Source organism: Muntiacus reevesi, chromosome 15 (genome assembly GCF_963930625.1).
Source record: "Muntiacus reevesi chromosome 15, mMunRee1.1, whole genome shotgun sequence".
NCBI classification, from domain to species: Eukaryota; Metazoa; Chordata; class Mammalia; order Artiodactyla; family Cervidae; genus Muntiacus; species Muntiacus reevesi.
The window spans coordinates 26,680,357-26,824,535 of NC_089263.1; the positions used below are offsets into that span (position 1 = coordinate 26,680,357).

A 144,179-nucleotide genomic window follows, 5' to 3' on the forward strand; every position below is an offset into this window, starting at 1 on the left:
ACTTCCTACATTTATTATTTGATTGCATTTATCAGTGAGCTTTCCCATTTGTAATTTTCTAGTTTATAGTTACGGGTTTTCTTTTCCACCTCGACAAGTTCTGATAGCATTTGTTATAAAGCTGATTTGATGCTGCTGAATTCTCTTAGCTTTTGCTTGTCCATAAAGCTTTTCATTTGAGTGCCTTGCTGGGTATTCTTGGTTGTAAGTTTTTTCATGACTTTAAATATAATGTGCCACATACTCCTGGTCTGCAATTGCCGCTGAAAAATCAGCTGACAACCTTATAGGGATTCTTTATGTATTTGTCTTTCTTTTCTTGCTTTTAATGCTTTGTTTTTCTGTCAGTTTGATTAATATGTGTCATGGCATGTTCCTCCTTGGATTCATTCAGTATGGGACTCTGCACTACCTGGACTTGAGTATTTCTTTTTCCATGTTAGGGAAGTTTTCAGTTAGCATCTCTTCATGTATTTTCTCCAGCTCTTTTTCTTTCTTCTTTCTGAACCCCTGTAGTATGAATGTTGCTTTGCTTAATGTTGTCCCAGAGGTCTTTTATCCTGTCCTCATTTCTTCATTCTTTTTTTTTTGTGTGTGGTGCTCTTTTGTGTTGGAATATAATTGCTTTATTTTGCTAGTTTCTGCTGTACAATGAAGTGGATTAGCTCTATATATACATACATCCCCTTCCTCTTGGACCTCCCTCCCACCCACCCCCTCTAGGTCATCACAGAGCACCAAGCTGAGCTCCCTGTGCTATCCAGCATTCTCACTAGCTAGCTCTTTTACACACAGTAGTGTATATGTGTCAATACTAATCTCCCAACTTGTCCCACCCTCTCCTTCCACCATGTCCATATGTCCATTCTTTTCTTTCAAATAGGTTCATTGGAACCAATTTTTTAAAATTGCACATATAAACGTTAATATATTTTCCTCTTACTTCACTCTGTATGACAGACTCTAGGTCCATCCACATCTCTACAAATAACCCAACTTGATTCTTTTTTAGAATATTCCATAATATGTATATGTACCGCAATCTCTTTATGCATTCATTTGTTGATGGACATCCAGGTTGCTTCCCTGTCCTGGCTATTGAAAATAGTGCTGCAGTGAACCTTGGGGTACATACAGCTTTTTCAGTTACGGTTTTCCTCAGGGGTAAGTGCCCAGTTGTGGGATTGTGCTGTCCATATGGTAGTTTTATCCCTAGTTTTTTTTAAGGAATCTCCACAGTGGCTGTTATCAGTTTGCATTCCCCTGAAGGTTGCAAGAGGGCTCTCTTTTCTCCATTCTCTCCAGCATTTGTAGATTTTTTGATGATGGCTGTTCTGACTGGTGTGAGCTGATATACTTCACTACAGTTTTGATGTGCATCTAATACATGAGAAGATGCTCAATATTGCTCATTGTTTATTAGCCATCTGTATGTCTTCTTTGTTTAGGTCTTTTGCCCACTTCTTGACTGGGTTATTTTTCTGATACTGAGTTGCATAAGCTGCTTTGTATATTTTAGAGATTAGTCCTTTGTCAGTTATTTGATTTGCTATTTTCTCCCATTCTGAGGGTTGTCTTTTCACCTTGTTTATAGTTTCCTTTGGCTGTGCAAAAGCTGTGTTTAATTAGGTCCCACTTGTTTATTTTTATTTTCATTACTATAGGAGGTATCATACATAGATGACCATAGGTGCATGGGTTTATCTCTGGGCTTTCTGCACTGTTCAGTCTGTCTGTATTTGCTTTTGTATCAGTACCATTCCTATATACAAACAACAAAAGAAAAGGAAGAGAAATAAGGAAAGCATCTCATTTACCACTGCAACAAAAAGAACATAATACCCAGGAATAAATCTACATGGGGTCACAAAGAGTCGGATACCACTGAGCAACTGAAAAAACAAAAGGAGGCCAAAGACCTGTATGCAGAAAACTTTTAAAAGACACTGATGAAAGAAGTTAAAGACAAATGTGTATACCACCCAAAGCAATCTACAGATTCAATGCTATTCCTATCAAATTACCAATGGCATTTTTCACAGAACTAGAACAGAAAATTTTACAATTTGTATGGAAACACAGAAGACCCCAAATAGCCAAAGCAATCTTGAGAAGGAAAATGAGAGCTGAAGGAAATCGGGCTCCTGACTTGATACTGTACTACAAAGCTATAGTAATCAAGACAGTATGGTACTGGCACAAAAGTAATTACAGATGCAAACTATACCTTAATTTACTTTATCTCCCCCAAAATATAGCATCATCAGAAAATGTCCATGTTATGTTTTTGGGAAACTGTAAGGAAGGAGACAAATTACATACCAGTTGGCCCTCAGGAATATGAATAAACACCCATGTAGACTTGTCCTCTGCCAGGCTGCAGGGAATTCCCTCCACCCACCCCCACCCCCACCCAAACAAGGCCCAACACGGCAGCAGGTGATGACGGTCAGTCTACAGGATTTTACACTAGGTTGTGAAGTTGCAGGACACTAGAAACAGTGGGCAAACAGACCAAACAAGTACCTTATTTTAAAAAGTTTTATTCTGCAGATTTAGAAATTTGAGAGTTTTTAATAACTGTAAAAGAAATCCAGTCACACCTAATGATTAACAGAATGTAGTGGTGTATTATCTAAACAGAAATCGTGCTGATGTGCCATAATAAATTGTCTATTAGTAAAAAAATACACTTTAGGGCACAGCATCGTATCACAAATTACAGTAGGGATACTTTGCAAGAATTTATTCAAACTAGAGAATTCTGAATAACTGTGTCTTCTGAATGCAGCACTTAAAAATGTAACAACTCTGTGCATTCTTTTTTCTTAAAAAATGACCTTGTGTGTGTCATAGAAATGCTGCTTTATTGCTGCAGAAGTCAAAGTTCAAGGCTCAAGAGGTACAGGAGAGAATACAAAGGTAGCCTTAAGAAACTTGGTTTTGTTTATGTATAAAAAAGGTAAAGTTTATAAAAGTTAATTTACAAACCAAGAACAAAAGTGGTATGCACGCATTATGTACAAGCATCCTTAAAACGTCAAAATTTATCAAATGCATTGCCAAGAGAAAAACAACCACTGCCTCTTGCCAAAAATAAAAAAATCACCCAAAATCACACCATTATTTTCTTCTGGGTGACCACACATTTCTGAAACCACCAAATCCACAATTTACTCCATCTTTTTCATGATACAGTATCTAGATGCGCACAAAGCCATAAAACTTAGTGATACACAGACAGAATGAGCTAACAATTAAAAACATGAGGGTAAGGCATTCCTGCTGGTCAGTATGTCTGTGGTGATATGGTTAATTTATGGATCCAGAAGAGGCCACGGAACCAGTCTCATGCTTTGGTGTCCTTCCCTAAGAAAAGTGAGTTTTCGTATACAGTAAGTCATTGTCTTCACTTGACCCGCACCCCGCCCCCCCCCCCCACCAACACACCACAAATTCCCCTTGCTGTACATTTCTGTTAAATCCACTACACTGGTTATATATTCGAGGTGCATTTTTAAAATGTGTGCATATTACTTCATGCATAATAAAATAAATGTGTGTGCAGGCCAGGGCCATAGTAAAGTCTGAAACAGTGTACTTTGGAAAGACTAGAACTCAAATGCACCCCGTTTACTGGCTGGTATTTTAACGGAAATCAATGTTAAGTTAAGCAGTGACCATATAAAAGTACAAAAGTCATTACAAAGCATCGCATCTCTAAGCCTCCAGCCCACACCAGCCCCAAATGGGCAGTGGGCAGCATGTTTGCAGGCACGCACACTCAGCCTCCCCCATCCAAACACAGCGCGTAAGACTAACACACTGCAGGATCAACTCCAGGAAAAGGTACTACTTGATAGAGTGGTTCCATTTAGATTTAGTAAGTTTAACCCAGTTTCACATTATTTAATCAAGTTCGTGTATTTTAAGGATTAAAAGTGGTCAATAAGGACAGAAACACAGTTTGCTCCAACAAGATAATTTGGATCTCCAGGAAGACACTTGTTTTGCCAGGTTTTAGGATCACCTACAAGAGAAAAAAAAAGTCCACGTCATTTCTGGTTCTTAAATTACTTGCAATCATGGGGCAAATAAAACATTTAGACACAATTTCCCTCTATTCTTTTAGCATACCACACTTGCACCAAAGCTCTTAGTGCTTTTTATTTCATTGCAGACCCAGTGGAACTGAATGACCCAAAAGCTGTTGCAGATTTCTGTTCGTTAAGTTCATGCCTTTTAAAAAATAAATACAAGTCAGGGTGATTATATGCCTGGGACAATTCCAGTTTGTCCAAGTCCAAACACTCATTAAAAGTACTCTTCTTTCACTTTCAAAAGTCTGGACTAATTGTATGATCACTCCATTTGAGCTGAGTATAAGAACACATTTCTCACACTTGACACACCAAATGAAATCCTCAATTTGGTTCTTAAAGACTCTCTGGGAATTCTGGGGTGGTCCAAGTGGTTGAGACTCTGCTCTTACTGCAAGAAGTATGGATTCCATCCCTGGTCAGAGAACTAGATCCCACAGGGAACACCCCCACCCCCCTCCACACACCCCACCAAAAGACCCTCTCTTTCCCTCTACCCAAAATAAAAAAAGTGAGATTGGGCCAGAGATTCTCAGCCCGCTCTGGCTGTACAGAAAAATCATCATGAAGCTTCCAAGTCAGTGAGCTGTGTGAGACTGAAGCCAGGCCTGGGCCCTTAATCAGGTGACTTGACACTCACAGTTGCAGCTAAGCAGCCCTGGCAGTGGACTCAGCATGAAGGCTTGGGATAGCCTGTTGTCTCCTGTGTCCATGGTAGTGTTGGTGTTAATCAAGTTGTGTCCAACACAACTTGTGACCCCATGAACTGTACCCCACTGTCTATGGGATTCTCTAGGCAAAAATACTGGAGTGGGTTGCCATTCCCTTCTCCAGGGGATCTTCCTGATGCAGGGATCGAACTTGTGTCTCTTACATTGCAGGCAGATTCTTTAGTCTAAACCACCAGGGAAGCCTACAGTAAGTCACTGTCAAAGTTGCTGCCTGCATAGCAACAGTTATTCACCAAGGGCAGTTGTACACCCAGGGGATGGTGTCCAGAGGCAATTTTGAGGTCCCAGCTGGCATCTAGAAGACAGGGAGACTCTCAAACACCCCAAAGAACCTTCAGACAGTAGGCTGTCCATTACCTCAGCAATGTCATGAATCACATGAGTTCAGAGGAGTTCAATTCAAAGATACATGTAGGTTTTATGTAATACTGCAGACAACAAATTGTTCAGGCACTGAGATAAGGTTTTCCTCAGAGTTGTTGTAATTATCTTTAGGTTGAAAATTCTTTTCAGTATGCTCGTTTTTCTTGGATTAAGTCAGTAGCTATCAAAATCTACCCTTAACTTTTTAAAAAAGAAATTTATAGCAGAAAAGCATTCCAAAGTCACACACAATTACACGGAAGCACATTTCTCTTCCAGGTGTAAGTATTCAAATTTAACACAGGAAAAAGTTGTTTCAATCTAAAAAAAATAACGTGTTTTATGGCACAAGGAGAACTATTTGAAGCATACTGATTTTCACTTACAGTTAGGCCTCTCAACGTTTTTTGGATTCAAGGACAGTCACAGCCCATACTGAGACCTGACTTGCAGGATATACAATTTAAGTGTAAGTTTATTATTAATGTCAATTCACTATCTCAAACTAGGCTAATACAGTGTTCTCGGTGGAGGCCCTGAAGAAACAGCTTTAATATTTACTATGTAAAAATTAACTTTTCCCAGAAAATGGGAAACTTGTGAATATATATAGTATTTTATGTTAGAGAGTATTAAAATATGCTCTTTACACCATAAAACTTTTACTCATACTGTACCAAATTAAAAGTGCATAATGGATCATCTGATTTATCTAAATTCAGAAGGACTTTTAAATTGTAAAATGATCTATACCAAAACTATAGAAAGTTCTAACTGACTTAGTCACCCAAGGAAGTGAGAAATGTGAAAATGCAATGGAAGCCTTGAAATTCATGATCTTGACAGCAAAAAGCCATTTTAAGATAGCGTATTACAGAAGTATTTAGGGTTTTACATGGAAAAACCATGGCCAAGTATGATCACAGTGGAAGGTCTTTTATCTTTCAAGTTTCTCTAGTGTATGTGTATACAAACACACACTCTACAAAGTAATATATATACACTTTGTACATTGAGAAATTAAAGAATAGTAACCAAAAACAATAGTAACCAAAAACAAGTTATTACATAAATTATGTCCTTTTTATAAGAAGGTGAAAATCCCTATGTATGCAGGACAGTATCAATTCTCCCACCACATCTTAGAAATTTTGACAGATAATTTTGTTGACCATCATGAAACTGTCCACTTTTGGCCAAACCATCCATGTTAAGAGGCAGAGGCTTCCCCACCTTGCCCTTCTCATTTATGACAGATGCAGCACAAGGAAACTCCACAACAAAACACTGGTGATGCCTACAAGGCCAGAGGAATGGAGGGCGATTGGCTCATGATCAGTGTGGGTAGCGCCATCAGCCCAGGCTCAATCAACGACAGCACCCAAAGCCCCAAAGGACAGAGAGAAGACAGCGTACCCGACGAGGAGTCGGATGATTTTAGAGCAAAAGACCAACCGTCAGGAGTCATGGACGCACAGTGTGGTAGGCGCAGCTCCACGGGCTTCAGGAACTTGAGGCCATGGGGCCCACACATCACTAGGGGGCTCAGCAGGGTCTCACCTGGGGGAGGGGAGAGCAGGGAGAAGAGGTTAGACAGCCACCTCCTTCTGGACACAGTCTTCTCACCCTTCTCCTAACCACAGGCCTTAAAGCCAAAAGGGGGTTAGTTCTCTGAGTGGCACTGACCAAGAGAAATGTAACAGACTCCAGATGTAATTTAACATTTCCCCGTAGCCACGTTACAAAGTAAAAAGAAACAGGTGATGTCAATTTTAGTATTTTATATAACCTAATATATCCAAAACATTATTTCAAAAAGTGAGCAATTTACTACATCTCTGGAACATCTAGCCCATCTCAGTTAAAGCAGCCAGGTCAGGTGCTGAAGAGCAGCACGCTGCTGGTTGCCGCAGGGTCCTGATGGTATGAGAGACACGTAAATGTTTTACGGAGGTCACTTGTACCTTATGTTTTTAATGTTGTATTTGCTACAGAGTTAAGTGAGTGAAAATGATCTATTTAAGGAAACAAGCAAACAATGCTAAAATACTAGAGTTGTAACACGGTTCATTCTTGTGTCATCCTGACTGACCCAGGAAGACTGTGAAAAAATTAAGGCAGAAGCTGCGGCAGCCACTGGGGATGCAGCCTCCCTGTGTGGGGTCTGGGGGTGACGAGGGCTGAACCAACAGCTTTACCTGCACCAGCAGGCAGGTGCTCTGAGCGAGGCCTCTGGAGTGGGTGTTACCTGTTACCTAATCCATCTCTAGAGCTGCCAAGGGTAAGGGACTCACAGATGAATCTGGGGAAGGGCAGCCAGGACTGGCTGGCAGGCCCCTCCCCAGCAGAAGGAACCTGACGGCAGTCAGATATGCCTGCAAGAGCATGCAGGCTGCTTGAGGTGCGCACCCACCCTTCTCTTTGTCCAAAGGCGGCAGGATGCTGTTGTCGCGGCAGACCTTGAAGTAGATCTCCTGTTCCACCCCCTCGGGAATGGCTCCCTGGGGGATGATGATGCTGACACCAGTCTCAATGGAGCTCAGCACCCCACCATTGCTGTTGAACACGCCACGGGCAGTAGCCACCACTGTATGACCGTCTTCATCTTCATCCTCCTCCACGGCTGAGGGACTGAGTTCAGAAACAACCAATGAAGTACATTGCTAGTGACACAGAGAAGCTCCCATGGCTGTGCTAATCGAGCATATTTCTCCACATCATCAAGTTACTTTAGTAAGTGAAGTTTCAGTGACAGATCCTACTCACTGGGGTAACTAAGCATACACCTCCCAGACAAATTTTGCAACCAGAACACACACAGCCTGATACACTGCTCACCCAACATCTTACGTCCATGAAGCTGGTGTTTAAAACTGATGGCACATCATGCTTTGATAGCTTGTTTTTTCCTTCTTAGTGATATGTATGGCAACAGTGGCATCTTAGACATGACAGAATATATACTCACTGGCCCTCCTCTCTCTCCACTGCGGACTTCTGGTGTGCACACATTTCCCTTCCCACCCAGAGCACAGACATCCAGCTCCATGAAGTCATGAGGACCCTGGTGCAGGAAGACACTTGGAGAGGGGCCAGCCCGTTTGCGTGGTCACACAAGGCAGAGAGGATGTGGTACCAATTCTCCTTCAAAAGTGGGGACTTTGGGAATCTCCCAGAGTTAGGTTCTGAGCCAGGACTAAAGGTGAGCAGTAAGATAGGTGGATAAAATGAAGCTAAGTGTGAGGGCCTGCAGCCTCACTCCTACGCGGCCAGAGGCAGGGGTGGGCCTGCTCCCTCAGGACCCTGACTGTCCCTCTGCTCCAGGGGCAGCCTGCAGGCAGCCCTGACTGTCCCTCTGTATCAGCAGCTGAGGGAGGTTGTCACAGTGCAGACAAGGGAGGGGTTCAGGGAGCCGGCCCCAGGCAGGCAGGCTTCTTCTCATCTGCTCACAATCTGACCACAACTGTTAACAAAGCGTCTTTTTACCATTGCTGCAAATGAACAGTGGGTAAGGAAACAAACTCTTTCTGAGACACACTCCAAATGTGCCTCCCCAGCTGGAGGTCAGAGGTCAGACAGGGGCCATGTCATGCTGAATGAGCTGCAGTGTCCCTCAACCTGGTTTTTTACACAGCAGGGACAGTGAGTGAGGATGGCTGAACCACATGAGCAGCGGCTTCCGGACAGCACTAACATCATCTCTGCAGAATCCCTGCTATGGCAGTGGTTCCAGCATTTGGCATGGCGACACTCACCATCAAGTCTGAGCTGAGATCATCAGGCAAGTACCCCAACTACACCTGACTCACATGAGGCCGATCACCAGGCCGGGCAAAGACAAGACTCTTACCTCACGGGCACTGCTCTCGGCCCTGTGCTAATACTGTTTACTTGGTATTTCAGCTTGTTGTCTGTGTGGACAGAGAAGGTCTCCACACCACTGTCAAACTCAGGAGGCTGTGCAGACTTCAGGAGGGTTTTTGGAGAAGCAGGAGCTTTGGAGGACAGGTCAGGTTTGTGTGTGGTTTCATTTGGCAGGAGATTGTGGTTGAATTTAGGACTTTCAAACTTGCGTTCGAATGGCCGTGCAGAGCTTGTGTATGGTTTTGGTGTGAATCGATTGTATGCTGGCGTGACCGTTTTCTGTATCTGTTCGACCCCATTAGCTGGAGCTTTCTCTGGGAAACTCTTTTGGGGGTAGAAGGCAGACTGGACGGCATCCTCTCGGGGGGCTGGTCTGTAAGCTGCTGGCTTATTCTGAGATGGAGGTGGATCCGGTTTGGACACTAATGAGTTCTGAAAATCCAACGACATAGCATTACCTAAAAAAACATGCAGAGAAGTATTTCAAAAACTTCTGAAAAAAATTTAATCTGTAAAAATACTGACTATATAAAGTCAACTATACTTCAATAAGAAAAAGTAAAAAGTATATTCAATGGCGTGAATAAAAACAGAATTAGAAATCCATCTCTCACTGACTATAATGGTTGGCGAGATGGAAAAGATGTTACAACAGGCCAAGCATAAATCCACCTGAATGAACGATTTGCTCATCAAAGTATCAACAAGTAATGTTCTGTGGAGACTATGGTATCTGTGATTCTAAACTTGGTCTCTAGGAATAAATCTTGAAACATTTTTCATCCAACAGAAAATAGAAACCAAAATGCCTTTCCTTCCTGAAACAAGCTTCAACACCACGACCTGGTTGTCTCTCCCACTGTAACTGGTCCTGGCGTCGAGTCAGTGCCTGGGGCTGCTTGCCAGTCTGAGGACCACATGACCCTGGTGGCCGTGTGTGATCCTGAGGGAGCAGGAGAAAGCATGGTGTGATAGCTGGGACAGCGCTGGTGTACCTGGAGCTGGGGCTGTGCCTCCGGAGACTGGCGTCGGAGGAACCCCGCTCCAGTGTCCATAACAAATCAGAAGCAGAATGACAAATGTGTCTAGGTTAAATCAGCACTACAAAACTCACCATAATTAAAGTCAAAAAAGAAAAGTCAGATTGGGAGAGGCTACTTATAACATGCATAATTGATAAAAATTAGGAGAAAAAACCCTGTGTGTTCATAAGCAGGAATCAACCAATAGGAAAACAGGCAAAAAACTGAACAGGCAAAAATACAAATGAAAACCAGACTAAACCAGTAATCATAGCAACATCACTATTAATTAGGAAAATTAAAAACCAAAACAATACGATTACACATCCTCTGAATTTGTGAAATATTGACAGTGTGGTGGTACCAAGTCCCAGAGCAAAGATGTGCACTAACAAGAGTTTCCATGTACAGATCTTCTTCAAATCCTCTCGGAGTGTCACAGCAACATGGTGAGTATCTCATGTGATTTACTGAATAATGTCCTGAGAGTAAAAAACAAACTGGCTGTCTGGGTGCAGGACAGCTGTAAGGGTGTCAGTTGTTCACCCCTGTGATGGGGCGTCTGACTGGGGCTCTGCTCACTGCCGTTGCTCAGCATCACAAGGGATTGTACTACTCACTAACCTGGGAAAAGACTGAAATTTAAAGTAGTTTCTACTGCGTGTGTTTTGCTTTTGCACTGCAGTAAAGTGAAAGCGTCGTTAAGTCAGGAACCTTCTGTACAGCTGGTGGCAGTGTAAAATAACACCAACTGCATTCTATGAAATAATTAATATCAGTGTTGTGACACACTTTTCCAAGAATGAGAGTAAGAGGAAACCTCTCCCAGCTCTCAAGAGACCAGCACAACTTTGATACCAAAACCAGACAAGGACAAGAAAATTATAAACCCCAATTTCTTGTGAGCATAGTAATATAACTTATCACAGAACAGAATAAAGGAAATAAATCATAGGATCCTCTACAGGAGGATCCTGCATTTGGCCTTCTGTAGCCTCGGATGTGCAGCCCAAGCGGGGGTGGGCGCTGTATTGCACCAGTCCCACACCAAGGGACTTGTGCATCCATGGATTTCATTCAGTGTGCACGCAAAGTGGGGGTGTCCTGCGGATACCAAGGACAACTGCACATAAAGTCAGTTGATAGAATGTTACCAGCAAACTAGAAGGGACATTCTAAACGTAATGAAGGGCACCCAGACAAGTCACACACTGCCCATCTGCTCTCCCAAAGTGGGAGCTGAAGGAAAAGAGATATGCTACTATCACTTCTATTCACACTGCACTGCACGTCCTAGACATTGCAGAGAGGCAAAAAAAAAAAAAAAAAAAAAACCCAGCAAAAAAACAAAACAAAAAGGCATAAGATTTGGAGAGTAAAAAGTTAAACTTTGTCTGTAGACATGACAGTGTGTAAAGAAAATCCTAGCATACGGTAACATCAAATCACAGCCCTGGGAGTGGACTCCTCTGACTACAGAGCAGCACCATCTGCAGCAGTGGGATGTGAGCAGGAGATGCGAGCTGTGTGTGTCCTGTGAAGGCACCAGAAGGGGTGGGGGTGGGGCTACAGGCCCTCCCAGGGTGTCTGGGCTATGGGCTGGAAAGATGACGGCATGATGGCTCAGAAGAAGTGCACTTGCTGAGACGCAGGAGAAAGCTGAAGGAAGCAGGAAGGGGGGGGGGGGGGGAGGTGCCTTGGGCGAGGGTCAGCATGGGTGAGGGAGACAGTTTACTGATCGCAGGTGTGGAGGACAAGACACAGGCAGACACGCAGGGACATCCCCAAGATGGCCCTGCTAAGACACCTTGTGTGAGGAGGGATGTCACCATGATTTTTATAAACCACCCTTCATTTAGTTTTGGACATACTGGTAAAGTTCCACGGACAGAAATTGAGCTGTGTTAGGCAGAATAAAATCTATCTGGCTAAAAGGCAACAGTCATGAAAAAGATGTACTTTTAACAAAATCCTTATTTTTCACTGTCCTAAGCCCATAGGTTTCAAGTATGTCTGTCTTACATGTACCCACTTTTACTTAGAAAGTATGAGGCTAACTGTAGCCTTGTAAGTCTGACTGTAACCGCCGTCTGCCCACTCCTGAGCCATCTACCTTCACCGTGCGGCCCCTTGGTGTGTGCCTGGAGGCCGAGAGCTGTGTTGGGGCTGGGGTGAGCACCCTGGCTGTATTGAGTGGGCAGCGGCGGAGCAGGGGGCGTCGCCTGCAGCGGGTCATAGCGCTTCTCCCCGAACGACCTCTCCACAGCTTCAGCCTCAGCAGCCTTCCCCCTGTGAAAAAGTGAGGACACATCAACACCTTGAAGATGGATGCACATTACCAAAGAACTTCCCATTCTTCTAGGCATCCCTAAGTTGTTTGCTTTCAATTGAGAATTTCATAATTTATCCCCCACGAGTATGGGTACTCAACCAAAATACACAAACTAAGTTAAGCCGTCATCAGCACCAGAGATGTGAAGACACTACAGATACAATAAGAATATTAGTAAGACATCCAGAAGATGGCGCCAAAAGGCAGATGAAATTTCGGGTACACTCATAATATTGAAGATGGTTGTTCACAAAAAATTTTAATGGTTGGTAAGTTGAACAAAGTCTTGGCAGTATTTTGAAGAAACATTTATTGGCTTAAATCCTCCTTAGACTCCCATCTGCTTTTGCGTCTAAAGCACTAGCTGGGCACCAGAGGATGAGGCAGGAGTTAGCAGGCGTTTTTGCTAATGGCTGGGCAGGAAATGTTTCAGTTTCTTGGGCCACACAGTTTCTGTCACAGCTCTTCAAACTCTGCCCCAAAGCAGCCAAAACCAGCGTTTAAGGGACAGGACTCTGCTGTGTTCAGTAACACGGACACTGTGGACTTTAAATCTGCCCTTGATTTACCAGATCCATTCTCTGTTTAGCAATTCCTAGAGGAGCAAACATTGCTTGATTTTAAGACTCATTTAAACCAAACTGTGCTATGTATGCTGCTTTTTTTCCAGATTGCCAACTGTTCATATGGGAACACGTTAAATTCACAAAGAAGAATCTTTACAACAGGACCCAGAATTGCAGTGGGGCCATCTGAGCACTGCAGAGTCCCGCTGCACCTGCTTTACGCACACACACAGTAGCACAGAACTTGGAATGTTCACAGTTTCTGGTTGCAGTCCAGTCACATGGTCACCTCAAAAAACTACACCCTTAGGATGACGGGAAGTCTGCCACGTGTGCCCTGCAACGGGCCCGCGTGGCATAGCTCACACTAGTGTCTTACATGGATGCTCCTGGACCAGCAGTCAGAGCCAGTCTAAGAGCCAAGAAATTTAGGTGACAGCAAAGCCAGCACAAGAGCAAAGTCAAAGAAAACTGTCAATCTAAGTTTGCCACAAACAGAACTATTTTTCTGCCTCATGTTATGTTAATGTCTCAACTTGGCTACACTGAACCAGTCCTAGTAGTTAATAGTCCTAGTTACTGAACCGAACACCACTACTGCAGGTGTCCCAAAAGACTATCTAGATGGAAGCTTTTTAAAAGGACATTAACAACCTGAGCTCAGACATGGCTCCAAATTTCCCTTTCCTGCTGACTTAGGACTTGCTTACCACCACTGTGTAAACCACTTCCTTGTAACACATCCACGTCTGTCTTCATTATTGTGAGTCTGTTCTGCTCAGGTATGGGCCCACCTGTGCCTGCGTGGGATTACACTCCATTCTCAGAACCAAGTTTGCCACCAGTCAGGACTCAACCAGAGGCAGAACCAGACCACACACAACATAGGAACCCCACAGGGGCACAGGTGAGCTCGTAGTTTGTAACCCAGCAAAATCCACAAAAAAGAAAAGCAACTAGAGGCCCAGTAGACAAGCAAACAGAAGGGTGCAGCACGGAACAGGAAGATGATGGGCAGGACTTCGGAGCTCAGTCCCCATGCTGCTCCCTTCACAGCACCCCACGTTGACAACTGGACTAGAAGTCACTAAGTCCCCTCAAGCTGAAATAATGATAGAAGGCAAGTTTGTTCTTGCCTTGGGAAAAAACCAAACAACTCTTCAGTATCTTCTCTCAATGTCACTCCCTAGCATAGCCTGCTTTTATATTTTAAGAACAAAAACCAAGAAGAATGATGAGAAGCAGCACTGAGTGTGCCACATGGGAAGGAGGGACTTCAAGGTCAGTCTCTTAAATGCTCACCCTCTTACCTTTGTCAAAGCAGTTGGACTCTTAGAACTCATTTGACATTTAACATCTTTTCTAATATAAGAACCTCACACAGATGACGCCAGGGTCTAAGAACAAAGCTACATACCCCAGGCTGGATAGCATACATGCTGAACTGCTTAGCACCCACAGAAATCAAGTAAGTATGACACAGCTAACATTTCCCTTCAGAACACACTGAACTTTGTGTGACTGACTCCACTTGATGCAAGTGATCCTTTGTTTCATCTTAACTTTGAAAATTTAACGTCTGAAGTGAAGTGACTCACTTGGAAGAGTAACCAGCAAACTGTGACTGAGATTGGGGGTGAGCTGGCCTGGTGGGCTCGGAGAGGTGGCTAGCGGGGACATGGGCGGGAGGCTTGGCTTCAAAGCTTCTCCGATCGAAGTAGGAGAGCTGCTTCCGGTAGTACTCCTCATCCTCCTCAGGGTCATAGTGATTTGCCCGAACGATGTCTTCAGGTGGCTTCATGTGAGGCCTCTGTGGTTCGGGGATCCTGACAATGAATGATAAATGGAACAACTTTTGAGATGTTAACTTGACAAGGAGAACAGAATACGTACCTCTGACCTTCCATTGATACCCTGACTACTCATGACCTAGCTGAGCGGGGCAGCCATCAAGGTCGAAACTTGGGCCCCACATCCACACATGTCACACTATCACACACACACGTTAGGAGAAACACAACCTGTCTACTGAGCTTGACAACCACCTGGTTAGAAGCAGCTTATCAGAGAAAAGACAGAAGGGAAGGTAGACAGTGGGGAGCTCCAGCACGTGCACCATTGTCAGAACGACTGAGAATTTAAGACCTTGACGCCAGGATCAATAGACGATCCTCAGGTAAGGAAGGAACTAGACAATGATGAGGGAAGGACATGGCAAAGGAAGTCAACTATTAGCAAAGTGAGGTATTGTTACTTAGGCCCTGCTGAGTAATTCAGGAACTCAGCATCAAAAACAGATAAACAAGGTTTCACACCAAGAAGGAAGGCTAAGCTTTCAGTTATTACACATTTACTCCGTGTAGAAGAGCTTATCTGCTAATGATCCCAGCTAAAGGAGACACCATAGTAGTTTATATTTGCATGACTAGCACTAGGCATCAGGAAAACCAGAAGAAAATGTACAAATTAGACAGTAGTTCCCTCTTTATTACAAGCACAAAAGTGAATCAAACATTATGCCAGAGAGCTGTTGAAACGCAGCCCATCACTCAGCAACAGCAGGGGCAGCCACAGTGAGGAGCATGCACAGCAGGTCCCCCGAAGCCTCATTCCACCAGTCATCCTGGTGCTGACCGTGCTCCTGGCCAAGGCAGGCACGTGTCACAGGCTACATGCTCACTAACAGATTATGTTTGGGCTTCCCGGGGTGCAGTGGTTACGACTCAAAGAGTTCCACTGCAGCAGGCATGGACTCTGTCCCTCCTCAGGGAACTAAGATCCCACATGCCACACAGTACAGCCAAAAATTTAAAAAAAAAAAAAGAAAAAGATGAAATTTAGTTCACAGCTATCTGTTTTCTTGTCGCTAAAAACAGCCTGTGTGCCAACAGTACTGTTAAACTAAAAGCATCTTTCAGAAGTTAGGGGTCTAAAATTGTATATTAGCATATGTTAGAAATTTGCTAGAAAATTGTTTTCAGATTTGTTTATGGAAAGGATAACAAAGATGTACTGCAGAAGATAAAATGAAGTTATCTGTCTTTCTAGGACCACTGTTTTAGTGGGGACATGGCAGATTTTAAGTGAAGACCAGCAAACCCCCTACCTCCCCACCCCTCCCCAGCTGGGGCTTGTTCCCCATCCCTGAGGCTGCAGAGCACCCACCTATGTGCTGCTCTGTCGTGTTCACTGAGCTGACTCGGAGCAGGGGCTTTCGGACCTGGGACAGGAGCACCTGTCGGTTTCGACATGACTTCTGGAGGCTGCAGAGAAAGAAGACACACATCCTTAGGCAGAGATCGAGAGAAAACGGGTGTCACTTAGGCGTGTTGCACACTCATCACTGTGTTCTGCACACAAGGCAGGGAAACAGTGATCACATATTTACCTTGAAACTAGTGGAATGGCTCTCGTCCTTCCTGTTCTCCATGGAAGCAGACCTCTTGTTCTCAAACATCTTCACTCTGGTGAGCACGGATTGTGGCTTCATGGCTGGGTCTTCCTCCTCCTCGGCAGGAGCTGGGGGTGGAGGCAGGGGTTTGGTGCCTGTGGGCGGGAGTTCGGGCTTGTGCTGGGACGAGGGGCCAAGTGGCGGAGTGAGCACGGAGCTGTGAAGAGGCTCGTAGTGGCCCGGGCCTGCCCTGGAGGGGAAGCCCTGGGCAGGCACTGGCTCGTAACTCCGAGGGTACTGGTCCAAGTACGGCTTGGGCTCAGGGGGCGCCTTGGGGCCAGCGGTGGAGTAGGGCTGCGCGTCAGGCCGGTACCTTCCATGCACGTCGTACCCAGGGGCGGGGGCAGGCGGCTCTTCGTGCCGCAAGGTGGAGGTCCTGGGCAGTGGGTCGTAGTGCGCTCGGCCTTCATAGGACAGGGGCACTGGCTCCTCAAAACGCGGGAAATACCCTCGTTCTGTGGGCTCCGCGGGAGGCTGACCATCAAGAGGCCGGGGCTGGTAGGGCTGCTTGTCGTCGTAGTAGGGCCACTGATCCTCGTAGGCGAGGAGGCGGTCGTCATAGCGCAGACGGTGGTCATAGTTCCGAGCAAACTGCTCCGGGTAGCTAGAGGCATCATATCTGTATGCGGGCTGCTCCAACTCCCTGCCGGCCTGTCGCTCTGTGTACGCAGGCTGCGGCTCGTAGCTCAGGCCTTGCTCCTTGTCTGGCCTCTGCCCAGGGTGAGCCGCAGCCGGCTGCTTCAAGACATGGTTCTGTCTCATTGTCTCCTCGGGGTAAGGGTCCTTCCTATACACCTGTGTAAACAGCTACGCGTAAGGACACAGGCTGGCTTCAAATCCTAGTCTAGTAAGAGACAGAAACGACATGTTCTACCCTTTATTACCAGGACAGAAAGAGATTAGTGGAGAAAGCAAGTTTAAGTGAAAGCTCAAAATTTATAATGCAAGTAGGGGCTTTTATGTTTCAGCATGTATCGACACTAAATGAAGTTTAGTAGAAAATTAATGCATTCAGCTGTTGATTCCACTTGATTGGGACACTGAAAATAAATCATAAAGAAAATTTATGGACATAATAGTTTAGAAAACATAAAGTAGTTTACAATGGATCTGAAATGATATATTAAGAAATTTTGTAAGATTCTAAAAGCCAAACATTAAAAAAACCTATAAAAGTATTAGGTACCAATCCCAATTAAAAGGCCTATTTAAAGAATCAGGCACCACTGGAAGCCATGCAGACTGCAGAACCAGATGACTCATAGTGATTTGAGAACATGGTGTTGAGCCCACAGTAAAAGCAGAGGACACTCGAGGGAAAGCAGACGTGCTCATGTGGCAGGCTGACGGGGAGCAGCGGGTGAGGGCAGCCCCCGTGGCACAGGTACCTTTGCTGGGCCCACATGCGACGACAGGGACGGCTCTGGACCTCTGAGCTGCACGTGAGCGGCCTCAGTGCCTGAAGCTCGTAAAGAGTCGGCGTGTGGTGAGTCAGAGGAGGGGGGAGCTGGGCTCGGCTCCTCCAGTCTGACATTAGTTAAGTCTACGTGAGGATTAACAGCAGAGGCTGATGCTGCCGGGTTTGTTTCAGGCGAAAGGTAAGGGCCTGGAGATGAGGCTTCTGCTTTCTGTGAAGTGTTTAAAATATTTTAAATATAATGCTTCTGTTCACTGCTAACTCCCCACTTCCATTTATAGTGGTTGATAAACATACATTTTAAGTGTGCTGAGTAAAAAAACTGTGACCTCATGTCCTGAATTTTTAAATTTCAGTATACTGCTGTGTGAGATTCTAAACACACAAAGTTTAGAATTAAGTCCTTGGTATTCTCAAATTGAAATTAGAGATTAAATCTTAACCTGGAGAAAGGACACCACATTCTTTCAGTCAGTCACCACATCCTAGACTTTGATAAAGTACCTCCACCTGCAGAACATTGATGCTGCTGCTTACCTGTTGAGAGGCTGTTTTAAATCCAGGGGAGTCTATTCTATGGCCTGGCTGTGGCTGCGCTTGTGGTGAGTAGGGAGGATATGCCTGGTGGTCAGGATGCATTCCAGAGGAGTCCTCTCTGACAGGCTCAGAGGACCGGGTAATGGCAGACTCCGGGGGAGTCCCCACCTCATCATTTAGGGTCTCATCTAGTTCTTGATCAGTGTAGGCCCCGCCTTCTGTATCTGTGTCTTCATAGTCAGAAGTGTGTCTACTGTCCGTGCTATACATTGAATATTCACTACCTGGGGCTGACAGGTAGGACAGACGATCATCATGCAAATCAAGGTCATCACTTGTAGCACCATCCGCCTGGGTCAAATAAAAGTAAATTAAAAATTTTATTCAGTAGTTTTGTAAGAGATGGCCTTTATTTCACAAGGGGACTGAAAAGGATACTCGTCCTCGGAGAAATCACAGCTATGTCTAGAGGCTTCTGCTGAAAAGGTCAAGAAGACTTCACAAGCACACATTGCGGACACACAGAGCACCCTCGGATATCTGAAGGGCCTGGATGAGTGAGGTCGGCTGGCTGGCCGTGACAACACCGGACCCTGATGTCCAGCCCCAGAAGACAGCAGAGGAGCCCTGGCCTTCCTCTGGTTCGTGGAACCTAGTCACTTGCTAGCCTGTCAGCCCAGAGCAGGGTGAAGAGGGGGATGTGGCCAGGCCAAGCTCACAGAAACAAAGACACATCGACTAACAGAACATCGCGCATGAGACTAACTAGGAGATAAATGCCACAGTTCAAGACCTTATGTATATATGAAGAAACACTACTTTTTAAAAGTTGGTATTTGGCCCTAGAGCTTTTATAAAACACAATGGAAAAGCATCAGCTAAGTGCGGGCAGCCTCACTAGGAACTGCTGTTAAAACATAACTCTGCAAAGATGCAGTCAGTGTCTAGTGGGGGGGGGGGGGGGGGGCCGGCAGGCAGCGGGAGATGCAGGAACATCTCACAGGATTAAGAGCTGAGTCGGCTCCAGGCTCCACCGAGTGTCTCCTGAGCCAGTGAGAGAGAACACACAAGTCATCTGAGGGAACGGGAACAACAAGCTGTCAGCGCATACTGATGTGAAGCTACTGCCTGGACCACACACAACTGCCGCTCCCTGCCCTGGAAGACCCAGAGGTGGGGTATGGCTCGAGAGCTGGAAGATGTGGAACGCAGAATTCTACCAGCACGGACAGACAAGGCCTGAGCCGCCTGAATAGCACCGCCCCCAGTCTTGATCCTGGCTCTGCAGGAGCCTGATCCTGAATGCCTCTTCTAGGTGGGAAAAACTAGCTGTCCCTGACCAGCAGTTTGAAAGCCAGGGATGATGGACAGAGTCTCTCCCACTGCAAAACATGCCTGGTCTCTCCACTCTAATCTCCACTTGCAGAGCCTACAAGACCATAACCCAGGGGCCAGTCGGGGCAGTACTTACGGCCCTAGGGTTGAGCAACTCAGAACTCTCTGATCTGCTGCAGGGTATGAAATGCACAAGGAGCAAGAACCAAGCGCTTGGAGCCAGAGATGACATATGCCTCCTGTTAAGAAAGCCCCAGGATGACTTTTCTTGGTTCAGTAGGGAACAAACAAGACCATCAGAACTGCAGAGAGGAACTCTTCCTGGAAACCAGGTGGAAGTAATTAACTCAGAGGAGTTCAGGGTGGAAATGAAGAGAATCTGTTTAGTTTAAGAATCTCTTTAACTAAACAGAATCTCTTAGTTTAAGAATCTATTAATACTAGAGTGGCAGGGGGGGCATAAGTCAAACTTGATTTAAATTGTAAGACCTTTTCTGATTTACAAAATGCATTAACCTATTATTCTAATTGTAAATAACTTACGAGACCTATTAATATAGGTCATTTTAATTAATTTTTATTAATTTTCCTCACACACAAAAATAGTTGGGGAGTTAGACCTTCATTTTAAAATCCAAGGAAAGGAAGCACACAGTAATATCAGAGAACTCACAGAAAACTAAGATTTGTGGAATAAAAAACCTCTCAGATAGGTAGGCAAGTATATTTTGTGCATTTATAAAGTAATAGCTAGTGCTAACAGTCTAGCTGACAAAGGCTGCTAGCGAAATTGTGTTGTCCTGGATGGTTAGTATGGAGTGGAGGTGATCATACTCACCCAAGGCCACAGAGGAAATAAGTTAGTAAGTATGTCGTGGGAAGTGCTGCAGTGAGTTGTTCCACCTCTATCTGTCAAGTTCCCGGCTGACACGTCAGTGGTCGGGGGGGTCTCATGATCGCATGTGAGTGGTACTGACACGTAACTATGGGTGGGAGCAGCTAACAGCACCTCCAGATGTCAGCGTTAGGACATCTTTTCTCGCAGAGGTGGTGTCTTCCAGGTAGGAAGCAGGGGTCCTGAGCATGCAGCATGCACTGCACTGGCCTCAGGGGTCACAGCCAGGCAAGGGAAGGGGGAGCGTGCAGGGGAAAACACAGCAGAAACAAGCCGACGAGGAAATAGAGAAGCAAAATCGGAGAGACAGTCTCAACTTTCTCTAGCAGCAGAAACACACTAATAATGTATTCATCTGAAGGCAAAACACATTTATAACAACAAGTTCTTTAACTGTGTATTCTGAGAAAAGTATTAACTCCCAACAAAATCAACATCCTGTGCCATTAAGAACTGCTAGAAGCCCAGACAGGCCAACAGCAAAAGGTAGTGCATGCTACTGTACAGAACACCAGAATACAAAGCCAAAAGTCTGGGCTGCGTAACCTGACTTTTCCAGTGTGTCTCAGGGATGTTAGTTAACAGGTACTGATGAAGAAATCCCTCAGGGACGGACTCAGGGCCATGCTTGCAGCAAGCAGCAGAGCCAACTCCCTCAGTGCAGCCCCTTCAGCCCCCCTACCCACGCTGCTGTGTGTCCATGCTGCCCCAGGGCCGGGTCTGAGGACAGTGGGCCCTGCCCATTCTCTGCCTTTTCCTCCAGACAAGTCCTGGATCTCACATGCAGAGGACAGCACTTTGGGGACCCTCATCGAGCCCATTTCCAGAGGAGGAAGGAAGCCAGGTTCACACTCATTCTCGGTCAGGTGGGTGGAGTTGGGAGCTCAGCCCTGCTCTTCAACAACAAGAATTCTGAGACAGACAACACCGCCGGATGGTAGCTCAGTGGGGCAGGAAACTTCCAAATCCTTTACTACCAAAATGAATTCCATAACCCCACATGCTAATTATGAAGACCTAGACACTAAAGCCCCTGATTCCTCCAGTATGTTGATACAAGTAGAAAACGGTGTCTCAAAGGCTTCTTATATGAGTGATCAAATGGGTTAACAATAGGAAACTTCTTACCTTTCCCTCAGAAACCCATACCAACTGGTTCTGTTGTTGTTGAATTGCTTCTTTCAATGCACCATACCAGCCATCATTCATTGAATTTAAGTTAATTGTAGCTGAAAATAGACAACAGCATTGTTCTCTGGTTAGAAAACTGCCACCAAATAAGAATTCACTCAACACTGCTTAGAGTTCAGCCTCCACCACTGAGTTCTCTGACAGATGATAACTGAGGACACACCCCTGGAAATGTCTATTTTGGCATCAAACCATTTCTTTCCATCAACATCTGCCATTAACACAAGAGCAAGCATAACAGGCAAAGGTTATGTGAGTTTTAATATTTAAACAACACAACATTTTTGCCCACATATTACTGCACAGAAACTGTTAAGATGAAAGAAGGCCTTTAACGTACTTGTAAAAAGATGGTGATTATTTTTACGAAGTTTATGAGACCGCTCATATAACTTCCTGGCGCTTTTCCGAGATTCTGGACATAACCTCATCCGCATTGTTTTCACACCCTGCTTAGAGTCCGGGTTAAGGAATACCACGATTGGATACCACTGGGCATAGTTCAGACGGTCTACTGCATTGGGCGTTACATCCAGTAAGGCATGTTTGTCCTAAAGACAGAAGGAGAAAGCAGACACAGACACAGGTAATGACAGCCATCACCTTTAGAAGTCCTACCCAAGACTATGTTCCAACAGGAACAGATGTTTAACTCCAAACTGTCTCAGGAGCACGTCAGGAAAAGGTGTACTGTCAAGTTAATGCTATATACTTTCTAGCCCAAAAGTCTTAACGAGCTCACTTTTTTTTTTTTTTTGCTTACTCACAATGTTTAATTTATAAATTAGTTGCACAAAGATATTTAAAACCATATATAGCAGGCAATACATTAAATTTAGAAAGATTATTCTTTCCCATTTTTATATTTTACACCACCTTTCCTGGCAGCTCACTTTTAAGACAGCCCCAATACTTGCGAGCAGAGAGTTAAAATAAGTTTAACACACATTCCTATCATTTGAGAACCAAAGGGCAACCTGAACTGTCCTACTGTGACAGCTGCAGACTGCCCACGTGAGGACACTGGATCCCTTTCTGTGGTGGTAACAGCTCGTCTTCTGAGGCAAGTACTACTTACTGTCCCTGACACCAACTGTTACAATGTCTGACTTAATATTCTCATGGTATGCCAGTAACAAGTTGAGAAAAACCACCTCTTTCAATTTACCCAGACTTATCCCACAGCATAAAATAAACAGGTCAACTTTCAGGAACGTACCTGATCTATTATCTGCTTTATCGTGTGGAGGCGAATAATGCCGGAGCTGCGCTGGTCAGTTCCTGCATCCCGAGGTTCACTTTCTAGTCAGGAAGTCAGGAGAGAAACAAAACATCAGATTTCCACTGGTGAGACCAGGCCCTCTGCTTCTGGGCAGTAACGACAGCGTGGGCTCCACCTGCTGGTTGTCAGCAGCAGTCCCGTGTCCCCTCTGGCCCACGGTGACAGAACTGTGGCCACCTGTCCTCTCTAGGGCTGTCCCGGCTGAGAACACCTGGTGACACCAGAGCTTCACACCAGAAGGCAGGTGGGCGCTCACCCCAGGTGCACGATTCCAGGGGTGCCCCCACCCAGCAGTTGAGCAACACTGGATGCAGTGTGATTAGTTTTAAAAACTAATATTGATGAACTTGCTTCCATTAAAGTCAAGAAAGTTAAATTATAAATTATATGTTTGGTCCAAATATTTAAGTTTTAAGTGATGTGAGTTTTTAAAGATGCATGTTTTAAAAAATGTTCCAGCAATTCTGAGGCAGAGACGTCGAAGTGAGGAGGTCAGGCTGAGGGACAGGGGAACAGGCTCTCACAAGACAGACAGGGCTAGCTTCCAGTTCGCTGGACACAGGCAATGATGGGGAAACCACCTGGGAGCTCTGGCTGGAGAAAATGCTACCAGTTTCTAAATTCAAAGACTCTCATTCAATTCAAAGAGGGTATATAACTAAGCGATCTGAACCCCTTTTTGCTAAGACCCTGGTTGTACAATAAACCCAATTAAATCCATTAATCAGTCCTTAAGACAGAACTCTGTAGGTCTTCACACTTGTTCTTCCTAAATTTAAAAGACTTAAGCTTGGTGACGGGTGTTATCTATAACCACCAACTTCTTTAGGCAAAGTGCTATCTATAAGCACAACCAAAAAAGATCTCTTCTGAAAAGACTAACAAACTGAGTAGAGAATCAGAAGTGAACATTTTCTAAATTGCTCAAATTTTACTATCATTTGTCTGCATCTTCTGAGTTTCAGGACACACATGTCTTCATTCAGCTTCACCAGCAAGCAAATGAAAAGTAATGTATACAACACAAATACAAAGGCAACACCCTGCTCGTGTAAACCAGTCCCTGGAGCTCACGGCGCCACAGGGGCAGTCAGAGCGCTACAGCAGCAGCAGGGAGTACACCCGTCTCCAGGAATTCTAATGAACCCAGCACACATACACACACACGCACACACATATAACTATGTACTGCAGTGTTTACACCCAGCAAATTGCACAGATTTATGCATCCTCGTGTTAGTAAAATATTAATTTGAAACAAACTATAAAAACAAAGGCTAATCAAACCAGATTGATTATAGAATAGATAATAAAATGAAAAATGAGTTATCCACTAAGAAGGAAAATGGAGTATGTGCTTTTCTAAACAGTATAAAACCTCCTAAAAGTATGAAGGGTGGGGAGGGTAGAGGAAAATACAATAGGGTAAAGTTTAGGGTGATGATGAGATATGTCAAAACTAATTTTCTAATTTTTTCCAAATACAAAATGGTGTATTTCTAATTAGGAAAAATGTTTTTAAAGTTTTTACATATAAATTAAAGCAGTCCTAAGGGGTCGTAACTAAGTCTGTGGATTTAAACTACCATGGTAGTTAAAATAAGGAAACTGAAAGAATCTGCAAGCAAAACCTGTAAGGCATTTAGAGCACTACTTCCTCAGTATCTACACATAATATCTACACGTAACACCAAAGCACTATAAATTCTGCAGTGACCAACAGCATAACCATGCTTCTATTACCTTCTGACATTGGTATTTGAGTTCTCTATTTGCTTAATGACTAAAAAAGCTGGGCTGGAGCCAGAAAGAGCTGGGTTCAGAGCCGAGTGTGTGACTTAACTGGTAGTCCTCATGACACCCCAACTAGGGAGGTGGGCAGTGCACCCAGCTTGCCTAGCTCTGGGCGAACATTTGGACAGCTGCCCCGGGATATTGTCAGGATTAAACGTGACTGTGGGCTAAGGGAGAGGGACCTGGCAAAGTAAGGACACCATCACTCAGGTTTCCCTCCAATTAAACATGTGGGGTCAGCAGCAAATTTTCACTTACAAAAGTGTTACTTCTATCAGGTAAATGGGTCAGATCTACCTTTAGAGTAGTAACTAGTAAAGAAACACCCTCAACTCCACTGAAAGTGTGCATCGAGACCACTTACTTGCGATCTGGTAAATATCTGGCTCCTCTCTTGCCAGCTTCTCCCTGGCAACATCAGCTATTGGTCCAAAGATGGTTACGGGCCTCAGGAATCCAGCTGAGAAGATTCAGATGAAAGAAACACAGTTTATGCTTTTTCTGTCTTAGGCAAACCGACATTAAAAGATATTAGGCTGGTCGGCAGGAAACAGACTACCTTCTCGAAGAACCACCCTCTCATACGCCGGGAACTTGGTCTGGACTGGCTGGGCCGAGAGGTCTTCTCGGCTCTTGCGCAGGTTTCTCTTGGAGCTGCGCAGGCCGCGGAACCGCCAGAAGTCAGCGCGGTCTCCCCCTGCTGTCTTGGGAAGTGTGTACTGCACACTGGCTAACTGCTCAGCTCTACACAAGAGAACACAGAACAAAATGCACAGACTTGTGGTGGAACACAATGTCAAAACCCCGGACAGAACTTCACATGGAATGTAAACCTTAATGCTTAAATTAAAATAAAGGAGTTTATAAAACTAGGTGAGTCTTAGACATGGTGAGTACAGTGAAGACTCCCCGTGGGGCTGAAACCTTTTCCTCTTTCCTTTACAAGCTCTGCGAAACGCAGCGGAGCGCTCATACCTGTTCTTGTTGGGAATGATGCCACGTTCCACCTCCTTATGGTTTTTGCCAATCCGAATGGCAAGCCAGGAGCCCAGCTTCCCATTGTACAGCGTGTCCACAACACGGAACACCTCTCCTTTGTTAAAACTGAGTCCATAGGGAGATTCCTTCTCATATTCAAAGTGGGTTCTAATATAGAAAGAATCACCCACATCGGATTCTACGATGCGACGATAAACTAAACGGAAACAAAATGTAATCAATAATGAGTGGAAAAAGAATTTAATATGAATAGAATATATTAGGTGAAGACTCTATTGATAACGTTAGCAATGACAAAAACAACCATATCCAACTAACAGTAGCTCCTTCCTAAATATTGTCTCCTGGGCATTACTGTGAGCTCATGACATGGTGACTCTTGGCACTCCCCACTCCTGGATGAGGAAACTGCTGCAGACACCCATCAGGCAACTCGTCCAGAGCCACATGTGCTTCCTGCTTCGGTCACCTAACAGGCCCACCTCAGCCCTGCACAGACGCTCCTGCTCTCTAAACTGTGGCTCTCAAATGAGGGCAAGCCCGTACCCGTCGGGTGAGAGGGCTGGCATGCACTGAGACGTTTCTGATAGCAGCAACCACGTGCTGAAAGAAGGTGTGTGCACTACAGACACCTAGTGAGCAGAGGGAGGACATCTCAAACAGCTTGAAGAGTTAATATGGGACGGCTTTCACAACATTACTTGGTTCAAAACATCAACAGTACCAAGCTTGAGAGACATTGTCTGTTCTAAATGAAAAGTGCATCTTCTTAACCACAGAAAATTAGTCATTCTCCTGAAATTAATGCCAACAAACATCAGAGCATACTGCTTAGGAAACATCAATACAAAATTCAGAAGCTGCCCAAGTACAGTTCTGTGTGGAAAAGTATACAATTTTCCCATGGATGGCACCTTAAACAGAAGACCAGAGACTGTGGCTGGTCCCATTATTGTGCTGTGCTAACAAAGATAGTGTAAGATTGTTGTTTAGTCACTATATCGTGTCTGACTCTTTGTGACCGCATGGACTGTAGACCACCAAGGTTCCTCCGTCCATGAGATTCTCCAGGCAAGAATACTGGAGGGGGTTGCCATTTCCTCCTCCAGGTTATCTTCCCGACCCAGCGATCGAACCCGCATCTTTCGAATTGGCAGAATCCCCAGCGATCGAAGCTGCATCTCTCGAATTGGCAGAATCCTTTACTACTGACCCACCAGAGAAGCGCCACAGTGTGTAAAGGTTGTGTGCCCCTAAATGACAAAATCCGTGGGGTTAAAAACTTCGTTTATCACTTGCCTTTGAGTGATTTATTAGAAACACTAACATTAAAATTCCTTTTTAAGTAGTCCAGCATATCTCCAGGTTTATTTTCTCCATTTCCTGAAAGGAACTCACCGTCTTTCTTTTTCTGAGCCAATATGGTCACTTCTTCTCCTTTTGGGAGGTCAAGCAGGAAGAGGACAGCTTCTTCTCTTATGATATTTGTGAAGTCTACATTGTTTACCTGTTAAAATAATGTTTCACAAATTACTACTGGCCATATTTTAAGATAAAAAGCATTTAACTACACGGGAAACAAGTATTTCTAGAGTTTATCTACTCCAGAAATATCACGTCTCCACAAGTGAAAATATTTATTTTTGGAGAAAAGACCCTAGTTTCTAACAAGCAGAAACCAAGTATATAAAGTGAGTTAAAGTATAAATTCATTTAAACAGTGAGAGTGCCATGCAATATTAGAGATCATACACTGCAAATTCCAATCAGTTCAGACCAAGAAAGCCAACATCTAATTCCAATGACTTATTATTGTAAAATCTCTTGATTTAAACTTTGAAATTAAAGTCCTGACTGTACAACAGAGCCCTACTTCTTAGGACTCTCCGAGAAGTAATCAGAAGGAAACACCGTGTGCGCTGGGCCACCTCAGTAAGAGCATGTGTACAACACAGGTTCAGAGTATGCCAGGTCAGTGCTTACTCGTATCAGATACCCCTGAGGACCTAATGTAAATGTCATCAGTGACTGCATGCAGGGTAACAGGGAGATTTCCTTCTATTAATCTTCTGGAAATTTTCCACATTAAGAGAAAATGTTTTCAATATATACTATACTACCTTAATGATACAAAACAAAAATAAATTATGAGAAATATTTTTAAACGACATACGATTACTTCAAACAGCATATGGAGTGGGTAAGAGAATAGGTCTACTTAATTATCAACGTTGTATCTGAGAAAACACAAACATTGTAAATACAACATTAAGTGGAAATCAGCCACCCAGAGCCAGTGAATGCCCTGACCTTCTTCCATGCCAGTGTGAAGGGGAAGGGGGACAGAGCAGCCACAGGTGGCCACCACGGCCTGAGGGAGCTCACCCCATGCTCAGAGGGTGGTTTCTGACTGTGAGCTGCTGCCTCAAGTGACCAAACCCAACAAGAAGACAGGGAAGCAAGAAGAAACGGGGGGTTGCTGAACATGTGCCAGGTTTTAGGAAGAATGATTAAAGAAGGTAGTGGGCAAAGAAGTGAAACACTGATAACTAGGAGGGCCAGAATGACAGCGTTATAGAATCCAAAGAAGAAAGTAATTACTTAAGGTTAAAACACGAGTAAGAAATACAGAAAAACGAGGGCTGAAGATGCCATCAGGTTGGTGGTGCCTCACGGAAATCCACCCTGAGCCGTGGTGAAGGTGGAAGGCAGGCAGGCCACATGGCCTCATGACACAAGCTGGCAGAGAAGGGCGCCACCTTACCTGCAAGTTCAACAGCCAGAGGAGAAAGACAGACAACACAAGGCAGATGAGGAACCAAGGGGCAAGGAGAGAGGACTCAGAACAAAGGAGTCAGACTCTGGGGCAGGAGGAGAAGGAAGAAGAGAGCAGAGCAGAGGTGAGGCAGGAATTCCCACTTGAGAGCTGGTCCATATCCAGCAGGAGGTTTGGATATTTTAAAAAGAGAGGAGATGAATAAAGATGGTACTGTGTTACTAGGTAACACTGTTTATGGAAAAGAAACAAAAACACAAAGAGCCCACTGGCACACTGCATCTAAGCTGGGCCTTCCTGGACTCTCATCCTTGTGGATGTGAAGCTTCAGAGTGAGAGCAGCTTACACGTGGACCCAACAGACACACCCGTCTTGGCACACCTGAGCCATAACTGGGTAAGGGGGCCCCAAAGGCTGCATACCTGATGCTGCCCTGCTGGCAGGCTGGGGCCCACAGCAGAGTCCAGCCAGCAGGAATGCTCAGCTGAACTGGAGATAACTGGGAGACCTTGTGGCCTCTAAGACTTGTTTTTTCCACATTCTACAAATATGAGTGATTAAAATAAAACCAAAGCTGCATACTGTGCAGTCACACCTAACATAGACGCGAGCACAGCAGAGGCAGGAATCCGATGGGAGTCCCACGTTCTTTAACACAGATTAGAAGCTCATCATAACAGATCTGCTATGTCTGATGCCTTGATCTAGAGACCTAAGTATCTGAAACTATGTGAGCTGATCATGACATACCCTGAGGATCTGGTCGCCCTCCTCCAAGCCTTCTTTGGCAGCAGGGCTGTCTTCGAGAACACCAGCTACAAATATGCCAACATCGTTTCCACCAGCTAGCCGCAGACCCACACTATCTCCTTTCCTGAATTTTACTAACTTCATGCTGGGCCTGTTAAAACAAATACTTCATTTGAACCAGTTAAGAGAAGCTTAAACAGTTATAGCAAACTGCTATAATGAAAACCATATTAGAATAAAACAAAGGACCATCATATCTGGAATTTCCCCCACATCACTGATTTACTTAATAAAATTTAGCATTAGAACTCCAAATCAAATTTAATAGCACTTTTTTAAAATTTCTAGTTAACAAAAATAAGTTCTGAAATATCCAAATGTAATATGTTAGTACTGTTTTACATAATAACTGTAAAATTACTTCATGAAAACATATTTTCCCAACTCTGACTCTTGGATATATATTAACAATGGCTAATAACTGAGAAGTCCTATTGTACAAAGGTAGAAACTGAAGTGTAAACTGACAAATTTCCCTAATACCAGGAGTCAAAATCCAGCTCTATGCACTGTGCCCAACAGACAGTGCTTTTCAAACTCTGCAGCCAGGGGCTCTTGCAGTAGCTCACACAGCTTACTTGCTCTGAAGCCCCTTTGAACTTTAAACCAAAAAGCTCACCATCCAGCCTTTCTGGATGAGCCCATGTTAATTTCTTCATGCTGGAAAGAATGGAGAAGAACTAATGAAGACACATTAATTCCTCTACTATCAGCACAGGGTCAAAACTCTTGACACTCCTGAAACAAATACTAAGAATGCCACAGAAGAATGACTACTAATAACTACAGATTACCCTTTAGGGTAATTAATAACAAATTACATACATAATTACAAATTACCCTTCTAGGTTTCCATAGCTATCCCACATTCAGAGACAAGAAGACACAAGTCTTTTACACCTATCTGGACATGAAATGTAGAAAAGTTCTTTTAAAGTAACAGTGAGCAAATAAGTAGAAGTTAGTAGTAACTAAAAAACACAAATCAACCAATGAATGAATGAGTTGAGCGGACAGAGACAGATGCCTACTTCTTTAAACCAACTAAAGACCACCTTGGCTTTTAGGACTTAAAAGGTAGTCCCACTAGATCTGGTTTCTCCACATGAGCTAACGATGAACTGGGCAGAAACCTCAGAGCATGTAGATCAGACAAGGTCACTTACTGCCAGGGCTGGTGGCACTGGAGGTCCCTCGAATCTATGGATCATGGATGGTGAGCCCCTTGCTCGTGGTGGAATCTACTTTTCCACCTGCATCAAGAGCCTCCTCTCCCAAAGTCAACCATCCAGAGAGCTCTTTTAAGCACCCCCTTAAAGTCCTTAAGATTCCAGGTCCCTAAGTCCTCCCCTAACACTGACCAACCTAGAGCACCTCAAAAGGTAACAACAGAGGACTGCAGTCTGTGTCCTTCAGGAAGACCTGGCTTTTAAAAACCACCATTCAAGAACAGCTCCAGGCTCCATCTCAAGGTCACGTGACCGAGATGGGGTACTTTACTCTTGGCCCTCTTTTGTATCCACCGCACACAGCAGCAGAAGCCTCTGCTTCAAACACATCCAGAGTGTGAGTGAGCAACCCCAAATACAAACCCTGCCCACTCCTCAGTTCTCTCCACGTCTGTCCTTTAGGGCTCCTTCTGGCAAACAAGGCTCTGGAATCTAACAAAGTTTTGGTAAAACCTTAAATAGTCAGGAAAGTGCTCGGGCAAGTCTTAAGAAAGGAAAAACAAGAAGATAATTCCTTTCATTTATGAAATTTTGAATTATCAGTTACCTAATATTAAAATGTGTTAATTTTAAACTTGTGACACTCCCACCTATTTCAGGAGCTATTTCTCCCATGCTGGGTCTTAGAGTAACAACCCAATTTCCTTCAGCACAGAGATCAGATGAGAGCAGGGATCTAAATCTAACCTACTTTAGAAGATTCGGTAATTTTCTATTATTCACATCCTGTCACCTCTCTTTTACCCACAGAGGCATCAAAAAACTAGATGATCATGACTGTTTGAAATATGGATATAAAAAAAAATCTACATCTCAGTCTCAGTATATAAGATACAAAGTAATGAAATGTTTGGAAATCAAACACTGACTTCTGAGGTGCTGACTAATCTAGAGCAGGTTCTCAGTCAGGGTGATCCTGCCTCCGGGAACATCTGGCAGCATCTGCAGGTGTTTTTAGTTGTCACAACCAGGGTGTGTGTGTGTTCACATGCACACTACTGACCACCGCTGGCTAGGGATGCTGCTTAGCACCCACAATGTATAGGACACTCACACGATAAACAGTTATCTGGCCTCAGTCAGGGTGCTGAGATGGAGAAACATTTTTTTTTAAAGCTAGGGATTGAGAATGCCTGTGAAAATTCTCATGTTTAACTAGAAAGTTTTTCTTCTTTTTGGTCACATTACATAGTATGTGTGATCTTCGCTGACCAGGGATTAAACTCATGCTCCCTGAATTGGGAGTGTAGACTCTTAACCACTGGACTACTACAGAAATCCAGAAAACAATTTTCTAATTTCTGATCCAAAACCTAGGTAGAAAATAGTGGTGAGAAAGAAGTAAACATTCGAAGAAGTATGTTTTCCTCTAATCTCTGATTCTATCATATAAACAATTTAAAAACTAAACAAATGAAAGTCTAATCAGAGCATTATGCAGCACACACTATGTACAAAAGCATTTGTAATACAGGTCACAATTGAACACTCACTCTAAACCATGATCAGTAACAGGCAGAGAAAACAACGCAAGTTTAAAGCCACATTACCGAAGAATGCCATCTTCATGAGTTGAATTGGGCAGGACGCCATCAGATGGACTGACGGGCAAATCCACATCTGGCTGTCCTACCTGGGCATACACAGGCTTTGGTTCTGAAAGAAGAGAAAATCTAAGTTGTGCAGCAAACACTGTACAAAATGGAATAACAGTGCAAGCAACCACTGCATAACCAAACAATAAAAAGTCTGCAAAATACAGTGAAAATGGAAGTTCAGAGAACCTGATCAGGGACATATATACTACATATGTGTCTATCAGGGTACATTTTACAGTCATATATTCCGTTATCTTTATAACATGTATGCACATCGCATGGTCACCTGTGCTTTCCATAGCTCCAGCAGTTAAAGTCTGAAAGAATCTACTTTTTAGGGAAGAATAACAGAGGAATGTATAAAGAGAGAATCCCTACATTTCTCTGCTGGGACTGTCACTTTCTTAACTACTGTAAAATTTATTTTTAAATATCCACATTCCTGAGCCTAAGCAAGCAGAGCAGAAAAAGGTTTTGGGAGAAGGACCTGAGGGACAATAGAATCTGAACCTCTAGGCCTTTTAAGCAACCCTGCAGGATATCTCAGAACCCTGCAGGTTTTCATGTGTGGTCTCGTATCCAGTTTGGCAAGGTACACTTCATAAAGAGTTTCTGAAAACAGTGTCCACTGGCAAGATAACTTCTAATGTTTCCCTTTAATGAGCAGTGTTTGAAAAACAACCTCACTCACTGTGAACAGCTGTGAACCATGAATAATTTCTACATAGAAAATTTGAAAAACATTCAAGAATGCCTACTCATCTACAGTGACCTCCTATCCACATAGAAAATGCTGGAAATATAGAAAAATTCCATGGGTAGTTACCTCCATAGGTAGTAGGTAATAGCAAAAGTAGCAGTAGTAATAACTGCATCTTTGTATCTCCTGTAAATATAATTCTGTAAATTGTAAAACAGTTTAGTTTGACTGAATGTTTCCTGCACTTCATATTTCATAAGTGAGGCTTACCTGGAAGATTGGGTGCTTGTTTCTCATTTCGCTCAACTACAACTTCTTCCACTGTTTTAGGTGTGTGATCATCTGCATGCTTTACCGGAGTCGAGACAGCCCCGGGTTTCGAAATTCTCTCTTCCTCTCTGCTCCGGAGACTGTACATCAGTAAAACAGAAAGTTATGAGCACATCATGAAAATCATTTGTAAAGAGTACAAGAACAGCCAAGACAATGTCAAGAAAGGATGACAAAGGACTTACTCTAAAAGATATCAAAATACTGTAAAAAACTTAGTAATAGCACTGCCACAGATCCACGTAGAAAAACAGAAAATGCACAGATACTTCTGTAGGACCAAAGTTTATCATAGAAGCAGCAGGCCAAAGCTGCTGGAACAGAATAGTGTGTAATAAGCAGTATCAGAACTGTTCACTAATCTAGAAAACCTAGCTCACTGCGTATATCGATGACATAAAAGTAAATCAAGGTCAGATAAAGCCCTAAACATAAAATACATTTTAAAAAGTATTATCAAAAATACTTTTAAAGTAAATCCCAATTAACAAAAGCCATAATATATCAAGTAAATACATAAAAAGGTTTAAAAGGTATGAAATAATTGGAGAAAATGTCATATGTAGAACCAAATGAATTTTAGAAGTTCAAACAACCAAATATTAGCAATTTGACCAAACAAAATGTAACATAAGTTCAATTTAAAACTACACATTGATCCAACAATACATAAAATAAGGATTTGATATTTAGAATATATAAGAACTATACATCAGTTTAAAAGAGACAATTCAGGAAAAAATGACTACTAGGAAGAGGAAATTCACCAATAAAGAGTGAATAAACACAGACAATAAACAAAAAATATTCAACCTCACTAGTAACAAGGCAAATGCAAATACAAAAAACTAGAGCTCTTACTACTCGTGAGAGTTCTCCAATCATATCAACCTGTAAGAAGGACACAGAGATACAGACATTTGGAAAAGGACAGTAGAAATAAGAGTAAACACAAAAGAAAGTGTACAAGTATTTGAGGGGAAAAGAGGAGTTATTTATCAAAACAACAACAACAACAACAAAAATGCACATACACAAAAACCTGGCATCCTACTCTTCGATTTATCCTGAAGAAACACACACATACATGTCCAAGACTTTATAAGAATATTTACTCTGATAGCAGTTCGACTATCAATAAACAAAACTCAGTGCCCATCAACAGTTTCCCCAGAAAAATACAAACTATAAAAAGTGAACTTATCTATCTATCTATCTATATAGAGGCCAATACATATGCTTCACATACAAAGGTAAGTCAAGATCTACCATTTAACGTATTGGTAGAAGATTTTATAGTGGAGTTCTCCCAACTCTGGAAAACCTAGTAGTATTTTTCTTCAATCATCCTAGACCATAGAAAAATATAGAAAGCTTCCTAATTCACTTTTTACAGACTTTTTATTGTAGAAAATCCCATATATACATACAGGGAACAGTATCATAAAAATCTCATGTACCTATCTTTAGTATTTTTCAACTTTCTGTTGATTAGCAATTCAACCTTAGGCTGCTGAGGCTGCTAAGTCACTTCAGTCGTGTTTGACTCTGTGAGACCCCAGAGACGGCACCCACCAGGTTCCCCCGTCCCTGGGATTCTCCAGGCAAGAACACTGGAGTGGTTGCCATTTCCTTCTCCAATGCACGAAAGTGAAAGTGAAGTTGCTCAGTCATGTCTGACCCTTAGCAACCCCATGGACTACAGCCTACCAGGCTCCTCCGTCCAAAGGATTTTCCAGGCAAGAGTACTGGAGTGGGGTTCCACTGCCTTCTCCAAACCTTAGGCTAACAGAAGCGTAACACCCAAATCTTGATAATTAACAGTACCAAATGAGAAGACAAAAATATTTTAAAAGATAAATGAAAGTGTTCTCTCTAAACATCCCACCCTCGCATTATCAAGGGTGAAACAGATCACCAGCCCAGGTTGGATGCATGAGACAAGTGCTCGGGGCTGGTACACTGGGAAGACCCAGAGGGATTGGGTGGAGAGGGAGGTGGGAGGGGGGATCGGGATGGGGAATACATGTAAATCCATGGCTGATTCACGTCAATGTATGGCAAAAACCACTACAATACTGTAAAGTAATTAGCCTCCAACTAATAAAAATAAATGGGAAAAAAAAAGATAAATGGAGGGAAAAAATTCCAAATAAAATACTAAGGGAAAATAACACTGTATTAGAGGATTATTATAATGATACAGTGGTCACAGCAGGGCTGTTTCAAGAGTACAAGACTAGCTCAGCATTAGACGTCTACCACATAATTCTATCCAAACATTACAGAAAAAGTTAATACTAGCCAAATGAGCATATGAAAACAATCAACAGCCATTCCTAATAAAAGTCACAAATAAAGCAAAGATCAGGCAACATAATAATGAAACTATTTTCCAAAACCAAGAGCTATTATCATATTATGTAGCTAAACACTGAATCTATTTGCTCTAAAATCAGTAACAGCACAGTGACACCTGCCAACATTACTGTTATTTACCACTATCTGAACTCGGATGACAGAATCATGCAATAATGCGCCTGAAATACTGGCAGAAAACTTTAATGAGGATAAAAGAATATTAAAAATTATTTGAATTAAAATAACTTTAATTACATTGAGAATTAAATATCCTCAACAATCAGATGGAAATGGAAGGGTAAAAATATCTCTACAACAATAGCATTAAAAATTATACATCTATACAAACCTAGACTAGGGGAGCTCTCCTTAAAAAGCAAGATAAAAATTCAAAAGCCATGAAAAACCAACACCCCAGAGAAATGAGCAACAGAAATGAACCAGAAATATACTAAAGAAGAAATTCAACATGGATAATATCACACAAAGATGGTCAGTTCCACTACTAGTCAGGGAGTCAGTTCCACTACTAGTCAGGGAATCAACTGATAATAAGAAGTTACCATTTTGCACCCACCAGATTGGCAAACATGGAATTCTGAGAAACAAATGAAAGCACTGCCACGTATGTATCACTGAATCACTTTCCTACACACTTGAAACTAATATTGTAAATTAAATATACTTCAGTTTTAAGAGTAAGATAAAAATGTAAACACTACTTTTGGAAAGTAATCTGGCACTAACCATGAAAAATTTTAAATGCCAACTCACACTTTAAGTATTTTAACGGTTAAAAAAGCCAATATATGAACCCATGGACAAAAATGAAAAAAATCTAGAAAAAGACCTAGAAAATTTTTTTAAAAAAAGACCTAGAAAAATTTTCCATAATATGGAAAATTTCTGATCAAATGAAAAAGCTAAAAGGATGCTTACCTTGTGTTATGTGAAATAAGCTAACAACTGGGGAGTAACGTGCAGAGCCTGATATTTTAAAATTCTTTGTACAACACACAGAAACTCTATATATGATGCTAAACGTTGACACAAGTACAGAGAAAAGCTTACTTCAAGTCTAAGATCCAGATGTAGTGGAGTTGGTAGCTGTGGCCCATGCCACTTGTTCTAATGAGCATAAAATGCTTTCATAATTGAAGATAAAAAACTAAAATTTTAAACTTACAATGAAACATGTTGTAACCAGAGATACGAAAATAGCCCCAAAACAAAATGTGAAGAACAAATGGCAGAATACATGTAGTGAGACACCACTGAGGTATTAAAGACCACTTTTTCCCACAGCTGCGCATGTGCACGCGTGCACACACACACACACACACCCCATGTGCAGAATTACCAGACAGATGGCGGTGACACTGGTTCACAAAGGGGGAAGCAGATACAACAGCAGCCCAGAGAAACCTTAGATTTATCTTGACTGTTTCAATTTTTAGGTGGCTCAGACAGTAAAGAAATCTGCCTGCAATACAGTAGACATAGGAAACATGGGTTCAATCCCTGGGTGGGAAAGATGCCCTGGAGGAGGGGGCACGGCAGTCTTCTTGCCTGGAAATCCCATGGACAGAGGAGACTGGTGGGCTACAGTCCATAAGGTCACATCTTCTTATAAAAAGACTGAAAAGTTTTAAAGTATTTTAAAACAATGATTATTTAAAGATGAGATTAAGTCTAACTTCAAAAAATTTGTCCCTTACCAGGAAAAAAATTTCTTCCTGATGTCCTCCTGAAAGAATAAAACATATGCTTTTTTTATAAGAAAAGTTTTCAGAGTTCTATTTTTAAGTTAGTTTAACTACTCTGGGGAGGGTGTATTCCAGTTTTAAATAATATGTATTAAAAGAGCTGCATGAAAGTAAAACAGTCTTTTAGTAAAATATACACACACACACAAAACACACACACACGTATGCCAAGATATTTTCTAGCTCAAACCAGAATGAACTACTTTTAAATCATAAAAGGTTAAACTTTTTAGCCATTGCTTATGTAATAATGGGGTGGGCTTCCTTGGTGGCTCAGACAGTAAAGAATGTGCCTGCAATATGGGAAACCCAGGTTCAGTCCCTGGGGTTGGGAAGATCCCATGGAGAAGGGAATGACTATTCACTCCACTGAGCTACTCATTATTCTTGCCTGGAGAACTCTATGAACAGAGGAGCCTGGTGGGCTACAGTTGATGGGGTTGCAAAGACTCAGACATGGCTGAGCAACTGACACACGATGTATTAATATCTCACATACAAGTAGTCTAAGTATAAATAAATACAATTAAGCTATCTGCAAACTGTTCTAGGCGATTCATAATAAGAAGAGCAATACAAAATAGTAAATTCTTCTTGCATTCTTTGCTCTAAAAATACAAATGTACATATGAACATTTTGAAAAGAACACGATTAAAGAACTACATAATTTTAATAGTTCTACAGAATTCTGTTGCTTTCCAACTGGCTTAAAACTATCTGTTTAATAAAGATCAAATTTCTGGACTTTCCTGGCAGTCTCATGGTTAAGAATCTGCCTACCAATGCAGGGTTTGATCCTTGGTCTGAAAGATTCCATGTGCCATGGGGCAAATATGCCCATGTACCACAACTACTGAAGCCTGTCCATAACCAGAGAAAACTGCATTGAGAAGCCCATGTCTAGCGTTGCTCCCGTTCTCTCTAACCAGAGAGAGCTCACACACACCAACAGATCTTTTTTTTAAGTTTTAAGTTTAAAAAACAATTTCCAATTCCAATTGATTTTCTTCCTTTCCTGCAACTGAAAAAAAACTTCCTGAATCTACAACATGACTAAGTAACACTGATGATAACTAAGAATCATAACACTGATGATAACTAAGAATCAAAGATAATATTTTAATGTGAACATCCTCCCCAATGGTAACAGGCCTTGTAATAGGGCTCCTGCTCTGTACAGCACACAAAAATCCCACAAGCATTTTGTTTTTGGCTAATTTTCATTCTCTTCTGACTACCACCTTTCCTTAACGTAATTACTACACCTTAACACTGCATATCAGTGGAATTCACATCATTCTATTAAACTGTTCACACAATCAATATTTTAAAAAATCATTATTCTTTTTAGTGCATTTCCATTATCTACCAAAAGGTGGAGGCATTATTCAATACATATAGATCTAGAGCCATGCTGTTAATAGAATCATGAAGAAAGTCATTTATGTAGCTTGAAATTTTCTAAAACTTATTAAATGAGGTGAAATCAAATAATACATTTTAACTCAATATAGTTAAAATATTAAGAACCATAAATCATGAAGTAATCATAATCAGTTACAATAAATCAGTAAATAATCATACATTATAAAAGAGGTATTTTACACATTGTTTTTTGGTGTACTCAGCCATCAAACTCCAGCATGTATTTGAAAGCATTAGCTGCATAGTCGTGTCTGACTCTTTGTGACCCCATGGAGTGTAGCCCGCCAGGCTCCTCTGTCCATGGGATTCTCCAGGCAAGAATGCTGGAGTGGGTTGCCATGCCCTCCTCCAGGGGATCTTCCTGATCCAGGGATGAGAATTTTATGTCTCCTACATTGGCAGGCGGGTTCTTTACCACTAGCGCCACCTGGGAAGCCCCAAAGTTCTGTAGAGCACAAGTGTTAAGATAGTCTCTGAGAGAGTTTTTAGTCACATAAACAAACTCAATGGGAACAGAGCCTTAAGTCTTATCCCATCAACTCTGTGTGAGAATAGCAGATATAACGCACACTCAACCAGATCAGCAATAGACGGCTTTGAGAGCAAGACTTGAGGTCACAGCTGTCTGGGGCCATTTAGTGCAGGCAGAGAGCAGGCAGCTGGGTCAGAGGGGCCTGAAGAGATCCGGACAGGGGAAGGGGTTTCCTCCTCCAGGTCCCCTTAGTAGGCAGGCAGGCCGCAGGCGGCGCACACTGCGGGAGGGCGGCTCAGCGGCAGCAGCTTCCTGACACTTCCGAGGGTGCTCAGGCACTCGGTCTCTGACAAGACAGGTCCTCAAGCACTGCTTTCCCTGGGCCCTCGGAGGGCAGGTTCCCTGTAAGTCCACCCAGCGACACCCTATATTAAGCCTCAGGCGTGTGGGGCAGGCTCCACCTCAGCACCACTGCTGTTGATGTCCTCACGTGTGATCCACACATTCTTCAGAGTTCTCTTTCATTTCCTAACTGGCTAATCCTCCTATTAAACCTGTTCTGCTGAAACTGTGCTATTTCTTGGACCCTGATGAAATATACCAGACTGTCAACTCTTCAAGTTTTATTTCTGATTTCTAGCTCTCAAACACATCCCAATGGACTGGTTATATCTTATTTAAAAATAATCTGAATATAGGAAATAAACTGAAGCTGAATGTTTACTGTAATAAGACACCCTTTTATAAAGCCCATTTCCTGTTACCTAAGAAATGACTCATCCTACAAAAGCAAATTTATACCTTCTTTTCAAAAACATTTATTTCATACAGGTTGGCAAGAACTACATAGTTTAGAAAGAAAACAAAAACTAGGTGCCCTTTAAAGACCACAGGACTATCTCGCCTTAATTAACAGTAAAAAATAGAAACTCAGAAAGTAACTTAAACCAGGCTCCCAAGTTCTTCTCCACTAACAAGAGTTCATGACAGTGGTGGGCCCCTAACACATATGAGGAAGAAAAACCAAGGTGCACTCAAGTCTGATAACTCAGAATGCTCCCACCAGTTAATCCCCTAAGTTATATATGCAAACACACAGATATTACACACTGCAGTTTCTCCTCGACAGCAACTCAAAAATTACAGCACGGCACAGTGGATTAGAGGGTGAGCAAGGCAGAGTGAGTGCTATGGAGATTCTGGGCAGGTGCTTAGGCAGAGAAGCCAAGAGCTGCCCCTGGGCGTGCTGAGAGAGCAAGGAATGACCACCATACATCCACTGGACTGTATCTGCAAGTTAAGCTCTCACAATTTAAAATCTGTTCTTTATACACTGCAATGTTTCCTAGAAATACATGTGGTGTATGCTTTTGAAGAAATGATGACTGTACTGCTGTGACAAGGGGCTTTCATGATAGCTATCAGTCTGCACAGAGATTCTCCTCCTGCCTGTTCCTTTGTTTTGATGGTGACAACATTGTAACCTAGCCACCTGAATTAGGAGAAAACAGACCCATCATTCTGCAAGTGTAATTTTTGAAGAAATGAACAACTTTTAGTAAGGAATGACTGAAGAAAAACTAAGAAGGAAGGGCATCCTTGCCAGGGCTTCACTGGTTGGGTGACTGTTAGGCACATGGATTAATGTTTTGAGTAAAACAACCCTTGACTATGCAGGATGTTTGGCTGATCTTATAATAAGACCAGTGTTACCACACTCTTCATTTTTTATTAACATTCTCTCAAAGGAAATAAAGAACTGTCCTACATTATTTAAAAGCAGAAATAAAAGTTCACATACTCATCACTTTTATATGCAAGTGAAGTGGTCTGTTTTTAACTATTTTATGTTTTATACTGTACTTGCATAAGAAAATAATTCCCAGCTGATGGAGTAAATAGAATGTATACTTTTTACTTTAAAAACAGTGACAATAAAGTACAATATTTAAGCTTGCTTTGGTGCCACTGGGCCCACAATCTCTGCTTAGAAGTTAAAATCCATCACTACATAATATCCACAACATCACTACACCGGGGTCTCCACCAACTAGAGAAATGTTATCAACTATGACCCTGCCTTCAGCTTGGACCCTTACAAAGAGTATGAAAAACAAAAGGTCACTCTGGAGTTCTAATCTGGTAACCTAAAATTCCCAAGGATTGAAAATAACAGTTAGCGCTTACCCTCAACAATAGAAGTTCAGGATAGGTCATCAACATTCCACTCACTTTCCAACATTACAAAGAATCTTACCAAAAAAACCTTCAGTAACAATTCAACTTAGAAACAACTGTTTTAAAGTTTCACATTCTCCCCAACCAATTTTCTAAAACCAGAAAAAAGAGAAAAATTTCCAAGAACTCCAAAGCACTGGCTCCTCCGCTTCTGTGGTCCACCCCACTGGCTGCCATGCTGTTCTCCCAACAAGCTGAGAGCTGTACTCTTTACCTTACTCTGGACCCGTCCTCCACTGTGGCTCCTTCTCACTGGCTCCCCTGAAGACAAGGTGACCAGAGAGAAGCCTTCTTTCCATATATGCATATGTATATAAGAAATGACTAAGTAATACAAAATATAACCTTCACAATTCAAATCTTTATACATATGAACCATATCCTAATTAGTTTGAGCTTTTACTGCAATAAGAGTTTTTCAACAGTGTACCTGCTTACGATAAATCAGTAGCACAAGAGTCACATTAAAACAGTTTATAGAACAGAACCACAGCGTAAACATATGTTGCTCCTCTACAGAGAAAGCTCACAAAATGAGCCTGGTAAGTAACTCTAACGACTAGGGAGGGTTAGTTAGCTAGACTAGCTAGGCAGAGGCTTGGAACTCACTCTGCACCTCAAATACTCTATAGTGACGAGTCCCCTTACTGACAGTCCTGTCAATCAGCACGAGGCAGTGCCCCAGTGAGGACCCCCAGCTCCATCCTGAGCAGAGTCTCAGTCCAGAGCAGGCAGTGGAACGACACTGAATAAAATATACAGAACAAACCTAGCAACAAGCATCAAATGATTTAACAAAATCACTGTAATAATTCTCTCTACAACATACTATTTTTTAATTTACAAACAAAACTATTTTAACATCCTAGACCAGGGAGGGACTGGCAGACTTTTTCTGTAAATGGCTCCGTGGGCTAAGCACTCTCTGCCAACTTTTCGTAATTATGACACTGTAGGATGGGTTCCAGTAAAACTTTATTTGCAAAACCAGGCAGTAGGCTGGATCTGGCCCACAAGCTGCAGTTTGGCAGCTGCTGTTCAACACAATAAGGGTACACCATTCATCTGACTGTAAGGAAGAAGTGAGCACGTGTGCTGTGCTCAGAACTCAGCTCTCTAAGAAAAGAACATCACGTAGAGGAACCTACATAGGTCACAACAAGGGAAGGCTCTGAAGGTTTCTGTTCCCTTGAGTAACCTTCCCCTTCTTTCTCTACTTCAGGAAGGGCAAGCACTTGAGTCAAAAGGCCAAGAGGCCTTAATCTCTTGTCAACAACATAACCCTGGACTTTATCCTTAAACTGACTAGCCTACGGAATGAGGAAATCTTCTTAGAAATGGTCAATGTGAGCACATGTGGACAGTCTACAGCATGAACTGTTCCTACTACTAATCACTGTAATAAAGAAAGCTGCTAGTATCTGCGCCAGGTGTTACAATCACCTTTCACAACTTTGTGGTGTTTGATGCCTTCTTTGTATCAAATGAGGAAACTAAAGCTCAGAGAGGGATTCAAGGTGGTGCAAGTAACCAATGACAGGCAGGGGCTCAAACCCAGGAAAACTGGCTTCAAAGTCCAAAGAGATGACTGTATTCTGTTGCTTCCGACAACAGAAGGTTACTCCATTTCTGACAAAATGAAGGTTACTATTCTCAGCAGATAACTGCAGTCTTACAAACACATAGATATTCAGAAATCCAGGGAGTGGCAGTAGTGTTTTACACACTAAACTGAAACTTTTTTCACTTGTCTTCTTGTATCACTTTTTAAACCACAGAATTATAACATTTGTAAAACAAAAGCATCTGTTCAAACAAACAACACAAGGAAAATGATCCATGGTGTTTTTTATACTAGGATTTTACTCTCCTACTGTATCTAAAGCAGGATGAAACACATGCTGGAATCAAGACTGCCAGGAGAGACATCAATAATCTCATATAGGCAGATGACACCACCATTATGTCAGAAAGCAAAGAGGAACTAAAGAGCCTCTTGATGAAAAGTCCAAGAGGAGAATGAAAAAGTTGGCTTAAAACTCAACATTCAGAAAACTAAGATCATGGCATCGGTCCCATCACTTCATGGCAAATAGATGGAGAAACAATGGAAACAGTGACAGATTTTATTTTGGGGGGCTCCAAAATCACTGCAGATGGTGGCTGCAGCCATGAAATTAAAAGATGCTTGCTCCTTGGAAGGCAAGTTATGACCAACCTAGACAGCTATTAAAATGCAGAGACATTACTTTGCCAACAAAGGTCCGTCTAGTCAAAGCTATTGTTTTTCCAATAGTCGTGCATGGATGCTGAGCAAAGAAGAAATGATGCCTTTCAACTGTGGTGTTGGAGAAGACTCTTGAGAGTCCCTTGGACTGCAAGGAGATCCAACCAGTCCATCCTAAAGGAAATGAGTCATGAATCTTCATCAGAAGGACTGATGCTGAAGCTGAAACTCCCAATACTTTGGCGACCAGATTCAAAGAACAGACTCATTGGTAAAGATGCTAGGAAAGATTGAAGGCAGGAGGAGAAGGGGCCGACATAGGATGAGAAGGTTGGATGACATCACCGACTGATGGACATGAGTCTGAGCAAACTCCGGGAGTTGGTGATGGACAGGGAAGACTGGAGTGCTGCAGCCCATGGGGTCACAAAGAGTCAGACATGACTGAGTGAGTGAACTGATACTGAACTGATATCTAAAGTGTTTCTCAAAATGTAAGGACCCTCTAAATTAAAACTGCACAGTTGTCTGGGTTTTAATAGTAACTTTATGGAGGAAATAAAACCTTTAAGCAACTGGTACTACTTTTCATCCTGCCTTTAGGCAGGCTAGTTAAATTTTAAGGAATTATATATCAGCACAAACATACAGAAATAAATCTGCAGACTTTTTGTCTTCTGTAGCCAAAGTACTATCGTCTCCTTAGGATCTACTATGTGGTAACATTCAGAAGAGAGTGCTATTATACTAGAAACTTAAAGTATTATTCCCTGCCTCCATCCCAGATGAACTCAGAAGCAGGCCCAAGATTCTATATTTTTCAAAGATCTAATATAATTGGTGTCACCTATAAAGAATACTTGAGGCTCCCAAGAGAAGTAAAACATTCCAATATAATAGGAAGATACCTAAAAAAAAAGTTTTAAACCCTCTTCAACATTTAAAGTTACAGATGCCGAATATTTAGGAAATCTAAATGAAAAATGTAGGTATTAAAAATACCTATCTAAAGTTGAGAATTTGGTTACAACAGATACAAAATTTTGATGAGTATTTCTTTCTTTTTAAAGGAAAATCACATCCAAACGGCTTGCTGCCAGCCTGGCTTCTAGGGGAGAGAACTGTGTTAGGACTGCACCACACCCCATGACTCATCTGATTGTCAGTTCTATTGCTGTGTACGTGCTGCGGGCAGCTGTCCTTTTCCAGGTAAGGGGTGCGCTGTGTCAGCAAGATTTTCAGAATTAAGATGTTAACGTACAGCAGTTAAAACTAGTAATCGGTTATTAGTCAGTTTTGCATGTGACATACTATAATATTCCTTAAAAAATCATTATAATGTTAATTATGAAGATCAGGGTTAATACAATTTATAAATCTAAAATCTGAAATTCAGAGAGAATCAGCTTTATAAATAGCTAAAATCAGCAGTGTGCGACAACTGTGTCAGGGTGATTTCTGACAGTCTTCAGGAAAGCTCTCTTCTGAAAGGTACTTCTCATCTGCTTCCTCAGCGTCCTTGGGAAACACTCCCTGTATCCACTTCTGGGCATTCTATCTGTTTTGTTTCTCTTGGCAATTTTAGTGACTTCATGGCTTAGGTGAACACCACTCTCATGCAAGTCAGTCACAAATACTCACGGTGAATCTTAAACCGGTCAGCTCTGGACTTGACTAAGTGCACAAAGAAGAGCTCCACATGGACTGTTGCTAAAACCTAGGTCCACTGTTGGCCAACAGAGCCCTGTGCACATCCAGAAATCTTACATAAAATGCTACATACACGTATCTGTGAATGTGCATCTTTCTGGAGAGAAGGATCATTTTTTTTCCCCCCAGATTCTCAAATATGCATGTGACCCCCTCAGACCATAAACTCAGGTAAGTCACATAATACTAGCATGGCAGACCCTTTGACGTAAATAAATACCACACAGTGTACTTTACAGGGGAAAACAAAGTCCAGGGTAATCTCCACTAAAAGACTTCTACTATACACATTTAATTTGTCCTAAAGCTTGTTAGTATCTTCTAATGCAATGGATCAGGAAACTGTAGCCAAGAGCCAACTGCTTTTTTTTTAAATAAAGTTTTACTGGAAAACAGCCATGCCCATTCATTTACGTACTGTCCACAGTAGTTTTGAGCCACTAAGACAGAGATGAGTGGTGGCAAGATTTGGATCGCATATCTAAAACATTTACTATTTGGCCTTTTACGAAACAGTTTGACTGACCTCTGTTATTCTAGCTAAGAAATACATAAACTGATAAAGAAACAAAGCAAATTTAAGTAATCAAAAGAAAATCTATCTTCTAGTTTTATTTCTTAGCAAACCCAGAAGCGTGCACCAAGCACACGCCACTGTCTCACTTTACACAACAGAGGGATTACCTGCCACTGCTGGGCTGCTGTGGCGAGTGTCGAGAATGGTCAGAAGGCTCGGACCGCTGGTCAGGAGACCGAGAGCGGCTGTGACGGGGAGGCCGGTCGTGGGATCGGCCTGAATGGTCTGATGCCAGTGACTGGATTTCTGAAATATCTGTTAAACAAAAGGGTGCTGTTTATTTTCCCAAGATTATAGTAAAATATAAGGTACTCCAATGATAAAGGAAATAAAGTTACTAAATATAATTTCCCATATAATGGTGGATTTAAGCATTAACTTAAACTCAAACATGTCCAACCTTCCCACTTTAAGCAACAGATCACCTTGAGGGTCTCTAGAAACAGAACCACACTCACCGTCCCTCTCAGAGGCGTCAGCAGAGTGGATGCTGTCGGAAAGGTCAGGGACATTCAGCAGGGTAGCCCGCTCATCTCTCTGGACCACCATCTTTAACTTGCCCTTAGACCTCTCGATCAGCGTCTTCGCATCTGTCAGTGACATGTTTTCCGTCACGGTACCATTTATCTGCAACAGAAAAGAAACTGTAGTTTGAAGCTAAATGACAAAAATACAAGCATTAACTTAGTGAGACAGACAGCAATATCTCAGCTGCTCCCAGGCTTGCTCTGAGAGCTAAAATATTCCCTTTACACTTTCCTAAACTATCAAAGTACTCCTCCTTCCCGAAATGATAAACCTTCACTATACTCACTACATGGCTGCTCTGCCAGAGGAGCCCACATCACCCCCTCTACCTCTTCCTGGCCACTTTCTGTGACTTAAGAGCAAACCAATAAAGTTGACATTTCAGTAACATCTGGAGGAGTCATCAAAACCACTTAAAGTGGAACAACAGGCAAATCTGTCTACAAAGTAATTCCTGTTAGTGAACAATATGCGTCTGGAGCTATTAATTCTCCAGGATGACACAATGCCCAAAGAAAAGCATCAGTGTTGACATGGAGTAATAGTCATGGCAAGCTATACAGTCCCCCAAATACTGATTTCTAATTCTTCTTGGAAAAATCCACTCAAATATGAAAAGGAGCTATGTGGGCACACTAGAACTTGTTTTCTATTGTAGTTCATCAAAATGTTAAGAACATGACTATACCTTCAATACAACATCGCCTTCTTGAATATTGCCATCTCTTGCTGCCAAACTATCTTGTGAAATTTCCTTCACAAATATATGGCTGGCCAATCGAAGACCATATTCTGAAATAATATATTTAAATGTCTTTAGTGTAAAATCCCAAGACACTTAAATAGAGTTTAAAAGTATGAAACGAATAATCACTGCACAAAGAAAGTTTTTAAGTACAAGCAGTAAGTTATTCTTGGCCTTCCTGCAAAGAAGACATTTCCTCGTGTCATCATTAGTTGTCACCATCAGTGTGAAAGCACAGGGCAAGTCCGTGGTCCAATAGCAGACTGACACTCATGCCCTCACTGTTCAGAGAGAGAGGACTCTAAAGAGAAGACCATCCCCTCTGACCTGTCCGGCTGATGCACCAGGTTCTTAGGTTTTAATGATAACAATTCTGAAAACAAATACCCTGGGAAGCTCAATGTATTACCACGTATATACTATTTTTGTTTCCCCCAGTTCCTACAGAAGAGGACTTTGGGTCCTAAACCCGTCCAACTCTGAGAGGCATATGCAGAACATCAGCACGAGCCACTAGAACTAGGGCCTGGAAGGAGCCGAGTGGAGAGGGGAGCAGTTAAGGATGCCAGTCCTTCCAACAGCCAGCAGAGCACCCAGGATGCAGCAGCAGGAACAGGACCTGTGGGCAGGGGAGCAGTCAGAACTAAAGACATTACCGGCAGAGTCCAAAAAACCATCCAGGGGCCTGCAGAGTGATGGACTATTTTTTTTTAATTAGAACAATATACAATCAGTATAATGTCTATAGGAACAGGATTGCTCCTGGTTGTGTAAGGAATCCAACTGGGGGCAAGAAAAATAGAAGGGAAATAAGTGTTATTTTTAAGGTGGGCTAAGACCTGCTACTCAAGTTTTTAGAAGTTACATCAAAGTTACAGTTTAACTTAAGGTAAATATACAAAGAGTGTTGACAAACAGAAAGAGAACTGGGACCCAAAAAAAAAAAGACTTTAGAGAATCTACGCAGTCCACTCAGTGCTTCAGAAACAGTCATCATATCTCTCAGAAATAAAGTGTTGATTAAAAGACTGTCCTTATTTAGGATTTAAAAATTATAAATGGCCAATACAAAGTTGACTCTGAAATATTCCCTGTATATGAAAGCATCATTTATCCCAAGTATTTCTCTGGTAAATATGAACAAGGTGGCAGGCTCTACAGATACAAGCAGCAAGTAAGAGGCAGCCCCGCGCTCGGGCAGCAGGGCAAGGATGTCACCAGTCCAGCTTCAGTGGAGCGCAGAGTGGGCAGCACAGCACTCTGTGCCGGGGAGGGGGAGGTGGTCACAGAGAGCACAGAAGGACAATCAATGGGCTACTGTGTAAGAAACATGAGAAAACATTCCAAGAGGGACATGGGAGTTTCGCTGGAGATGTGCAGAGTCTGAGGGCCACAGAGGACGCTTCAGTGAACAGGTCTGAGCCAGCCGTGACCCTGGGGTGCACACAGGCATGGGGAAGAAGCTGCACCATCATGAGAGCTCCTCAACACCCCAGGGAGACCCCAGGAAAGAATTCACAGAACACTGGAAGGCAGGATGAGTATAATGAGCTTGCCAAGGATACAGAAGGTGGGGGAAGCCCTGACACCCGCAGCATTGAAGAAGCCAAGAGAAAACATGAAAAAATGGGAGTGGTGAATTGTGAAATGGTGCTGAAAAGACAAGATACAGACTGGAAATTCCTACCAGATTCAGTGTGACCAGTTCCAGAAGCAGATACCAGAGCACCCACCAGATACTGAAGTATGGGGCGGTGACTAGTTCTGGGAGCAGGTACAGAGAGGGGGCTGAAGCGTGGGTGGTGAACGAGAAGCAGCAGTTCTGAACACAGACCGTCTGACTAAGGAGGCCCGTGGACAAGGGGGCGGGAGCCGTGAGTAGCGGATGCGTCAGGTTTTAGGAAAGCAAATGAAAGCCAAGCTGGAGAGACTATTGCACCTTTTCATCAAAGCCGTCATCACTGGTGCTTTCTTGTGTGGGAAGAGACATACCCACAGCAGTGCTGCAAGGCCACCACTGGACTCATCCAGTATGGACTGTGACTACCTGAGGGCAGGCAGCTAGGCTGCAGCCACAGAGTTCAGACAACTGTGTCCTTTCTTTAGAGTAGCATCCCAGCTCTCCATCTGAGGCAGCAAGCTGCCCTCCCTCCCCACCCAGTGCTCTCTTCCTGGATGCAGATGCAGCCCAACCCGAGCCTGACCACAAAGTCAACACTGCGCTGCAACCGATGCAGGGACGTAGGACACCTCCTACTCACAGAGCTAACCTAACACTCCTAATGGACATGTTATCCGCTACAACAAAAAAGTAGAGGAAACCGACGACCCCTGAGGCCTGCAGTAACAGGATGTGCTTTTAAGCAAAATGACACAAGAACAAAGGTAACAAAAAACAACAGAGCAAAGATGTCAAAAGACAGCAAATTTACTTCTCATTAAAATCAGTCTTAAAATTCTCATGTAAAAATACTAAGTTGGGAGAAATACCTTCATTCTTCCGGGACTTCACCAGGGTGACTTTGGTGGGTCTGGCAGGCTGACTGGAGGCCACAGACCGCCTGTCTGAACGGGGAGACAGACTCCTCTCCCGACTGGCACTCCTATCTCGGCCCCAGCTCTTCTCGCTCCTCCTGTTTGCAAGGGCCCCACGGCCACTTCTCGGGTCGTGCGCCTCCTCGTCATAACTGTCCTCTTCGTTCTCAGACACAGGTTCAGGATCAGGACGACTTACTGGGATCTGAACTTTCTTCTTCCTTCGAATGGTCTACAATAAGAAAGGGAATGGTATGAGCTGACGGATGCACCTTCAGTTCTTCGGAGAGGAAAATCACATTTTTCTGGCCTCATATTAATTATGAATAACAGACATAATAGATAAATAAAACCAATTACTAAGAAACACATTTCCATACTGGTTATTTTTCCCGCTTTACTGGTAAAAGACCTGGGTACAAAGCACATTGAAATCGAGGGCTAATAAAGTTTTTACTTAATTCAGAACATCTTCTACATGTAATAATCACGACCTTAAAGGGGAACTAGTAACTGACAGTGGTCTGAATAAAGGTGGGATTGCTGTACTCTGAACACCACTGAGCATCCTGCAGAGTCACCAAACCACTACAGGTCCAACTCCGTTCCTTACAAGCTTCAGAATCCATCAGTACCAAGGACCACAAGTGTCCTGTGGGAACTCTAAGAGGCAAATTCACTGCACCTCTGCACTAACACTGGACGAGTACGCGGGACCTAATAACTTCATGATACTTTATCAACATAAACTGCTCTCAGATTCTCTCTCCAAAATGTGTAACTTCTGGTCCAGGTATGAACGTCTTTTGGCTTTTTTTCCTGACTGGCTCTGGTGCTGATTAAGTTTTCCTGTCCATTTCTTTCCTTCACTTTCCGGAAGATCAAGGTCTGTGTGCACTGTCTGCTCACAAAGGGGTCGCCTACTCCCTGGCCTGCACCCTGTCTCCCCACACTGTGTACACTTGCTCTCATCAGAGATCTGCAAGATCTCCTTGAGGAACACTCCTCATCTTCTACTTCTGACACCATCATCTACTAAAACTCTTACCTGTCCATCTTCTTTCTGACTTCTCCACGCCCTCCTGTTCTCCTAAGTCCATCAACTCCCTCCTAGTTTCAACAGCCTTCTTACCAAGTTTGACGAGATGTCAGTCTTGGGCATTTAAATGATTTTCTCCAGCCCCAGGACCCCACCGCCCTGAGCCGGCTGAGTCAGGACCTAGCCGCCCCAGAAGGCCAGCACCAGCCCCTGTACTCCCAGGGCCCTGTGGCCAGAGACCCCAGGACCAGCCTGCATACCCTGGGCACTAGTCCTGGACACACAGGACCCTGAATCCATCCACCAGCAGGCCAACACCAGGACCCCTGGCCACACAGCCATCCACCCAGTTCTACCCACCACCAGCAGGCGGACACCAGGACCCCTGGCCACGGAGCTTTTTAATAAAATCTGATATCCATGTATGATTGAAAAAAAAACTCAATTAAGTGCATATAGAGGAAACATAACTCACATGAAAAAGGTCATATATGAGCTCACAGCTAACATCACACCAAGTGGTGTAAAGCTGAGAACACTTTCTCTAAGACAAGGATCCCCACTGTCACCCTTTCACTCAAAGTACTATTGGAAGTCTTAGCTCCAGTAACCAGACAAGAAAAAGAAATCCAAACTGAAGTCTTAGCTCCAGTAACCAGACAAGAAAAAGAAATCCAAGAAAAAGAAATCCAAAGGAAGAAGGACAACTGTTGATGTGTGAGAATGACATGATACCACAAAGAAAATCCTAAAAACACTACCAATAAACTACCAACCAGAGTTCATTGATAAGTTCAGCAAAGTTGCAGAATAAAAAACTAATATACAGAAATCTGTTGCATTTCTATACACTAACAACAAACTATCAGAAAGAGAAATTAAGAAAACAATCCCATTTATAAATTACGTCAGAAAATAAAATCCCTGGGAGACAATATAACTAAGGAGATAAAAGACCTATATTTAGAAAATAGAAAGACACAGACGCAAGAAACTGAAAACAAGAGGCAAAGATGGAAAGCTACATCAAGTTCATGGGCTGGAAGAATTAACCACACCACCCAAAGCAATCTACATAATTCAGTACAATCCCTCTCAAAATACCAGTGGCATTTTCCACAGAACAAGTAACTCTAAAATGTGTATGGAAAAACAAAAGACTGAAAGGAAAAACAAACAAACAAACCCAGAAATCATCCTGAAAATGAAGAATAAAGCTGGAGGCAACATGTGTCCAGATCTCAAACTATACTACATGGTTACAGCCATCAAAACAGCATGGCATTAGCACCAAAACAGATACATAAATCACTAGAACAGAACAGGAAGCCCTGGAAGATTAATCCAGACTTAGACAGGTAATTCATCCTTGACAAAGGAGGCAAGAATATATAGCCTCCTCAATAAATGGTGCTAGGAAAATAGGACAGCTACATGTATAAGAATTCCACTGGACTTCTTTCACACCACACACAAAAAATAAACTCAAAATGGATGTAAGATTTAAATGTAAGATCTGAACCTATAAAACTCCTAGAAGAAAACACAGGCAGTACACGGATCTGCCTCCTCAGGCAAGGGGAAGAAAAACAAAAATAAGCAAATGGAACTACATCCAACTAAAAAGCTTTTACACAGTAAAGTTAACAATCATCAAAACGAAAAGGCTGCTGACAAAATGGGAGAAGATTTTTGCAAATGACATGACCCATAAGGGGTTAATACCCAAAATATACCAAGAAATTACAAAACTCAGTATCAACAAACACATATATCAATAACTTGATTGAAAACTGGGCAAAGGGTCTGAATAGACATCTTTCTGAAGAAGACACACAGATGGCTAAAGGCACACAAAAACGTGCTTGATATTACTAATATTCAGGGACATGCCAATCAAAACCACAATGAGATATCACCTCCCACTTGTTAGAATAGCAATTATTAAAAAAACAAGGGCAAATGATGAGCGTTGACGAGGGACAAGCGCTGAATGTGGAGAAAAGGGAAATACTCATGCTCTGCTAGTGGGAATGGAAACTGGTGCAGCCACTATGGAAAATAGCCTAAACCCATCTCAAAAAATTAAAAATAGAACTACCACATGATCCAGCAAATTCCACTCCTATTTATCCAAAGAAAACAAAAGCACTAAACAGAAAAGATGTTTATGGGAATGACCTGGTGGTCCAATGGTTAGGGCTCACCTTCCACATCAGGAGGCTCAAGTTCAATCCCTGGCTGGGTAACTAAGATCCTACATGCCACAAGGCCAAAAAAAATTAAGAAAAGAGAGAAGACATTTGCACTCCTATGTTCACTGCAACATTACTTACAATATCTAAGAAACAGAGGCAATGCAAGTGTTCATCAATAGATTAATTGATAAAGAAGGTTTGATACACACACACATGAATACTATTGAGCCATGAAAAAGAATAATGTTGTGCCATTTGCAATAACATGAATGGACCTGGAGGGCATTATGTTATGTAAAATAATATGTGGAATCTAAAACAGATGAACAAACCTAACAAGATAGAGATGGAGTTACAGATACAGAGAAGAAATGGGTGGTTGCCAGAGGAGGAGAGAAACAGAAGAGAGAAACCAAGAGGTACAAACTTCCAGTTGCAAAATAAATGGGTCATGGGTGTGAAACGTATGGTGTGGGAAACACAGTAACTATGTAATACCTTTGTGTAGTGACATAACGTAGCTAGACTTATCTTGGTGACTTTGAAATGTAGAGAAATACAGAATCACTGTGTCATTAAACAGGAACTAACACAGTGTTGTAGGTCAAGTATACTCCAAAAACAAACAAATTTATAGAAAAAGAGGTCAGACTTGTGGTTATAAAGGTGGTGGGGGATTGGATGAAGAAAATCAGAAAGTGTTAAGCTTCCCTTTATAAGATAAATGAGTAGTAGGGGGTGTCATGGAATCATAACAAATATAATTAAAGTTGATAAGACTAAATTGTAAGTGTTTTCATCTCAAAGAAAAAAATTTTTTCTATTCCTTTAATTTTGTATCTCTATGAGGTGATGGATGCTCACTGCACATACCATGGTCATCATTCCATGAAGCCGTATCAACCTGCTGCACCCCTTCAACTTGCACAGTGTTGGCTGTCACCTGTGTCTCAATAAGGCTGGTCGTGTGCCAGGGCAAACCATGATCCTGTGCTAGGTCCCCGTTGGGTGGCCACATTCCCCTACTCTATGATGACGTCATCCCCTACAAATTCATCTTACTTCAAAGAATCCTTTCACTTCTTCAGCAATCCCCTCATCTACCTCTGGTTGCCTTAGATTCTGTGGAATCGACTAACAAGCCGAGACATCATTCATCTGGGCTGATTTCCAGAGATCAGTCACTTCACATCCCCTCCACTCCTACATGTTTTCAGTATCTCATTTATTTAGTCTTCCTTCCTGGTCTCAAAGGCAAGTCCATCCTCCTCCTTATGAGCAACACACTTTCAGAGGAGCTTATTCTTATCCCTCCCCTCCTGCATGACCTTTCCTCATCAATTACCACCCCCTGCCCCAGGTACCACCCTATTTACTTCCAGTCTGTCCTCTGCCTACTAACTGGCATATGCATGTGCTACTCATTTCTAAGTCGTCATCTTTTCTCTTCTTTTTGTGACTAACTTTATTCAAGGGCTGCTCCACACTTAATACCATACCTTCTGACCACCAAGAGTGATCAGAGAAGGCCTCTCGGAGGGAATAACATTGAAGCTGAAGGTCAGCAAGGAGCAAGACGCTAGCATGTGGAGAGGACAGGCAGCCAAGGCCTGTGCTGAATACAGAAAAGGCCGCCAGTACTGCTGCACCCAGTACTGCCCTGCTGAGCCCTTCTCAGCAACATTCCCTGTAAGGCACCCCTAACTGCCTCCCTGAGTCTCGTCTCTATTTCCACCTCCTACATTTGGTATTAGAAGCTATTCCGTTACCACTTCGATCTTTAACTGCTGCCTAGTAAGGTATAATCATATCCATCCAGCTTGTGGATCAATAACAAGCTGGAATCAAGATTGCTGGGAGAAATAACAACAACCTCAGATATGCAAATGACACCACCCTAACGACACAAAGTGAAGAACTAAAGAGCCTCTTGATGAGGAACGGAACAAGAGGAGAGTGAAAAAAGTTGGCTTAAAACTCAACATTCAAAAAACTAAGATCATGGCATCCAGCCCCATCACTTCAGGCAAACAGATGGGGAAAAACGGAAACAGTATCAGATTTTACTTTCCTGGGCTCCAAAAACACTGTAGATGGTGACTGCAGCCTTGAAATTTAAAAACATTTGCTCCTTGGAAGAAAAGCTATGGAAAACCTAGATAGCATTATTAAAAAGCAGAGATGTCACCTTGCGGACAAAGGTCCATATTGTCAAAGCTATGGTTTTTCCAGTAGTCATGTGGGTATGTGAGTTGAACCGTAAAGAAGCACCGAAGAACTGATGCTTTTACACTGTGGTACTGGAGAAGACTCTGAAAACCAAGGAGATCAAACCAGTCAATCCTAAAGGAAATCAACCCTTAATATTCATTGAAAGGACTGATACTGAAGCTCCAATACTTTTGCTACCTGATGTGAGGAATTGACTCACTAGAAAAGACCCTGATGCTGGGAAAGACAGAAGGCAGGAGGAAAAGAGGGTGGCAGAAGATGAGATGGTTGGATGGCATCACTGACTGGATGGACATGAGTTTGAGCAAACTCTGGGAGATGGTGAAGGACAGGAAAGCCTAGTGTGCTGCAGTCCATGGGGTAGCAAAGAGTCAAACAGAACTCAGCAACTGAACAACAACAATAACAAGATATAAACAAGGCTTCCCAGGTGGCTCAGAGGGTAAAGAATCTGCCTGCAATGCAAGAGATGCAGGTTCAAACCGTAGGTCAGACAGATCCCCTGGAGGAGGGCATGGCAACCCACACTAGTATGCATGCTTGGAGAATCTCATGGACAGAGGAGCCTGGTGTGCTATAGTCCATAGGGTCACAAAGAATTGGACAGGACTGAAGTTATTGAGTGCGCGTATGCGCGCGCACACGCGCACACACACACACACACAGTATACACATGGTATTGAGCGTGCGCGTACACACACACACACACACACACACACACACACACACACACACACACACACACACACACACACACACACACACACACACAGTATAAACAAAAACAAAGTAACCAAAGGAGTCCTCAAAGCTTTCCCTATCATTCCCCCAGGACAGTGGACCACTCCTCTGAAATCTGTGCCTGAAGCCCTCTCCATCTCTGGTTATGTGCATTATGCTGATGACCATGTGTACCTCCCCATGGAGCCTGCTGAAATTCAAGTTCTCTGAGAAGTATTTGCACCCAGTAAGTGTTTAACTCACTGAAAAATATCCAATCCTGCTATGATTCTCCATTTATACTATGAATAAACCCACAAAGGCTTGCTGATCATGCCTGATTTTAACACAAGTATTTTCTCAGGTTTTTTTTTCTTGATAAGGACCACTTTTAAAATCTTCCCTGAATTTGTTAGTCTTGCTTCTGTTTTATGATTTGGTTTCATGGCTTCGAGGCATGTGGCATCTTAGCTCCCTGACCAAGGACTGACCCCTTCCTCACCCCCTGCACTGGAAGGCTAACAAGCCTTAATCACTGAATTGCCAGGAAGTCCCAACTCTGAAAATTTTGACACAAAAATTGGGGGAAAATGCTTACTTCAAAACAGCTTAGCTGAAGAAAAGATTCAAATATAAAATAAAATAATGAAATTACATAGGTACCAGAATAAAACACAAGATACACACTTTTATAACTCTGCTAAGCACCAAAGGCTTAGACTTCTGTAAGCACCAAAGGCAGAGTCAAGTAAAAGTCTGACAGATATGACAGGATAAAAACGAAAACATTTCATGATGAAACAAGGTAACAGAAAAAGAAACCAAAAAATACCATAAACTTACACACACTCAAAAACTAATTGGAAAAACAACATATGTTGTATATACAACAAAAGGCTGATCACCTTAATATAGAAACACTAGTGTGACAGCATCACAATGGAAGGGCAAAGGACAGGAACAGGCAAAGAAACATCACGGGAAGTATACACACCACATGATGATCAAATCCACCTGTAACTTAAAAATCCTCCTTTGACCCAAGAGAAGCCACAGCAATGAGAAACCTGGGCACCACAACTAGAGTAGCTTCCACTCGCCCCAACTAGAGAAAAGCCAGTGCAGCAACGAAGATCAAGCACAGCCAAAAAAAAAGATAAGACTCCTCGTTGACATAAGTTTAGTCCATCAGTTTGGCAGAGATGTCAAGGGCTGATGAAACTGGACTCTCTCAAAACCTTACTGGTTCTCTGACTGGCAAAACAGCAACCCACGTACCTCAAGTCATTCATGCCACCTGACTCCAAGAAGTCACTCCCAAGAAAAGGAACTGAACAAGCAGGTAGAAGATGACGATCCTTAACACAACTTTTAAAAAATACCTGTGGGAGCTGGACACTTAAATGCCCATGAGCAAGCGGGGGGAAGGAAGAGTGAGGTGTGCACACACTGAGACACTGCACAGCCATGCATTCACACACTCAATTGAGCGTTCACATAGCTCATCTCTGGAAAGTTTCTGCCCATTCCCTTCATAATGCTTTTTTTGGTATGTTCAGAATTTTAGTAAAAATTATACATATTCAGTACGCTATAAATACTTTTTCTATCTTCTCTTCACCTACTGTTAAACAAAATGGAGCCCATTTATGGTAGTTATATTATCAAAGGAGTTCTAAGATTTTAATTCAGTGGAAAAGAAATTTACTGAGCCTAACACCCCGGGGGCGGGGGGCAGTGGTGATCTTAGTTTATGGAAAGATATAAACTGACAAACATAAATATGTAAGAGAACAGGGAAGAAGGAAGACTAGTAGATCAGAAAGCAGGAGGGAAGAAGCTGGTTACTCAGAACTGGGCAGGGGTGGGGAGCATATATAAGATCTGAGGTTCTTGTTATGGCTGGAGGTAAAGACATCCTACAGTGAAAGGCCACATTCTAAGATACTATGGTTTTATCCTCAAACAGTGATGAAAAACTTGGCATCAACAGATGACATCGTTTTTTCTTCCTTTTTTTTTTTTTTTAATTTTTTTTTTTTTTTTTTATTTTTCAGTGGGTTTTGTCATACATTGATGTGAATCAGCCAAAGAGTTACACGAATTCCCCATCCCGGTCTCCCATCCCACCTCCCTCTCCACCCGATTCCTCTGGATCTTCCCAGCCCAACAGGCCCGAGCACTTGACTCATGCCTCCCACCTGGGCTGGTGGTCTGTTTCACCACAGATAGTATACATGCTGTTCTTTCGAAACATCCCACCCTCCCCTTCTCCCACAGAGTTCAAAAGTCTGTTCTGTACTTCTGCGTCTCTTCTTCTGCCCTGCATATAGGGCCATCGTTACCATCTTTCTAAATTCCGTATATATGTGTTAGTATACTGTAATGTTCTTTATCTTTCTGGCTCACCTCACTCTTCAACAGATGACATGATCCACTCTCTTTAGAAGCAGAAGTGAACAACTACCCTTTGCTGACTGAACAGAATTACAACCAACCCTCTACAGTTTCTCCCTGAAGAGTAAAAATACTTGCATAACCTTAAGTCCACCTTCCCAAATCACGCAGCCAAGCACAGTGAGAGGAAAACTCAGGCTGCTTCGTACATGTGCTGTTTCAAATACATAATAGAAAATCATTGCTTCTTACAAATCATTTCTATGGTGAGAAAGTCTGGAGTACAGCTAACAATTTTCCTGGATGTATTATTGATGTGGAGCATACGTACTAAACATTCTGCATGAAAAAACAAAACAGTTCCATATTCCAGAAGAATGAAGTTGGAGCTAAAGCCCATAACTTCAGGTACAGGAGGAAAAATTCAATTTATCTAAGGTACTCAACTGGAATATGCAGCAACTCAACCAAAGAACACTTACTCAATTTATAAAAACCAACAATTACAAAAATTAGCAATTTGCTTCCGTAAACACCACAATCTCATGTTATAAAAACTGTAAAAAAAAACTCTACCATCAACGAGCCAGTCTGCACATGAAACACACTTTAAGACAACATCAGAGTTACAGCTGTAAAAACACAACTATAATGAAAGTTGTGAAAACACCAGCACATTAGAAGCTGCCTGTCATTTGGAATGCGGTAACTGCACACCGGGAGTGCTGCCATGAGAAAAGTAGGGACACTGCTGCAGAGTGTCCACACCAGTGGACATGGCAGCCTGCACCCAGTGAGAGGGCCTCCGACTGGGGGTGAGGGCAGTCTCAGGAAGCACCCCTCTGGCTCTCAGCATAGCTCCCCGAGGTCATACCAAGGAAGGCCTCCTCACTCCAGCTCTCTCCTCTCTGCTGGGTCCACTGTGGTTCAGCCAGTCTGCTGCAAAGCAGAAGATTCTCAAGGGACAGGGCAGGACAGTCTCTGCCTTCTGCTCCATACACAGGAGCCAAGGCCTCATAGAACCTCAATCAGGCATTTCAGAGTTTAGATGAAGAAGAAACGGGGCAGCAAAGAGGCTAAGGTGCTCCTCTATGTAGAAATAAACATGTATGTATTTTTTTGGCCACATGCGTGTAGGCATCTAGTTCTCAGACCAGGGACTGAACCCATGCCCTGCAGTGGAAGCACAGAGACCTAACCACTGAACAGCCAGGGAAGTCTCTATGTAGACATAATTTTTTTAAAGTAGGATTTTAACATTAAATCCATTCTCTGTCACAACTGCCTAGTTTTAACTGTGATTTGAGGCCAGTTACTGAGAGATTACTGAACTCTGTCTCTTACTAAAATCAAGAAAAATGGGAAAAAAAACAACTTCTTAAATATGAAGTAAGAGCCTAGCAAACATGAAAAAACAACAAAAGTACCCTGAGCAGCTGGAACAAAACAATCCTTACCACTCTCTTTCCTCAAAATGTATCACAGTAACAAGGTAGCAACATTGTATGTGTTTAAGGGATGACAAAATTTACCCATTAAACAAATCCTGTAAGAGAAAAAAATAGGGCTATAGACTAAACTGATTATATGTCAAGAATCCATCTAATTTGTGTTTTTTAAAAAAGGAAATATTAAATCATAAAGAAGTAACTATTTAAACAGGAATTCCTTCCTTCCTCTACAATCAAAAAAATCCTGGAATCTAAGCTTTGAGAAAATACACACTAGTGACAAAACATACCACCAGGATCAGAAGAGGTGCTGTATGGATAAATAACTAACCTTGAACGACTGTCCCAGATTTTATTTTCTTAAATGGGAAGAATGAAACCAAACACCAAAAATATATCAACAGTACAGCTGGTACCTTTATAAAGTCAGAGGTAAAAACACTTACAATTTTTGCATTTTTCCCACTTTTCCTTAGTTGCTGAACAGCAAACGCATGCTCAACATTATCCATGGAGACGCCATTAACCATTGCCACTCGGTCATTTTCCCTAAAGCAGAAAAATGGTCAAAACAACATGTTAAACAAAATCACACAGATAAATTTATAAAGGTGTTTTCAAGATAGGATTTTAAAAAGATATTCCCATCATGGGCTAATTAATCTATCTTCAGATCAATAATTATAAAAATGTACAACTATTTTCTTTCAGTTTGCCCACAAGAAATGTTTACCAAGTAACTAACCACAGGTCATTTATTATTTACCTATTAATACAAAGGTTCCTAAAAAGATTGAACAGGTATACTGCTGTTGTTAGTCAGTGGCCAAGTCATATCCAACTCTTTGCAATCCACCGGACTGTAGCCCGCCAGAATCCTCTGTCCATGGGATTTCCCAGGCAAGAATACTGGAGTGGATTGCCATTCCCATCTCCAGGGGATCTTCCTGACTCACAGATTGAATCTGGGTCTCCTGCATTCGCAGGCAGAATCTTTACCACTTGATCCACCTAGGAAACCCTGATCAAGTACTACAGCACACAAGATGACTTCTACTGGTACAGTTACATGCATTCAATGATACTAGGTCATAAGTCTGGAAAAAATTATTCTATCTTTAAAGATAAAGCCTTTCTCCTTTCAGTTTTCTTTCAGTCCTCCTAATCATACTCATGTTTTTGCAAGTGCATTTTTTGCCTCTTTTCAATCTTGCTAATCTTCCTGCTTAACAAGAAATGGTAAGACTCTTGGTGAGCAGCTCCTGAAGACTAGATTCTACTCCAAACTGAGTAACAAGTTTTCTTTTCACTATCTTTATTTTTTACAGTCATCTACTTATGGTAAGTGAAACTAGCTTTCCATTTATGACAGATAAGCATAAACACATATTAATTTAGAGGCATCACTACCATGACATGCTGGTGGCAGAGGGCAGGAGAGTCCCTGTGACCTGTGCCCACAAGGATAAAGAAGCACACTTACTGCAGCTGTCCTTCCGCAGGCCCCCCCTTCAGCACATCTGATATCACGATGGAGGTTTCCCCACTCTGGAAATGTGGATTATCTCTTCCACCAGATATTGCAATTCCAAATCCAAATCCAGGAGCCTGAAGTAACAATTAAGAGTAAAATGTCATTATTACAACATCCTCTACAATCAGTCCTACACAAAACACTCCTCACTTGTCCAGACACGCATGAGGATGAGAGATTCTGGTATGGGAACGCAGCTCTTAATGAATGTAATGCTGGGTGGAACAGAAAACTGAAAACTGCCAACCACGCCAATGTTAAGAACCAGACCACACTTAAAAATTCTCAACACTGAAATTCTCAGTTCCTTTTTGCTTATCAGAAAGTTTCCTGAGGGAATTGGTGGTGCCCCACAAACACTGGCAAACAATTCATAGAATGACAGTTTTAATAAGCATATACATCAGAAGCTATTTTATATAATAAAATACCAGTAGATGTGAAAATCAACTTCCTTCACTTACACTAAGAATCTCTATTGAAATAATACGCTATAATGTCTTTGTACACTGTATTCAACAGAAAGTCCATTAACTTTCAAGCATGTTTTTTTATATATATATATCAAGCATGTTTAATTATTATATTTCTAATTAAATAAAATTATAATGAATTAATAACTTCTAAATAAGCTGAAAATCTTTACCATGACTAAAGAAGGTTTAGCACAGAGAAAAGTCAGTATTTCCAAGTTATGTAAAAACCGCCTGATATCCAAGAAAGCCACACATTTGCTACAAAGGAAATAAGTGAAGTATTCAGAGTCATCTAAGCAAACACCCAGCATTTTCCAAGGGCTCCAGAATCAGTGAGTCAGGGGCCACGTGTTCACATAATGTTCTTCTGTGCTCCATAACTCAGACCACCTGAGGACAAGGGTGTCATGTTCTTCCACAGCCGTCCTGTCCACAAGATGATGTCCACCACAGAGGGGTCCATCGTGACCTCTTGCACCCCAGAGTCTACTGAAACAGCCGAGGATGAGGAAGAAGGGGAAAACTCTTCTTCAAAGAGAATAAACACCAGCAATTCCACTCCTAGGTGTACTCCCAAGAGAAATGAATACGCGTGCACACAGAAACATGCACACCCACACACAGCAGCATCTTTAACAGCCAGAAAGGGAAACAACCCAAATGTACATCAACTGATGGACATGGTCTATCCATAAAGTGAACTCCTATCTGCAACACAAAGGAGTATAGTGTTGATATGTGCTACAAGATGGGGAGCTTGGAAAACAATGCTATCTAAAGGAAGTCAACTACAAAAGACCACACACATATCATACAATTGCTCTTATATGAGATTTTCAAAAAAGACCAACATCTACAAGGAAAAGTAGACTGGTGATTTGCTGAGGGCCAGTGGAATGGACCTCTGTTGGCAAAGTAATGTCTCTGCTTTTTAATATGCTATCTAGGTTGGTCATAATCTTCCCTCCAAGGAGTAAGCGTCTTTTAATTTCATGGCTGGAATCACCATCTGCGGTGATTTTGGAGCCCAGAAAAATAAAGTCTGACACTGTTTCCCCATCTGTTTCCCATGAAGTGATGGGACCAGATGCCATGATCTTAGTTTTCTGAATGTTGAGCTTTAAGCCAACTTTTTCACTCTCTTTCACTTTCCAGTGGTCATGTATGGATGTGAGAGTTGGACTGTGAAGAAAGTGGAGGGCCGAAAAATTGATGCTTCTGAACTGTGGTGTTGGAGAAGACTCTTGAGAGTCCCTTGGACTGCAAGGAGATCCAACCAGTCCATCCTAAAGGAGATCAGTCCTTGATGTTCATTAGAAGGACTAATGCTGAAGCTGAAACTACAGTACTTTGGCCACCTCATGAGAAGAGTTGACTCACTGGAAACGACCCTGATGCTGGGACGGATTGGGGGCAGGAGGAGAAGGGGATGACAGATGATGAGATGACTGGATGGCATCACCGACTCGATGGACATGAGTTTGAGTGGACTACGGGAGTTGGTGATGGACAGGGAGGGCTGGCTTGCTGCAATGCATGGGGTCGCAAAGAGTCGGACACGACTGAGCAACTGAACTGAACTGAACTGAGGCGGGTGGAGAGATGGGGGAGGAATGGTTTATGAGTACATCATTTCTCTTTACGGGGATGAAATGTTTAACAAGTGACTGGTGATGATCCTACAGCTCTGTGACTAAACTAAAAAGTCACTAAATTATACATTTTAAAGGGTGAACTGAATAATATGTGAATTACATTACAGTAAACCTACTGCTCTCCCCGCCCCCCAAAAAAGGGCTAATGTGAAAAACAAAACAGAAAAACATCTGGGTGGCCGAAGTAAAGGCAACTGCCTGAATCTATGTCTCCAAAATAACACAAAGCAAATCACTACACAAAACCATACCTTTGGCATAATTAAAAAAAACCAGAATATCCAAATTTCAAAACAGCTAGACACAGCGCTCAAATTTCAAAAATAAATAAAACAGGAAATGGTTAGAAAGAAAACAACTATTAGCACACAACTAGAAAACAGAAGAGACTACACAACAAATTCAAATGAATGGGATAACTTAGATAATGGAAAATTTTGTAAGGAAATATAGATTATTGAAACTGACTCTATTAGAAATTAAATTTAAACAAACCAGTTTCTGGAAAGGAAACAGAGATAGTTATGAGGGAATTATCTCACAAAAAATACCAGGCATAGGTATTTCACAGGGGAATTCCACCAACACATCAATGTCCAGAGAGCCCTGGTGCTCCATGAATCGTTCCAGAGCATTCTAACAATAAAGGGAGATTTCTGAACTCTTCTCAAGAAGCAATAAACAACACTGACATCTAAATGTGATAATGACTCCCCATGATCAAGACAAAGCCCCCTCCAGACAGTACAGCCTAACACCATTTTTAAAAGCCTACATCACACAAATACACCATGAAAAGGTGGTTTATTTCCAAAAGTGGTGTATTAGGAAAGCCATTATATCAGAGTTATATACTAGTAAAACTAGGGGAAAAAAGAAAATTCAGAGATTAAATTCACAGACCCTGAAAAGGCCTCTGACAAAATCCAACATTCACAACCAAGGGGTGGGGGGTAGGAGGGCGAATCAAATAAGATGCTTTCAATCTGTTTTATTATTTCATTTTGTTCCCACACACATTATTTGAAAAGGAGAGGAGTTACTTTACAAAGTCTTTAAGGTAATGATGGATATTCACATTTCATTTTATATCAGTAAGTGACAGTTTCTGAATAGGAGGCTGTAGTGTGCAATCTGAAAATGACAGAGAGGACCTTCTGTATTTGTTGTTACATGAACACCCATCCACTGGCCCATTCTGGACTTTGAATGGATATTTTATCCACTGTGATTTTATAATAGCATGAAAGTGAAAGTCATTCAGTCATGTCTGACTCTCTGCAAAACCATGGACTATACAGTCCATGGAATTCTCCAGGCCAGAATACTGGAGTGGATAGCCTTCAGGGGATCTTCCCAACCCAGGGATCGAACCCAGGTCTCCAGCATTGCAGGTGAATTCTTTATCAGCTGAGCCACAAGGGAAGACCAAGAATACTGGAGTGGGTAGCCTATCCCTCCCCCATCTTCCCAACCCAGGAATCAAAGCAGGGTCTCCTGCATTGCAGGTGGATTCGTTACCAACTGAGCTATCAGGGAAGCCCTATAATAGAAGTCTTACAGTTCAGTTCGGAGAAGGCCATGGCACCCCACTCCAGTACTCCTGCCTGGAAAATTCCATGGACGGAGGAGCCCGGTAGGCTGCAGTCCAGGGGTTGCTACAAATCGGACACAACTGAGCGACTTCACTTTTACTTTTCACTTTCATGTACTGGAGAAGGAAATGGCAACCCACTCGAGTATTCTTGCCTGGAGAATCCCAGGGACGAGGGAGCCTGGTGGGCTGCCGTCTATGGGGTTTCACAGAGTCGGACACGACTGAAGCGACTTAGCAGCAGCAGCAGCAGCAGTTCAGTTCAGCTGCTCAGTCGTGTCCACCTCTTTGCGATCCCATAAACCGCAGCACACTAGGCCTCCCTGTCCATCACCAACTCCCGGAGTCCATCTAAACCCATGTTTATTGTGTCGGTGATGCCATCCAACCATCTCATCCTCTGTCATCCTCTTCTTCTCCTGCCCTCAATCTTTCCCAGCATCAGGGTCTTTTCAAATGAGTCAGCTCTTTGCATCAGGTGGCCAAACTACTGGAGTTTCAGCTTCAACATCAATCCCTCCAATGAACACCCAGGACTGATCTCCTTTAGGATGAACTGGTTGGATCTCCTTGCAGTCCAAGGGACTCTCAAGAGTCTTCTTCAACACCACAGTTCAAAAGCACCAATTCTTCGGCGCTCAGCTTTCTTTACAGTCCAACTCTCACATCCATACATGACGACTGGAATAACCATAGCCTTGACTAGATGAACCTTTGTTGACAAAGTATTGTCTCTGCTTTTAAATATGCTGTCTAGGTTGGTCATAACTTTCCTTCCAAGGAGGAAGCGTCTTTAATTTCATGGCTGCAATCACCATTTGCAGTGATTCTGGAGCCCAGAAAAATAAAGTCAGCCACTGTTTCCCCATCTACTTGCCATGATGAAGTGATGGGACCGGATGCCATAATCTTAGTTTTCTGAATGTTGAGCTTTAAGCCAACTTTTTCACTCTCCTCTTTCACTTTCATCAAGAGGTTATTTAGTTCTTCTTCACTTTCTGCCGTAAGAGTGGTGTCACCTGCACATCTGAGGTTATTGATGTTTTTCCCAGCAATCTTGAGGGATGTGTTTATTCTTTGGTTTTTTCCCCTCCTTGGGAAGAAGCTAGGACTAACCTTTTATTCTGTATGCTTTAATGCGGTACACTTATATCTTCCTTGATAACACCTGTATTTAAAAATTTAAAATGTAACATAAAAATATTAAAGAAATGCCCCCAGTGAAAATGTCCGCAACTCTCATGGAGGGGAGAGATGAATAACTACTTCTGAGAATTTGCTTGTGAACAGTGAGTAGACTTTCTGGCTGCAGGAGGCAGGGCCTCAAAGCCAGCTGACCGCGGCTGCAGGGCATCATCCTGCTGTGTCAGCACTCCCTACACTCCCTTCATAACTACCCAGGAGGTCTTTGATTCCAAGCCTTGACTGCAGATGAGACTCACTTGGGATAAGTGTCAAAAGTGCTTGACCATTTTCAACCCCTCAACCAATACCAATTAAATAAAACTAGATGAGGGCGATGGCAGGTATTCTCTTAAAAATCTCACATCATGCAAAATGCCAGGCTGGATGATTCCCAAGCTGGAATCAAGATTGCCAGGAGAAATATCAACAACTTCAGATATGCAGATGAAACCACTCTAATGACAGAAAGTGAAGATGAAATAAAAAGCCTCTTGATGAAGGTGAGAGAATGAAAAAGCTGGCTTAAAACTCAACATTCAAAAACCTAAGATGGCATCTGGTCCCAACACTTCACAGCAGATGGATAGGGGAAAAGTGGAAACAGTGACAGATTTTATTTTCTTGGACCCCAAAATCACTGCAGACAGTGACTGCAGCCACAAAATTAAAAGATGCCTGTTCTTTGGAAGGAAAGTCATGACAAACCTAGACATATTAAAAAGCAGAGACATCACCTTCCCAACAAAATTCCGTCTAGTCAAAGCCATGGTTTTTCCAGTAGTCATGTATGGATGTGAGAGCTGGAGCATAAAGAAACTGAGCGCCAAAGAATTGATGCTTTCAAACTGTGGTGCTGGAGAAGACTCTAAGAGTCCCTTGCACTGCGCAAGGAGATCAAACCAGTCAATCCTAAAGGAAATCAACCCTGAACATGTGCTGGCAGGACTGATGCTGAAGCTCCAATCCTTTGGCCACCTAATTCAAAGAGCCAACTCACTGGAAAAAACCTTGATGCTGGGAAAGATTGAGGGCAGGAGGAGGAGAAGGGGATGACAGAGGATGAGATGGTTGGATGCCATCCATCACTGACTCAATGGTTATGAGTGTGAGCAAGCTCTGGGAGACACTGAAGGACAGGAAAGCACGCACAGAAAGCTGTGCGTGCTGAACAGCAACAAAGTGATTCTAATGGACAGTCAAGCTAAAAATCTCAAGCCTTAAAACACTGTGAACATCAGACGTGAGTGGCCGTCACAACTCCACAAGGTTCAGCGACCCCCACACTCCCTCCCTCTCGGGGAAGGCCCCTCTGGAACCTGCGCAGACTGACACTGTCACCACTGTTTCATCTGGCCTCTCCTCCATTGCACCACAGTCTACTCTCCATTGGGCTGTAAGGATTATTATTGTAGAACAAATCTGACACTGCTGTTCCACTACCCTCCACACTTGCAGTATCCTGAAAGGCACGGCCAACGCACTTCCCAGCACCGGTCCTGACTCTGACACTCGTCACCACTGCTCCCACTTCAGCAGGCCACGAACATCAAGCTCTGAGCTTTCACATTCTTCTCTGCTTGGGATTCCTATCGCTTCTCACCCTTTGACATTCAGTTTCACTGCTGTCTCCTTCCTAAAACCATCCCAGCCCTCCACTGGCAGCAGTCCTGTCTTGTATGCTCCCTGAGTACCCACACCCACTCTGACCCCGCACAAGCACAGTAAGTAGCCTGGATATCAGAGCTCCACTTGGAGGGAGCTACACAAGCTTCTAAAGTCCCAGCTAAGCCCAACCCTGCACCGGTCTAACACAAAGTGGCTAATCAGCATTACTGCACTATAAGTATCTGACTGACTATTCAATTTAACTCCATTTCCCTTTACAGAGTTGTCCTTTTTACAACAGGACACGAATTTGAGCACTAAACACTCATTAGCAGCCATAGGAGTGCCAAGGATTTGGAATTTTCTGCATCTCCAAATAAAATCAAGCAGGGCAACTATACAACAAAAACCCACAGACATTCACAACAAAACCAGGTAACAAATACACCCCATTGAGGATGCAGGTGGAGACGAGCAACACCTGTTAAGACTTGCGTGCTCCCAACTTGAGAAGAGAGCCACAGACAGCTGACATCCCCCAAACCAGAGGAACTCCCAAATAACTGACTTATAATAGTAGCTGAAATCAGTCATCAATGAGAGCAGGAGCCTGCAGAGTCTGAATGGTGGGAGCGGTGTCACCCCAGGATTTCTCAACACAGATGTGCCAGGCCCTGTAAAGACTGTGGGTTCAGACTCCAGCACACAGGGGAGCAGAACATACAAGGTACAAAGGGCACAGGCCTAGAAAGTGTCCGAAAACACCAGCTATGTTTCTTGAGCATACAAGAAGCATACACAAGAGCATACACAAGACGACTAAGCCAATTTCTAAAAGCTCAAGAAAGCTAATTTACCATAAAAATGAACAAAAAAGGGATTATGATAAAACCCCCAACAAAATTACTATAGAAGACAGTGAGCAGCAGAATATCCCTAAGGAAAATGAAAGCATGGCAAAAAGAGTGCTCCAAAGAAAGAAAATAAAGGATCAAAACTGTGATTTTTATGAAACGAGTGAAAAGGCATAAAGAAAACTTACAGGACATAAAAATACAAACAAGAATTTTAAAAACTAAAAAATGAGGCTGACAGAATTCATGCTAATTAGAAAATTTTAAAAGCAATTTTATATAGGAACACAAATAAATATACTACCATGAAAGAAACAAAGTAAAACAGAGAAATCATTTTTAAACAGAAATGATTCAGGGATTTTTTAAAAAAGGATTTGAGAGGAAATGACAAATAATGAAGACAGGCAAAAGAGATACAATACAGAAATAAAAGGAGTTCCTAAAGAACAAACCAAAATAAAAGAAAAAATAAAACAGTAACACTAGAATTAAATAATATTTCCTTTCCTATATACATTATATAGATAGATAAAAAACTGTACATACTCAAAGGACACAAATCCCTGTAAATATCTGAGAAAACCAATTCAGAAGAAACACCAAAATATATTCAAGTAAACTGACTAGATATTAAAGAAGAAGACTCATTTGTATCTAGGCAAAATTTTAAAAGAAATAAAAGTCAGATTACCATCACGTTAGGGTAGTGACCCATTATGCCAAAATACTCAAGGGAACCAGTGAGTTATGGGGTTTCATGTCCATTAAAGCTAATCTTCAAGTATAAAAGGGCAGAAATAAGCTACTAAACATGTAAAAAGACCTTAGGGAATATTGGTTTTCATGATCCTTTCCTAATACAAAATAACTTTCTAACAATCAACATGACAAGTATCACATGAAAAGGACTGGTGATAAATATACACCTACTTACAATACTAAGATTAAGTGAGGATTAAAGGATGAACAGGTTAAAGTTTATAACTACTATATGATCAATATAGCTGTAAAACCATTTTTTAAATGGGGAGAGGAACAGCGTGAGCACTTGCTAAAAAACTTGTAATACTGTTTCCAGTAATCAAAATTGACAGTAGTATAATTATTATTATTCCAAGGCAATTGTATACTCTGTAGTGGATTTACAAAAAGACTAGCATGGTGCTTTTCAGAGGCATTTTCAAAAGAAATGGAAAATAATCCACTTTTCTCACATATGTTAACCATAGAAAAATTTAGATGCATCAAAATACAGTTGATTTTCATATCTTTACATGAGAAAACGTCCAAGATAATGATTTTTTTATTATGGTGATGAGAGAACTGGTTTAAAACAGTATATATGATCTCATTTATTTGTATGCGCACACACAAACATGGCTATAGTTTTTGGATAAATTAAAAGCATCAGAAGAATTTTATTTCCATAATATTTCATTCTTTCAAGACCACAGGCAGCCACAAGCAACACTAACCTGTACTTCCACCTTTGCCTGGTAGTGAAACTAATCTGATGGTAAACAGGAGGCCTACAATCTGTTCAGTTACTTTCCAATTTCACTGGACACTAGACATGCCCACTCCTCTACACTGTAACTGCTTCGGCACAGAGTAGTTACAACAGGGGCCATATGGCCAACAAAGTTGAAACTATTTACTGTCTGACCTTTTCTATCAAGAGGAATGGTTTGCCCACTCATGTGCTGAAATTTTCTTTATTTTTTAGTTGAAAAATAATTGCTTTACAGAATTTTGTTGTTTTCTGTCAAACATCAACTTGAATCAGCTATAGGTGTACATATGACCCTTCCCTCTTGAACCTCCCCGCCATCTCCCTCCCCATCCCACCCCTCTAGGTTGACACAGGAACACCTGTTTCAGTTCCCTGAGGCACAGCAAATTCCCACTGGCTATCTATTTTACATATGGTAACTTAAGTTTCCATGTTACTCTCTCCATATATCTCACCCTCTCCTCCCCTCTAAGTATTTATTGATCCCTTAAAAGGCTTTTTAAAGGGGGGGGGGAGGGGAAGACTCCTGAAAGTTGCTGACTGACTCAGTTGCTGAAATAGAACTGCACAATATGAATACACATCTCCTCCAAAGACTCTTCTGTCTCCTTAAAATTAACTGCTCAACTTTCAAGATTCTCCTTGCCTTTTTTCTCTCATGTTTTTATGCCAAATTTTTACAACTACATTTCTATATTTATTCTAAAGCTTAATTCTAACTTTTCTCACCTTACACATACAGTTTACTTCTACAATTTCTGTCATTTGCCTCCTCTTCCCTTCTTCTTCCAATATACCCTCAACATTCTATGGAAACTGTTCTAGTTATATGTTTTCACAGTGAACACAGGGTCAAAAAATTTTTAGACCAAATGGATCCTTGGCAATCATTTGCTCAAGTTCCTTTTCACCAATGAATTAAGAAAGCCTGGAGTCCTATAGTCACTTCACTAACCGATAACTAGACCACACATAGCATCTCTGTGGACTTGGTGAGGAGGTGAGGATTTTCTCAACTCTGATATGCTTCAGTTCTGTGAGATCCCAAGAAATCTGAACAGACCTCTTCAAAATTACAGGTGAGCCCAGATTAGGTCAGAAGTCTCAAGACCCCTAACAGCTTTTCCACAGTACCTCGGTAGTTTTCAAAATGTTGCTTAAACCTCTACGACCGTCAAATTTGTCTTTTTGGACCTCCGACCGTCAAATTTCTTTTTGGACCTCTGCATCCTTCACCAGATGCTTGGCTACTCTGTGTGTCCCTACTGACTCTTACACTGAGACTCACTCCTGCAGATCTGGTTTCAAAATTACAGCTTTCATTTTTATTCCTATTCCACTTTTCTATTTCCAACTTCCTACAGGACACCTCCAGAATACCCCCTTAGGGAATACCAGACCACCTTAACTGCCTCCTGAGAAATCTGTATGCAGGTAAAGAAGCAACAGTTAGAACCAGACAAGGAACAAGGAACTGGTTTCAAACAGGGAAAGGAGTACATCAAAGCTGTATATTGTTACGCTGCTTATTTAACTCATATGCAAAGTACATCACACAAAATGCCAGGCTGAAACAAGCACAAGATGGTAATCAAGATTGCTGCAAAAATATCAATAACCTCAGATATGCAGACGACACCACCCTTATGGCATAAAGCAGAGAGAAACTGAAGAGCCTCTTGACCAAAGTGAAAGTGGAGACAGAAAAACCTGGCTTAAAACTCAACATTCAGAAAACTAAGATCATGGCATCCAATCCCATCGCTTCATGGGAAATAGATGGGGAAACAATGGAAACAGGGACAGACTTTATTTTCTTGGGCTCCAAAATCACTGCAGATGGTGACTGCAGCCATGAAATTAAAAGATGCTTAAAAGTTAAATAAGCAGGGTGACAATATACAGCCTTGACATACTCCTTTTCCTATTTGGAACCAGTCTGTTGTTCCATGTCCAGTTCTAACTGTTGCTTCCTGACCTGCATATAGGTTTCTCAGGAGGCAGGTCAGGTGGTCTGGGATTCTCATCTCTTTCAGAATTTTCCAGAGTTTCTTGTGATCCACACAGTCGAAGGCTTTGGCATAGTCAATAAAGCAGAAATAGATGTTTTTCTGGAACTCTCTTGCTTTTTCAATGATCCAGCGAATGTTGGCAATTTGATCTCTGGTTCCTCTGCCTTTTCTAAAACCAGCTTGAACATCTGGAAGTTCACGACTCACGTATTGCTAAAGCCTGGCTTGGAAAATTTTGAGCATTACTTTACTAGCGTGTGAGATGAGCAACCTAGACAGCATATTAGAAAGTAGAGACTTTGCCAACAAAGGTCAATCTAGTCAAAGCTATGGTTTTTCCAGTAGTCATGTATGGATGTGAGAGTTGGACCATAAAGCAAGCTGAGCACCGAAGAATTAATGCTTTTGAACTGTGGTATTGGAAAAGACAAGAAGAGTCCCTTGGACCACAAGGAGATCAAACCAGTCAATCCTAAAAGAAATCAGTCCTGAATGTTCATCGGAAGGATTGATGCTGAGGCTGAAGCTCCAATACTTTGTCCACCTGATGTGAAAAACTGACTCACTAGAAAACATCCTAATGCTGTCAAAGACTGAAGGCAGGAGGAGAAGGGGGTGACAGACAATGAGATGGTTGGATGGCGTCACTGACTCGATGGACACGAGTCTGAGCAAGCTCCAGGAGTTGGTGATGGACAGGGAAGCCTGGTGTGCTGTAGTCCATATAGTCACATAGAGTCAGACATGACTGACTGACTGAACTGAACAGGACACCTCCAATTGGGGGTGTCCTTCTCCAAAACTGTCCTTTTCTCCACAAAACTGAACTTACCACCAATGTTCTTAAAAGAAAAAATGCCAAACTTTGGCCCCTTTCTTATCAATGTTACTACTTTTTATTTGATTCATTTTATTACATATACATGTAGTATATGTGATAGAACTACAACAGTTTTGAATTTTAGGTATTATATTCCATAAATATTCCTTATATTTAAAGTTAAATTTTACATGTGAGAAGAGCATTATATGCTGAGTCCAGAGACCTGCAGTCAAGATGCTCCTCTTTGGGAACATTTCCCTAGACCTTTCCGAGACTTAGTTTATTCCATGTGGTTATTGACACCTGTCGTAATGCTGTGAAAGATTGGGGGCAGCAGAGGATTCAACGGTTGGATGGCATCACTGACTCAATGGACATGAATTTGAGCAAACTCTGGGAGATAGCGAAGGACAGGGAAGCTTGGCATGCTGCAGTTCATGGGGTCACAAAGAGTCTGACATGACTCAGTGACTGAACACCACCACAGAGAATTAAATAAAGGCTCTGAAACATCCATAATGCACTCTAAATATACACAATGGCATCCAACCAGATAAAACAAGCCTAGCTTAGCTTATATCCTCACCTCAGTGTAAATGCTTACTTCTACCCATCATACACTAGTTGGAAGCTACTCAACAAACATGCAGAATTCCACCCTCCTGGCCTCTTTTCTCAGAACAGCTTTATTGACATATAAATGCATGTCACAGCTCGTATCAGTACTTCATTTCTTGTCCAGCAATATTCCATTGTGCAGATATAACACATTTTGCTTATTCATCATTGTTGAATGGGCATGTGGGCTATTTCCAGTTTCAGGCTACTGTGAATAATGTTGCTATGAACATTCATGTTTAAGCTATTGTGTTGGTATCCGTCTTCATTTCTCTTGGGTATATGCCTAGGAGTAGAGCTGCTGGTCACATGTAATTCTATGTTTACCTCTTGAATACCCTGGTTTACCACAGCTGGCTCTGCCAGCCAACATCCACATCTTCATCAACACTTATTACTGTCTGCTTCTGTGATCACAGCACACTTTTGACATCTAGTTCCCTGATGGTCAATGCCACTGAGCACTTTTTCATATGTTTATTGAATAGTTCTGTATCTTCTTCGGAGAAATGTCTCATTAAAATCTTCAGTCCATTTAAAAAACTGAACTGTCTTTTTACTTCTCATTTTCTGTATTCTGGATTCAAGTCCCTTCTCATGCATCCTTCGTGCTCAGTCGCTCAGTCATTTCCGACTCTTTGTGATCCCATGGACTGTAGCTCTCCAGGGTCCTCTGTCCATGGAATTCTCCAGGCCAGAATACTGCAGTGGGTTGCCACTGTCTCCTCCAGAGATCTTCCCAACCCATGGATCAAACCCGCATATCCCTTGTCTTTCTGTACTGCAGGCAGATTCTTTACTGCTGAGCCACCAGGGAAGCCCCTATCAGATACCCAATTTGCAGATATTTTCTTTTTCCCGTTCTATGGGTTATCCTCTTCACTTTCTTACTGAAAGTTTCTTGGTTTCCTTTGAAACACAAAAAATTTTAATTTTGATGCAGCCTCATTTTACCTGTTTACTCTTTAATTGCTTGTATTTTCAAGATCTTACCTAAGAAATCACTGCCTAACCTGAGGTCATAAAGACTTATTCCTATGTTTTTTTCTAACTTACATTTAGGTTTTGAGCATGTAGGTTAATTATGTTCCTGGTGTGAAATAGGAGTCAAAATTCACTAGTTTCCATGTGGTCAACCAGTTGTCCCAGTACTATCAGTTAGGACTATTCCTTTTTTCACTGAATTATCCCAGCCCCTTGTTCCAAGGTTATTTATTCAACTACCTCTCTATTTGAAACACTTATCTGCTTGACCTTGTATTATCTATCTTTTAACTAGATTCCTTGCTTTCAACACACTTTCCCCATTTAATTTTTTTAGTTTTAGGTGTACAACATACTGCTTTTAATTTTTTTTTTACTCACATATAGTTTATAATATTATTTTCAAGTATACAATATCACGATACAAGTTTTTATAGATTATACTTTCAGTTACTACAAAAATATTGGCTATAATCCCATCCTATATAATATAACCCTATAGCTTATTTTATAAATAGTAGTCTTATCTCTTAACCCCTCTACTCCTATCTTGAAGCTCCCATTTCCTCTCTTTACTGGTAACCACTAGCTCATTCTCTATATCTGTGTCTGTTTCTTTTTTGTTACATTCACCAGTTTTATTTTTGATTCTGCATATCCTCTTTTTCTGTCTAGTAAGTGTAATACTCTCTAGGTCCACCCATGTTGTTGCAAATGGCCTTATTTCATTCTTCTTTATGGGTGAGGAATATTCCATACTGTGTGGCTCAGACAGTAAAGAATCTGCCGCCCGCAACGTGGGAGAGACCTGGGTTTGATCCCTGGGTTGGGAAGATCCCCTGGAGGGGGCCATCCACTCCAGTATTCTTGCCTGGAGAATCCCCATGAACAGAGGAGCCTGGCAGGCTACAGTCCATGGGGTTGCAAAGAGTTGGGCACAAATGAGCAACTATGTACAGCACAATATTTCACCGCATTTATGCACCACATCTTCTTTACCCATTCACCTGCTGATGAACACTTAGGTTGTTTCAGTATCTTAGTTATTTTAACTAGTGCTGCTAGGAGCACTGAGGAGCATGTATCTTTACAAATTAAATTAGTCTTTGTTTTCTTCGAATATACACCCACAAATGGAACTGCTAGATTATATGGTAGTTCTATTTTTGGCTTTCTGAGGAACCTCTGTACTGTCTTCCATGGAAGTTGCACTAATTTACATTCCCATCAGTGTACTAGGGTTTCCATTTCTCCATATCCTCACCAACACTTGTTATTTGTAGACTTTTTGATGATGGCCATTCTCAAGGTCCCAAGAGGTCCTGGGGCTGGTGTCAGTCTGTTGGCAGGTAGGGATGAGGTCCAGGGGACCATAGGGCTGATGCCCACCCACCAGAGAGTAGAAAGAGGTTCAGAGCCTAGTACCAGCCAACTGGTGGGCGGAGGCAGGTCCTGGGGTCTTTGGCTGCAGGGAACCCAGGAACCACTGGTGAGAGGGGCTGAGGCCCAAAGGGTGCTGGGCTAGTGCCTGCCCACTGCTGTGTGAAGCTGCTCTCACGGCTGTGCCAATTCACAAGTGGGTGCAGCCAGGTCCCCGGGTCTCTGGCTATAGGCCCTGGGGGTCCTGGTGCTAATGAGTTGGAAGGATGATTCCAAAATGATCCTTGCCAGCAACCAGGGGCCACAGGTTAGAATGAACTCCCCAAAATGGGCGCTGCCAGTGTCTGTGTTCCCTGGGAGCCCTGTGGTTGCCTCCTGACTCTCTAGGAGGCTCTCCTAGGTAAGAAGGTAGATCTGATCCAGGTTCCTTTCAAATTACTGCTCTACCTTGGGTCCTGGACAGTGTGAGATGTTCTGTGCCTCTTTAAGAGTGAAGTCTCTACTTTTCACAGTCCTACTGGTGATCAAAGCCAAGGCCTGGGGTTTCTGGGGGCTTGTCTTCCTGGTGCAGGACCCCTGGGCTGGGGAGCCTGATGTGGAACTCACATTCCACTCTTCAGGGAGAAAATTGTGATCATCCTCCCAATTTGTGGGTCGCCCACCTAAAGGTATGGGTCTTGACCATGACTCCACCCCTTCAGCCCATCTCATGTGGCTCCTTATCATCTTTAGTCGTAGATCTTTATATGCCCGATCTTGGTCATCAGTAACTGCTCTGTAAATAGGTGTTCATTCTGGTGTACCCACGAGACCAGGTGAGCTCAAGGTCTTCCTTCTCTGCCATCATGGCCAAGCCTCTCTCAAACTTCTCTCAACCCTGTAATTCTTTAGTATAGAAATATCATTTAATCTTTCACATATAATACTTTTACAGAAAATAAAAAAGTAGAGGGAACCAACTCATTCCTGAGCATTTATTCATTTCTCAAAGAACTATAAACATATACATACGTGTTTTCTAAAGGAGAACATCTGAAAGTAAAGAAAGCCATGGGTACATCATGGGAGGGAAGGGTGGGACACAGGGTCCCCTGAACGCACTACCATCTCAAGCGACAGACCTGGCACCTGCCACTACTACAGCCATTATATACACGACTACTAAGCACCCAAAACGTGGCTATTCTTACCACATTTGAAATGTGCTGAAATTGCAAGATGTGCACCGGTTTTGTAAGACTCAGTACGGAAAAGAAAAAGCAAAGTATAGTGTATCAATTTTTAAATATTAATTACATGCTGAAAATGACAATATTTTGGATATACTGATTTAAATAAAGATTATAAAATCAATTCACACACAGTTTACATTTTTCAATGTGAAGACTAGGAAAATTACAATTACACTGTGGTTTTTATTATATTGCTAGTGGGCAACGCTGCTATTTTATCTCTGAAAAGCGACTGTGTTGAATATATAGGCCTCCTAGAAAATTAAGCTTCATTGGGCATAACTAAGTACACCAACCACTAAAAGGGTAATGCAAAAGGAGATGGGATAAACAACCACCTGTGGCATATATTCATCTATCACTGAGGATAAAAAAATCCATGAGGTAAGGAATGCTGTCTATCTCTTTTCTGATAAACTTCCCAGAACTACAACAATGTTTGGCATACAGTGGAGCTAAATTACTCAGCTTTGAAGGATATAGGATTTCAGTGGTTTCTAGTATTCTAAGACGAGAGTTTCTTCTGAAGATGCAAACAGAAGAACGAGGAAACACAGAAGCATATCATCTATTATTCTGGACAGTAAACTGCAGAAAATGGTAGTTTAATCCACAGAATTTTTATTCTTTTGAAAAACAAAGTTACCTTCGCTTTTCACGTAAATGACATGGGATGTCAAAGAATATGGATTTGCCTTTATCTGTCAAGACACTGTCTATAACTCCAGGTTACTGCCAAAAGCATATAGCCTCAAATTATCTCCTTCACACTACTGTTCGAAAAGTTCACTTGGCTCACCTCTAGGAGAATAACTGTCTCACTCCTTTGCCAGTGTTTCTTAAATATGTGATGCTAGAAGCCACAGCCCTCCCTTTTAAACATGTGGTTTTAAACATACCCATGAGGGGTTCCATCCCAGAATGAAAGAATTTAGATCTTGAGGAGTGGGGATGATCCAGTTACTCTTCTTTACAATAAACCTAGAGGGCTACTGCTCTCCATCAGTGGTCAGCAGACCATGGACTGTGGGCTAAATCCAGCTAGCTGCCACTGTGTAAATAAAGCTCTCCTAGAACAGAGCGACACCCATCTGTTAACCCACTCTCTATGACTGCTTCTGCAACCATAAAGTAGCTGTGACAGAGATGCATGCCCTGCAAGGCCTGAAGTATTTATTAGCTGGCTCTTCACAGTAAAAGTTTGCTGACAGTGCTCTAGACAGTCCATATTTTATTCTGGATCAACTCAGAAAACCAAAGGAAAGACATCTGGAAGACAGTTCGGCAGCCTCAGAGAATGAAGTCAACTAAATTATGCTTTGGTGTTAAGTCTCTGGGCTTACAGTGACAGGTCTATTTTTAAAAACCTTCAAAAACGCTTCCTGAAGGGATGGTTGCTGAGGATTTCCATTCTGTCCTAGTCTCTGATGAGGCCCAGAGGCACACAGCTCTGTGTTCCCGGCACAACAGTAAACATGTTTGAAAACCAAAGAATTGTGAACTATACACACTAATTTTCTCTTCGAGTTATTTTTTGATGACATTTTTCTGGGCTGCTACCCTCCTCAAAGCAAAAGAAACCTGAAGCCCAGGTAGAGTGAGAGAAGGGAATCCACACTGATCTTCTCTTCAGACAGAAGCTCCAGACCTTTTCCTTAGGACCACCACTTCCATGAAGAGCTGGTGGGACGCTTTTAAATTAACACATTCAGAAAATCAGACTTTCGTTTCTTCACCATTCAGAATGTTTTCCTACTTGGCCTAAGCAAATGAGACAGATCTGTAGAAAATAAACTAGCATTTGCCCAAAACTGAGAAAACCTGGCAAAACAGTAAAAAAGGAGAAACATACTTTAGCTAATTTAAGTGTCTTATTTTATTTTGCTTATTTAAAAACTAAAAAAGGTATTACAGGAAAAAAATGTAATATGGTATGTGGTTAAATGACACCCTATGGTCTCAAATGATCTAGCTTCTACCTTAAGAAATTATAAAAAGAACAGCAACTTAAACCCAGTATAAGTAGAAGAAACATTAAAATAAGAGCAGAAACCATTGAAATACAAAGCAGAAAATTTTTAAAAATCACTAAGAAGAAAAACAGATATTTTGAAAAATCAATATAATTGTTGTAAACCTACAGTCAGACTGACCAAAAAATGAGAAGGCACAGATTATCAGTATCAAAAATGAAAATATTATAGGTCCTAAGACATTAAAATAAAGGAGTGTTATGAACAACTTTATGTCTATAAATTTGATAATTTAGATAAAAGGAACAAATACTTTGAAAGGTACAAACTACCAAAGCTACAAAAAAAAAAAAAACTCTCCAAAAGCTAAGAAGAAACATATAACCTGAAGAGTCCTATACAAAATCAAAGAAAATAGATGTTTAGTTAAAAGCTTTTTCATGAAGAAAACTCCAGAACCAGACAGCTACACTGTGAGTCGCGAGAATTTCAACTGTACACGGAGTCTGCCAGGAAGCACAGCAGGGAGGAGACAGGCAGCCTTCCTCACTCCTAAACCAGCACACACACAAGAAAAAAGTACTAACCAATATCCTAAACCAGCACAACACATGAGAAAAAAGTACTAGCCAATATCCTAAACCAGCACACATACGAGAAGAAAGTACTAACCAATAACCTAAACCACCAGTACACACACAAGGAGGAAGTACTAACCAGTATCCTTCATGAATGCAGAAACAAGTGTCAAAAAAAAAAAAAAACAAGTGTCTCCACAGAACATCAGCAAATCAATCCAGCCATATGTAAAATGAGCAACACACCACAACTAGGCAGAATTTATCCTGGGAATGGAAGGCTATTCAACTCCAAAAAGCAAGAAACTGAACATACCAACAGACTAAAACCTTTAGAATGACAACTTTAATCAATTTAATGATAATCTCCATCAATACTTAGGAAAAGTGCATGGGCAAAAATACAACATCTACTCATGACTTTAAAACAAGGCCTTTAGCAAAGTCCTCAACCTATTAAATGGCAAAATAGAAACACAAGGCCACTTCTTTAACCTCATAAAAGGCATCTACAAAAACCTTACTGCCAACATCATACACAAAGGTGAAAAAGATGTCTGCTCACAGTACCTATTCAACAATATCCTGGGAGTCCTAGCTAGGACAGTCAGGCAAGAAAAAGAAACAAACAGCTTACAGATCAAAAAAGATGAAATAAAACTGCTTCTATTCACAAAAGACTGCCCACATAGAAAAATGCAAAAAGAAGTCTACCATGAAAGTTCCTAGAACTTATAAGTTTAGAAGTTCCGAGTTCACTATTAAAAGAAACAAAAATCAACTGTATTTCTACATATTAATACACAATCAAAAACTGAAACTTAAAAACTACTATTTACAACAGCATGAGGAAACATAAAATATGCTTGTACAAAAATCTTAACAAAGTGTGTGTAGAATCTGTATGCTGAAAACTGCAAAACAGTACTAAGGCAAATGGAGAGACATACTATATCCATAATTTATACTGTTTAGGAATACTCAATACTGTTAAGATATCAATTCTCCCCAAATGGATCTGCAGGTTCAATGCAATCCCAATGAGAATCCTAGCAGATTTTTTTGTAATTTGACAAACATTCTAAAATTCATATAGCAAGGCAAAGGAATTAGTTAAAATAATTAAAAAATAATAGTACATTTGGAGGAGTCACACTACCTGATTTCAACACTTAATATAAAGTTACAATTATCAAGGCAGAAATAACTAGCAAAAGGATAGACACATAGCTCAATAGAACAGATTAGGGAAAGACCCACACATACATGGTCAATGATTTTTTTTTTTAAAGATTGTTTTTGATGTGGACAATTTTTAAAGTCTTTACTGCATCAGTTACAGTACTGTTTCTGTTTTATGTTTGGGCTTTTTGGCTGTGAGGCACGTGGGATCTTAGTTTCCCAACCAGGGACTGAACCAGCACACTCAGCACTGGAAGGCCACGTCTCAAACACTGGACCCCCAGGAGAGTCCCAGTCACTGATTTTTGACAAAGATAGAAAGCAATTAAACGAAGAAAGGATAACCTTTTCATAAGTGGTTGTTCAAAAAAGTGGATATCTGTATTAAAAAAAAAAAATCCCTTGCCCTTATTTTATAATACAAGCAATTTAATTAAAAAAAAAAAACTTCCAGAAGAAAGCAGGAATAATAATTGGGACCTTGGGTTTGGCAGAATTCTCAGATACAAAACTAAAAGCAAAATTGATAAAGGCAAAAATTAATAAATTAGACTTAATCAAAATTAAAAACATATGCTCTACAAAAGACACTGTTAAGAGCAGGGAAAAGGCAAGTCACAGAGAAAAATATGTGCAAAACAGTATCTAGTAAAGAACGTGTACCTAGAAGATATTAAAACTTTCAAAACTCAGTAAAAACTTCTGTGCACCAAGGGATACGGCCAACAGACTGCAAAGGTAATCCATGAAATGGGAAAAAAACAAGTCATGTATCTATCTGATAAGGGATTAATGACCAGAATATAGAAAAACTCCTACAATTCAACAAATAAAACCCCAATTAAAAAATGGACAAACAAACTGGGGGGAAGAAAGGAACTGAACAGATGGTAAATCCTGTTATGTGTATTTTACCACAATTTAAAAAAACAGTAAGTGTAAAAATTAATACACAGAAACCTCAATTAAAAGTGTTAGGTGGCCAGCAGGGGATGCACTAGTGCACTGTGCTATTAGCAGAGCCCAACAGAAGTAAGACTGACTTGCTCTTCCTGCCTATCAGGAGCTCCACTGTGACAGACTGTCACAACTCAGCCAGTGAACAACCACAATACTCTGGGCTCTCAATTCCTCTGGTGGACTCGCTGTTTACTTCAGCCCTCCCAACTTCCCTTTCCCCTCCATAAAAGAGTTCCCTTCTCCATTGTCTGCTGGGGTCCTGTACTGTCTCGCCATGGTTGCAGACCCTTAACTGCAATTCTTTGTTGATCCCCAGCAAACCCACTTTGCCTGGAGAAATAACTGTTACTCTGTTGTTTAAAGTCAGTATAAGAAAACAAACAATTTAATTAAAAATAGGCAAAATATGTGAACACAGTTTACCAAAGAATACTGGAGTGGGTAGCCTATCCCTTTCTACAGCAGACGTTCCCAACCCAGGAATCGAGCTGGGGTCTCCTGCATTGCAGGCGAATTCTTTACAAACTGAGCTATCAGGGAAGCCCTAAAGAAGATATATAGATGACAAAAAAGCACATAAACAGATATGCAACATCATTAGTTTTTCAGTTCAGTTCAGTCTCTCAGTCGTGTCCGACTCTTTGCAACCCCATGAACGGCAGCACACCAGGCCTACCCTGTCCATCACCAACTCCCAGAGTTTACTCAAACTCAGGTCCACTGAGTCGGTGATGCCATCCAGTCATCTCATCCTCCGTCGTCCCCTTCTCCTCCTGCCCCCAATCCCTCCCAGCATCAGGGTCTTTTCCAATGAGTCAACTCTTTGCATGAGGTGGCCAAAGTATTGGAGTTTCAGCTTCAGCATCAGTCCTTCCAAGGAACACCCAGGACTCATCTCCTTTAGGATGGACTGGTTGGATCTCCTTGCAGTCCAAGGGACTCTCAAGAGTCTTCTCCAACACCACAGTTCAAAAGCATCAATTCTTTGGTGCTCAGCTTTCTTCACAGTCCAACTCTCACTTCCATACATGACCACTGGAAAAACCATAGCCTTGACTAGATGGACCTTTGTTGGCAAAGTAATGTCTCTGCTTTCTAATATGCTATCTAGGTTGGTCATTACTTTCCTTCCAAGGAGTAAGCATCTTTTAATTTCATGGCTACAATCACCATCTGCAGTGATTTGGGAGCCCAAAAAAATAAAGTCCGACACTGTTTCCACTGTTTCCCCATCTATTTCCCATGAAGTGATGGGACCAGATGCCATGATCTTAGTTTTCTGAATGTTGAGCTTTAAGCCAACTTTTTCCCTCTCCTCTTTCACTTTCATTAAGAGGCTTTTTAGTTCCTCTTCACTTTCTGCCTTAAGCATTAGTCTTTAGAGAACTATAAACTAAAACCACAATGACATACCACAACACACCTATTAGAACAGATAAAAAGGAGGAAGAAAACAACACTCCAACCCTGATACAATCAACTGTTCGTGAGGATACAAAGTAACGAGCTCTTATGAGCTGCTGGTTGAGATGCAGAATAGTACAGAAAGTATGACAGCTCCTTATAAAAGTTAAACATTCACTTACCATAAAACCCACAATGCTGCATTCCCAGGAATTTACCCCAAAGAAAGGAAAAGGTATGAGCATACAAAAACCTGTATACCAGAGCAGATTTATTCATAATCACCAAAAGTATCCAGGCTGAAGAATGAATAAGCGAATTATTCTATATTCATACAATGAAATGCTACTCAGCAATAAGAAGGAACTAACTACTGATACAAGTCCATCACAGAGAAATCTCAAGTGCATTAGGTTAAGTGTAAGAAGCCATTCTCAAAGGACTACATACTATATGAGTTCCTCTCATGACAATCTGGAAAAGGCCAATGTACAGAACAGAAACCACCAATGGTTGCTAGGCACTGAAGCTGAGGGCTTGGGGCTGACTACAAGTTGCACACGGGAGAACCTCAGGGTGACCAACAGTTCTACATTATCTGCAGTGGTGGTTATGTGACTGTCACAGGGCTAAATGCGTTTGGCAGACTCAGGACTGTACACTAAGGATGAATTTTAATGTGCATAAATTACACCAATAAAAACAATGAAGGTATTAAGAAAATTAATAAAATATGATAAAACGGCATCAAATTATTCTATAAACATTAGCCAAATGACATGATGATATATGTTTAATCTGATTTAAATATGTTATCTACCAGGATATTTCAAACAAATTCAGGCCATACTTTAGCTCTATAAATTAAAAGTTAAGGTTATTATTATGATTTTTTTTAACTATTTAAGGAGACACACAAAAAAATCAAGTATAGTTTATCTGAAATCACTGTTTCTTTTCAAAACAATTTACCCGTGAAGTGATGGCACCGGATGCCATGATCTTAGTTTTCTGAATGTTGAGCTTTAAGCCAACTTTTTCACTCTCCTCTTTCACTTTCATCAAGAGGCTCTTTAGTTCCTCTTCACTTTCTGCCATAAGGGTGGTGTCATCTGCATATCTCAGGTTATTGATATTTCTCCCAGCAATCTTGATTCCAGCTTGTGCTTCATCCAGCCCGGAATTTTGCCTGATGTACTCTGCATATAAAGTTAAACAAGGAGGCTGACAATACACAGTCTTGACATACTGCTTTCCCAATTTGGAATCAGTCTGTTGTTCCATGTCCAATTCTAATTGTTGCTTCTTGACCTGCATACAGATTTCTCAGGAGGCAGGTCAGGTGGTCTGATATTCCCATCTCTTGAAGAATTTTCTACAGTCTGCTGTGATCCACACAGTCAAAGGCTTTGGTGTAGTCGGTAAAGCAAAAGTAGATGTTTTTCTGAAACTCTCTTGCTTTTTTGATGATCCAGCAGATGTGGGCAATTTGATCTCTGGTTCCTCTGCCTTTTTTAAATCCAGATTGAACATTTCAAAGTTCTTGGTTCATGTACTGTTGGAGCCTCGCTTGGAGAATTTTGAGCATTAGTTTGCTAGCATGTGAGATGAGTGCAGTTGTGAGGTAGTTTGAACATTCAGAAAACTAAGATCATGGCATCCGGTCCCATTACTTCATTACAAATTGATGGGGAAACAATGGCAACAGGGAGAGACTATTTTCTTGGGCTCCAAAATCACTGCAGATAGTGACTGCAGCCATGAAATTAAAAGATGCTTGCTCCTTGGAAAGAAAAGCTATAACCATCCTAGACAGCATACTAAAAAGCAGAGACATTACTTTATCAACAAAGGTTCATCTAGTCAAAGCTACAGTCTTTCCAGTAGTCATGTATGGATGTGAGAGTTGGGCTATAAAGAAAGCTGAGTACCAAAGAATTGATGATTTTAAACTGTTGGAGAAGACTCTTCAGGGTCCCTTGGACTCCAAGAAGATTCAACCAGTCAATCCTAAAGGAAATCAGTCCCAAATATTCATTGGAAGGACTGATGCTGAAGTAGAAACTCCAATATTTTGGCCCCTGATGTGAAGAACCAACTCACTGGAAAAGACCCTGATGCTGGGAAAGACTGAAGGCAGGAGGAGAAGGGGCCAACAGAGGATGAGATGGTTGAATGGCATCACTGACACTAGGGACATGGGTTTGAGTAGGCTCTGGGAGCTGGTGATAGACAGGGAAGCCTGCCGTCCTGCATTCCATGTGGTCGCAAAGAGTCGGACACAACTGAGCAACTAAACTGAACGGAATTTACCCGTTGCCTATCATGTCCAGATTCAAAGATTCACAAGATCGTGGTTTAGGAACATGACTTTCCCCTTCTCTAACTTGCTAGTAATGGACAGAGCAGGTAGAAACAGTACGTGTAAAACGTCTGTCTGTTCTCTCATCTCTTTCTGCACATTCTCCAAGGAGAACGGGAATCAGCAATCAGCTCTCTTTAGAGGGAGGAAAAGGGCAGCACAACTTTATGCCAAGTACAATTATGTGGCATCAGCTACATTTTACACCTGTGGAAACCAAAGTTTTACAAGTGAGTTGGACCACATGTGCTCATTTCTAAAGGGAAGCAGGGAGTGGAGTGCTAGGATTCAAATTCCAAACAGGTTCATTTCAGACAAAGCTCTTACTTTTTTCTTTTAACATAAGTATTTTAAAGCTATCATTTACTTGATCCTCATTTCAGAATTTTCCAACAAGTTCTAGAGTCACATGGCATGCGGTATCTTAAGTTCCCTGACCAGGGACTGAACCCATGCCCTCTGCAGTGGAAGTGCAAAGTCTTAACCACTCGACCTCCAGGGAAGTACCACAAAGTTCTTACTCTTACCCAGATCACTGTGATTTGCTCTCTGACCATCTGCAATTGCTTAAGCAACAGCTTGGTTCTACATGTTTCAAAACAAGGAATATCTTTTAAGATTTTATTACTTGCATGACCTTGTTCAATTTTAAACCCCAAGCTTACAATAAGTACGTATATACTCAGAAACACTAAAACAGTTTACACATTTACACCAGCATACGGTGTCTTTTATCTGATCACTCAAAACTTAAAACATAAACCACCTGATTTCTTAAGTCATGATTAAAAACAGCAGTATACAAATAACAACTGAAAGGATATATGAAAAAGTAATCATGCTCACTTTTGACCTTAATAAAGAATTTATTGCAACTCTAATTTTAAACAAAGGATCATAGAAAAGTTCTTCCCCTTTCTTCTGGCTTCCTGACATCTGGCTTTCCTCTATTGTTTTCAGAAACTGCCAGGATCCTGAGTTACACAGATTATTTACTCAACAGAACTCACCCTGTGAAGTGTCACCGTGTGTTGTTCCCATATAGCTGTTTCCTCCATTGTTGTGTTCTGACAGAGGAAAAGAAAAACAATTATCTTTCAAGAGAATGTCTTTCATAAAGTAGATGAGAACCTCTAGCAAACAATTTAGCACAGTAAAATACCAAAATCCATACTTTTAATATCAGGTACTCTGAAAAGCGCTTAACAATTACAGAAGATTTTTTGCTTGCTTCTGTTTTTGTTGTAAGACACAGGAAAGTACACACAGGAATTTCCTTTGTTTTAACTTAATTTGGACAGACGCCACTCTACACTCACTTCAGGCCAGCTGAAATCAGTGTTCAAGCTAATTCTGCAACTTAACAGTGACAGAAGTTAGTACAGCATTTTTAAAGTATCTAACAACATAAAACATTTAAAAGCTTTCCTTACATTGTGCAAAGAAAGGAAACAACAAATACCTCTGAACTCAGTAATTATAAATATACATATTACAGGAAAACAGATAAGACCATTTGATAGGTTTGGTCAGTGGTTGCTTCAGTATCAGCTGAAACACTACTGCTCAACCTAGTTTCATTTTACTACAGAATTACCTTCATGTTTTGTTTATTACTCTGAAGGGAAAAAAAAGGGTGGGGCTTTTCAAGTATACATATCATGCACTCAAGCCCATACCAAAAGAACAAACAGTTCCACCCCTCCCAAAGAATCCCTGGGTAAAACAAGTGTTGCGCGTGCCCAGACTTGCTGCTGCTCAAATATCCGTATAGTTCAGGTTCTTCTCCTGTCAGAGCTTTTACTGAAGCGGGAAATAAATCACTATCTAAAGGATGGGCACTAAGGAATTTAGAGTAAATTTCTTATAAATTGGGTTCACTGCTCTTGGAAGTTTAAAGTAATTCAATATCTCTTAATGTTATCACTCTCTGCAGCTGGGGTCGCTGAACATACACAGACATTTACAATTTGTCTAAAGGCTTTCCAGAGTTATCCAAAGGTAGGGTGGAAGGGAGAAGGCTGAGCATGACACTGCCAGGCCATTGCTGTCACCCAGTGTTACAGACGTCTGTGCCACAGATGAGCTTTCCTAGCGCACTGCTGTCATGAGCATCATGAGAAGGTATCCACCATGGAGCCGTGGGCCCACTTCTTTACACAACAAATTTAACCGAACATTAATGCCCCTTGAGAAAATGAACCCCTATAAAGAAAGCCCACTTCCCTAAATTCAGAGCCACTAGATTAACTTTCCTGCCAGATGAACAAGAGAGGGAGAGAAAGGATCCTCTGTCCCCTCCCATAGATAAGAACTGTCCACTAACGTTTTGTTTCAATCTTGCAGTCAAGTGCAGCAAAACCTCCTTTTAATGAGACCTCTACTGGAAACAAAGCTGTTTTTTGTTTTTTAAAAAAAAAATGACCAAGATCTATATGTTTTAAAAAAATTCCTCCATCAATGTGACACAGTGATGATAGGACTAATTCTGCTAAACAGAAGGAGTTCTACTAAATTACACATGATAAAAATAATCCGCAACTGCCAGTTTGTCCAAGCTTAGCTGACTTATGAAAAATAAGAAGTGCTTGCATGGCTCTAGCTCATCATGCCTGGATCCACTTCTTTAATCAGCAGCACTGCTTTTAATCCTTTCCTAACAAGGGCAAACTGAAAGTGATCTGATACCAGGAGAGAATCTCCATAACATAACCTTTGGAATGAAAATTTATGTCCTGCATATAGTTTGAATGGCCACATAGCTTTTCATTTTGTAAAAGAAAATAAATCAAATGAGAAAACTCATTTAATGTGAAGGGAGGAAAAGTAGATTCTGAAACAGCTTGTATACTGTTATCCTCATTTTTAACATGATCACTTTCAAATAGAGCAAAGTTTAAACATGAATAGGAAAACAATGGATATATAAAAGGATATAGAATGTTAACATGATCATCTTCAAAGTGAGGGGACTATAGGTGATATCTCTTCATTAGGTTTTTTTTTTTCCTTTTCTTTCTCCATTCCCAAGCAGAATAAATTGCCAAAATATTTTAAGACACATTCATTAAATCCCACTTTGAACTTCAAATATTTATTTTTAACTTTGCTTTTAGGAAAAATCAAGTAATAGTTAAGATTACTTTATGTTACTTACCAAAATTACTGTGTTAGAAAGGGGTTTATACAATAAGGTCTTAATGTATAAGTTTCTAGAGGAGTACAATAGGAGAATTTTAGATTATTTTACATAAGGGGGAAAAAAAGCATTCTAAAACAATAGTTCTCAGAATTTTATCAAAATTAGTATGTTTCTTCATAAAAGCACACACACCTCAACCAACTCAATGGGTTCCCCAGAATGGGTAACACAGCAGATCACTTCTCTGATAAAGCCGAACACAGCTTTATTAGCTCAATTCACCAGAGGAGACCAATGAACAAGACAGGGGCCAACAGAGAATGAAATATGAAGAAGGATGTTCAGTTAGGCTCTTAGCTTACACACTAAACCAACTAAATCTATAACATAAGTTGCTATGCCCTGCTCATCCTTATTGTTTAAAACACATAGAGGCACACATGAGCATTCCTAATTTAAACCACAGACCACGCCATGTCTCTCCATTTGCAGGCCTTTGGCTTCTGTCACTGGCAAAAAAAGCAGCAAAATTCTATCCACTGTTGTCTAACTAGGCAGATTTTATGAGGACTTCTAGAAGGCACTGAGGGGTGAATAAATGAACACAGAGATATGTGAGAATACAAATACAGTAAAGTACAATGGTAGATTCAGTTGATGAGATTCAAGTCCACACTGTAGTTCTTTCAACTTTGCTCTATTTGAAACGGACCATAAAATGCTGAGGAGTGGGGAAAGCAGATTCTTAAATCAGCTTTATGAAGGCTAAAACTGAAATAAAACATTTTTAATACTACTAAATCTGGTACTTCAGAAATTTTGATAGTTTAGAAAAAGAAGGAAGGGGATTTTCTCCACCCCAGGATTTCCTCCTCTGGGCAGGCAGGCAGGAAAATTTATTTTCACTGTGAGTACTTCTCACTTAATAGTATTCTGTTAAGTTCATCTACTACTTACTCAAATAAGTAATTTAAAAACATCATCCTTATTATAAAATTGCTTACTACTCATCATTTTTCTTACTGGGGCAAAAAAAAAGCATAATTGTGTAACTCACACAAGGATTTTCTGGTAGAGTCTCATTCCCCAAATATTCAGGCTTGTGGGGAGACCACAAGTAACAAAGTGTTGCTCCAGTAAGAATAACTCCAGCACTATCACCCCTTTAATTCTGAAACATGCTGTTAAACAGAAAATGAAGAGGCCACGAACACCAAGATCAGAGCCCCAGTCTGCAATTAAATAGGTACGTAACCTTAAAGATCCCCATTTAGAGAATGGGATACATCAACTCAAGGAGAAAGCCCTGTCTAGCTCCAAAATCCTACTAGCCTATAATTCCAATTCCAAACAGGCTGCAAATTCATTAATTAGGTAACCAGTGTGGACATCAAGAACAGTGACACTCTTGGTCACTGGGCTCTGAGGTTCTACACCCAACTTTAAAATCAGCATCCACTGACCAGAATCCCAATTTCTGAAGGAGCAAAAAGCTGCATTTCAGAAAGTGCCAAGAGTTTGTTTGGTTTCTTTGTTGTAAGCTCCAGCTGGCAAAGATACTACTCAGATCATCAACTGTGAGGGGCTTCCTGCCAAAACTTCAGATCCTAATTTTAGGCGGCTTCACTGTCCTTTCGGCAGATTCCAAGTGGTGGAAAGACAGGAAGCTTCAAGAATGGACAACACGAGGAGAATCTATATCTGTTTTTGTTCAATCACTAAGTCGTGTCCAACTCTTTGTGATCCTGTGGACTGCAGCACACCAGGCTTCCCTGTCCTTCACCAACTACCAGAGGATGCTCAAACTCATGTCCATCCAGTCAGTGATGCGATCCAACCATCTCATCCTCTGTCGGCCCCTTCTCCTTCTGCCTTCAATCCTTTCCAGTATCAGGGTCTTTTCCAATGAGTCAGCTCTTCACATCAGGTAGCCAAAGTATTGGAGATTCAGCATCAGTCCTTCCGGTGCATATTCAGAGTTGATTTCCTTTAGGATGGACTGATTCGCCATCCAAGGTACTCTCAAGAGTATTCTCCAACACCAAAGCTCAAAAGCATCAATTCTTAAGCGTGCAGCCTTCTTTATGGTCCAACTCTCACATCCATACATGACTACTGGAAAAACCGTATCTTTGACTATATAGACCTTTGTTGGTAAAGTAATATCTCTGCTTTTTAAGACACTGTCTAGGTTTATCATAGCTTTTCTTCCAAGGAGCAAGTGTCTTTTAGTTTCACAGCCACAGTCACCAACTGCAGTGATTTCAGAGCCCAAGAAAATGAAGTCTGTTGCTGTTTCCATTGTTTCTCCATCTATTTGCCATAAAGTGATGGAACCGGATGCCATGATCTTCATTTTTTGAATGTTGAGTTTTAAGCCAGCTTTTCACTCCCCTCTTTCACCTTCATCAAGAGGCTCTTCAGTTCCTCTTTGCCTTCTGCCATAAGGATGGTGTCATCTGCATATCTGAGGTTATTGATATTTCTCCCGGCAATCTTGATTCCAGCCTGAGCTTCATCCAGTCTCATATTTCACATGATGTACTCTGCTATAAGGTAAATAAGCAGGGTGACAATATACAGTCTTGACATACTCCTTTCCCAATTTGGAACCAGTTCTTTGTTCCATGTCCAGTTCTAACTATTGCTTCTTGACCTGCATACAAGTTTCTCAGGAGGCAGATCAGGTGGTCTAGTATTCCCATCTCTTTCAAAATTTTCCAGTTTGTTGTGATCCACACAATCAAAGGTTTTAGCATAGTCAATGAAACAGAAGTAGATGTTTTTCTGGAATTCTCTTGCTTTTTCTATGATCCAACAGAGGTTGGCAATTTCATCTTTGGTTTGATTCCTCTGCCTTTTTCAGATTTTTTTTTCATTTATTTTTATTAGTTGGAGGCTAATTAACTTTACAATATTGTAGTGGGTTTTGCCATACATTGACATGAATCAGCCATCTCTGCCTTTTCTAAACCCAGCTTGTACACCTGGAAGTTCTCAGTTCACATACTACTGAAGACTAGCTTGAAAGATTTTCAGCATTACCTTGCTAGCATGTGAAATGAGCGCAACTGTGTGATAGTTTGAACATTCTTGGGTATTGTCCTTCTTTGGGACTGGAAAGAAAACTGACCTTTTCCAGTACTGTTGTGACTACTGAGTTTTCCAAATTTGCTGGCACATTGAGTGCAGCACTTTAACAGCAACATCTTTTAGATCTGAAATAGCTCAGTTGGAATTTCATCACTTTCACTTGCTTTGTTCATAGTGAGGCTTCTTAAGGCCCACTTGACTTTGCACTCCAGGATGCCTGGTTCTAGGTGAGGGAGCACACCATTGAGGTTATCTGGGTCATTCAGATCTTTTTTGTATAGTTCTTCTGTGTATTCTTGTCACCACTTCTGCTTTTGTTAGGTCCATACCGTCTCTATCCTTTATTGTGCCCATCGTTGCATGAAATGTTCCCTGAGTATCTCTAATTTTCTTGAGAGGTCTCTAGTCTTTCCCATTCTATTGTTTTCTTCTATTTCTCTGCACTGTTCACTTAGGAAAGCTTTCTTATCTCTCCTGGCTATTCTATGGAACTCTGCATTCAGATGGGTACATCCTTCCCTTTCTCCTTTGCCTTTCGCGTCTCTTCTTTTCTCAGCTATTTGTAACGCCTTCTCAGACAACCATTTTGCCTTTTTGTATTTCTTTTTCTTAGGGATGGTTTTGATCACTGCCTTCTATACAATGTCACAAACCTCTGTCCAAAGTTCTTTAGGCACTCTATCAGATCTAATCCCTTGAATCTATTTGCCACTTTCACTGTATAATCATAAGGGATTTGATTTAGGTCATACCTGAATGGTCCAGTGGTTTTCCCTACTCTCTTCAATTTAAGTCTGAATTTTGCAATAAGGAGTTCATGATCTGAGCCACAGATCATGATGACCTATATCTGGGAGAAGACCAAATCCAGGATGGACTAAATTAAAAGTCAGTGTTCCCCAAATGTAGGAAAAATCTTAACTCCTTAACATTAACTAGACTTACAGCCAGTGAAAACCTATCATCCTTATGGCTGTAATTTTAAAACAATCCATTCATTTATTCAATCCAGACTTTGATATTAAGTGCTATGGAGGTCAAGAATAGAACCCTCTCTTCCTGAGGGGCTCAAGGAGAAGGTTTAGAACACTAGATAAATGGTGCATACGAGGTGCCACAGCAGGTGGAGAGAACAAGGCTTGCTGAGAAGATAGGAGACTTGAGTCCCCAAGAAAGCAACATCTGAGTTTAGGCTTGAAGGATGACCAGGAAAGAAAGTGGGGAAAGATGGCTCCAGAGAGGAATCAGCATGTCCACAGGCTGCTGCGGCGGCACACAGAGCTGCCGTCATGCAGGTAAAGAGCCGCTGGAGCAGTAAAAGGCCCTACGTCAGGCTAGCAACAGAGGGCTCAGTGGAAAGACGCTAAGGACCCATTCTGACACTGGGACGTGGAAGGCAGAGTTGAGGCAGGGAGACCAATTAGAAAGTGGAAGTTAAGGAAGAGGCACTAAAGATGGTGGTGAGAGGTTTCTGAATGGGACAGCTGCATGAAGAAGCCAGCAGAAGAGATGACGAATTCAGTTTTTAGTCACCTTTAAGTTGAGGTGCCTGTGGAATACTGAAGCAGAGAGAGAGGCAAGAGGCCAGTGGATACAGGAGATCTGGCATAGATAAGAATCTAGGAGTAATCTACAAACTAGTTCTGAACCCAAGGGAAAAGCTCCAATTACCAAAGCACTAAGCTGAGCCGGTGCAATATAAGTACTCTAAGGGAAAAAAGGAAGAACCCCAGGGACTTGAGAAGGAACAGCCAGCAAGGAACTCACACAAAAATGTCACTTGATAGTGAAGGACAGGGAAGCCTGTCCTGGAGTGCTGCAGCCCATGGGGTCGCAAAGAGTGGGACACAGCTGAGAGACTTAACAACTGTTCAGAAAAGATGACAAAATAGAAAAATCAAGATATCATAAAAGAATATAATTTTCATGTATTTTTAAACTGTTGGACCTTTCCATATCAAATATGTATTTAAAATAGTTTATTCAGGGTCATCTCTTAAATAAAGCACATTGGGCATTCTTTGCTGACGACCGTGGTTCTCACTAGGAAAACCAGGCAGTAAACAGAGCGTTCACACTCTGGTGGCTCCTACTGGGCTTTTTCTTCTCTGAGCAGAGCTGCTGTACTCAATTGTTTCTGAATTCTCCTGCCCTATAGTGTTGGGTTTCTTTTTTTCTTTTTTTTTTTGCCTTCCATCCAAAACAAAAATAGAAAGCAAGACTACCTATTGAGATAAGGTGATCCAGAAACTTATGAAGTAGAGCCTAAGTTTTAGTGAATAAAAGAGATGCCCTCGTCCCTCTTTGACCTTTTTTGTTGTGGTTCAGTCGAGTCCAACTCTTTGCGACCCCATGGACTGTAGCCTGCCAGGCTCCTCTGGCCTTGGAATTCTCCAGGCAAGCATGCTGGAGTGGGTAGCCAGGCCCTCCTCCAGGGGATCTTCTCGTACCAGGGATGGAACCCGTGTCTCCTACCTTGCATGCAGGTTCTTTACTGCTGAGCCACCAGGGAAGCCCCTTTGATCTTCAGTTAAGCATTTAATTTCAAATGTGATCATTGCTACACAAATGAAGTAAAAAAGGAGAGACTACTGTATGTTCTAAAAAGTGGGGAAAATATACATTTGGATTGATCTGAAGGGTTATTATGCAAACTTTCAAAACAGAGATGTCCTGTTCAAGAGATAATAAAAAAGATAAATTTGAAGTCAAATGAAGAGAATCAGAAATTCAGCAAATCTCACAAATACAAGATAAAAACTTGATGAAGCCTAAGAACTAAAAATAAGGATCCAAGTAACTGCAGCAGTTGAACCTCAACTGAACCTCTCAACCTCAACTGAAAGTAACCGAACGAAGCGTCCGACACGCTGCTATTTCAGCTCCACTGGACTTTCTAATGCTTTGCTGCATATACTCCTTGGCTGAGAATTTAGGAGACATCAGATGTTTGATGAGATGGATATGATTAAAAAATATTAAGAGCTAGAACAAAGACGTTAAGTGGATCTAGAATTTTTTTGGCTGATCAAAATTTAAGCAAGTTTACAGATAAACTGCCTATTTGCTGCTGTCCTAAGATCCAAGTAAAAGAATATCAGCTAAGTAAGTCACCATTAACCACTATAGGCACACGAAAGGATAGTTATAGACACTCCCAAAAAATCAGTGCTTTCCAGTTGTCAGCAATAAAACTTCTTAGGTTGACATTTTCTAGTGGCTGAAGATGGATAAAAGACCTCTCGAACTTTTTCCAGGTAGAAAGGGAAGGAAAAGAGGCCACAGAGATGGAGAAGTGGTATTTCTGAGTGTTCTCTGTGCACCAGTCCTGTTTTATGGTACATTATCCTTCACACACTCAAGTCCTAGAGGGAAGGATGAGTAAAAAACATAAACTGCTTTGTGTGTACACTAGGAGTGAATAAATGCGCTGCAGATAATGAGTGGTGGCTTTCCACTGCTATAAATAAGAAAAAGAGGGAGAATAAACTGAACTGTATGATGTGAGACCGGACTCTGAGGTATCAATATAAACCCATGGTTTAAACACACATGCAGACAGATACAGAGGAGAGAGTCCTGTATATCCACACACACCCCCCTACTTCCCAGCTGTCTGCTGAGAGCCTAGCAGCACGAAAAGCCCAAAGCAATGAGCACAGCCAGCACAGAGACCTTAACTTCTAAATACTGGTCTCTAGTAAAACAAACTAGAATTTCTCAGAGAAGGGGCTGGCTTTAGGGTTAGGTCAGAGAAAATTCAGGATGAACCTGGAGTATCATGAAGCATGAGAAATGAAAGGACTGCTCAAAAAGTTATGGGAATTTGTCAAGAGAAAACAGGAATTAGCAGGAAAGAGTTTCTAGAAGCCAAGTCTGGAATAACTTGAGCAACAAAATAATGATAATAATACATTTTTAACCCATAAAATAACCCATGAATCTATATGATGTAATCAAATATGTAAATGCGAAAGGGACAGTTCCTTGTTAAGAGTGGAATTTCAATTAACAAATGTGGAAGGAAAGGGGGCTACAGAATTACCATCAGGAAAACTCCACCAATTGCTGCCGATGAAGATCCATCCAGAGAGGATAAAACTGGTGGGTGAGTGCTTGAGGATTAACATGATTAGCACAGCCTCAAACCCTCTCCTCCAAAATATTTATAAATTAGAAATATAATAATTTTCCAAGAGAGAACATCATCGTAACCAAAATAAACATTACCAACAGTAAGATATATCACATCATGAAGTCCTTGACATGGTGTACAACATGATATCAAGTATTTTATAATATTCTTGCCAAAAATGCACCATCTCATCCCAGTGATGAAAACACAACAGAAACCGAACTAAAGAAAGTGAAAGTCACTCAGTCGTGTCCAACTCTTTGTAACCCCATGGACTATACAGTCTAAGGAATTCTCCAGGTCAGAATACTGGAGAGGGTAGCTGTTTCCCTTCTCCATGGGTTCTTCATAATCTGGGATCGAACCCAGGTCTCCCACATTGGAGAGGGCTTCTTTACCAGCTGAGCCACTGGGGAAGCCCAACAATACTGGAGTGGGTAGCCTATCCCCTCTCCAGGGGAACTTCCCAACCCAGGAATCAAACCAGGTCTCCCATATTGCAGGAGGATTCTTTACCAACTGAGTTATCAGGGAAGCAAAACCAAACTAAAGGGCAGTCTAAAAAATAATCAGTTCTAAAAAAGTCATAACAGAGGGAAAACTGAGGATCTGTTACAGATTCAAAGACACCAAAAAGAAGTAACAACTAAATGCAAAGTGAAATCCTGGAAGAGAAAAAGGACGAACTAGCAAAGTTCAAAAGTGGTCTGTCATTTAGTTATTATTGATGTGAACTTCTTATCCTTGATAGACATTCTACAGTTACAGTTATGGGAAATGTAGGGTGAATAGAATGAAAGATACAACTCTAGTATTTTTACAACTTTTCTCTAACATTAACTCAAAATTTAAAAGTTTTTCCATAAACAAACAGAGACTACTTACAAACTGAGAAAGAATGTACAAGGGCTTAATTTCTAAAACATACAAACAATTCATGCAACCCAATATTTAAGAAAAAAAAAACCCAATAAAAAAACAGACAGAAGACCTAAACAGGCATTTTTCCAAAGACATACAGATGGGCAAGAGATACATGAAAAGATGATCAGCCTCACTAATTATTAGAGAAATGCAAATCAAAACTACAATGAGGTATGACCTCACACCTGTCAGAATGGCCATCATCAAAAAAATCTACAAACGATAATTGCGAGAGGGAGATACTTGCATGAACCCAGACTGTCATACAGTGAGGTAAGAGAAAAACAAATATCATATAGTATCGCTTATGTGCCCAACCTAGGAAAATGGTACAAATGAATTTACTTGTAAAGCAGAAACAGAAACAAAGATATAGAAAACAAACCTATGCACACCTACGGGGGATGGGGTGGGATGAACTGGGGGATCAGGACTGACATAGATAACACTATTGATACTTTGTAGATTGATACTAAAGTAGATAACTAATGAGAACCTATTATACAGCACAGGGAACTCTACTCAATGCTCTGTGGTGACTTAAATGGGAAGGAAATCCAAAAAAGGGATATATGTGTATGTCCAGCTGAGTCACTGTGCTAGACAACAGAAAGTAACACATTGTAAAGCAATTATACTCTAATAAAAATTAAACAAACAAACATACATCACCCTAAAAATAGAGCTACCACGTGATCCTGCAACCCCACTCCTGGGCAAATATACAGGGATTAAAAGATACATACCATTATACATAAAATAAACAGGGACCTACTGTACAATACAAGGAACTGCAATAGCAGGATCAGCAGTAGCTGATAGTAACCTATAATGTAAAAGAATCTGCAGCTAAACACTTGAAACATGACATTATAAATCACTATGCTGCTGCTGCTGCTAAGTCGCTTCAGTCATGTCCGACTCTGTGCGACCCCACAGACGGCAGCCCACCAGGCTCCCCCGTCCCTGGCATTCTCCAGGTAAGAACACTGGAGTGGGTTGCCATTTCCTTCTCCAATGCATGAAAGTGAAAAATGAAAGTGAATTCGCTCAGTCATGTCCGACTCTTAGCGACCCCATGGACTGCAGCCTACCAGGTTCCTCCGTCCATGGGATTTTCCTGGCAAGAGTAAATATTCACAGAGCAATTAAAAAAAAAAAAGAGGAAAGAGGAATGATAATGACAAGAATTAAGGAGCTGAAGATTGCTGGTACCAAAAAATGTCATCTTGATTACATCTGCTTTGAGCAGAACATCTAAGAAGTCACATTCTGAGCTATCATATATAGGCAAATTTGTCAAATTCCTAACAAAATCAAAACCATTCTTCCTTTAGATGCTAAAATAAAGAAAACAATCAACTCACTGAAGGAACCTGAATGGGTAATTAATATACCAGTTTTGTGGAGTTTCTTACATTTTTCCTTCTCACTAAACCACTGTTTGATTTTCCAAAAAAAAAAAAAAATCAAAAGGTTTCAGAAAATTTTTTCAATTTCTAAATAAAATATATGAAAAACCATGCTACTTTTCTAACAAAGCACTTAATGAAAAACAGCAAATCTGTACAAATGTGTACACTACACATTTCTTTAAAAGGTCACACCTTTAAAATCAGCCTCTTTACTTCACCTCAATCCTAAAACTAAACAAATCACAGAATGTCTGAGGTAAGGTCACAAGCTGCATCTCAGCTGCTTAGCCTCACGCAGGCTCAATCCCCTGGGCCAGACAGCTCACTAAAATAAACGTGGGAGCAGCAACAGATCAGGTTCAGTGAGAAGGAAGTAAATGTACCAGTTAGAATGACAGTCACTGGGTATCAAAGCTTAAGACTTCTTCCATACACAACAGAGAAGCAGCATATTTGTTTTCACATAAAACTGGGCTTTTAAAGTAACCTGCAAAAGTTTCATTTTACCTCAGACTTTCCAGCTTGTGGAGCCTCCCAGCCTTCTCTTCTGTGTCAGTGGTCCCCTATCAGAAACATCCTGCCATCAAGAAGCTCAATCATCGAGCTGGACTTCCATTCCAGTAAACGCTTCATCCACTGCTTACAATCTTTTCATAACCTTATGCTCCTATTCCCAGGGCAAATCTATATCACTTTTTACCTGTAGCCAGTTGGGGCTCTTAAAGGCAAAGTGCCTTTTTTTTCCTGCTTCGCTAAACTTGTTTCAAATATAAGAGCTTAATAAGCAATTTTTAAATGCAGAAAAATAATCCGCAAGTATCTAATATATATATACATATATGTGTGTGTGTGTGTGTGTGTGTATAATTCATATCCAGAAAACACAAAAGAATTCCTATCCTAAGACAGAGCACCTAACAGAGAAGATGGACTGCGGTCTTGAGGGGAGCACTTCAAACAAGAGGACATCAAAATGGTCAGTAAGCATGTGAAAAAAGTGCTCTACTTCCTTACTCAACAGGGTAATACAAATTGAAAACACAACTAAAAGCTACTATACAACCATACAAGAAGCTTAAAAAGAACAAAAAAACAGTAATGAATACTCTAATCAGAACTCAGCACCGGTGGGAGTGCAAACTGGCATCACGGCTTTGGGAAACTGGCAAAACTAAGCACATTGGATGATCAATCAACAGAAACGTCTCCATATATGCACAAGAATTTATGTATAAGAATGTTCACAAAAGCACTATTCTTAACAGTCAAAAACCAGAAACAGTCTACAATAATCTAGATGCCCACCAATGATGCAACATTCAGTCAATGGAATATTACAGCCATGAAATGAATAAACTCAGCCTATGGAATCCCTGGTGGCTCCGACGGTAAAGAATCTGCCTGCAATGCAAGAGACCCAGGTTCTATCCCTGGGCCGGGAAGATCCCCTGGAGAAGGATATGGCTACCCACGCCAGTATTCTTGCCTGGCGAATCCCATGGACAGAGGAGCCTGGCGGGTTACAGTACATGGGCTTCCAAGAGTCACACGCAACTGAGCAATTAATACACATAAGTAAATATGGATGAACGCTGCCCCATACTGAACAGAAGAAGCCACACATAAGTACATATTTCCATTTAAGTTTAATAACAGGTTTAAAAAAAAAAAAAAAAAAAAACACTGCGGAAGAAAAGGTCCTGGGGGAAACTATCAAGTTATGGCCTCTGAAGACTCACCATAAGGCGCACCCACAATTAATGGTGTGACACTGAGGCATGAGTAAATAGACCACGGAATAATGGAAAAATTCTTAAAAGAGAAAGTGAAGTCGCTCAGTCGTGTTTGACTCTTTGCAACCCCGTGGACTGTAGCCTACCAGGTTCCTCCGTCCATGGAATTTTCCAGGCAAGAGTACTGGAGTGGGTTGCCATTTCCTTCTCCAGAGGACCTTCCTGCCTCAGGGATTGAACCCAGGTCTCCTGCATTGCAGGGGGATGCTTTACCATCTGCCACCTGGGAAGCCCTACCTTCCAATAAATGGAAAATCAGTGTGTGAGAAAAGTAATGTCTCAAGTCACTGAGATAGAGATGCACTTTTTAATAAACACTGCTTGAACATCCAGGCTGTCACTTGGGAAAAACATATATTAGATTTATATCTCACCAAGCACAAGAATAAACCTTCCAATGAACTTAGAGATCTAAATGTAAAAAATGAAATGAAAGACATAGTAGAAGAAAACTTGAGTGGATTCCTCTTTAATGATGGTGTAGGCAAAGGCTTTCTAAGAATAACTCAATACATAAGGGATATAAAATAAATTTAAATACACAAAAGATTTTTAAAAGTATGCCTGACCAAAATAGAAACATGAATATTTTCATTTCTTTAATTAGACTGAGTCTGAACATTGTTTCAAGCCTTAATATCCTTTTTGTGAAATATCTTTTTCCCACTTTTTAATTGAACTTTTGTTCTTCTCTCTGCAGTTTTAGATTTCTCTATGTATTAGAGCTACTGGCTCTCACCCTCAGAAGTGTGAGAGTCAGTATCTCAAGTGTGAGAGCCAGTATGAGCCAGTATATCTAATATATAAAGAAATTCAAAACTGCAGGGAGAACAAAAATTCAATTAAAAATGGGAAAAAGATATTTCACAAAAGGATATTACGGTTTGAAATGATGTTCAGACTCAGTCATAATTAGAGAAATGCAAATTAAAATAACACCAAGATAAATCCAAAACTGCACGGAGAAGGAAAAAAATTCAATTAAAAGTTGGGAAAAAGATATTTCACAAAAAGGGTATTAAGATTTGAAAAGATATTCAAACTCAGTCATAATTAGAGAAACGCAAATTAAAATAATACCAAGAATCACAAGCTGAAATCAATGTCACTGAAGAAATATCAACAACCTCAGATATGTAGATGATACCATTCTAATGATAGAAAAAGTAGAGGAACTAAAGAGCCTCTTGATGAGGGTGAAAGAGGACAGTGAAAAAAGCTGGCTTAAAAACTCAACTTCAAAAAACTAAGATCATGGCATCCAGGCAAACAGAAGGGAAAAAAGTAGAAGTAGTGACAGATTTTATTCTCCTGGGATCCCAAATCACTGTGGATGGTGACTGCAGCCATGAAATTAAAAGACGCTAGTTCCTTGAAAGAAAAGCTATGACAAACCTAGACAGGGTATTAAGAAGCAGAAACATCACTTTGCTGACAAAGGTATAGTCTGTATAGCCAAAGCTATGATTTTTCCAGTAATTATGTACTGCTGTGAGAGCTGGACCACAAAGAAGACTGAGTGCCAGAAGAATTGATGGTAACTACCACAGGGAAAACGCAGACCCAGAAATCCTATAGGACAAACAATTCTGCTCCTCACCAGTAAGACTGCACCACAGGCGGGCAGAACAGAGCCAGATGGGGGGAGTCTTACAGCTTAGAGACAGCAGACACACCAACCACAATGGGAGGTGTTTACTTGGATGCGGAATTTTTTTTAAAATATGTTTCAAGAGGAAGTTGATAGTTCAGACAAAAAAACTGTACATTGACTAAATGGTGGATTTTTTTCATTTAGAAATTATTTTTAAAGTGTGATAACAATATAATTTTTTTTAAAAAAAGTTCTTGGACTTCGATGGTGTTACAGTGCATAGGAATTCCCCTGTCAATGTGGGGGACACAGTCCTTGGTCTAGGAATATCCCACATGCCTCAGGGCAACTAAGCCCATACATTACAACTACTGAGCCTTAGTGCTACAACTAATAAAGTCCACTTGCCCTAGAGCCTGTGCTCTGTGATGAGAAGCTACCACAATGAGAAGCCCACACACTGCAACTAGAGTAGCCTGCCCACTGCCACAAGAGAAAGCCTGTGCACACAGCAATGAAGACCCAGTGCAGTCAGAAACAATAAATATTTTTTTAAAAACCACCTTTAAATAGAAAATGCTATCTTTTAGAGATACATACTTTGCTTTGGTCACCTGATGCGAAGAGATGACTCACTGGAAAAGACCCTGATGCTGGGAAAGACTGAGGGCAGCAGAAGGGGACAACAGAGGATGAGATGGTTGGATGGCATCATCAACTCAATGGACAGGAGTTTGAGCAAACTCCAGGAGATAGTGAAGGACAGGGAAGCCTGGTGTGCTGCAGTTGATGGGGTTGCAAAAAGTCAGACAGGACTTAGCAAGTGAACACCTTTAAATATTAGCAGATGAAAAGACAAGTCTGGTATTTGCTTTGAAATAATGGGGGAGACAATATAATGGGTAGAGAAGTATAGATGGAACAAGATGGCCATAACTGACAACCAGGACTTGATGCTAGTGTGGGGATTCATTATACTCATTTACTTTTGTATGGTCTTGAAATTTTTCCACTTAAAAAAAATGTGGGTGAGGGTGGGGTGGGGGGTAATTAAGAGGACTAGAAGTTAATTACGGAATCTAGGAAAGGCCTGACCAAGAATCCTGCGACAAGATGCCAAGCAGGTAAGCCACGCTTCAGCGGGCTGGCTCCTCCAGCAGCTATCTCCTCTTTTTGTAAGGACAAGTGCACACGTCCTGGAGACGCACAGCAACTTCTGCGAATTTCTCGGCTAAATGTAACCTGGTCTATGAGCAGTAACAAGCACCAGAGAAAACGGTGCCCCTGGTCTAGAAGCGGCATCAGATTCTAATCAAATAGGCACCAGACAAGGAGGTAACACGCTGTTGTGCAGGACAGGATAGGGAGAGCACAGGGTGTTTTCTGGGCTCAGAGCAAGGCTCTCATGAAGAAGAGCTGGGCCAGGGCTCTATGAGGAAAATGGTCACAGAGGCAGCAAAGATCTGGCCACTCCAGCAGAGAGAAAGCCACTCCCAGCCGAGGCCACACCCAGAGGAACAAGGTGGTCTGGAAGTCTAGCTTTGACCTCGGCTTTTTAAAATGCAGGAAGAACCTGCCAGACCAGAAGTGACAGTTCATCGAATCACAATCATCTTCAAGCAGCCTCAACACTGACCTGACCAGACACACAAAGGAAAAGCACCTCAAACTGGAAGGACTGGTTTGGGTGCATACCAAGACCCTGAGCATAGCTACAAGGAAACCTGGTGGGGAAGGTCCTAAGATGTGGGGAGGCTTTCAGAAGAGGCTCCGCAGAGACTCACAGACCAGCAGGTCCTTCTGAGACATAATTAAGTAGACTACCTCCACCAGGACCGGGCCAGGAGTCAGGGCTGAAGTCACCACTGCAGATGCTGAAATGGGCTTATTTAATAAGCTGATAATCAGTTCTTTAAAGAAAGAAGAATTGGCACAAATGCTGGGTGAACAAGGGACAGAGTCCCTCATTTCTTCCAGGTGGAGAAAACAGTATATGCAATAGCCCTAGGGTAAGAAAGCACTTTCCACATTATACTTTCACAATATCTACATTTATTATATGCTCAACACTGTTAAGCTCGGTGATAATGTGACACATCAAGGTGACCTTTGCTCTCATGGAGCTTAAAGTCTAATGGGAGAATCGAATGATTAAGAAATGTCACAACTCAACCTATTATCACAAGCTTAAATATTCTAAAGGAAAGAATGAGAGCCATGAGAGGAACTAAAGACAAACAGTCAGGAAGTTCAGTACCTGCTCAAAAGGACAGCGCAGGTTGAGAACGGAGCCCAGGGTGGCAGGGTGAGGGAGATGCATGGTGAGGCTAAAGGAGTAGGCAGGGACCAAATAACTCTGTAGGAATTTATTGATTTTACTGTGAAATTTGGTCTTTACTTGTAAAGGCAATTAAGATGCAGAGGAGTTTTAGGAGGAGCACATGTACTGGGGCCATTTTAAAAAGACTCAATGGAAAAGACCCTGACGCTGGGAAAGACTGAGGGCAAAAGGAGAAGAGGTGACAGAGAATGAGGTGGTTGGATGGCATCACCTACTCAATGGACATAAATCTGAGCAAATTCTGGGAGATAGTGAAGGACAGGGAAGTCTGGAGTACTGTAGTCCATGGGATTGCAGGGAGCTGGATATGACCTAGCAAGTGAACAAGAACAACAAAGGGAGACGAGGTGTGATATATATTATATGTGCGTGCATGCTAAGTGACCCTATGGATTGTAGCCCACCAGGCTTCTCTGTCCATAGGGATTCTCCAGATAAGAACATTAAAGTGGGTTGCATTGCCCTCCTCCAGGGAATCTTCCCGAACCAGGGATCAAACCTGCATCTCTGAGGTTTCCTGCTTTGGCAGACGGGTTCTTTATCACTAGCGCTATCTGGGAAGTCCAACATGTGTTCACATGTGTCTATGTCTGTGCGCTACAGGAGCAGGATGTGAACAGTAGACAATACAGATGGAACAAGTGGAGAGATACGAGATGCTCAGGTGAAAAGGAATTTCCTAATTGGTGATTCACCATACTGAACAGGTAGCCCAACTGGACTGGGTGCACTGAAGTAGGGAATAGTCTTTCATCTCTAATCCCTAATTCATCAGAATAAAGACTGCATCTCTTCCTCAGCGTTACTAAAAAAACATTTTCGAAAGCAACCCAGGAACTTCCTCTGGAACCACAGCACATCTTACTGGTCTGGGGCTCAATCAACCTCCATCCTGTATTAAATAAACAAGTACATACACACACAAATATACAGAGTAAGTAGATGTTTGGGTGAGTGTACACACACAGAAATATCATAATTCCCATACTCCTCTTCCCTGCTATTAAGATGGGCTTCACTGAGCATGCCAGCTAACACGGCAGTACCCCTGTTTCAGGCAGAGTGGCGTGTACCAGCGCCCTGCGTGTGGGTGCTGGGACCACGCCCTCCCCTGTGAGAGGGGAACAGTGTTGACTGGTGGCTCCAGATGCAGACTCCAGAGCCTGAACTCAGGATACAGGGACACACACACAATGTTATTCAGTGACGACTTTCTCAGTTCTTACCCTGCCTGACCTCTCTCTGCACAGGTGTGGTCTGGTGACAGATCCCTCTTTGGGACTCTCTGGTCCCCAGTTGGTCTCCCTCTGTGCCATGACACTCAGACCACATGCAAATTAAGAGCTTCATCAAAAGAGCATCAAGAGAACCACCACATTGGAAAATACACCTACAACACATAACCAACTAGCTTTTACCCAAAGATAAAAAACGAAGCAAGTCAGTAAGAAGATAATTCCAAAGAAAAATAGGCAAAAGACTCAAACAGGCCATTAACATGAAAAGTTGCTCAACTTCATCTAGTCAAAAAAATAAAAAGAAAATGAAAACTTCAGTGAGATTTACTAGAGACCAACCAGAAGGGCTAAAATTAAAGTGTCTGATAATACCAAGTCTTTGTGAAAATGCAGAGCAATAAAAAGTCTCATTCACTGATGATGATGAGTATAAACCGGTATAATCTTTCTAGAGAAGACACTGTCTACTAAAATTGAAGACACACTAAACAATCCAGGAGCAATTCCATCCCTAACTACATCTTAGAGAAATATGTGCACATGTTCACCAAGAGAATTACCCGAAGTGTTCACGGGAGCATTATTCTTAATAGTCCAAATTAGTAAATACCCCAAATGTCCATCAACAGTAAAATAAACTGTAGTACAGTCACACAATAGAATACTAAACAGATATGAAGATGAATGAATTCATAATGTCACAACACACGAATCTTTAAAACATAAATTTAGAACAGTGCCTGTCTTGGGGAAAGAATGGAGTTGGCAGAAAGAGCCTAACACAGGGGTCTTAGGGTAGGACAGCAGCTCTGTTGGCAGGATAATGCTGCCAGGTAGGGATGCTGCCAGGTAGGGGTGAGGGAGCAAGTGAGGAGCCCGCAAAGTTGTATGCCCTAACCTGGGTGGTGTTTACATGGGCGTTCACTTTGTGGTAATTCACTAATGTACACATGCTTTCTGTACTTTTACAAAGATATTAAGTTTCACAATAAAAAAGTACATCAAAAAAAATGAAGTCAGCTGGTAACATGTAAGTCAAAGTAACTTACATAAAATCTGGGATTCTGACCTGTCCTGAAAAACAAGACAATTTGGGCCTGCCTTCCTCCAGGCCAGCAACAACCCTCTGGGGTTGTGCAAACACCCTTCCTTCAGAGCAGCTCCTGCTGTCTGGCCGCACTGCACCCTCTCTTCCACCCTCTGGTCCGACTCCTGTGCATCACGATGCACCTAACACCATTCCCTCCTCCTCTCCCTGACACTCCTTACAACACAGGAACGTAAAAGCACGTGCACGTGTGAATTACAAAGCCTAGAATCAAGTATGCCGCTAGCCAGAGCCGTAAATTTAACCTCAGATTCCTCACCTATAAAACAGAGGTCCTAGGAGTGCCTACAACAATTGCTAAGATGAGACAATGCACATAAAACAGCTAGTTTAGTATTGTCATGGAAACAGCACTCAGTATTAGGAGGCTTTTATTTATTATTAATACACAGTTCTCATATTTATGCCTAGAATGTAAATCTGCTTGCCATGGCCACTGTCTTCTGACTATACAGGAAATACAGTATCAAAATATGGGTTGATATACATTTAATTAAATATCCCTACATGTATCACTATTTAAAAAAGAAAAACAACATATAAATCTTCCAAAGTTCCTTTACATGACACCACTGGGAAAGACTTCCTACGATTATACTTTGAAAAGTACACTTGTGTTTACTTGTTTTTGCCAAAGCACATATTTCTCCCCATCAGGACTTTTACTTGTCTCATCGGCGTCAGGTGAATGGATACTTATGAAAATACACGTTAAGATAATGGATTTTAAGACCTCAGTCACAAAATACCCTCAAAATTAAAACTGACTTTTCAAAGTAACATCCTATGAACACCAAAAGCAGCTTATTTTTCACATACTTTTTGTGTCCCAATGCCTAGCCAATATACTTATCTAATTCTTGCCCTTCAGTAAAGTACACGTTTTTCTCCAAAACTCCACAGAAGTCTAATTCAAACTACTTTTTCCAGAAGCCGATCTGGCAGTAAGTCCTCCCTAAAAAGGAACACTATGAATTTTATCCACAACTACAATGAAAGCTAATGAACTAGTCACCCTCAACATCCATCAACTAACAGACACCACGCTGAGCAAGAGAAGCCATACACAATAGAACCCACACCGGAAGATTCTGTTTGTATGAAGTTCACAGGCAAAACCACAGTGTTTACAGAATGTGTAAGTGGTAAAATTATAAAGGAAAACTAGAAAATAAGTACTACGGAAGATTCTTGTGATCTCTGGAGAAAGCAGGTTATGACAGAAATGGCCTGCTGGGGATGCCAGTCCCATCATCATTTACAGCATTAAAACGGCCCGTAAGTACAGCACAGTGATGTGTTCACTGCTCTACTTCTACCACCTACAACCTTGCCTGGTACACACTAGGCTAGCAGAGAATACCCGCTGAATATAGAAAACCATTTCAAAGCTCCAAACTCTTAGTATTTCAGAGCTGACTATACCCTAAACATAACAGTGACAGACAGCTTACTGTCCATTGTCCATTTCAATATATTCAACATATAAATAAATTGCTTTGTAATTATTAACCTTTTTGTCCTATTCAGACTTTCACCAAATGCATGCATACAATACATACACGAATGTATCTAGAGTCAACTGATATTTTTCTTAATTAACAAAAGAAAATGCAGAAGCTCATGTGTTACACCAAGTCCAGGCTCTAAACAGAATTCCATGATCTTTCCCCAACCAAAAAAGCACACCAGAGAGTTATGATATTGTATCAATAAGATGACCTCAAGTGAGTTTAGAGGAAAAAATGCAAAGTTCTTTTGATCTTAAAAATGACATATTTCACAACTGATTATGACAATATAGACCAACTAGAAATTATAAGCCTTTAGAGGACAGGGATCCAAAGCAAACTGTGCCCAACTAATGCTCACTGAACTAACAAAAAAGAATGTCATTACTGAGGGCCTCCTAAATTTTAGCATTATGTACTGAATTGGAGAAGACTCTTGAGAGTCCCTTGGACTGCAAGGAGATCCAACCAGTCCATCCTAAAGGAGATCAGTCCTGGGTGTTCACTGGAAGGACTGATGCTGAAGCTGAAGCTCTAATACTTTGGCCACCTGATACAAAGCACTGATTCATTTGAAAAGACCCTGATGCTGGGAAAGATTGAGGGCAGGAGGAGAAGGGGACAACAGAGGATGAGATGGTTGGATGGCATCACTGACTCAATGGACATGGGTTTGGGTGGACTCCGGGAGTTGGTGATGGACAGGGAGGCCTGGCGTGCTGCGGTTCATGGGGTTGCAAAGAGTCGGACACAACTGAGCGACTGAACTGAATTGAGAGAACAATCATAAATTAAGTTTAATTCACTTATCAAAACTGTGCACAAATCCAAAAGATTACTAATGACAATTCGAAAAGAGTGAAAATTCCTAAAACAGCCAAGAAATAAAATGAACTTTCACTCTTTAGGATGTATACTATTTTAAAAAACAAAATATATTTCAGGTAAATTTTTTAAAAAATTTAAATTAAACCAGATATATGCTAATTTTATGTTCCTATTTAGTATCCAAGTAATATTCATTCCAGTCTTCAGCTCCCTCTGGGCACGATAAACTAGAATGACTGAGACCGCTCATCAATCAACTCATTTCCCAGCATGCTACCAGCATGAGTGAGTTAGGGTGTTCTAACATATACCAAAATGCACCTACACACAAATAAAAACCTGTCTTCTGATACATCCCAAAGTTAAGGGCTTTCTGAGACGCAGTATTTAACACATTAAATCTCAAATGGCAATTTATGGTACAAATTTTGGCAATATTGATTTTATCATGTTAAAACAGTGCTTTGAGTCACTATCTTCATCCACTTCTAGGATATAAAATGCAATTCCCTACCCTTGTAGTCACCACACATGTCTTATTACTATGGATCTGTTTAAGAAGGCATGGAAATCAAGCACCTGGCTAGCCCATCAAGGAGCAACTTGAACCCACTCTTGTCTGCAATAAATAAATTAGGAAGTACTCTAGGTCACCAAAAGCAAAAGGCCTGTTTTTATTGCTGACTTGTATTAGAAACACTGTACTGAAACAGGTTCAACTTAGATTCAAAACTTGGTGAACTGTTCTAATGTCTCTTTCTACAAGATTTAAAAGTTAAGCTAAAGAGAGTTTTCAAGATTCCCTTCGAAAATTCAGAGATGCAAAGCAAGTTCAAGTCAAATGTTTCAGAATCATACTAGAAACTATCTTTTAATCTTAACATTTGATCAAAAACTCTACTAATAAAAAAGAACTCTGCTCGTCCCAGAGCTAGTCTCCAGCCCCAGGAGGCTGGTAAGTGTTGGACGTTGAGTGGGTGACTGCGCAGGGCCTGCAGTGAGCGGTGGCCAGGCAGCCAGGGACCAGTGGCACCACACTTAAGATTTACAGTCAGACTCCTAGTCTTTCATTGGATTCAATTTTTATCATGTCAGAGCTACATCAATAAACAGGATTACATTTCCATATTTTTCACCAAAATTATTATTTTTAATGGCATTTTCCTTAGCAGCATAGTCTGTCTTGTTTATACTCAGTTCTATTCTTAGAACGACACTGAGTTTACATTTGGTCTCTAATAGAAGAAAGATTAAAGAATAAGTAAAAGTCAGAGCCAGTACATTGTTAACAGGATTGAAAAAAAGAAAAGTGAAACTACTGTAATCTTTCTCCTTCAAACCAAACAGGAAACCGAACTCCATCTACTAGCCCACAGCTTCGAGAACTGCAGATGGGTCTTAATGGCATGACTTGTAGGTGTGGATGGCTGACCTCTGTCACTCACTGACAGTCACCGAAACACAGCATCGGTCTTTCTTAAATACAAAATAAAAGTTTTCAAGTCCCTAAAATGAAATCATCACCATTCTCAAAAAGGAAAGAAAAGAAAAAATGGTCTTTCCTAGTAGCACAGAGCAATTTCTGCTACTGAACAATGGCCGGGGGGCGGGGGGGGGAGCAGAACTGTGCAATCTGAAAAGCACCTATCTAATGGAACTGTCCTAAAACGAACTGGAGAGCTGTAAATGTGGTCAGGGATTATCAACAAGGATATAAAGGACAATTCTAACCATAAGCGTCTACAATGTCAAACACACTAACATAAAAAATTAAACATCTTTCCCTTAAATACTATAAAAATATTTCTAGTTAAAAACAGGACATATGTATACCTATGGCCGATTCATGTTGATTTTGATAAAAAAACAACAAAATCTTGTAAAGCAATTATCTTTCAATTAAAAATAAAGAAAAAATTTTAAAAGTATTACACAAACTTGATAGGTACAGAAAAATATTACCACAGTGAAGCTCAATAAACACTGAAAAACACAATCAAGTGAATTTTCATAAAGCAACGTGACTTTTCAGTTTACCTTTAAAGTAGCAAGAGGGCTTCCCCGAAGCAAATACACACCAATCACAAAGTAGCAAAACTAAAACTATGTCATAATAGCCACGCAAGACAATTCCCATCTACAAGGACTAATTTTGTAATTATTTTTGTTCATTTAGCTATATTCTACAGTTTTTAACTTTCAAATAAATCAATTTCTACTAAGTGCCTTAAATAATTTCCATACTAAAGTACACTAAAATTTTAGAAATAATCAGTGGGAAAAAAATTGTTTGAGGCAAAATGGAAACTTTTAAGCAGCGAAATCTGTAACAGAACAATGCTACATTTTATTGTTTCCTCTGGAGTGAACAGCTTGACTCCACAAGCTGCTGAACTTCCTTCAGACTCTCTGATTCAACCAATGGGAATGATTCTAACTATTCCTGTCATTTTCTCACATAATTAAACAATTTCTTGGTGAGACAGAACTATCCTCAAATTCCTGGTTTCAATTTTTGAATCATTTGCATCAGGTACACTAGTGATTCCGTTTGCAAATTCAGATATATATATATCACAGATTAAAACTTTTCCTTTATTACATAAGTTAATATACAAAGAGAAGCCCTTTCCACTGAGGACTTTTTTTTAAGCCTCCTATACTTTCTTCTAGTATTTTATGATTTATCGTCTCTGCATGTGTTTCAAACATTTCAAATGGATTTTTTTGGAGGGGGATGGCCTAAGGGCAGAAACAACATATATATTTTCAAAGGATAGTCAACAGTCCCAGCACCATAACTGACATCCATTCTCCAGAAATCTACCCCGTTATTTTTATCAGTCTCAATTTCCTCTCCTGTAGGCTAGGTGAACTTGGGTAAGTTACCTTATCTGTTTCAATTTCTGCATCCATAAACTGGGGATAACAGTAGTGTTCATTTCATAGGGATACTATAAGAATTAAAAGTTAATTCACGTTAAGCACTTAGAACAATAGCTAACACACATTAAATGTTGATGACCATAATCACTAAAAACTCGTAAACACACAGATGTTTCTGGACTCTGCAATGCCAATGTCTATTCCTGAACTAAAACACTGCTTCAAATTACTCTGAATTTATAACACATCAGATTTTCTAATAGGGCTTCTTCTTCTGAACTTTCACAATTATCCATTTATTTTATCAGATAAACCTTCTCATAGACACATTAAGTTTCCTAGAATACCACACTGGAATTTTATTTGGAATTGTATTAACATTTATACGCCAACTCTAGGAAATGTGATATTTTCTACGATATCCTCCCCATTCAGAGATTATATTTTCTCATTTCACTTACTGAAGTTGTATGTCCTTTAAAGTTACCAACAATCACTGTATTTATTCCTAGGAAATGGCAACCCACTCCAGTATTCTTGCCTGGAGAATCCCATGGACAGAGGAGCCTGGTGGGCTACAGTCCATGGGGTCGCAAAGAGTCGGACACGACTGAGTGACTTCACTTCACTCACAACCTTTTTGGAGAAAGATTTAGTGGCATATTATCAGAATTTTAAATACATACCCTTTGATCCAGAAATTCCATTTTTAACAACATGACACACAGTAATATCACACACATGCAGAAAAATAAAGGTTATTTATTACAAAATCCTGGAAGCAAGTGTTAAATGTGTATCAGTAATCATCTGTAGCCTATTGATGTAATGGAAATATATTCAATCATTACAAAGAATACAGAATCAAAGATACTGACTTAGAGCAGAGTTCTACAAACTATTATGCTAAAAGCCAGAAAAGCAAGCTGCAAATTAATGTTTTGTTTTTTTTTTAAACAGAAGTGGGGGAAACAAAAATATCACATGTAAAGTATTGAGTACATTCACAGCCTGGTTCTTATTAAGCATTTTAATCATCTTAGAAAATTAAATGTGACTTGGTTGGTTGAGTATTATTTCATTTCCCCCATCTTTTACAGCCTTTCTCTATATAAGATTTAACGGTGGTCCAAAAACACAGCATTTTAGAAAAATAAGCTTTCAACTGACATTCTACTCAAATATTTTAAGAATGCAAACGTCCCTAAATGTAATGTTTAACTACTGATACTTGTTAATATGCCATAAAATCTCAACACCATAATTCATGAGGAAAAGTATGACTCCTTCTAAAGCATCATTTTACTATGGCAATCCACTGAAAACTTATTTCTCCACGGAAGTGAAATATCCTTTTTGGATATCAAGTGCCAGAGAGCACACTAGAGGAACACAGTGGCATTCTCTATAATATGGAAACAAAGCCTCTCCTCCCCGGAAAGCAAGTCCCAGGAAAGTAAATATTGTAAGGCTATTTTAAAATCATGCGAAAATTTGCCGTTTATTCTAAATCTTTAGATCACGTTTTACCTTTAGATTGGTCTTTATCAATGTAGAGCAAAAAGGTACACATAAAAGTTTTCTTAAAGAGAGCACACTAAATTCCTTACAACAATTTATTCACTGCTAAACGTAACCGCTAACTGCCAGCCAAAAAAGTCTTGAGTTAAGAAACTTTAGGGCCTAATTATGCCTGGTCCGAGATGTTATGAATAAACATCTCAAACAGAAAAAAACAAAACAAAACAAAAACATGAAGCCAGCACCTGCTTAAGCACCTGATACTACTTAAAGTAATAAATTGATTTTTAGGCGAGAATTTTACTCTTCATATTTCTGTATTCCCGCAACCGTTTACGATGAAAAAGATTAAGCTGTACAAAAGGAGAAAAGAATATTAACTGATTTTTAGGAACTTCAGCTTTTTCATGTAACAAACAAACTAGCTTCAAAGCACTGAGAAAATGGCACAGTACTTCAAAGCATATGAAAAAACTGACAGGAAAACGTTACTTTTTTAACGAACCCACAGGTCTTTGCCAACTTTTATTTTTAAAAGTTCACTGTCCATTTTCAAGGGCATTGTGCGGTACTTTTAAAAGTGTACCTCGAATTAAACTCTTAAAAAGTGTTAGGAAGTTAGTTTTTCCAATGTCACCTTAAATAAATAAAACAGCGAAAAGATCCAACCTACTCCACAGGGGCTGAGTGCCGTCCCAAAGCCATGTCGCGGGCGCGCGCATACCAGCGACAGTGACATCAGACCGAAACCACACGGTTTCGCCAGGGACTAGCCACTCCCGCAAAGACTGCAGCCGCCGGGGTGGCCCCGGCCCGCCCGACCGACCCGCGCCCGGCTTCCCGGCGGGACCTGTTGCGCGTCCCCGCCCGCCCGGCTCCCTCCCGCCGCGGGCCCAGGCTGGAGCCGGGACCAGGGGGTGACGCCGCTGAAGTGCACCTGCCCGAGACCCGGCCGGCCCCGGCCCCGCCACCCGCCCCTTCTTCCACGGCCAGCCCGGCAGCCCGCGGGCAGAGGGAGAAGGGCCCCCAGCGGACGCTCCCCGCGGCGCTCACCTTGGCGGCCGCGGCCCTGGCGGACATCTTGTCTCTCCCGCGCCGCGCAACGATCCTCGGACCCGAGACTCCGCGCCGCCAGCCGCCGGCTCCTCACGCCGCGGCCCAGATAAACATCTCCCGGGAGCGAGCGGGGCGGGGGCTGGGGCGCCGGAGAGGCCCAGCCCACAGGGAGGGGACTCAACTCGGACAAAAGTCCGCGCCGCGCCCGCCCCGCCCGGGGCTCCCCGCGGGGTGCGCCCGGCCGGCGCCTCCTTCCGAGCGCTACGCCCGCAGCCAAGCCACGGGCACGTCGGCTCGCCGCTCGGACGCCTCGGGGCCTCCGCCGCCCGCAGCCCGCCCGCCGGCTCTTCGGGGGACGCTTTAGCACGTAACTTTCCGGGAACGAGCCGCAGCAACGGGACGTGGCGTCTGCGGGCTGAGCCGGCGCCGGCAACCGCGGATGGCCACGCAAACCTGCCGGCCCGGCCCGGCCCGGCTCGGCCCACTGAGCATGCCCGGCCTGGGGGTGGGGGCTGGGGCGGTGCGCTCGGCGGGGGCGGGGCCGTAGCAGGAGGGGCGGGGCCACGAGGGCGCGGGGCGAGCGGCCGGTCCGCTTCCTGTCCGGATGCGACCCCTGTCGCGGAAGGAAAAGCCCAGTTTCCGAAGTAACTTGGAGACGGAGTTTCCTGTTTGTTCGCAGCACGGGTCCGGCGGAAAGCGCCCCCGAGGAGCGAGGCCCCGCATACCCAGCCTTTGCGACTTGGAGAGAGACGCCCCTGGCCACGACCCCCGCTGCCCGCCTGCCTGATCCTCGCTGGGAAGTGCTTCCAGGCTGTCGTAGTGGACGGACCGACTGCCCTGCGAACACTGGTCACGGGGTCATGGGCACCCGAGGACCCACCCACACGAGGCCTTGATAGAGATCCAGCACCACCTTCAACAGCCCATGTAGACAGGGATCCCAAACGCATATTTTTGGCATCAAAAATGCTGGGTTTCTCAATGGTGAGGGAAGGGGTCGCGAGGACGTTGGGTCCACAGTCCAGGGGACCGACCCGCAGTGCAGACGGACTCGCTAAACACCAAAGAGTATTTCATAAACCTCTCCCGCCCTCGTTGTTCTGCACTCTGTAAAACGTAAAGCTCTCAAATGGTAACCTCGTAAAGAACCTAGTGAGTGAAGTCTCTCAGTTACGACCCCAGGCTTCTACCAGGCTCCTCCGTCCATGGAATTTTCCAGGCAAGAGTACCGGGGTGGGTTGCCATTTCCTTCTCCAGGGGATCTTCCTGACCCAGGAATCGAACCCCGGTCTCCGCATTGCGGGCAGACGCTTTACCATCTGAGCCACCAGGGAAGCCCAAAGAACCTAGTACAGTGCCGCAAAAGGTACATAAGAAATGGAAAAAAGCAGAAACGATGGTTTCCTCTTTAGAATTCAACTGTAGGGAAAATCTAACTTAACCAAGAAATACCTGCCTATCATACATAAAAATGAATTAAAATTTCAAACTAAAATACCATACATTTTGCAACCTGAAGCTACGGAACTAAAGTGAACGTCGTTCAGCCGTGTTCTACTCTTTGCGACTCCGTGGACTATACAGTCCATGGAATTCTCCAGGCCAGAATACTGGAGTGGGTAACCGTTCCCTTCTCCAGGGGATCTTCCCAACCCAGGGATCGAACCCAGGTCTCCCGCTTTTATGGAACTAAAAGCGTTCTGCAAATCAAATCCTTTCTCTTTTCTCTCCCTCTCCCCACCCTACCCCCAAAGAAATGATTAGTCACTTTTGTTTTAAAGTCATGTTGGATGTGACTTTTGTTTTTGGACAAAGTATTATTTATTCATTTCAGAAGTGTAATGAAAAATTTCTTATTTTTGTTGTGGCGTTATTATTTTTTATTTTCAAAGTTGACTGTGGAAAACCTTCCACGTTATCTTTATTAGTCTACCCATTTAATAACACATGCAGTCAGCATGACCTGCCCAGAACCAGATACCATGCCTTTAACAGACCTAAACCTGGAAACGTTTAAAACAAAGGCAGAGACCTTTTCTCTTTCCTCATTTGTCACTTTTCACCAGGCCTACTGTACCTAAGTTAAATGCTAGATTACATAATGATATGTCAAAGATCTAATATATCTGATGACAGTTTTAGTTTATTTTAGTTTATTTTATTTTTGCCATGGTTTTAAAAAATGAAATTAAGCAAGAAATTTAAGCTTGAGAATACTATGCTTTAAAAATTAATAAAAACATTTCAATAATTGTATCCTTTAAAATTTTTTCTAGTGGTATTTATATCTAAATTAAGCTGTAAAACTTTTTTTAATGTATTTCCAATTCTCTAAAGAATGAAGGGGAAGTTTTTGTCGTTTGTAAAAATAAAGGTAAAACCTAGTTGTCAAGAATTTAAAACCTATCTCAAACGCATTCTTACAGTTTATTTCTTAGAAAATGCTTTGATTAGAAGTGGAAAACATAAAGCCTAATTTCAGATAGTTGCCCCTTTAACAATGAAGAGTTTATCCACTGAACATCAAAAAAAAGGTTCACATTATACCACAACTTTAATGTCTATGTATGGATGTTGTTATAGCTCCTCTGGATCAACTACATGAGAAGAAATACAAGCAAATTTGAGAGTCTCCTTCAGAATTACAATAAGCTTTAACCAAGAATCTCTTTCGATTGCAGAGACTATTTCTGGTCATCTAATGCAAACTGAATAGGAAACTAAAAAACCACAACACTTACAAAGACAACTTCCTGTGGGATTTTTGGTGTCTGTGGCTCAGAGTGAAAAAAAAAGAAAACGATGTGTACAAAATCTTTATTAATCTTTTAGAACCATTTATTAAAACGGCTTTGACCAGGTGAACAACTATATCTATACCCACATTTTATATATGTGTATTTATGTTTCTATTACCAAAAATATCCTTAGAAAACTTATGTGTTATAGTATGAGCGGTGAGTTTACACATGAAATACAAAGGGGAAATATTATGGCACTGCGGAAGAAAAGGAGACAGTCTTGATGATGTCACAAAAGAGGATATATACACAAAATACTAGAATTAGGAGAATTTTATCAGAGCATCAGAACAGCAATATAAAATAAGTAATTCTACTCTCACAGGGTATCTTAAAAATTCTAAAAATTGCTTCAGAATTTTCCTCCACCATTAAGAGTTGTATAACACTTAAACAGAGAAATGTTTTGTGAGGCTCATAGCGTTTCTACATTTCACAGACCAGTAAAATTTCACACATACACACACACAAAAAACCACTTTGGGGTACAATATAGGATGACCAATTTTTAATCTTTATTTTGCAAAGTGAAGACATTTTAAAATAAACATTATGAACTGTACACTTACAAATGGTTAAAATGCTAAGTTTTATATAGATTTTGCCACAGTAAAAAAAAAAAGAATGTTATGTGACATCACCAATAACATTTCATTTTTTAAAAGGACACAGAAACACTAAAAACAGGATTTTTTAAATTCAATTCAGAATAAAGGACAATCCCTCCTAGGAAGAGCTCCTCCTAAGGAAGAGTGGGGCCGTACTTCCTCTGAGCAGGACAAGGCAGGGTCTCTCTCTTTAGGTTCCTGAATGTCGCACAGCCAAGCCCACTGTACACTCCATAATCCCATGGAGTCCATGACTGCAATTTCCTCTCCTTCACAGCTCAGTTCCCCACCTTCTACACTCTCCCAATGATCATGATCACTGAAACCCCCCTCCCAGCCCAAGCACAAATTTCACAGAGAAAATAGAAACAGAGGAATGGAAATTCCCATATCTTCCTGCCAAATGTGACTCACCGACTCTAACACCGGGCTTCCGAGGAGGCAATAGTGGTAAAGACCCTGCCGGCCAATGCAGGAGACACAAGAGATGTGGGTTCAATCCCTGGGTAGGGAAGATCTGGAGAAGGAAATGGCAACCCACTCCAGTATTCCTGGGCTTCCCTGGTGGCTCAGATGGTAAAGACTCCGCCTGCAATGCAGGAGACCTGGGTTCGATTCCTGGGTTGGGAAGATCTCCTGGAGGAGGGCATGACTACCAACTCCAGTGTTCTTGCCTGGAGAATCCCCATGGACAGAGGGGCCTGGTGAGCTACAGTCCAAGGGGTCTCTTGGACATGACTGAGCATGCACGCGCGCACACACACACACACCCCAACACCTGCTTTTCTCCTCGCTCCCTCTGGGCTAGGAATCCCATTTCAGTTCTCCCACCATCACCTTTGTCCTCTTTCAGCTAAAGGATTCTACCTCTCAGAATTCATGCTCCCCTAGTGTCTCCCATCTTAAAAACAAAACCCTCTGACCCACCCAGGCTAAGTTCCTAGGTGTGCCAGCACTGAAGCTATACAACCCAGCACTGGGAGGGCCCTGCAACCTGGGTTTAATGCTCTGACTCTAAACAGTTTTCACTTTGGATTTGTGTTTAGTAACTGAAGGTTGAGGGACAATGCAGGGCACACTGGAGACCTGGGGCCTCAGCTCACACTGGCCCTGGCTCTTGTGGCCTCTGGGGAGGGCTTTGCCAGGCAGTCTGTGCCTCCCTGCCTGACAGGGATAGGCAAGTGCTGGTATCACAGCATCCTGGGTGAGCAAAGCCATCGCTCACCTTGGTAGGAGGGGAGCCTCTTGATCAGCCTGCACTCGGGTACCAGGGCTTCCCAGCCTGGAAATTTAAGAATTCTTGCTGGCTGCTGTCCACTGTGGATGTGGCAGCTTGGCTCCCCTAGACTCTGTGCCCAGCCTGGGTGTTTCAGTCAGGCGTTTGATGAGGAGGGGGTTCTGGGAGGCCCAGCAGACAAATGGGACCCGCAGGGTCCATGAGGGTCTGTTCTGGCTGTGATTATCCCCAGGTCCAGGGGTGCTCCCTGTGCCTGTGAGTGGGGAGTGGGATCCTCTCTCGCCTCAACCGTCCTGAGTTGGTTGAGGCTGGTCTCTTCTACTGGCTTGAGAGACAACTCCAGGAACAAGCCCTGACATATCAAGTGTATAATTCAGCTAAGTCCTCATACAAGTTCTGATCTCTGCATCTAAAACCAGCCCAATACAGAGATACATGATAAATCATCTGCACCTTTAATGATACTTTGTCCTGTGTTTTGAGCAAAGGATCCCACATTTTCACTCTGCACTGGACCCCACAGGGACACAAGCAGTTCAGAGTCCACCCCTGCTAGACAGCGTTCTCTCTGTTCACGACAAGCTGCCTGAGACATACCCTGCCCTGCCCGACTCCTGTATCTCTGTGATCAATTATGTAAAAGACTTGAGCTATAGACAAATGTTAAAAGTTCAACTGGTCCACACTGCCCATTCCCACTACCCAGGAATAACAGTATTTAAATCTTAACTAGAGAGTATATACTAGGTCGCTTTCTGCATTTTTATTTATGCATATACATGGAAAAAGAGAGAAATGTGTAAATATATAGCAATGCCTGTTTTCTTTAAACAAATGACAGACTACATTTACTATCTTACAATTTATTTTCTCACTTAATATTTTTGTCTTGGAGATTATGTCAAACAATAAAAATCTACCTCATGATTTTTAAATGACTGTCTAGCATTCCACAGTATGGATGTACCATAGTGTATCTAGGGTTTCACCAGTGGCTTAGAGGGTAAAGAATCCACTTGCAATGTGGAGACACAGGACTAATCCCCGGGTGGGGAAGACCTTCTAGAGAAGGGAATGACAACTCGCTCAAGTATTCATGCCTGGGAAATCCCATGGAAGGAGGGGTCTGGTGGGCTACAGTCCATGGGTCGTAAAGAGTCAGACACGACTGAGAACACACATGTACATCCTTAGTTAAAACAAAAATTTTAAACTGATACTGTCAACTTGCCAACCAAGAATATTAGGTCAACCTATCCTGTCTCCCTCATCCATATGAACACTTGATATTAACCTTATACATTTCACCTGTGTGGTTAACAAAAATGGTACATTACTTGGCATGCATTTCATTTAATCCCTTTTTTCTGTTGGGTTACTTCTCTTACCACTTTGTTGAAGTTCTCTAAGGATCCCTTTGTATTTCATGCATTCTAAGTCTTTTTAGTTTACTGTCTGTGTGTGTAAGTGTGTGTGTGTGTGTGAAATAAAATTTCATTTGGAACAATTTTAGCTTTACAAAAGAGATGAAAAGATGGTACAAAGTATTCCCTTATACGTACTTCATCCAAGTTGCCCCAATGTCAACATTTTATATAACTCTGGTATATGTGTTAAAACCAAATAATAACAACAATTTTCTAACATTATTAACAAAAATGCATCAAGTTCTACCAATTTCAACTCTAATTTCTCTAATATTCTCCCAATTTTGCCAAGCCGCCTTCTTTCCAAATCTTATGAACACAATTTTGGTCATGTTAATTTTGAGGCTCTAGAATTTCTCAAGTTCAAGTCTATGAACATGACTATGAAGAAGGCAGAGAATGAATTAAAAAGTCAACAGAGGACAACACACAGGGCGCACCTGCAGTTTCATGGTTCTTACTCAATAACATTTTAAAAAATGTCTTTCTCATCTTGCTATTTTTTTTTTATTGAACTATAGTTGACTTCAACTATACACCAGGGCTTCCCTGATAGCTCAGAAGGTAAAGAATCCGCCTGCAATGAGGGATACCTGGGTTCACTCCCTGGGTTGGGAAGATCCCCTGGAGAAGGGAATAGCTACACACTCCAGTACTGTGGCCTGGAGAATTCCATGGAATGCACAGTCCATGGGGTTGCAAGCAATTGGGACATGATTAAGTGATTTTCATTTCACACAGCTGATTTACAGTATTGTGTTTCTGCTGCACAGCAAAGATACTCAGGTATATAAACACACACATATATATTCTATTTCATATTATTTTCCACTATGGTTTAATTCAAGGAACTATTTTTCTCAGAGTCATCTTTGTAAAAGAACTTCTGTGAGATATTTTCTCAGCCTCAGACAACAAATGGAAATTAGAAGAAATCTTTCTATTTCATTTTAGTTTTCAGTCTGTTTTCCGAATGTACCAAACTCATTGAAGAGACAGATATATTTCTTAAAAAAAGCTAAACAGTGTCATCTGCCAAAGAATGTTTGGATTGTTCTTTTACACTTGACACAGGTAGGTGTGATAAAACCTTTATAATACTAATCTTTTAAAACAAATAATAACCAAAAAATATAGAAAAGCTAGTGGAACTTCATTGAAAAAGATGTAAATTTTTTTTCTATTTAAGATAGTTTCTAAAAGGAAATATATTTGCAAAAGAAACACTGGAAGGAAAATTTAGAACAAATGAAAGGACTTGCCTTCAGAGGAGGGAGGTAACCCTAGTAACATGAGACTTTTCTAGGCAAACTCTACATTGCAGTTTTGACTTTGGAAACAAAAATGTTTTACATATTTTTAAAAAATGAAATCAAGAAGAAAAAAATCATCTGCAAAAACTGAAAACCAACTGGGTTGAGAATATATACATTAATTTGGTGCCCTAACCATACAAAGAAAAGAATGGTTCCCAGTGACTTGTCCAAAGTACTTTGATGGAATTCTCAGTGGAATATTTTCTAAGGAAAAGGGCATTACAGAGAATACTTAAATTTCATCCAGTCGGAAAAGACCCTGATGCTGGGAAAGATTGAGGGCAGGAGGAGAAGGGGGCAAAAGAGGACGAGATGGCTGGATGGCATCACCAACTCAATGGACATGAGTTTGAGCAAACTCTGGGAGATAGTGAACAACAGGGAAACGTGGTGTTCATGGGGTTGCAAAGAGTCAGACAGGACTTAGCAAATGAACAACAAGTCTGTTACTAATAATATCAGCACTATTATTTCAAAACTTTTATTTATGTCTGTGTGTGTGCATTAACTAATCTGAAACTGTTACAGACTTACTAGTGTACTAATACATAATAATGAGCTGTTTTATATGTGTATCATCTATTAGTATACTTAATATATATTAGTTATTATTTACAATAACCTATAATATTAGCATTATCACATTATGTATATAACAGTTCAAAGTTAAATGTAAATAAATAACAATTTCAAAGTAATAATGCTGACAGCATATATTATTAGCATTAGTATACATGTTTTCACACATTAGTTAATATATCAATACATATTAGTGTATGTTAACATACACTGACCAAAACTTTTCATTGAAAAGAGAAGAGTATAAAAAACAAAGAAATAAAAATTTGCAATTCTAATTTAAGTTAAAAACTCAATTATACTTGATTTTTAAAATATACTTAAGAGAAAAAGAAACATGTATGTATTTATATGTACCAGGACTCCCTGCAGGTATCAAAATTCATGGAGGTCCCTTATAAAAAAATAGTGCAGTATTTGCATATAAACCAATGCACATCTTCCCATACACTTTAAATCTCCTCTCAGTTCAATTCAGCTGCTCAGTTGTGTCCGACTCTTTGCAACCCCATGAACTGCAGCACACCAAGCCTCCCTGTCCATCACCAACTCCCAGAGTTTACCCAAACTCATGTCCATTTAGTCAGTGATGCCATCCAACCATCTCATTCTCTGTCGTCCCCTTCTCCTCCTGCTTTCAATCTTTCCCAACATCAGGGTTTTCTCAAATGAGTCAGCTCTTTGCATCAGGTGGCCAAAATATTGGAGTTTCAGCTTCAACATCAGTCCTTCCAGTGAACACCCAGGACTGATCTCCTTTAGGATGGACTGGTTGGATCTCCTGGCAGTCCAAGGGTCTCTCAAGAGTCTTCTCCAACACCACAGTTCAAAAGCATCAATTCTTCTACGCTCAGCGTTCTTCACAGTCCATACATGACTACTGGAAAAACCATAGCCTTGATTAGATGGACTTTTGTTGGCAAAGCAATATCTCTGCTTTTTAATATGCCGTCTAGGTTGGTCATAACTTTCCTTCCAAGGAGTAAGCGTGTTCTAATTTCATGGCTGCAATCACCATCTGCAGTGATTATTTCCCATGAAGTGATGGGACTGGATGCTGTGATCTTAGTTTTCTGAATGTTGAGCTTTAAACCAACTTTTTCACTCTCCTCTTTCACTTTCATCAAGAGGTTCTTTAGTTCCTCTTCACTTTCTGTCATAAGGGTGCTGTCATCTGCATATCTCAGGTTATTGATATTTCTCCCAGCAATCTTGATTCCAGCTTGTGCTTCTTCCAGCCCAGCATTTCTCATGATGTACTCTGCATATAAGTTAAATAAGCAGGGTGACGATATACAGCCTTGATATACTTCTTTTCCTATTTGGAACCAGTCTGTTGTTCCATGTTCAGTTCGAACTGTTGCTTCTTGACCTGCATACAGATTTCTCAAGAGGCAGGTCAGGTGGTCTGGTATTCCCATCTCTCAAAATTTTCCACAGGTTATTGTGATCCACACAGTCAAAGGCTTTGGCATAGTCAATAAAGCAGAATTAGATGCTTATAATACCGATACAATGTAAATGCTATGTAAACAACTGCCACTGTGCACCAAATTCAAGTTTTGCTTTTTGGAACTTTCTGGAATTTTTTTCTGAGTATTTTTCATCTGCAGTTGGTTGAATACACGCAAAGCCCACAGATACAGAAGGCTGACTATATATATGTGTCTTCCAGCTCTTGTCAGAGAAAGGACTAAAAACAATAAAAACTAAATAGCAATGAGCCCAACCACTGCCCACACTGTAATCTCCAGCCAAGAATGGATGATTACAAGAAACATACGAGACAGGCTTCCCTGGTGACACAGATGGTAGAGAATCTAACTGCAATTCAGTAGATGTGGGTTCAATCCCTCGGTCAAGAAGATCCCCTGGAGGAGGTTGGCTACCCACTACAATATTCTTGCCTGAAGAATCCCATGGGCAGAGGAGCCTTGCAGGCTATGGTCCTTGGGGTCGCAGAGTCAGACACGACTGAAAGACTAACGCTTACTTACTCCCCCAGATATCCTGAGATATACTGTGCCAGAAAGCAAGGGCACTCTCATGGAGTAATGGTGCCAAGGGAGACAGAAGTCAACAAGTAGCTCCCAAGGCCCAAAGATGAAACAATTTGAGCCTCAAAAAAATGCAAATGATTGAAACACACTGAATATCTAAAACCCATGATGAGTTCATAATACAAGCATACATCATGTTATTGAACTTTGCATTTTTTATAAACTGAAGGCTGTCAAGGATGGCTAGCATTTTTTAGTAACCAAGTACTTTTAAATTATTGTATATACATTGTTTTTTCAGACATAATGCTACTATTGCACACAGACTACAGTATAGTGTAAACATATCTCTTGTATGCACTGGGAAATAAAATAATTTGTCTGACTCTACTATGATACTCACTTTATTGCATGGTGTGGATTAGAACCTTTCATATCTTCAAAGTCTGGCTATAATATCAAAAACAAAGGGAAAAAAGAAAGAGATACCCAAAACCACTATGAATTGAGTAGCTATGGATATAACTAGTGCGCCAATTCCTTATTCTGTAAGCCATCAATTAAAAGGGTCAGCTGTCCCCACGCTGCAGATAACTAAGTGACTCTAATTGATGAGGGAAAGTTCCTTATAAAAGAAACTCCAGCTAACAAAATCTGGAAGAAATGACAGAGTTAGGAAATCATTGCCTTATAATAACTGAAATAACAGATTTGTATAATGATCATCAAAGGGTCAGCCCACCCATCAACTTAAGCATCAATGAAAGTAAGACAAGCCTTACATGACGAGACTGCAAGCATGGGGGTCCTCTTTAAAAAGGACACCTGCTCCAAGAGTGGCCCTAAATGAAATTCACCCATTGGGCAACTTTCACAAACAAGAGATGCTAGAGATGCACATCAGTTCAGTTCAGCCCAGTTCAGTCGCTCAGTCGTGTCCGACTCTTTGTGACCCCATGAATCGCAGCACACCAGGCCTCCCTGTCCCTCACCAACTCCCGGAGTTTACTCAAACTCATGTGTGTGCATCGAGTTGGTGATGCCATCCAGCCATCTCATCCTCTGTCGCCCCCTTCTCCTCCTGCCCTCAATCCCTCCCAGCATCAGGGTCTTTTCCAGTGAGTCAACTCTTAGCATGAGGTGGCCAAAGTATTGGAGTTTCAGCCTCAGCATCCGTCCTTCCAATGAACACCCAGGACTGATCTCCTTTAGGATGGACTGGTTGGATCTCCTGGCAGTCCAAGGGACTCTCAAGAGTCTTCTCCAACACCACAGTTCAAAAGCATCAATTCTTCGACGCTCAGTTTTCTTCACAGTCCAACTCTTACATCCATATATGACTACTGGAAAAACCATAACCTTGACTAGATGGACCTTTGTTGGCAAAGTAATGTCTCTGCTTTTTAATATGCTGTCTGCTTTCCCTCCAAGGAGTAAGCGTCTTTTAATTTCATGGTTGCAGTCACCATCTGCAGTGATTTTGGAGCCCTCCAAAATAAAGTCTGACACTGTTTCCACTGTCTCCCCATCCATTTGCTATGAAGTGATGGGACCAGATGCCATGATCTTAGTTTTCTGAATGTTGAGTTTTAAGCCAACTTTTTCACTCTCCTCTTTCATTTTCATCAAGAAGCTTTTTAGTTCCTCTTCACTTTCTGCCATAAGGGGGGTGTTATCTGCATATCTGAAGTTATTGATATTTCTCCCGGCAATCTTGATTCTAGCTTGTGCTTCTTCCAACCCAGTGTTTCTCTTGATGTACTCTGCACATAAGTTAAATAAGCAGGGTGACAATATACAGCCTTGACATACTTCTTTTCCTATTTGGAACCAGTCTGTTGGACCTGCACGTCAAACGATCCCAAAAGGAAGCAGCCACAGAAAAACAGAATGCAGGAGTTTCTTTGTAGGAAAACAGACCAGTCTTCAAAGCCGATCAATAGGGAAAAAGAAAAGAAAGGCACATTGGAACTGCTATGAACTTTATGTGGATAGAATCCTTTCCAAATCTACCTGCTGCAAAAAGAGACAATTGGGAAAATTTAATTATGGACTAAGTGCTGAGAATACCATGACATGACCATGGCTGGCGGCTACCTAAGCAAGGTCTCCTTTTTCAGGGGAGGTATATTGAAACATGCAGAGCTAAAACAGCACCATGGGACTTGCTTGAAAATACTTCAGCAAAGAGGAAACTTTTAAAACAGAGGTCAAAAAAAATGCAGCAAAATACTGGAAATTGTTGAATCCAAATGATGGGCATATAAGAGGTTTAATGTGTTATTCTTTCTACTTCAGGGTAGGTCTGAATGTTGATATGCATTTGAAATTTGTTATGAAAATACTCCCGTCAGCACAGGTAGATACATTGCAAATAACTGTGATAAATTCCTGCCAACCCCTTTGGATGTCCCACTGCAATGTGACGTGGCAGCTCTTCTTGGCATGAGGAAGAGTCCTTCTTTTCCCCCTTGAATCTGGGCAGCAGCAGGACTTGTTTCAAAGGGCAAACATAGCACAAGCAGAGGCCTGAAAAGCACCCAGCTTGCTCTGTCTCGTTGCAGACACCCCTGCAACCCCTAGGAAGGAACCCAGGTTAGCCTGCTGGAGCGGTCACAGGGGAAAGAAATGAGATGCTCGGGTTGACAGTCTGCCGGCCTCCAGACATATGAGCAAGGAAATTCTAGACCCACAGTCCCAGCCAAGTCACAGGCTGATGGCATCTGTATGAGTGAGCCCAGGTGAGTCTAGCAAAAGGAACCACTCAACTCACCTGAGCCCAAACAGCCAGCCCACAGAACCATGATTATGTTTAAAGATGCTAAGTACAGGGGTGGCCTGTAACAAAGCAAGGACAAACTGATATGTAAACTAAACCTGAAGAGTACTACACAAACATATGCAAAACATCATCAGCTTCTTAGTACTGTGGGGCAAAGGCACGTGCTCGGTCAGGGTATCTGAACGGGAGTTTCAGAGCACTGGAAAATGATGCACCGAAACTGCTCTAGAGACAGGGCAGGCTTGAGTAGTCTGCCTCCTTTTGTATGTATAATGAGAGCTAAAAACCAATCAGTCCCTCCACAGATAGAGGCAAGTATGGCAGATAAACTTAAGAGAACATTTTGTCTTTTCAGGACTAAAAAGGTCTGGCTGTGACCCTGGTCACCGTCATCAGATGCAGCACAAAAGCCTTTGGGATGGTTTGCAGATGACCCTGCCTGTCTCCTCAGACACACCCCAACTAGCCAGTGCTAGAGAGAGCCTGGCTGACCCTCCCTCCCCCTAGGGCCGCGCTGGGGCTGCCTGGCACCCAGGAACACATCTGGGCCACCTTCCAACAGGGCAGATTTCACCCTGTGAACCCCAAGAACAAATCATGTCTCCTCTTTACGACAGATGTTCACCAGCAGATGATAGATTCATGGGATTAATTAGAGAGTGCTCAGGGCGTCACGGATAAACTAGGCAAAGTCACTGAGGTACACAGGGATGCTTCAGCTAAGGTATTTTTTACTAAAAGAAAATATGAAAAGATTTTAAACTATGATCAATTTAGCTGAATCACACAGCTTTAAAATTATCTTCATAAGGGCTGTGTAGCTCATCTTAGTGTCATTAGCGAAATATTGTACTTGTAAAAGAAAATTTCAACATAAATATTTCCCCAAATATTTCTCCATAATATCTATTTATTTGGAAATATTTGAAAGTTAATTTGCTCCTTTAATTTTTGATGAATATGGCTATTTTCAGTACAATAGAATTACTTTTCACACCCTTGCCACCACATTTACATGCTAATTTATCCAGTCTCTTCATTTATATTTTTAAAGGTGCAGTATGGTTTTTTGTAAGTACGTTTTTTGTTTGTTTGTTTGACTTATTTATTTTTGGCTGTGTTGGGTGATTGTTGCCATGTGGACTTTTCTCTAGTTGCAGTTATCCAGGGCTATTCTCCAGTTGCAGTGCACAGGCTTCTCACTGCAGTGGGTTCTCTGTTGCTGAACACAGGCTACAGGTGCACGGGCTTCAGTAGCTGTGGCACTTGGGCTCAAGCAGTTGTGGTTCCCAGGCCCTAGAGCATAGGCTCAATAGCTGTGGCGCAGAGGCTTAGTTGATCTGTGGCAGGTGGGACCTTCCTGGATCAGGGATCGAACCTGTGTCTCTTGCATTGGCAGGCAAATTCTTTACCACTGAGCCACTAGGGAAGGTTCCTGTAAGTACATTTTTTAAAGCACAAGAATCTTGAAAGTAAATAACTGTATTTTATACTATTTTGAATTAGCAAATTATTATTCAGTAAATGCTATAAAAGCTTTTTTGAACTATGGATTTGGATTAACATTATGCAACAAGGTTTAACAATATTTTGGGGAAGAATGGACTTAAAAAAATTTTTTTTTAAGTGGTGGCTGCTTTGTTATCTGTGAAACTACACTTACAGAGGACACATGGAAATCTGAGGCGGAGCTGAAGATACACCAGGAACTGAGGGCCCCAGACATATCCCTCACCTGGGAGCGGCTGTGAGCGCCTGGCAGTTCCGCCTTCTCTTTTGGAAAGAGCCACACAAAGGGCTAGGAAAAGCCATTAACTCATTATCTTTCTACTTAAAACTAAAACAAATGTTCTCTTTGGCTAACGAAGTGTGGACACACATGCTGAAAGCATCAAAGAGAACGTGATGGAAATATCTGGAAAAGGTCTTCTGGGACTAAGGTTTCCTTATCTGCACAGCAGTGGGGGTGGGAGATGGGGCTGACTCCCAGGGATTCGTGTGGGTGGGGCAGGGCTGGATTAATTCTAAGATCCTTTCCAGCCGTGACTTTCAGTAATCTGAACAGTCAAAAACTGAAGATCTTTTTCATTCCTGAGGCCATGAGACCACCATGGGATGTGATTATTTGGAGGTCTTACAAGTTTTGAAAATATACATATTATAAAACCATATACTTTGTTCTATGAAAAGCTAACATTAGACCAGTTCAATCTTAAATGTGATTAATATTTCCACAAGAGACTACATATTTATATAAAATGAAAAGTTTTATAACAACTGGGCAAATTAAAAAACACATAAAAATCCAGCTTAATTTAAATCTGTGTGTGAGAGTATATGTTTTGAAAGGGTGTGGTTTCCTGGCTGGGTTGTTTAGAAACATTCTGACAAAGCCAAATTCACTTCTCTGATATTCTAATTCAGCAAGGAACAGGCGCCTAAAATAGCAAAGAAAAGGATATTCCTATACATATAATAAATTTAAATCAGCTAAGAACAGTGATTTTAAAAAGATTTCTAATCTGTATTCTCCTAATTCCCTTTTAGAGATAGTCTACACAAGTAGCTGGATTGGAAAATGTAGCAACACTTCACATACTTTTCACTCATTCATTCATTAATCCTCAGCAAATATTTCTTCCTTGTTGGCTCAGACAGTAAAGAATCGCCTGCAACGCAGGAGAGCCAGCCAGGTTCTATCCCTGGGCCAGGAAGATCCAGTAGAGAAGGGAATGGCAACCCACTCCAGTATTCTTGCTTGGGAAATCCTATGGACAGATGAACCTGGTGGGCTGCAGTTCATGGGGTCTCACAACTGAGTGACTAAAACTTAATTTTTTACAAATATTTACATATCTCTTAGTATGTGCCAGAAATAATGTCTTTTAATTTTTTTTCCAGTTTTTCTTTTTCATACTCCTGCTTTTGTTAGCTTTGAGGCCATATTCAGATGACTCAAGCATACTTGTAAAATTGAAATATAGTTGATTTACAACACTGTGTTAATTTCTGCTAAATAAAAAAATAATTTTAAAAGAATACCTTTAAAATATGGTACTAAAACCAGAATGCTCTCTTACTAAGGGAGAAACCCCTGGGTTTCTCTGGGTCACCCCTCACATGACAGTGTCAGGAGGAACAAAGAGATATCCAAGTACTTTCTTACTCTTCACCATCCCCACCCCCGACAAGGGAAGCACAGTTCCGGCTGGACTTAGCTTGTGCTTCTCCAACTATTGCTAAGAGAAGTTATTCTTGTAATGACCAACTTTTAGACAGTCAGTCCAGGACACAGCAATAATAGACAAAAAAACATAATAATATAACATTTAATAAGTAATTATACACATATTATTGCTTTAACCTAAAAAATAGGTACTGATGGAAATTATATTATTCTGCATTATTTCTCTTCCTGTTATATAAATGTTATTATTTAAATAAAACAACAACAGAATTTGTTGAGTGGCAATCAGTAGTAATTAACAGGAGTAAAATGATGCATGAGAAATATGTAACAATATTTTTTTTTTTTAGTTTTTTTTTTTTTAATTTTTTTTATTAGTTGGAGGCTAATTATTTCACAACATTTCAGTGGGTTTCGTCATACATTGACATGAATCAGCCATAGAGGTACACGTATTCCCCATCCTGATCCCCCCCTCCTCTCCACCCAACTCCTCTGGGTCCTCCCAGTAACAATATTTTTAAATGTATCTTGTGTCCTCTGATATAGCAATTTAGCTAATTTAAAATCATTTATTAAACATCTAGATTTTGCAGGCTGTAATGGTGCAACTATTCTGTGTCATACTGTAATGGTGCATACATGACTATGAGCTTGTCAGAACTGTACAACACAAAGAATGAACTTTAATGTTAGCTATGGACATTGAGTGAGTGAGTGAAGTGAGTGAAAGTCGCTCAGTTGCGTCCAACCCCTTGCAACCCCATGGACTATAGTCCATGGAACTCTCCAGCCCATAATACTGGAGTGGGTAGCCTTTCCCTTCTCCTGGGGATCTTCCCAACCCAGGGATCGAACCCAGGTCTCCCACTTTGCAGGCGGATTCTTTACCAGATGAGCCACAAGGGAAGCCCAGCTATGGACATTAGTTTTTTTTAAATGTTAAGTCCCTCTTGTATTTAATAACTTTTTTTCCTTCAGCATATTTTGTCTTGTAATTAGTACAACACTGTGGCTCTCTGACAGTCACTGTTTGCATGATATGTCTTTCCCATTCTTTTACTTTCAACCTCTTTGAATCTACTGGACTTTTTTTTTAAATCCAGCCTGACAATCTGTGAATTTTGATTGGAGTGTTTAATCCATGCACATTTGGTGTTTTAACTTATCTAGTTGGAAGTATCTCTGCCATCTGGATGTTTATTTTCTATACGACTCTTGTGTTTTGTTCCTCTATTCCTCCTCTGTCGCCTCTTTTTCAGTAAGTATATATTTTGTTATGTATCATTTTCATTTTTTCATGGACCTTTGGACTATTTTTGGTTTTAGTTATATTCCTGCATGCTAGGTCACTTCAGTCATGTCCGACTCTTTGCATTCCCATGGACTGTAGCCCGCCAGGTTCCTCTGTCCATGAGATTCTCCAGGCAAGAATACCGGAGTGAGTTGCCATTTCCTTCTCCAGGGGATCTTCCTGACCCAGGAATCAAACCTGGGTCTCCTGCATTGAAGGCAGATTCTTTACCATCTGAGCCACTACTATTTAACTACCACACACATACACACACACACATACACACACACACACACACACACACACACACACACACACACACACAAATGTCCTGTTCCTTTCTGCTCCACAACACCATAGGGTATTAGTATCATTACTGTTCCCTTTTCCTGTAATATCTGTCTGCCTTTGTCAAGCCCACAGGACAATGATGCCTGGTGTCAGTCCAGTGCGATGACATCAAGCTAAATATCCTCTCAACAAAAACGAGCAGGTTTTCAGACTTGTGGTAATTCATTTCCACCTCTCCAAAAATGTCCACACACTTCATATCTACAGGCTTGTTAATCAGGTTGTCTGCATCAATAAATTCATCAAATGAGCTACATCTAAAAGATCCACTGTTTTATAAACTCTTCATTTTGAAACAATTACAGATTCAGGAGAAACTGCAAAGCAATGTACAGGGAAGTTTCATGTTGCCTTCACCCTGCCTACACTGAGGTCAACACCAAACACATCGCCAGGACACTGCTACCAAAAATGCACACTGGACCACCAGAGACTGTCTGGATTTCATGAGCTGTCTGTGCACGGGTGCCTGCTCTATGCTGCTTGTTTTAACCACAACCACCACCATCCCCCAAGATACTCACTCACACTCGGCCTTTCCCACAGGGCTCCCTCCTGTCAGCCCTTCATAACCACACCCATCCTGTGCCCCACTCCCTGACCCGGCAACTAGTGATCTGATCTTCATCTCTGTAATTACATTACTTCACGAATATTACATACATGTAATCACAAGGTATTTAAGCTTTCAGAACTGGCTTTTTTCACTTGGCACAGTTTCCCTGAGATTTCCGCAAGCAGCTGCACATCCCAGTGGCTCGTTCCCTCTTGGTGCTGAGTGGTGTCCAGGGTACGGATGGATCACAGTCTGCTCAACCATCACTCACTGAAGGATACCGTCATGGGCAAACCCGCTATGAGTGTCTGTGTACCAATCCCAGCATGGAAATAACTCCTCACTTCTCTGGGATAAATGCCCAAGAATTCAAAAGCTGAGTCCCTACAGTGAATCCATGTTTAGCTCTGAAAGGAACTACCCACCTATTTTCCAGGGAAGCTGTACCACTTTACATCCTCACAGCAATGACTGAGGAATCCAGACGCTCTGCGTCTTCAGTATTGTCCACAGGTTACCCTTTAGCCACTCCGATGACTAAGTGTGTAATGGTATCTTAGATGGTTTTTGTTTACATCTGCGTCTTCAGTATTGTCCACAGGTTACCCTTTAGCCACTCCGATGACTAAGTGTGTAATGGTATCTTAGATGGTTTTTGTTTACATTTAGTTTACATTTCCCTAATGGCTAATGATAAACAGCTTGTCAGGTGTGTGTGGTTTTTTTTTTTTGGCCACACCACAAGATCTTCATTCCTGATCAGGAACTGAACCCGGGCTCTTGGCCCTGAAAGTACAAAGTCCTAACCACTGAACTGCCAGGAAATTCCCCCATTTTCCCAACAAATTTTTCTTTTCTGTTATTTTGAGAGTTCTTTAAACAGTCTAAATATAAGCACTTTGTTGGATTCCTGGTTTGCAAACACTTTTTTTCTGGTAAACAGCTTATCTGAATCCTTTCAACAGACTCTTTTCCAGAGCAAAGGCTGTTTTGATGAATTTAAACTTATCAATTTTTCCCTCTTATGAATCACACTTTTGGTATCAAGTTTAAGAGTTCCCAGCCCTGTTCTAAGTCCTGAAGATCTTCTCTTACATTTTCTTCTAGAAGTTCTATAGTTTTACGTTTTACATTTAAGTTTGTCTATCTTTTTTTTTCTATTAGCAATAATCGCACCTCATAAACCTCACTGGTTACGATACTGCCACTGTGCAAAGCTTGTCTATCATTCTTCAGTTCAGTTCAGTCCCTCAGCTGTGTCTGACTCTTTGTGAACCCATGGACTGCATCACACCAGGCTTCCCTGTCTACCACTAACTCCCAGAGCTGGCTCAAATTCATATCCATTGAGTTGGTGATGCCATCTCATCCTCTATTGCCCCCTTCTCCTCCTGCCTTCAATCTTTCCCAGCATCAGGGTCTTTTCTAATGAGTCAGTTCTTCGCATCAGTTGGCCAAAGCATTGGCTTCAGCTTCAGCATCAGTCCTTCCAATGAATAATCAGGGTTGATTTCCCTTAGGATTGACTGGTTTGATCTCCTTGCTATCCAAGGTACTCTCAAGAGTCTTCTCCAACATCTCAGTTCAAAAGCATCAATCTTCAGCACTCAGCTTTCTTTATGGTCCAACTCTCACATCCATACATGACTACTGGAAAAACCATGACTTTGACTTTGTGGGCAAAGTAATGTCTCTGCTTTTTAATATGCTAAGTTTGTCATAACCTTTCTTCCAAGGAGCAAGTGTCTTTTAATTTCATGGATGTAATCACCATCTGCAGTGATTTTGGAGCCCAAGAAAATAAAGTCTGTCACTGTTTCCATTGTTTCCCCATCTATTGGCCATGAAGTGATGGGACCAGATGCCATGGTCTTCATTTTTTGAATGTTGAGTTTTATGACAGCTTTTTCATGCTCCACTTTTAGTTTCATCAAGAGGCTCTTTAGTTCTTCTTCACTTTCTGCCATAAGTGTGGTGTCATGTGCATATCTGAGGCTATTGATATTTTTCCCAGCAATTTTGATTCCAGCTGTGCTTTATCCAGCCTGGCACTCCGCATGATGCGTATAAGTTAAATAAGCACGGTGACAACATACAGCCTTCACATACTTTTTCCCAATTTGGAATCAAGTCTGTTGTTCCATGTCCAGTACTGACTGTTGCTTCTTGATCTGCATACAGATTTCTCAGGAAACAGGTAAGGTGGTCTGGTATTCCCATCTCTTCAAGAATTGAACAGATTTCTCAGGAGACTGTTGAGGTGGTCTGGTATTCCCATCTCTTGAAGAATTTCCCATCTCTTGTTTGTTGTGATCCACAAGTCAAAAGCTTTAGTGTAGTCAATGAAGCAGAAGTAGATGTTTTCCTAGAATTCTCTTGCTTTTTCTATGATCCAACCGATGTTGGCAATTTGATCTCTGGTTCCTCTGCCTTCTCTAAATCCAGCTTGAACATCTGGAAGCTCTCGATTCACATACTGTTGAAGCCTAGCTTGGAGAATTTTCAGCATTACTTTGCTAGTGTGTGAGATGAGTGCAATTGTGTGGTAGTCTGAACATTCTTTGGCATTGCCTTCCTTTGGGATTGGAATGAAAACTGACCTTTTCCAGGCCTGTGGCCGCTGCTGAGTTTTCCAAATTTGCTGGCATATTGAGTACAGCACTTTCACAGCATCATCTTTTAGGATCTGAAATACTCAACTGGAATTCCATCACCTCTGCTAGCTTTGTCCATAGTGATGCTTCCCAAAGCCCATCCTCATTTTTAAACTACCCAAATGGATAAGTTACACCTCTCTCAGAGAAAATAGTTCTAAAGCAAAGATGCAATTTGAACTTGTGGGAACAGTTTTAGTTTAGTTGAGAAAGTTGCCCTTATCTGATGACTTAACTTTTAAACAGTCATTAAAAAATGAGTCATCTTCTCATCATATGAGTTTTTGCCTCAACCTAAACGTAACAGCAAACAAATTGGGTGCAGTTGCTCCATCTTTTCCTAGGTTTTTTACATATCATCAAAGACCATTAAGCAGTTCTGAAGAAATAGCATACAAATATCCAGGCCTCTTTTCTCCATTCCCATCCTCAGTGTGTGTTCAAATCAGAGAAGGACATGCCTTTTTTTTTTTTTAAGGACATGCCTTTTATCTGCACTTTGGAAAGAGGATTTGGTGGGTGGGGGTGCAGGGAATACTATTTTATGTCAGGTCAAAGTTTTAACATCACATGATGCCTGAGAACAACGCCAGCCATTGGGTCGACAATCTCTTTGCATTTCTATAAATGCAAATATTGCACTAAGTGCTTCTAAACATTTTGAGGAAGCTGAAAAGTAACCAAACACTTGCATTAGGAAAGTTTCTCAGGTGAATCTTTTTAGGAGTGTTGTGTTTGAGGTGTGCAGGCATGTAGCATGGGAGACCATTTCAATTTCTTCACTCAGACTAACTGGGATTCACATGTGCTCTGTCTGCTGAACAGGCAGATAAACAGAGCAGGACAAGATATCAACAACCCTGCACTGTTTGCTTACTGAGATATCATTTAAACCTTCCCGGAAACGAACGAGTTAGTAGCTCAGTCATGCCTGACTCTTTGCGACCCCAGGGACTGTAGCCTGCCAGGCTCCTCCATCTCTGGGATTTTCCAGGCAAGAATACCGGAGTGGGTTGCGATTTCCTTTTCCAGGGAATCTTCCTGACACAGGGATCAAACCCAGGTCTCCTGCATTGCAGGCAGACTCCTCATGGTCTGAGCCACGGAAATGAAGATGATCTGAAATGTCAATTTTCAAATCAAAACACTCACAGCTGGGTAGAAGACTTCTGCTGCCCTGATCTGACACACCCCTGACCTACTGCAGAAGCAGGATGTCGGACAAGCCCTGACAGGATCAGATCTAAGCCACACGGCCCAACACGTCTGCCAGGGAGATTTCCTCTTTCTTTCCCACGTGGCACATTATTGCAACTTCTGGATTGGGAAATGTAACCTTCCTCAGTTTCACAGAGTAGTCGGGCAATAAGGTCGTATTGCATTCCTGTGGCCTGCCGGAGATTCTTCCACACCAGCTAGTCTCAATTGCGTTTTGGTGTCTTTAGCGGAGATGGGGGACTTTTGATTGACTGGGAAATACCTGCCTATCTCAGCCCCAGTCGGTGGGCTCCCCCTCTGCACTTCCACAGCCCCTTCCCCATGCCCTGCGCCCAGTTCGTTCTGGGTGCTGCACTCTAGGCTCTGTTTGGGTCACCTGCTCATCCTGATCCAGTCCTCCAGGTCCCCGTGCATCTTTTTGTTTGTTGTTAAAATTTCATGGTCATTCAGTCTTTTTCAGTGAGGTCCGGGCAACGCTGTTACTGCTATTGCAATTGTTTTCATGTTAATTATCTGAATCCTTAGAAAGCATGGTCAGAATGTTCCCAATGTTTAACACTTTAACCAGCACTATCTCAACACAAAGCACACAGTTAGCCAACAGTCATCACCGAATTCTTAATGCTTGGGTTGCACCACCCTTAACTACACACTTAAACCTCCTCGGCTGGGTGATGCCACAACGATGCCGATTTACTCTGACCTGCAAATTGTGGTGCCACCAGAGATCAGCGCAAAGAGTGACAACTGGCACAGAAGGCAAATAACCCACACAGGACCCAGGAAACGCTAAAATGGTGTTGTTTCCAGCCCCTATTTGGGGCCAGGGGACCATCTTACGGGCTTTGTACTCCCCTTCACCCAACCTGCAGTACCCATCACCAGAAGCCAGGGTTTTGTGTCCCAGGGTGAGGTTTCTTGGGACACAGGATATTGAGTGCTAGAATGAGGACACATCATGCCAAGGAAGTCAATGAGTCCCTCAGGAACACCACAGAAGAGCCTTCTAGGGGGCCCTGGGCCAGGATGACCCCGCTCTCTGGCTCCAGTGGAACCTTTCTGGACAACCAGGGGGAGACGGATCAGGGAGCAGATAAACGGGCATGCCTCCTCCTCCTTCTCAGCTACATCCCCACTTCATTCCCAGACCAAAAGTTGTAACTGTCCACAGCCTCCTCACTCCCCAAAAGGAAGAGGGACAGACTCTGAACCTAGAGAGCGCAGTGTATAGACTTCCTCAGACATCGCTACTCAAGGCACAGAGAAGAACTGCCCGCAGCAGCACCTGCCATGAACACAAAGCACTGGTCTTCACTATCCACTATTTTTCTGTATTAGATGCCACGCACCATTCTGCATGTTTGGGATACAAGAAAGATTAGAGATAACATCTCTCTCTTCAAAGAATCTCTCCTCCTAGAGAAGGAGACGATATACGAGATAAGAACCAGAGAGCGAGATGGAGAGAGCAGGTGGAGACAAGGGAAGAAGAGAACAAGGAGGTTTGCTTGGATGGAGGCTTGGGGAAGGCATTCCCAGGAGGCAGGTCGGTGGGAGGGTAACATCTGACACAGAAAAATGTGGACCTGAGAATAAGTCCCTGTTTTTCAAAGTGCTTGGAGCACATTTCAAAGGGTGTCACCACTTTGAGGGCAGGAGCTGGTATGTCCCATGAGCAGTAAGGAGACATCACTAAGAGTGCACGTGACTGTATGCGGTTGAGAAGAAGGGGAGGCAAGCCTGGCAGCATCCCTGCCAGCCTAGAGGGCAGGGTTTCTCTGTGACCAGACAGTAGGGGCGCTGATCCCCATGCCCCATGCAGTCTGGACTGGAGTCGGGTCTGGCAAGTCCATGACAAAGAGCTGACCAAGCAGAAGGGCACGGGGAAAATATTTCAGCAAAAATATTTAACCCACTGAAGATAATTTATATCTGCGTACAAACAACCTGCTGATTAAAACGGATCGTTAACTGCTCATTAAAAGAAGGTCTGTCCTCCAGGACCTATACTTTGGAGCACTTAGTTACCACTGAATTGGAGTCACAGTATCAGCAAAGTAGAGAAAGGCTGCATTTATTTATATGCTATAACTTTACTTCTTTGACTAAGTAAATTTATACCATACGCGTTGGTGGAGATGCTGTCCATGGACTCCACGTGGGGTCTGCTGGCAGAGCCCACAGGATGTGCTGAGAGAAGAAACGACAGAACAGGGCAAGAGAGAAGCCAAGGAAAACGCTAAGATTTTTTATTTAAGCTACTGAAAGTGTGGAGCCTCCATCAAGTAAGATCATATACTGTGTAGAAAAGTAGGTTTTGGTAGCTGATGTCAGCAGCTAGTTTTGGTGTGTTGTGCAAGAGGCTCGTGTGGATGTCCACGGAGAAACACAGGGTCAGCGTGGGAAATGTGATTGGACTTGAGGTCCAGGGTGAATGCAGAGATCATCAATGTGAGGTTCTCTCTGACGCCATTGGTGGTGAGCTCACATAGCAGGGGCTGTGAATGCACAGAAGAGACCCAGGATGGAGCATGCCAGGGTCAGAAGTCAGGGAGAAGCAGTCTAGGCGACTACGAATGAGGAACCAACAAGACGGAGGACAGTGTCTTAGAAGCCAAGTGAGGCTGATGTTTGAAGGAGGAGGGACTGATCAACTGTGAACCGTGGCAAATGCTGTCAACTGGCTAAGAATGAGAACTGACCAAATGGACACCCCAAATCCTCACAAAAGCTACATTAAACCAGTTTGTAATCTTCTAATAAGTCCTTATAATTAAACACAACATTTACAGACGTTTTTATCTCCTTTCCTAAATCTCGCTGAAATGACACCAAGTTATAAACACACAAGGACAAAGAGACAGCACTGGTCAGGAAGTGTCTCCTTCCTCTCCCTCTCCCCTAAAACCTTAATCAGATCCTGGAATCTATTCCAGAAAACATCCCAACAGACCCTCAAAATGCTTGAAGCAAAAACTGACAAAGATGAAAAGCCCCTCCTTGCAGTTAGGAACTGCAGGCTCCTCTCAGCAGGTCTGATTAAAGTTTATAGCACTAAATACTTGAATGGAAAATGCTAGGAGGTCTCGAATTAATAACCTAACTTCCTACCTCAAGAAACTGGGGGTGGGGGTAGGAAGAGCAAATTCAGGCCAAAGCAAACAGAAGGAAGTAATACAGATAAGACTAAAACCTAGCAAAATTAAAAACAGAAAAACAAAAGAAAAAGCAAAAACCAAAAGGCTGGTTCTTGGGGGAGGAGGATCAATAAAATTAAACAAAAGTCTAATGAGACTGCCAAACATAAAAAGAGAGAAAATACAAAAGACCATTATCAGGAATGAAATAAGGGACATCAGTACAGATCCCATAGTCAGTGACAAGATAACAAGGAAATTCCATGAACAACATTTTCAAAAATTTGAAAACTCAAAAGAAATGGACTAAATATCTCAAACCCCAAAAACTACCAAAACTCAACCAAGATCAAATAATCAATCTGAACAGTCTTGCCACCTTTAAAATACGTGTATCTAACTTTAAAGCTTCCAAAAGATAAACTTCCAAGGCCAGAAGGATTCACTGGGGAATTCTACCAAACATTTAAGTAAGAATTAACACCAATCAAGGGCTACCCTGGTGGCTCAGCAGTAAAGAATCCATCTGCCAATGCAGGGGACATGGGTTCAACCTCTGGGTCAGCCAGATTCCCCGGGGTTCGAGGAAATGGTAACTCATTCCACTATTCTTGCCTAGAGAATCTCATGGACAGAGAAGCCTGACAGGCTACAGTACATAGAGTAGCACAGAGTCAGCCTTAACTGGGTGACTAAAAACTACCACCACCACTAGTCAAAATCCCTCCAAGATATTTATTGACACAATATTGTTTCACAGTATAAATGAGGAGAAGTATATATTAAGAAGAGGTGGCAAGAATACACAGAACTCTACAAAAAAGATCTTCAAGACCCAGAAAACCACGATGTGACCCAGATCACTCACCTAGAGCCAGACATCCTAGAGTGCAAAGTCAAGCGGGCCTTAGGAAGCATCATTACGAACAAAGCTAGTGGAGGTGATAGAATTCCAGTTGAGCTATTTCAAATCCTAAAAGATGATATTTCAAATCCTAAAAGATGACGCTGTGAAAGTGCTGCACTCAATATGCCAGCAAATTTGGAAAACTCAGCAGTGGCCACAGGACTGGAAAAAGTCAGTTTTCACTCCAAGCCCAAAGAAAGACAAAGCCAAAGAAAGTTCAAACTACCACACAATTGCTCTCATCTCACATGCTACATGAACCATGAACTTTCAGATGTTCAAGTTGGTTTTAGAAAAGGCAGAGGAACCAGAGATCAAATTGCCAACATCTGCTGGATCATCGAAAAAGCAAGAGAGTTCCAGAAAAAACATCTATTTCTGCTTTATTGGCCATGCCAAAGCCTTTGATGGTGTGGATTACAATAAACTGTAGAAAATTCTGAAAGAGATGGGAATACCAGACCACCTGACCTACCTCTTGAGATATCTGTATGCAGGTTAGGAAGCAACAGTTACAACTGAATATGGAACAACACACTAGTTCCAAACAGGAAAAGGAGTACGTCAAGGCTGTATATTGTCACCCTGCTTATTTAACTTATATGCAGAGTACATCAAGAGAAACACTGGGCTGGAGGAAGCACAAGCTGGAATTCAGATTGCTGGGAGAAATATCAATAACCTGAGATATGCAGATGACACCACCCTTACGGCAGAAAGTGAAGAACTAAAGAGCCTCTTGATGAAAGTGAAAGAGGAGAGTGAAAAAGTTGGTTTAAAGCTCAACATTCAGAAAACTAAGATCATGATATCTGGTCCCATCACTTCATGGCAAATGGATGGGGAAACAGTGGAAAGAGTGGCTGACTTATTTTTCTGGGCTCCAAAATTACTGTGGATGGTGATTGCAGCTACGATATTAAAAGATGCTTACTCCTTGGAGGGAAAGTTATGACCAACCTAGATAGCATATTAAAAAGCAGAGACATACTTTGCCAACAAAGTTCCACCTAGTCAAGGCTATGGTTTTTCCAGTAGTCATGTATGGATGTGAGAGTTGGACTGTAAAGAAAGCTGAGCACTGAAGAATTGATGCTTTTGAACTATGGTGTTGGAGAAGACTCTTGAGAGTCCCTTGGACTGCCAGGAGATCCAACCAGTCCATCCTAAAGGAGATCAGTCCTGGGTGTTCATTGGAAGGACTGATTCTGAAGCTGAAACCCAATACTTTGGCCACCTGATGTGAAGAGCTGACTCATTGGAAAAGACCCTGATGCTGGGAAAGATTGAGGGCAGGAGGAGAAGGGGACGACAGAGGATGAGATGGTTGGATGGCATCACTGAATCAATGGACATGGGTTTGGTTGGAGTCCGGGAGTTGGTGAGGGACAGGGAGGCCTGGCGTGCTGCAGTTCATGGGGTCGCAAAGAGTCATACACAACTGAGCAACTGAACTGAACTGACACAGATGACACCATCCTTCTGGCAGAAACCAAAAAAGAACTAAAGAGCCTCTTGATGAAAGTGAAAGCAGAGAGTGAAAAAGCTGTCTTAAAACTCAACATTCAAAAAACGAAGATCATGGCATCTGGTCCTATCACTTCATGGGAAATAGAAGGAGAAACAATGGAAGCAGTGACAGACTTTATTTCCTGGGCTCTAACATCACTGCAGATGATTAATGCAGTCATGAAATCAAAGGACTCTTGCTCCTTGGAAGAAAAAATATGACCAATCTAGACAGCATATTAAAAAGCAGAGACATTACTTTGCCCACAAAGGTCTGTCTAGTCAAAACTATGGTTTTTCCAGTAGTCATGTATGAATGTCAGAGTTGGACTATAAAGAAAGCTGAGCACCAAAGAAATGCTGCTTTTGAACTGTGGTGTTGGAGAAGACTCTCCAGAGTCCCTTGGACTGCAAGGGGATCAAACCTGTCAATCCTAGAGGGAATCAGTCCTGAATATTCATTGGAAGTACTGATGCTGAAGCTAAAGCTCCAATACTTTGGCCACCCGATGCAAAGAACTAACTCATTGGGAAAGACCCTGATGCTGGGAAAGATTGAAAGTGGGAGGAGAAGGGGACGACAGAGGATGAGATGGTTGGATGGCATCACCAACCCAATGGATATGAGTTTGAGCCAGCTCTGGGAGTTGGTGATGGACAGAGAAGCCTGGCAAGCTACAGTCCATGGGGCTGCAAAGAGTCTGACTGAGTGACTGAAGTGAACTGAATACAGAGGAAGGCAAAGAAATTAGAGTAGGTAGATTAATTTTGAAAAAATAAATTAAATGGGAGGAATCAAGTCTATGTGGTCTCAGGCATCAAGTCTATGTGGTTTATTACACATCTACAGTAACCAAGACTATGTGATATGGACAAAGATCAGTACGACCCCTACAGACACTCCCAACTCGTCTTGACAAAGGTGCAATTCAAAGAAAGGACAGATTTTCAAACAAGTACTGCTGTAGCAATCAGACATTCATTGCCAAAAAAAAAAAATGAATATGGACCAAAATCTCACATCTTATACATAAACTAATTCAAAATTGATCAGACATTTAAATGCAAAAGCTTTAGTGAAAAAAAGAGAAAATACTTCAGATCTCAGGTTAGGTAAATATTCATTGGAAGGACTGATGCTAAAGCTGAAGCTCCAATATTTTGGCCACCTGATGCAAAGAACTGACTCATTGGGAAAGACCCTGATGCTGGGAATTACTGCGGGCAAAAGGAGAAGGGGGCGACAGAGGAGGAGACGGTTGGATGGCATCACCGAGTCAACGAACATGAGCAAACTCCAGAAGACAATGAAGGGCAGGGAAGCCTGGCATGCTGCCATTCATGGGATTAAAAGAGTCGGACACGACTGAGTGAATGAACAAGAACAAAGATTTCCCAAACTCAACACCGAAAGGACAACCCACAAGAGGAAATGGTGAAGAACTGTACATCATCAAACTTTAACACTTTTGCTCTGCCAAGGACCCTGTTAAGATGATGGAAAAGACAAGCCACAGACTGGAAGAAAATATCTGCAAACCACACACCTAACAGAGAGACTAAAACACATAAGGAACAGACGTTGCACTGAAGGGAATATTCAGATGGTTATTAGCATGAAAAGATGTTCAACATCCTGAGCTCTCAGGGAAATGCACATGCAGTGAGGTACCACCATACATTTATCAGTCAAAACCTGCTTTGTGACAATACCAAATACCTGGAAAGGACCTAGGAAAACTGGGTCACTCATACATTGCTAGGCTGCCCAGGTGGTGCTAGTGGTAAAGAACCTGCCTCCTGATGCAGGAGACACAGGTTCAAACCCTGGGTCTGGAAGATCCCCTGAAGCAGGACATGGCAACCCACTCCCATATTCTTGCATGGAGAACCTACAGAGGATCCTGGTAGGCTATAGTCCATAGGGTCACAAAGAGTCAGACATTACCACACACATAAATTGCTGGTGGAAACGCAGTATGGTAGAGCCACTCTAAAAATGTTTGGCAGTTTCTTATGAAAGTAAACATGCAATTAGTGCACCCAGAAATTTCATTCTTGGGCTTTCACCTCAGCAAAATTAAAACTGATATGCACATGAGAACTTGTACATGAATGTTCATAGCAACTTTACTTATAAGAGCCCCAGACTAGAATCA

At 41.6% G+C, this 144,179-nt stretch overlaps 1 protein-coding gene and 1 pseudogene across 5 annotated transcripts; both read right to left on the bottom strand.

Moving 5' to 3' along the window:
• Positions 1-2,848: 2,848 nt before the first annotated feature.
• TJP1 (tight junction protein 1) lies at positions 2,849-114,659 on the bottom strand. 5 transcript variants are annotated; one of them, XM_065906839.1, is made up of 28 exons: positions 114,455-114,659; positions 86,883-86,939; positions 61,429-61,553; positions 60,392-60,494; positions 49,864-50,140; positions 47,317-47,420; positions 46,559-46,727; positions 46,208-46,355; positions 33,264-33,403; positions 32,246-32,351; positions 29,407-29,557; positions 27,278-27,386; positions 25,856-26,075; positions 25,440-25,624; positions 25,245-25,340; positions 23,024-23,106; positions 22,145-22,355; positions 21,742-21,842; positions 18,384-18,734; positions 17,818-18,057; positions 16,367-17,224; positions 16,144-16,241; positions 14,577-14,804; positions 12,194-12,369; positions 9,045-9,516; positions 7,608-7,825; positions 6,671-6,754; positions 2,849-4,030 (listed from the first exon to the last, which is right to left on the bottom strand). In XM_065906839.1, exons 1-28 carry the CDS (start codon positions 114,479-114,481, stop codon positions 3,936-3,938), a joined length of 5,232 nt encoding a protein of 1,743 aa, XP_065762911.1. In that variant the 5' UTR covers positions 114,482-114,659; the 3' UTR covers positions 2,849-3,935. The 5 variants fall into 5 exon arrangements, with proteins under 5 accessions (XP_065762911.1, XP_065762910.1, XP_065762909.1 ...); XM_065906838.1 differs by having other exon boundaries at positions 6,650-6,754; XM_065906837.1 differs by having other exon boundaries at positions 6,611-6,754.
• A 19,028-nt stretch (positions 114,660-133,687) lies between these two features.
• Positions 133,688-133,814, bottom strand: LOC136147722 (U4 spliceosomal RNA; annotated as a pseudogene).
• Positions 133,815-144,179: the final 10,365 nt, after the last annotated feature.

Bases quoted from the DNA above. Each gene is read 5' to 3' on its own strand.
- TJP1 (XM_065906837.1), bottom strand. From the start codon at position 114,481: ATGTCCGCCAGGGCCGCGGCCGCCAAG. The intron at 33,404-46,207 runs GTAATCCCTCTG...ACTGATGTACAG, and splicing joins CAGCAGCCCAGCAGTGGCAG to TCTCCGGAGCAGAGAGGAAG. The intron at 6,755-7,607 runs GTGGGTGCGCAC...CCCCTCCCCCAG, and splicing joins GCCTTTGGACAAAGAGAAGG to GTGAGACCCTGCTGAGCCCC.